At 39.9% G+C, this 144,179-nt stretch overlaps 1 protein-coding gene across 2 annotated transcripts; it reads left to right on the plus strand.

The window, feature by feature from the left end:
• The first annotated feature begins 506 nt into the window (after nt 1–506).
• LRRC8D (leucine rich repeat containing 8 VRAC subunit D) lies at nt 507–118,549 on the plus strand. 2 transcript variants are annotated; one of them, XM_063106107.1, is made up of 2 exons: nt 507–740; nt 115,639–118,549. In XM_063106107.1, the coding sequence occupies exon 2, from the start codon at nt 115,641–115,643 to the stop codon at nt 118,215–118,217; it is 2,577 nt and encodes an 858-aa protein (XP_062962177.1). In that variant the 5' UTR covers nt 507–740; nt 115,639–115,640; the 3' UTR covers nt 118,218–118,549. The 2 variants fall into 2 exon arrangements, with proteins under 2 accessions (XP_062962177.1, XP_062962176.1); XM_063106106.1 differs by lacking the exon at nt 507–740 and adding an exon at nt 22,972–23,036.
• The last annotated feature ends 25,630 nt before the right edge of the window (nt 118,550–144,179 follow it).

A 144,179-nucleotide genomic window follows, 5' to 3' on the forward strand; every position in this document is an offset into this window, starting at 1 on the left:
CCCCTCTCCCCCAAGTCTTAATATCACGGTTTCAGTCTACAGGATAGACTTTGCGCCCACGAGAGGCGAAGGTTCCAGACCTTGCCCCACTCCTGACTGGCAACGGCGCCCGCCTGGCCCCGAGCCCTGCCCAGGTGGGCGTTTCACAGAGAAGTATTGCGCCGACGGCGGTGTACGGCCGCCGTTCTCCCCCGCCCCACGCACCTGCTCGGAGTCTAGCACTCTCTCGCTGCCAGTCCCCAACCCCCCGCCACCTCCCCCGCCACACACAGCCCTTCTGGGGTCAGCCTTCCCGCCCGGCTGCGGAAGCGCCCTGACCCCCAGCGGGCGCGGCAGGACGGCCGGCGAAAGTGCTGGCAATCACATGGAGGCCCGGGCCCGCCCCATTGGCTGCGGCCGGGCCAGTCGCGGAGCGCGCCGGCTGCGGTTGGTCCCAGAGCTGCAGCGCCTGCACGGGCCCGGAGTCCATGTTACGCTTTGTCTAATTCCCCTCGTTACAGAGTCATGTGCTGCTGCTCCCGTCGCCGCCGCTGCCGCCACCCGTGGTGCCCCGGCTCCTCTGCCGCGCTTCGAGGTGGCAGCCGCGGGCGGGGCCGTAGAAGCAGGGTCCAGGGCGCAGCGCACCTTCGCCGCCCCGGCGCGTCCCGGTGCAGCCGCCGCCCGCCGCAGGTGATGCCGCCACCTCCCGCCTCAGCATAAGCCCTGGCTCGGCGGCCGAGCTGCCCCAGCTGTCCCCCAAGGTTGGTGCGCACCTCTCCGGGGAGGGGTCGGGGACGGCGAGGGAGGGCGACGCGCAGGTGGAGCCGCGCCGCATCCGGAGCGCGCAACCCCAGCGCAGGCGTCCTGCCCCCGCTGCAGGCGGCGCCGCGGCCGGAGCGGAGGTTGCGGCCGGGGACAGGGTCGAGAGCTAGCGAGGGCGGTCGTGGAGAGGGGGCGGCCAGCGGGGCCGGGCTCCCGCCTGCAACAGCCGGGGCCTAGGAGGTTGTTCCGCTTTGGGCAATCGGTGTAGCGGGCGCCTCGGCTACGGGCGGCGGGCCCCGCGAGAGGCGAGTGCGGACTGCCTGGCTCCTGCTTCTGCTCTGCTCGCGCGCGCTCCCTTTCGCCTCCCTCCGCCCAATCCGAAGGGCGAGGACAGCCGATTGCGGTTCCCCCAGCTTCCTCCCGGAGGTGGGTGTTTGGAGTCTGGCCTTCCTGGCCCGGTGCCCATAAGGTGAGCCCTTTAACTTCTCCAGGAACACCTCCCCTCCGCCTCTTCCCAGCGCCCGGTGGGTCGCACTGGGAGCCCGGCGGGCGGGGCGGGAAGGTGAGGGCCCGAGCCCCGCCCCCGCGGCTGGGGGCCGGCAGGTGCACCCAGCCGGCCGCGGGCCATCTCCGGGCTGGGTACCGGTATAATCCGCTTCTAGCTTGTTTGGAGGCGTGGGCTCTTGGGAGCGGGACTTATGTTTGAATCTTGTCCAGAGGCTTGAAAAGGGGGAGATTTGGGGGTGGTTGTCAGAGGACCATCACTTCCAGTGAAGTGGAAGGTTGATAGAGACCTTTCTTTCCCTTTCTCTCCCCTTTATTTGGGGTATCCCTTGCATATGAGGAAATGAGATTTTTTTGAAAAGCCAGCCGCAGTGAAGAAGAACTGCTACTACTGGTCGAGGGGAGGAGAGGTAGGTCCTTGCCGGAAAGGGGAAGTGGGATGTGAGGTCCGAGGGGTACGCAGTTGAGGGGTGTGTGGCTGCAAGTGGGGAGGTAGGGTTGCAAGAAAGAAAAAACCTGAAGATGGGAGGGGGGAGCACTCAGGACGTAGACAAGGAGATGGGAAATAGGTACCCGGCAGTCCTAGCCGAATGTGGGGCACAACAGGAGCCACTTGGGCTCATACTTGTCTACTGTTGCTTCACAGATTTCCTCCTCGACTTTGAAAAAAAAATTGTTTTGTTGTTGGGCAAAGAAAGCCATGAGCACATGTTTTGGAAGCGATATAGGAGTAAAGATCTGACTTCTGCAAATTTTCTATGGCAGGTTTAATAATAAAATTCCATCTGGGCAGCATTTATTGAGCACCTATTATGTGTTCTGTGCTGGACTTTGGAAGAGTCTGGACAGGCAAGGAATTCCCATCTGCAGTAATGGTGAAGGCTGTTTACCTCATGAACAACCAAGGGGCCCATTCAAGTGCCAAGAATGACAGTGATTCAGACCTTCCCTGCCACAGCTTCTGGGGCTTCTGCTACATACAGATCTGTGGGAAAAATCCTGCACCCTAACCACTAAATGGGGTCTTTAGACAATATTTTTACAGTCCATAGATACTGACCCAGCGCCTACTGTCGGCTAGGTCAGGGCTAGAGTTCTTGCTTCTCCTGTCTTGACACCAACTGACTGAAACCCTCTTAAAATCCAAGAGCAAGATAGGAAAGAATCTGAGATTAAAATTAGGTATTTAAAATAAAGATCTGGGAAAGCTGATCTTGGAGTATTTGGACTCTAAATTGTTTAGGAAGTCCCCATAAAATGATCAGGTAAGCCATGGAGCTGGGGGGAAAAAATCCAAAGTCTTAAATTGACATGGTTTGTTTATATATTTGAGTATTTTATCTTAGGTTTGTCCCGTTTTTATTGAGGGTGTGTGTGTGTAAGTACTTCGTTGATTAAAATTTAACAGATTAGAAGGTTAGAAAAGAAACTGTCCTTATGTGACCCAGTTCCCCAACCCCGCCACCCGAGTCTCTCCCATTACTATGTTGAGTAGTGTATGATGCAACAGTTAAAGTATTGGGCCATATTTGTGTCTTTTTTTCTCTGCTATGTTCTCTAGCATTTAAAAATCCTGGTCAAAACTTGGCCTTTTTCCCTTTAATTTTTATATTGTGCTTTTTTGTGTGTGTGGTTAGTTTAAGAAAATTCTGATGTTTGCCATGTCCAAATAGTTAAATTGTTTCGGTAGCTATGTTTTGGAAATTAGACTTGAATCCATTCTCAGTACTGTAGGTAAATTGACACTAGCTATAAAAAAGTCAGAGTTTTGTCAAAACTGTGTTCTCATGATCACATGTGTTCTTGAAATGGTAGTTTGTAAGAGATTTCACTTATTTATAATTGGAGCAGGTGTTTGAAGTTCTAAGAAACACCAGTTAATATTTATTGAGTACCAGCAGTAAGCAGAGAACTAAAGTGGGTGCTATGGGACCTTAACAAGGAAGGAGAGGATTCTTGTAGTAATCACAGAGGGCAGAAAAGATAGGTACACGTGAGGACACTACCAGAAGCAAACAGTTACAGTTGTCTAAGAGTCTGGGGTGTTTGGAGCCAGGTGAAAGTATTGTGTGTGTTGGGGGAGGGACATAAATCTGAATTGACTTTTGACAATGGTCAGTGATGTGGTTGCCTCAAAGGAAGGGGGAAGAAGTGCATATTAGGGATGCTTTGTGATGTGTCATAGGTCAAAAACAGTCAATAGGTTCTCCTGGCTGGAGCAGAAAGTATGACTGGAGGAAGGTAGAAGGAACCTAGTTAGTGAAAAACTTAACCAGTGGTTTTAGTCATTTGGAACCTAGTTAGTGAAAAACTTCGTCAGTGGTTTTAGTCATTTGCCTCAAGACCAGTGGTTCTCAACGGGGTGATTTTGCCTCCTAGCAGACATTTGGCAATGTCTGGGGACATTTTTGGTTAGGGGCAGGTGCTACTGGCATCTTGTGGATAGAGGCCGAGGATGCTAGTTACACATCCTACAATGCCCAGGACAGTTCCCCCCTGCCACAACAAAAAATAATCTTGTCAAAAATGTCAATAGTCCTGAGGTTGAGAAACCCTGTCCTAGACAGTGCATTTTGTGAATGCTACTGTGGCATTCTGAGAAGTGAAGGTACATCTCAAAGTAGGCCTTGAGGGAGGTGGTTCTTGACATGTGATGAAAAATAACACTGAGGTTAGGAAGCCAACCTAGGAGACTTTTTGCTGTGCTCAGGCCTGAAATGATGAGGGTCTGGAAAAATCCTAACAGGAAGGGGCAGTTTCCAGGGAGATCGTGGCAGATGAGCTAAGCAGGACAGTATAATATTGGGATAAGTGGGGAATGAAAGAATCAGAATTGGCATTTTAGGGAGCCCCCGGTCTAACTTCTTCACTTTAGTAAATTCTTATACGTGCTAGGTAGCCTCTGTTTAAATACCCCTGGAACGGTAAACTCTATTTATGGAGACATGTCATACTTAGGAAGTATGAAATCGTTCATACTTAGGAAGACATTTTTGGACTGTATTATTAGTATTTGAGTTGAAGACTGCCTCCTGGAAACTTTGTTCCATTGACTCTTTCTCTGGAGCTGCCCACTTCCACAGGACAGCCCTTTAAATATGTAAAGACAGTATGATGTCCCCTGACCCCCCTTTTCTAGTACATAGTACTCCCAGTTCTTTTCACTGTCCTGCATGGGACATGGTTTCTAGATGTTTTCTCAGTTTGTCAGCATCTCTCATGGAGATTCTGGAAGTGAATATGGTAGTTGAGATGTGATCTGGCCAATAAAGTACAGTAGCTGTTTCCTGAGACCCAGGCATAAACATCTACTTATTACAGCTTAAGCTTACAAGTGCCTTGTTTCTTGTTTTATTCTTTTAAATGGCATCTAGCACAGACTCACATACTGGTTATGGATAGTCAGAACTCGCAGATGTTTGTTGTATGAGATACTGCACCCTGTATTCACTGGGCAAATGTTTTCGAGAAGTTGAGTGGAAGTTTGTTATTGTTGTTTCTTTTTAATGTTATCCTATTCATTTTGATCCAGTCTTCGAGCCTTTCGAGATTTTTGAATTTTGATTCTTCCTTCTAATATCAGAGAGGTGAGGAGGGTGACTTTGCCAAAAATTATAAGTCACTTAAGTAGTACTATAAAAACTTAGTAGTTTGGGAAACTGCTGGTCCTTTCTGGAAGCTGGGGGTGCTGAGTGATGGAGGTGAATTCCAGGTCTGAAGAGCCCTTAGTTTGGGGGCGTCTGAGGAATCTGTGTTCGTGGCCAACCACATTGCGTTCAGATCTTGCAATGTTTGCACCTGAGGTGCCATTTCAAAATTGAGTCTGTTGCAAGCTTCTGAAATCTGTATTCCATCCTCTGGGGTCTTGGTAATTCTGTTTAGACATCTGGAAGAGTTTGTAATGTTTTATACAAATCTGAAGCTTGCTGGACCAGAGTTGCTTTTGAAATTTGTGAAGAGGTAGACAATGTAACTGGCAAAAACCATGTATGAACTTGGTTCTCACTCAAGCTTTGCTTTCTTTTCTTTTCTCCAGTATGTCCCAAATACTTAATTAGTGATGGCTTTACATTTAGGGGAGGAGAGAGGATTGAGGCTTAGAAACAAACCTTTTTCTGAGAGCTGGGCTTTACCTTGTCGTTGGTGTAATTTCATACTTAACTTGGATTTCACATGCCTTCACTGAGAAGACATTAAGAAATTACCATTCCCAGATGTCTTTTGAAGAAGACTGGTCAGAAATCTCAGGTGATTTAGTGCCAGGTTCTCTAAATGTTGCAGATTTATCTAACAAACTACATTTAAATAAATTACTTGGTTTGAGTTGTAGTCATCCCACAATGTTGGAGGACTGCTAGAGCAAAGTTCTAAATATCGTAGTTAACTTGTGACAGCCTCTTTGTTATGACTGTCCATTGTGTCCCAGTCCCTTGCTAGTGTGTTGGTACAATTTCACTTCTGTCCTGGTCCACACGGAAAATCTGTTTATATCCTCTGGAGATGAAGGATATTTCTATGAGAAGAAGGGATGTTTTGTGAATATATGAGATTTCTTGAGGGGGAAAATAATTGAAAACACTTAGATATTGTCCTTTTATGTTTTCAAAGACTATGTCAAAGCTGAAGTGACCTTGGAATTAAGGATGCAGTTATTTTATTTTGAATAGGAAGATAGAATATGACAGCTGGAAGGGATCAACCCTTGAGTTTTATAGATGAGACTATCTAGGCAGGCAGGTGATATGATTAGCTATGTAGTGACAGAGCAGGCATTAGAATCTATATGCCTTAAAGACCACAATTAAAGGTGAAGGCTAAAGATTTTGCCTCTGCTTAGAGGTGTGTAAACAGTGGGGTCCCTGGGGTCTTATTTACATAATTGATCTAAAAGAAGGAGCACACAGTGGAATTTCTAGGTTTACAGATGACAAGCTTTTCTGGATTATGAAATATCTAACCTATGGGGATTTCCTCCAGGGAAACCACAGTAGGATGTATTAATCATCAGAAGATTTGCAGGTGAGCTTCTTTATTGGCAAATATGAGGTTTGGTATTAAGGGAAAATATAGAACTACCATAGGATGTTGTTTTGTTGGGAAAAACCCAGGGAAGGGCTCTGAAAATACTTTCACAGTGTTGTCCCAACTTGCTGTTGTAGAAAAGGACAGGAAATGGTGAGCTTTATCAAAAAGATTTGGGGGTGTGGGAACTTAATTGAGTTTCCACTGTACTTTGTTCAAAGTCATGGATATCTAACCTTAGGGAACACATTAGAGCTGGAATGACCAATGTAATGGTACCTGGAAAGTTTGAACATTCCTGCTCGAATGTAGTCTCCATGAAGACAGTGTCCTTGCCCATCTGATTCTCTGATAAAAATAATATGATTTCTGGTATCTGAAAAGAGTCAGCTGAGAGGAAATATTATTGAAGTCCATGAAACCACCAGGATAGGGACATAGGAAGCTTTGGTTATTTACTTAATTCCAGTATACCTGAATGTGGCATATTAATTGCCTGCCTCTTTTCTCCATGCTCTGGTACTCCATCAGTGTGTTGAAGGCAAGGATGTATCTGTCTAGTTCTCCACTGATTTTTTTAGTGCCTCACACATGGTAGGTCATCCATTAGTGTTTATCATCTAAATAAATGTATAGGGGAAAGGGAGTATACTTCAGGGTGAATGCAGAGAACTATGACCAGTTTTTCTTAACACTGGCTGGCATCAAAATCAGTCTGGGAATAGTTTAAAGATACATGTGTCCACAAAACAGCTAGATAAGAAAAATAAGTTCTATAGGTATAAAGTCGAGCTAGGCATCTTTTTATAATTAACAATAATTTACTGCTTGTTATCAAATGGCTAGAAAAGAGGAGATCAAATATCCTCATCACAAGGAAATGATTAAGCTTTGTAATGATGAATATATTAATTACCCTGATTTGTTCACCACACATTGTGTACATGTATTCATAGTCAACTCTGTATCCCACAAATATGTATGATCAATACATTTCAGTTAAAAAAAAACATACATGTGTCTAGACCCTTCCTTGTACCTGTGGAATCAGAATCTCTAGAGGTGGGGTTTAGTTTTGAAAAGAGCCCTTCCTGCCCCCAAGTGATTCTGATGTGCAGCCTAGGCTGAGAACCACCATCATACATAGCTGTACACAAAGGCTGGGTATGCTGAAGACACCTTCAAAAGGGTTGTGAGGGGTTGGTGGCTGAGAGGCCCACAATTGGTTGTTAGGACAAACAAGGAGCCTTAAGTATACATCAGTCTCCTTAGAGGTGATGACCAAGACAGCAGATGGTCTACAGTATGGCCCTTGGTGCCTCCATGAGATGCTGTCTCCTGGACTGGACGGTATGGTGGGGCCAACTAGCAGTCCATTCTCAACCAGTCATTTCCAGGTTGGGTCCATGATGACCATTTCACCCTCCCATAGAAAAATGAAGAGAGCAATCGTTTCAGTTTCAGTGATACATTTATTCAATTTCAAGGATCTTTTTTTTTTTTTTAATCTTTGGTTGTCCTTCCTACTGTGAGGGTTTTTTTTTTTTTTCTTTTTTTCTTTTTATGAAGGTATGGTGATTGATTTTTTGTTGTTGTTGTTTTGGTGTCATTTTGTGGGCAGATTTTAACCTGTCATTTTGTGACAGTCTTTCTTTTAAAATTTTACTTGCCTATGAAATCAAAAGTCTGGGAACTATGATTGCTCTGAGGTTCTCAAAATGTCTGTATCCTCCCCTTGACACCTGCTGTTGGGGAAGGATCACAAATATGGTATTAAATTCTATTACAAGCATTTCTTTTCTTAAAAACTATTTTCTTTTCTTCCTCTGCTTGCTGGTAATAGTTAGGCACATTGCCAGAGAAGGCTTCATTTCCCCAGCAATGCATAAATCCCATTGCTAAATCTTAGGATCAACAGATAGCCAGTACTGCAATGGGTTTTACAGAGCAGGGAGAATAAAGAATGTACAAGACACTCTTCTCTCTAAGGGATGCTGGCTGCCAGAAAGCTGCCTCTTGAGATCTCACACTGAGTAGATTGGACAGAACCCATCAGACTGGGTATGAAATGCCATTGGTCAAAATTCTGTTCACTGATTGTTCCCAGCCTAGTTCTAAGATATGTTTGAAAATTAAAATTCTTGGGAAAATGCCCCCCGTGGTGCTTACAATGGCACACTACTGAACTGTCTTTTAAAACTAGTTTATTCTCAGATATAATTAATTTTTTGTTTTTTTTAACTTAGCTGGTCAAGAAGTAATTGGACAACTTATGGAATTCCTAAAGTTATCAATAATAACAACTACTATTTATTAGGCATTTACTGATTGTCTAAACCTATGCGCTAGAATTTACATGCGTTCTAGTTTAATCCTCAAAATAATCCTGAGTGAAAGATGGGCTTATTCCTACTTTATGAGGTAATGAGCCTGGAGAGGTTATACAATTTGCAAAAACATACAGATGTGGTAGAGGTAGAATTTGAAACCAGACTTGTTTTATCTCAAAGTCCATTCTCTTATCCATGGTATTCTTCCTTCTCATTTCTCTATTTAGGGTTCATTGTGTTCATTTTAAAATACATATCAGTATTTCTGTTAAATGAAAAAGGGAATCAGATTTTGAGTGTAAAGGGACCTTACGACTCATCTAGTTCATGCTTCCCATCTGAAGATGAGAGCTATAGTGGTGCCCAGGTCTTTGGCTTCCAAGCCAGTGTTCTTGTCATCCTGTGGTGGTTTTAGAAAATATCAACCTGTTGGTAAAATCACTAGGGTGAAAATTTATCCTAGAATTGAGAGGATAATATTAAATCACTTAATTATTTTGGTGTTTTCTCTAGCCCTATTCTCTTTTACCACCAATATTGATGATAGAATTGCACTCGTTATTTATTTTTTGTCGTAGTTTTTTAAAAAATTTTAATATTGTACATTTCTCTGGGGTACAGTGTGTTGTTTCAATACATGCATATACTGCACCATGATTCACTTAGGGTATATCGCATAGTATTGTACCTGTTAGTCCACCACTTCTCCTCCCTACATCCCCTCCCCTCTTGGCCTCTGGTAATCATTATTCTATTCTCTACTTCTGTGAGAACCACTTTTTAAAATTTTTTTTAGATTCCATATATAAGTGAGATCATGCGGTATTTGTGTTTCTGTGCCTGGCTTACTTCACTTAACATGATGCTATCCAGTTCCATTCATGTTGCTGCAAATGATAGAGTATCATTTCTTTTTATAGCTGAATAGTATTCCATTGTGTATATATGCCACAGTTTTTTTTATCCATTCATCCATTGATGAGTATTTAGATAGATTCCATCTCTTGGCTATTGTGAATAGCGTAGCATGCCACTTTTAATAGTACTCTTAAGCACCTTCCTCCTAATTAGATCTTACCCTGCAATAACTACTGTACATAAATATATCATGTAGAGATGTAGCTAATGTTTGCTACGGTGTTATTTTCTTAATAAATGCTATAACAAATATATACAATAAAACAAATCATTATTATTAATATCTTCAAAGTAAAAAATGAATGAATATCCATATATTTTTAATCATATTTATAGTCTGTTTTACTTATACATTTATTTTCTGTTAAAGTTTCTATTTTAACAGTTTTATTTTTCATATTAACATTTAGCCAATAAAAAAGTACAAATTGGGAAATGGGCTACAGTGTTATACATCTTGCACAAATACATTCCCTTCCTATACATGCATACAGAGAGAGAGATACAGGTACACTTTCTCTTTAACTTAGTTCTTTTAAAATATTTTTGTCATGAAACATTTTCTCTTTCACTTAGTTCTAAATTTTTTTCTTTATGAAGTATATGTACCCGGCAAATTCTGTACCAAGCGGAAACTTTATAATTACATCTGTAATTTGTGCACTAACCAGAGAGACAGAGAGAGAGAGAGAGAGAGGAGAGAAAGAAAGTGTTTTAGAGTCTGATGTCTGATGCTAGCTATAGCCTGGGGATCTCAAGCAAATACCAAACAGTGCCTGAAGTGGGCCTCACATAAGATGTTTCCTGGCAGCTGGTACTACCCCTCAGGATAGAGTTATCAGGAGGGAATTGGGGGTAGACCTGGGCTGAACTGGAAAATGGAGATCCTGTCTAAAGAGAGTCTTGGTATTAGCCGATTGTTGCAATGTGGGAATGTCGGCCAGTGTTGCCAGATATTCTGATTTTTCACTATTAGCCAGAAATCTTGATTATAATGTAAAATCTGGTTTTAAAAGTTTGGCTAATTAAACATTTTCAGTAATTCTCATTTTCAGTACAAACTTCCTGTAGACCAAACAAAACAGCTTTGTGGTTTGGAAACAGCCTTTGAGCCTAGGTAGGTCCTTAGAAGTAGATAGCCCTTTAGTGGCCAGATAAACGGAAGCATAGAAACTGAATAAACACAGAATACACTTTTAAAAATCAATTTAAAAGGCAACAAGTCAAAACTTGATTTCATCCTTTTGTACCCCTCCCCCCAACACATACGAAGCAGAACAAAGCACACCCACAACACCATACTTGTGAGGGTAACAATTTCTGACCTTTAAATTTGGTATAGTACATCTGGAGTGGATGCTTTTGAGGGGTGTGCTTCCTGAAAAGTAACAGGTTCAGGGACAAACATGTAGAGTATGGACATGAGAGGGGAGGGGACAGGTGGGCCCAGTGGTAGAGAGTGAGGGGTCAGAGCCACTGGAGTTGAGTAAAGAGATCATTTACCCCAGAAGATAAGGGAAAAATACTTGTTCACATCTTGGAATTGATTTGGGGTAAAAGGGAAAGAGAGAGAAAAGAAGAGTCCTTTATATGAGAAAGGGAAAGTAGTGATCTGATGCATATTTAGAAATAGTGCAGAACCTATGTGAGAGAAGCAAAGGGTGCTATTATGTAGCGATTCCTAGTGCGTTCATGTTCATTTGTGTTGCCGCTTCTGCAGAAGGGGAATTATAAGAAACAGGAGGGGCGGGCCGAGCCCGTGGCGCACTTGGTAGAGTGCTGCGCTGGCAGCGCGGCGACGCTCCCGCCGCGGGTTGGGATCCTATATAGGACTGACCGGTGCACTCACTGGCTGAGTGCCGGTCACGAAAAAACGACAAAAAAAAAAAGAAACAGGAGGGGAAAGGGCTTCTATCAGAAAAGAGAATATGGAGAGTGGAAAAGAAGGGTCTGTAGAACAGCTGATAGCAAAAAGTAAACCAAGAAAGCTGGAAAATGTTTGCACTGTGACAAGTTGACCATGTTAGAGTACAAACCAACACTTTTTCTCAAACTACAACATTGTCTGAGGGGGTAGGCACAGCAGTCCCCAGAGGGAAGATGGTTGGGGACACCAGCTTGTTTTGCTTGTGGAGGCTGGTGTGTTCAGTGCCACCCGGACCTGCCCCGCAGTCCCTTTGTATGAAGCAGTGCACACTGCTTAGAGAACAGTGCCCGCTGGGTTTTAGCCCCTCTACCCGGGCTGGTGCACAGCAGGACATCACCTCAGACCTGTATTGTGACCCTGCTAGTGCTCCTGTCTTATGTTGTGTCTGCTCTTCTGGAAAAAAAATCCTAACATCATTTAAGTGTGACTTGTTATACATATGCCCTCTTTGAAAGAGAAGAGAGTAGTAATATTTAAACAGATCTCTGTTCCTAGGTGAATCTAGAGTACTAATCTGAGAGGGGATTTTGAAAGCATTTTTCTCTTAATCATCCCAAATATATAGTGCATTGTTGCTGGGATTTCAGTATTTTCTGGGAAGGAAACCTTTTGATTCATCAGCAGGTTTTATTCCATTTCTTAGGACTGTCATCCCTGTGTTATCTGAACCATGTCCTTTTCAACTGATATAACTTAATATATTTGAACCATGTCTTTCTCAAATGATGTAACTTTAAATTCCTAACACTTTTGTTGCTTTTAGAATAAGCACATTTAAAAATGTGCCCATATTATTAGTTTAATGCAATAAGGATCTTTGGTTTTTGAATAAATGGATGCAGGTTTCCTTGCACTGTTGTTGGGAAGAAGTAGAATTCTTCAGATTCCACTGTTTGGCCTTCTAGAGACTAGTCCTTGGATGGAAATCCTGGAAGATCCTATCAGGAAGTGAAACTTGTAAATAATCTTTGTGCTGGTTTTGGGCATTATGAATTAATAAGTTGTACAAGAAGTCTTCTTTAACATTCTTATAAAATATGCTTTAAAAAGAACCCAATCCTGGTGACTAATCTGGAAATAATAATAGGAAACACTTATGGAATACTTGCTTTGTGCCAGGCACTGTTTGGAGCACTTTACGTATATTAACTTATTTACTGCTCACAGCAGCCCCATTTTGTAACAGAGGAAACCAAGGCTGGGTTCTCCAGAATGGCTGTTCCTCCCAGTCACCATAAGCAGCCAAGGAATTCAAGGTCACATAGCTAGTAAGTGGCAGAGCTGTGGTTTGAACCCAAGCAGCTGTGGCTTTAGGATCTGTGCTTTTGATGACTGCATTATTGCCCCCTTGTACTCTCTCATAACAACAGTGATCACAAATTTGCTTTAGAAACTTCTTTTGCCTTCCACATCACCTCAGGATTAAAGTCAGCATCAAGGTTTGGTTAAAAAAAAGAGAAAATTATACTTTCTCTAATACCTCCTCCTTTGAACAAATGAAATTATCAGTTTCCATCTAGGAACCGAAAGCTGTCTAAAGGATCTTCCTGGAACACTATACTGAAATACTGGACTGATCATTTTAAGGGCTATAGTTGGAGACTCTTGCTGTGACAACCTTCATCCCTGGCACCAGAATTGCTTTTAAGATCACAAAAACCTGTTTTGTTTCACCTTTACGTTTACAGCTGGGAGGTTTGGTGAGCTTCTAAGAGCGTTTTTAAAATTGCTTTTTGCAATTGATATAGGGAAGGACCTAGGATTTGAAGTGTAGAGGGCTGGAGCTTTGATCCTGGCACTCTCTTTTACAAACTTGATGTGTGCCTTTGGGTTTCTCAAGACTTTGGTTTCATCTCCTGTAAATGGGGGAGGGGATGATAATGGCAATATAATTGGTGAGGATAAGAAACTATTATATATGGAATATTTTATTAATAGTAGCCATATGTGTTAGGCAGTCAGTTGTCCAGCATGTTCTTTGTGAGTCTTGGAATGCATTTTCCATGGGTGGGTGGTGAGGTCAATACTTGGGAGTGGTTGGGGAAGGTTTGTATTGATCTGAACTCCTTTCCTTTCCTGTTCTCTTCTTACCTGTATTATAGTGTGGACGATAGTGTGGGTGTCGACTCAGTTTCTGTCCCAAATTCTTTTTCCTTGGTTTTTCCCCCTCCTACTTTGGGCTCGCCTCCAATTTGCCTACAAAGTGCTGTTTGTTGTAAGAGTGAAGCAGGCGATTCTCTGGGCAGCGACACTGTGGCTGCAGGCAGTTACTGTAGTTCAAAGAAAAAGCCTAGCTGGAGTGGGAGGGACACTGACAGCTCTTGTGCGTTAGAATTTTCTACATTGATTTTTAAAGGAAAGAAAGTGGAGTAAGAGATGATTTCTCAAAAGAAATATTATGAAAAGTTCCTCAAAGCAGAACAAAATTGGGTACAGAGAAAGGGCTTTGATAAGTTACTATTATTACTCTGAAAACAAATGCTTCTTTCTTTATTTATTTATTTGAGTAAAAGCAAGTGCTTTTTGAGCACTTACTATGTCTGCATTGCACTTCAGTGGGATTGGAAATGAAAGTTAATAATACATAGTAATAACAACAACAGCTGTCATGTTACTGCATTTTAGGTGGTTCACCGGGTGACTTTTTATGTTTTATCTTCATATCAGTTATGAAGGTATGAAGGATGAGTAAGATATGCCCCTGCTTTGAGGTGGAGACCAGCATGTAAACAGCTTAGTATAATTCAGCACAGTGTGCAGTATATGTTGTAATTATTGCGTGAGCTAAATTTTTTGGACATTTGCTCAAAGGAAGGAGAGACTGATTCTGGAAAGATCAGGGAAAGTTTCACAAGCACAATCAACTTGAGCAGGGCCTTGAAGGATGAGAAAGATGGTGACAGAGAACTGGTGGGAGAGCTGAGGGGATGTTGGAGCAGCAAAGTGTGGAGATATAAAAAGTATGTAATGTGTTTGGGGACTGGTGTGAGAGAGCAAGGGATGTTGGAGTAATGGAGGCCAGAGTAGTAGTTTGGGGCACATTACAGAGGGCCTGTAGTGTCCTGCTAAGGAATTTAGATTTCATTCCATGGCCTTTGATCAAAGGTTACTCCACTGAAGGTTCTTGAGAAGGGTAATACTTCACTCTAATCTCTGACTTCAATGATTCTGGTGGTAGATTAGAGAAAAGAGTAGAATGTCTAAAGCAGGGGTTCTCCACTGAGCTGCACCTTGGGGTCACCTGGGCGTTTCCTGAATGTACAGATTCCAGGAGCATACCCTCAGTGATTCCAATGCTGCAAATCTGGGGTGGGGCCTGGAAAGTTGTGTCTAAAGGCTCTGCAGGTGATTCTGTGTGCAGCCAGGTACGGGAAGTTTCCTGAGGGCATTAGGACATTCCAGAGAAGGATCTGGGCTGAGGCTAATTTTGGGTTTGTCATTATGTGGATGATTTTTAAATGGGAGGGGACCAATCATCAAACCTTGAGGAAAATCTGTCTGTTTAGGTTTTATGGTTTGCTTTTTATTCTCTCTATATATCAAGCAATAATCTTAGAGCATTGTCATTTGAAGTTTTTTACATACAGGGGTACTTCAGAGAATTCATGGAAAAACAAAATTGAAAGATAATACAGACTTTTCCATGAACTTTTTGAAGTACCTTTGTACATTTTCCCATTCATATTTAGAATGTAGTATGGCTATGATCTTTATGCCTTTGTGCTGAATTTCTCTTAAAATTTTTTTTTGATTTAGAAGGAAACGGAATATGTAGGATTTCATTGTTGGCTATGTGCTTTGTTTGACAGTCTCTCATAAAGCATGAGCTCTGGAGTCTACTGCCTAGGTTTTAATTGTACTCTTTCACTTACTAGTTATGGGACCATGGGAAAGGTACTTAACTTTCTATAGGATGAAGATATAACAGTATTTACCTGCTAAGGTTAGTTTTAAGGATAGTTTATATAAAATGCTTAGAACAATTGTTGGCACATAGTTAACACTCAGATGTTAGCTGCTGCTTGCTGTTGTTATTGTTATTAATTCTGAAGATACCCAGCAGTATTCCTTCCCTACATATTGAGAGCTTTTGTTTTAAAGGTAACTGTACAAATTGCAGTTGAGAGTAGTAGGGTGACAGATTAGGAAGCTTTAATTATGCAGTTTCCCCTATTTCCTTTCAAGGCTTTTTATTTTCTAGAAGCGTACTTTTCTTCCATAAACAAGCCTGCTAGGATATACTTAAAGCCCATATGTGGGAAAGAACCTTTCCTTACATGTTGGCTCCAAAGCTAATAGTTCAGTTCTTCAGTCTCTTAGGAGTTGCATGATATGGTGCTCACTTGTACATTCCCTGGAACCCAGCCTGAATATAGGCCATTTTGATTCAAACGTTACAAATCTTTCTTACTCCCATTTCTTCAGTTCTAAATCAACTGCTAACTTTTAAAAATAATTTTTGCTGGGAAGACAAATGGTTTTACCAAGGGAGAAGTTATTTCTCAACATTAAATAAATTAGAAATTATAATTTATGCTTAAAATAATAACATTAGTACAAGCTTTAATTCTTGTCTTTGCCCCTTCTTCACTGTTCTTAATCCTGCCATGTGTTTGCAAACCATTCTCATGACCTTCTGCCTGTGCAGCATATTTGTAGTGTGGCCAGATTATACATACACCGCTGACTTTCTCATCTGACTTCCTAAATTCAGCCTTTGAGCCCCTTTTCTTTGAGTTTTGCTAACAAAGTCTTCTTGTTGAAATGAATATTATTTCTCATGGGACTTTATTGATGGTGTATGAAATAATAGGATCATACTTTGTCAAGTTCAGGCCTGAGGTCCTACAGTTTTAGACATATCCAGTTTGCTATTGCTTACATGAGTTCAGTCATGGCATTTCAGGTCCAGAGGCAGTTACTTCTCATTGTCATCTTTAGCCCCTCCCTTCAAATTAAAGGGAACATAAAAATGAAACTCAACATCTTGCTTTTCTTCCATTCTCTGTTAGTTTAACTAAGTAAGTTGGCTTGCCCTCTTTTGCCCTTTTCACACCTCCAAAATTAATGTTATGTGCAAATTTGATTATAACAGTGTGAATTGTATCTAAGTTACGTTTGAATACAGACTGAACGCTGTTTCTTGTGGCTTTTTTCTTTATAATGGTAGTAGATGTGTCCAGTGTTTTTCTTTCTAGCCTGCTTAACTCCTATGTGGTTCTTGTAGCCACGTAAGTTTCAGTTGATTTAGTGATCTTGATTTCATAGGACAGTGTATCAACTGCTTTACCGAGATCAAAGTACACAGGGTTCATTGCATTCCCTTCCATTGCTAAATCAGTTGTGCTATAGTCAGGAAATCCTGGAGCCTTGAAATCCAGGATTCTGGTCAAGGTGAAGAAGCAGCCCTTCTTCCTGGCTTTTCCATTCTGTTGATATCTTTTCTTTCTTTTCAGCATTTATTTGTTCTGCTGTGTGTACCAGGCTCCGAGTCCCTGAACTCCAGAAGCTTTCAGCCTAGTGCCCTGTGACCAGTGGTTACATTCTTGCTGCAAACAGGAAAATCTCTGAGCCTTTCACTCTACTCCTTTTCTTCTGTCATATCCATGGCACTGTACCCCCATGAACATTCATGCTGGAGAAAGCAAACCCAATCTAATTGTGCCCTCTTGGTAATAAAATGTGTTGACTAAAAGTAAACTCTGTGGCCAACCAGGTTGCCCGAGTTCTGGTATTTGCTAGCAGTGTGCTGTGTCCGTTTCCTGATCTGTACTGTGGTGATAATGATAATTACTCCCTCATAGGGTTGTTCTCAGGAATAATTGAGTTAATACATGGAAAGTGATTAGCATTTATTGCACTAGGGTTAGCTTAAAAGTCGATGAATAAGCTTTCAGAAGTTCAGATGTTCTGGATGTTCCAGTCACCTTGTTTCTCTTCATTGCTATTTGCCTTGGCCATTCCACTACAGGCAAAAGAAAGGATTTGAAAGTCAAAGTATCCTGTTTTCTACCTTAAATTGTTCAGATTGTTTTTCTTTTTTTAGGCACAATTATAATGGATAATTGAGAATTGATGTATTCAAGGTAGTGATGTGTGTGACTTATTCTTATCACTGTCTGTTTTGCTACTTCCAGATGTGTGATGTTACAGATGCTTATATATTTTTAAAGTCATTTTTAAGAGCATTTTTTTCTTAATAATGAACATTATGCAAGGGTACTTCAAAAAGTCCGTGGAAAAATGGAATTAAAAGATAATATATTCTTTCCATGAACTTTGAGAACCCTTCATATTTATTTGGCTTGTTAGGACAAATCCTTGTAAGTTGTTGGGCTTTTTAGTATATTATTTTAAAAAGATAATAGTGCCCAAGGAGAATTAAAACAATTTTTTAAATAAGGAAGCAGAGATACCAACTACAGAAGATGAACAGACAAAACATGCCTTCCAAAGAAAAATGTCTTATAGTACAGTGTTTGGTCTACACAATACACATCATTATCAACAGTCAGTAAATAACCCAAGGCTTTCCATTGCCAGCAATCTGTATCAGGAACATTTTGGACATCTTTACTGTGTCACTTGCATACAGGTATTTGCATTTGATCAAGCTTTTTTGGTGTCTTACCCTCTTTTCATATTATGCTCACTAAATCACAGTACATCAGCCAGCATGGCTCACTTCACATACATATTTGCATACTAACTGAAGAATGAAAACAGAAACTTGGAAAAAATGTATTAAGATTATGTCTCTCACAGTTTGACCAGTGAATCTGTCTTATTTGCTATTTGATAAAATAATATTCAGCTGCGGCCCAAGAACATATTTAGCCTAATTGATATCTACTTATATCAGTTGGCCTGTTGCAAAATACATTTTATACTTTACCAAAATTTGGCAAGGTGATAAGGTAGCATGATGCATTTGAGAGACAGCATTACAAGTTATGTTCTAAAAGTGAGGTTTTTCTGAGTAAAAGATATGTAGCACAGAATCGTAAATCCATAGCCCAAACGCACCCACTCATTTCTCTTTAATTAAAAGGTGGAAGAACAGACCCACGGTGAGGTTTAGCTCCATTACCTACTGCTTTGAGAAAATCACTTAACATCTGTGAGCCCCTGCTGCTGCTTCTGTAACACAGTAATAATGACTCCTTCCTGCAAAGGCAGTTCTGAGAATTCAATGAGGTAGGGCATGTGAGGGTTTGTCGTATGTAAATGTTAGTAATTCTGGGCAAGGTGGGTGGGTTCATGATGTGTGTGTTTGGAAGATGAGGAAAATGAGGCACTGAGCTTAGGGAGATGCCAGCTCAGGCTTTTAGCCACCCTGGCCCTGTGTTTCTATCTTATGGCTGGGTCTTCCACTTCCTGCTGTGGAGTGCTTTAAATAGCACTTTTCTTCTCAACTTGCTCAAAGTCAGGAAACTTTGTGCTCCCAAAGGAGCCTAAACCATCTTGCAGGCAGATTTTTTAGAAAAGATGATTTGCAGCCTCTTGCTACATTTTGCCGTGGGAAATGACACTTACTCTGGCTTCTTGAAGATGGTTAATCACCCTCTGTGGGTAAATGCCAATCAAGCCAGCCAGTTGGCTCTTGAGAAAGGCTTTCATGAAAGTCACAGCCCAGGTTTTGCAGAGGCCAGGAGGTAAGCATGAGTGCCAGAGACCTCCTTCCCAGAAAATCCTGTTGCATGTGCTACTCTGGAAGTGAAGACGAAGTTAAGGACAGTCAGCTGTGAAGGATGCTGGTGCAGAGAGGCCATCTAGTACAGACGCCAGACAGCTGCTCATTTTTCATTTTCTTGTTTGCAAAATCCATCTGTAGTAATCGCCAAGAATCCTGATATTCACACACACAAATCTTGTGGCAAACATTTTTAACCACCAAAGTAAGATCTTTCTCTTTTCAGATGAAGATAAGCAGCATTGTTTTTGTCTTTTTATTTCATTTATTTATGTTTTTGACTAGTCACGTGCAGAAGTGAGAAGGGGGGAAAAGGAAAAGGGAAAGGAGTTCCATCTGTAACTTTGTGTGAGCAACCACTTGATATAACTCACTACCTTTGGACCAGCAGCAGCATTGTTGTTGGAGATGAGTTTATCATCTCTTCTCTACACTGTTAGTCCAGACAAGCTATCTCTTGTAATTTAATTTGGAGCCTCTAAAATGGCCTTCACAGTGCTGCTGTCTTTGTCCATGACCTTTGCAATTTAGGGAGTAGAGACATTCAGAGTGAACCCCCTCAGATTTTTCCATGATCAATTTCACCTTTTGTGGTATCATGTGCCTACCTGGGAGCATATTTTTTTCTCTTCTTATGAAGTTGTGATTTTAATTTTGTTTTTGTTTTTTGGGTTTTTTTGCTCAGCATTAGGAAAAAGAAACACTTCTTCATGAAGTACAGGAGTGGGAGAATACCTGATGGAAAGTGTGATGTGAAGCTTAGGTCTTATGGTTCTTAGGATTAGGAAACATGTTAAGAACTGTGTTGTATTCTCCAAACTATAAACTCGGTGAGATCTATACACAGAGTGAATGCTATTAAATATTTTCAGTGAGGAGAAAAGTTTTAGTTTTAGAGAGCCTAAGAGAAACGTGGTTGTCCTGTTCCCAAAGCTGGCCAGTACTCTGGAAGAGAGTATTATGAATGCAATTTGTTACCTAGTAAATGGTACAAACTTTAATACATCTCATAAAATTATCACTCAGCACTAGTGTACTAGGACAAAGTAGGAATAGTTTACTGTTGACTTTTTACATGAATGACTTAATTTTTCAGAACTAAGGGAGATTTTTTAAAGTTAGGTAGTCTAATCTCACAAGTTCCCACATACAGAGATTAAGGCTCTGCAGGTTAATTTAAATGTGTTTTCCTTGCCTTTTCTTAATAATCTTATTTTTCTTCAGATGTCTTCCTTCTGGGCTGTTAGAGTTGTAATGAGTAACAGAAATGAAGGCAAGAATACCAAAAGATATTTTTACATAGAATTGTGTCCTTAAAAACATGGTAATTATTGACAGAGTTTTTAAAATGACAGTAGTTTTGAGCTAAATGCTCTCCTTTGCGCTCCCCCTCCCACTGGGTAGAAATGGTAGCTCCTTGGGAAGAAACATTTTCGTTTGTGAAGGGATGAAGAGGTGACAAGTCCAGGGTAAGCAAGGGTCTGAGAGAAGGAAAAGGTGGTAAGAGCAGGATCCTAAAAGGATGCTTAGATCCCTCAGGAAGTTTTCAGTAATAAGCCCTCAATAGACTGTGAGTGCTTGAAGGATAGTAATGCATCTTGCTGACTCTTACAGCCCTTCTGCCCAACCCCTGCCATACTTGAAGGCCGCCCCTGCCCTTTTGGTTCATCTGTCTGTGCTGCTCTAGTGAGGTGATGGGAAGGGGTGGGGGAGATGGGGTTCATCTCACTCACTTTCTCCATAAGTGTCTGGAGGTCTCAGCATTGTCAAGAACCTTAATCACCATTTAATATGCACTGTTTCTGTCCTACATCAGGAGGCTAATAGCAGCACGCTACTAACAGGTGAGCGTGAACTAAGTGCTAAAGCAGAAGGAAAGGGAAAATGACAGAATGTCAGCATTTTAGCAAAGGTGAGGCTGTGTGTGTGTTTTTGTGAACGACCTTTGACTTTTTCTTAAAAAGACCCAGTTAGAGAAAAAAAGAACTCAGGGAACAAATATTAGTCAGCTGATTAGGTTCCGAACTGGACAGACTTTGTACCTTGGCATACGAGTGTCTGTCCTAGAATCTTTTGAACTTTTGCCACCAAGTAATTCTGAAAAGGCTGACAGAGGCAGTAGTAGGTTATGAAAAGAGCACAGTGTCCTCTGCCCAAGTAATCAAGGTACATATTCTTCAGGTTGGTAAAGAACCTAGCTAGCTCAACAGGATGAGCTTGTGAATAGCAGCATCATTCAGAAGAGATGAAGGAATGAATTACAGAGTCCAATGGACTTGACTTTTCTTCTAGAATTCATTATTGTTTTAGGAGTTAGCAGTGTATAGAGGACATGGCCCAGCATTTGTACTTAGGAAAGACCTGTATTCAACTCTCCATTTGACCACTTTCTAGCTGAGACATTGGGACAGTTATTTAACTTCTCTGATCCTGTTTCCTCATTTGGGAATATGGGAATAGGACTTTTGCAGATCTGTTGGGAAATGTTAAGGCCAAGAGGAGATTAAGATGAGATGCTGTCTAGTGCTGAGTAGGAGCTTAATATGCATCAATTTCTCTCGACTTCAGCCAAAAGATAGCTTTTTATGTAGAATAATCATTCTTTATATTGTGTTCTCCATTTTGAGTTTGGAAATATGAATGACTTTTACTTAAGCCAACAGCTTGATGACAAAAAGGAGCTGTTTGTCAAAGACAGTGCTCTAAGTGCCTTGTAACTTGATAGATCCTGGGTACAAGGGCGAGCAGGTTACAAATACTAACTCCTAGAGCTGGCACACTCTGCATATGGCAGATTCTTAAACCATCTGTTTCCTCTTTTTTCTAGCACTATCCTGAAGTTCATCTGAGGCAGAGTTCAACAAAATAAACCTAATGACAGAACTTTGGAACTTCTCTGTGCTTCATATGCACCGAGAAATAAGGAATCGTTTTCTGAAAGAACGCACTGTGTACAGGATTATGTTCCGTGTGGAACTGGTATATGTCAATGTTGGTGGACTGTGAGGATGAGGTTGGTCTGAGCAGGGACTCAGAATACTGTACAGTTGTGTTTTTCCCCCTGGCGGTTCGTGGCGGCTTAGTTTGTGGCAGCAGTGTGCACGCTTTCTCTTTTGAGTCGGTGTGGCACAAGACAAGTCATTTCCCATCCTGAAGCTCCTCGGCTGCCGACTGTACTGGCTATAGTAGGATGTGGCCATTAACTTTAAAATTTGCATAGATCCAGCCTCCATTCCCCTGGCAAGGCTGAGTCTCCTCGTTGCACCTTCCCCGAGGTGATTCTTTTCAGGGGGCGGGAGTGGGGAGGTGAGGAGAGGAGGAGAAGGCCGATTGCTACTCGGGCGCCCGCGGCGGGGAGGAAGAGCCGAGGAATCGCGGAGTCCATTGATTTAGGTACATGTGGACGTGTGGGGAGCGGAGAACCTGGGCGGGGGCTGGAAACGGAAGGGCTGCGAGAGCGAGCGGGCGGGCGGGCGGCTGGCGGCGACGCCGCCGGTAGGGGGAGGCCCGGGCCGAGGCCGAGCCGGCTCGCCCGCCACTGCGGGGTAGCGGTGTGGCGGGTCGCCGCACGCTGGGGAGAGCGCCCGGCGGCGACCCTGGCGACCGTGGCGACCCTGGCGAGGCGAGCGGCCGTTCTGCAAGCGCAGCGCCCTCGTCCTCGCTGCCGCTGCTCTGCGTCCCTCCGTCCCTCCCGCCGCCGCCGCCGACACTCGGATCCCTCGCTCTTTCTCTCCCCTGTGTTTTCAAACAGGAAGTGCACGGCTGTCTGTAACGTGCTGCCGGCTCCCAGGATGGAGGAGTGAAGTCTTCCGTCGCCGCGGTTCCAGCCCCCGCAGCGCGCCCGCTCGAAGCTGAGTCCCCGGACAGCCCCCTGAGGGAGCAGGGTGGCCGCCTGGTCCAGGTGCGCGGGATCGCGGGGCCGGCGGGCTGGAGAGCTGCGCCGCAGCCTCGCTCGCCTGTATTTTCTTGGTTTCCCCTCCCTATCCCCCGCTTTCTCACCCGAGGGGCTCTGCCAAATTCTGTCGCTGTCGCTGCCCGGGGTGTCAGACCCGAGCGGGAAGGCTGCGGGCAGCGCACCGCACCCAGGACCTGCCCGGGCTCCCCGGTCGCTTTCCAGGCTGCGCTGCTCTGGGGCTTGTGCCCGGGGACTCCCTGGAGTCCCCAGCTGCCCTTTCCACCCTTTCCTCCTCCTGCTGCTGCCTGAAGCAGCAGCTCTTTGTTCCTCCCTCACTGGTCTGGGGTGAGGTGTGGGGACAGGGACGGAGGGAGAAGAAGGGGGATGAGTTGTGGGTGAAGTGGAAGGGGGGCAGGAGTAAGAGTCTTGGTTCAGAAATCCCACCTCTTCAGTTGGTGAAACAGGAGAGCCAGGCCATCACAAACTAAGGAATTAGTGATACAGACACACCGGAAAGGTAGGGACCAGGAATGAGGGACAGCAACAAGTTCGGAGGTGTTTACTCGGCTGTCTGGCTTGTTAACTCCGCTGTGGTTTCTTAGCCTGGTTCCCTTGCTGAGTGAGAACATACTTTAAAAGTATGTACCAGGCATCCTTATGAAATTCCCTTTGCCATCAAAGCAAAATTGAGAATAGCTTTTCGCAACTTCACCAGGTAAGTTATAATTTCACTTCCATATCTTGCTCCATCTCAGATGTTCCTAGGAGGAGAACAAAATGCTAGGGAAAAGGCTGGCTTTATGCTTCAGACTTTTTGCTGCTTCTTTTCCCTGGCTGCGCGCATGTCTTTGGAGACTAAGTCAAATTGACTTCTCCCCCAGTGAAAGCCTGGCCTTGTTTTACTGCCTGTATTTATCTGCCTGGTGAAACTCCAGTCTTGTGGAGGGACACTAAGGGAAGTAGGATGGCTGAGAAGAATCAGTTTGATGGGATGATTATATGGCCTCAAATTAAATGTCTGAACAGTATTAAAGCCAGCAGCATCTTCTTACTCTTTAGTTTGGAGGAAGGGATGTGAGCAAATGACTAGAGGGGAGGAAAGTGAGACTCTGCCAAAGAAGGGTCTCTCTGCAGCACAGAGGGAAAGTACACAATCACAGTATTACATATACTTGCCTATTTCACCTTATTGGGCAGCCAAGCTTTCTCTGGAGGCAGGGTTAGTTGTAGAATTTAAATTCATGAGTTGGGATGCTGACTATAGCATTCTAATGCTGAAAATTTTATAATAAAATATATCTACTACATAATTAATTTTGAGAGGAAAACCTTTGGTACTCAGATAGACTGGTAAATTTGTACCACCCCCTCCTCTTCCTTTTTTTCCATATTGGCAGTGTGTGGAGGTAATTTGAATTATAAGATCCCATTATTCCAGTAGTCTTTCAGAACTTTAATCTCTTAAAATGCAGCTGCTTTGAGCATTGTGATAATATCAATAATTGATATAATTGAGTAGCAGTAAGTAGCCAAGATACCCTGAGATCTGAGCAATTAATTTCATCTTTACTATGTAGATAGGCATGGGCTTCTTAAGTCTGAATTTAACTGTCAGATGTTTGTGTTTATGCTTCTCTTCTTGACAAATATATCACATGATTAAAGGTGAAAACAAGTCAACAAGAGAGATTATCGAAAGACCTGTGCAACCATAGTGTCTTGCCTCTATTTTCACACCCAGGTATACTCTTTGTCCTCCGGTTCATTAATTTATTTGAGGATTTTCTTCAGCATTTGTCACTCTGCTCTAAGATATGGTAGAAGGGCTTTTTGACCTTCCAAGCTTGTCCCCCTATTTTGGAACAGGATCTACTCACACCCTAGTGGAATTTAAGCTCAAGAATAATAATAACTGGCCTTTAGATTGTCATTTTCTCTTTACAGAGTGTATTTTCTGTGTCTTGTTTACTCCTTTCCGCAGTACTGAACTGATGTTCCTTTCAACAGTGTGGTGAAATAGGATTCATTTACTCTAATTTATGGGAGAGGAAACTGAGGCTGATAAGCTGTGACTTGTCAATGGTTGCATTAGTAAATAGAAACGCTGGTACTTGAACAAGAGTCTTTTGATTTATAGTCCTTGGCTTTTTTGCATTCTGGAAAGTTGCAGCCTAAGGAATAGATGGCAATACTGATTCAGGTGGTGCTTTGCCATTCCAAAAGAGAGCTAAGCAAAATTACTCTCACCAGATCTCCAGATCTTTTCCCACTCCTTTCCACTCAGGCTCTGCCCAGAGCTTGGGTTTTTTGTTTTTTGTTTTCTGTTTTCTTTTCAATGTTAGAAATTTACACTTACTCTGTGTCAATGACTAGATTTAGCTGTGTTTGCATCGGTGTGATTTGTATTCAGCTGCCAAAATTCTAATTGTATATTTTAATTTACAGTTATCTTTTGTCATGTCTTAGCAAGTATCTTTTAGAGGGGTCAGATTAGCGCATTTTAACTTTTAAAAATTTTTTTAAAAAAACCTCTGGTTTACACCTAGGACAGTTTATGCCCCGAGAAAGTAAATTAATTAATAAATTATGCACAGTATGTGACTCTCCCCACACTCCACTACCACTGCCACTATACATATCCCATACTCTCTCACCCCAGTTCAGGATAACCCACTGAAAATTTCACTTTACAGAAAAATGTGGGCAAACGCATATAACTTTAAATTATATATTAAATATTTCTGTAATATTCCTCAGGTGGAAATAAGTTTATTTTTTTATCATTGTAGTGCTTAAAGTTGAAGTTCTCTTTGGCTAGGGTTTTAATGTTGCAACTAGAACAACATAAATTAAAATTTGGAGTACATTTTCATTTGAAAATGCTGGATAAAATATTTATCTTCTTTTCAATAACTGGAGTGTCTATAGTGGTCTGTAATTTCCCCTCTATAAAATTGTGTCTAAACAACAAGAGGAAGAGGAGGTCAGGGAGGGGGAAATAAGAGAGAAAATAAGTGGTCTTTCTTTTATAAGGGAGGAATGAAATGATACATGTGTATTTCCTAAATATACAGTGTACTGCCATTTCTGTCTGTTGATGAGTTGCAGTGGCTTGTGAACTAGCCATGTGTCTCTCCCAATAGAGAGGCTAAGAATAAAAGGGTAGCTAGCTTTGATGTTAAATGCCAAGGAAAAGGTAATGGCCAAAGAGGACTAGGAATGGAGATAAATGCAAGTTAAGATGTTCATTTTTTCAAAACCCTCTCTCTTTTTCCTTCATTTGTATTAAGAAATAAAAAATACCTTTTCGGTCAGAAACTATAAACTGTAAAGCATTGGTTGTTAACTCTTAACAAAAATTAGGAACTTTTTATTTCATAGTAAAAGATTTCAAAGATCTGGACTTGTTCAGAGTTTTCCTTTTTATCTCTGGTGATTGCAAATATTTTGTGACAAAGTTATTTACTATCACTCAACTGAATATATATTGCAAATAATGACCACAGCATCTTCCTGTGTTTGTAAAACAGTGTGTATATGTGTGAGGTAAATAGTCAGTCTACAGACCTCTTCCAATACTCCAGAGTCCACAGGTTGGGAATCAGGGCCAAAGGAAAACAACTGCTTCAAGCTGAAAATGCTCAAATGGTGATGAAAAAGGTATAATACGTTAGCCATCAGGTTATAAAGATTCCCAGGTGGAGTTTGTTTCCTCTTTGTTGTACATTAAGTAGGTCATGTGTAAAGTCCTGACTTTGGATTTGATCTTGTTTCTGGGTTGTTTTTGATGATCAGCTTTGAGATCTTTCCAGTTACTCAGTCGTGTATAACTGGATTTCTTCTAAGAGCATTTTCCCTACAGTACTTCTGTGAATATCCCTTCCTTGTGTTTGAAAGTCAGGACTGTGACACCAGTTGCAGAATCACGACTGTCCTAGCCACCCACCACCACTAGCAGCCTTGTGTTCCTTTCCCAGAAGCCAAAGGGGCTTTCCAATCTGAACCTTTACAGTGTGTGGTAAGTGTATGGAAGGAGAGATATTATTTATCCCTGTTCTGCAGTGGGAAAATCTGATATATAAGTTCATATTGAGTCAGTCTCTCTGGTTTCCATTCCTCTTGTTATGACTATGGTACTCTATTTAAGATGGATTAAGGACGGCACTGGAATCTATTAGGGTTAGTGCATGAATATACTGGAGATAACACCAAAAATCGGTGGAGAAAAAGTGCATTATTTGATAAACAGTGTTGGGGAAACTGGCTCACAATATGGCTCTTTTACCTTGTTAAAAGAAAAAAATCACTTCCTATTTATTGAATGCCTCGTATTTGCCAGATACTTTGCATGGATTCTCTTTGGTCCTCCTGGTATTGTGCGGTGTGGGTTATATCCTTGTTTTATATGAAGAAATGGAGGCAGGCAGAGAGGATAACTTATCAAAGTCACACGGACCAGCTAAGGCCTGGACTTGGATCCAGATTTGTGCAATCCCCAACACTGCAACATTTCTCTCACCGCATCTCCTGCTATCTCTGTCCTTAATTTAACCTGTGAAAAGAATTGATCATGGTCTGTGTAGTTTTACCTGCCTTTCTAACAAAAGTTAACTTAAAACCATAGAGAATATAAAGACCATAAGAACAGGTACATGAAAGAGTCAACATTTTATCAATATTTTTGGCTTTCGTGTAGTATGTAATCATTTTTTTCCTAGGGAGCCTAGGGGTATGGAATTTATTGGCCTTCATGAGAGCTTCTTGAGGCAGTATTGTCCATAAGCAATATTGCTGGATCACAGGATGTATGCCTGCTAATTTTACTAGAAACTACAGAGATTGCTGTGAGGTTTATACCTCCACCAGTACTGTATAACAACTTTTTTTTTTATCAACAAATTTCATGATTGTTGCCAACTTGATAGGTCTTGATTATAACTAATAGTTTAATTTTGCCTTTTTCTGATTACTAGTGAGGTTGGGCATCTCTTCATTTACTCAGTCTCCCTTTTCTATGAATTGTCTTTTTATATGTTTAGCCTCCTTCCCCCCTGTCTACCCTCCTCCCCCTTTTTTCTATTGGGTCTCTTGCCTTTTTCTTGCAAGAAATGCCTTGAAAGAGTTTTTGTGGAACTCCTCGTATATTCTAGAAATTAATCACCTCATTGTCTTTAGGTATTGTGAAATACTTTCTTCTTGTATGTCACTTCTCTGATAACTTTGTGGTTCCTTTCAGTAACAACAACAAAACAGCATCAAAAATCTTTAATTTTAATGTAGTTGAACCCACCGATTTTTAATATTATTATGGTCTGTACATTTTGAGTCATATAAGAAATCCTGTCCTATTCTGGGCTCACAATATCATCTTTCCTCATTTCCTTTTATTAGCTTTATAGGTTTACTTTTATCATTTGGGTTTTTAAATTATTTGTTATTTGAGAGATGAAGTATTAATCTGAGTTTTATTTTTAAAAAACTGTTCATATTGTGAGCCAATTTCCCCAACACTGTTTATCAAATAATATACTTTTTTTCTGCAGATTTTTGGTGTTATCTCCAGCATATAAGTGCACATATATAGAGGTCTGTTTCTGAGATCTCTATTTTGTTCAAATGACTTATTTATGTTTTCTTGGGCCTTTGATACACTGTTTTAATTGTTATGTGTACATTTATGTAACTTGATCTTATTAGTATGATTGATATACAAATGTAAATTTAAAAATTCAAAAATGTTTAAGATTATTTCAGGCAGATCTCTTGCTCTTATTTGCATGCATTAACTCTTCACAACTATAAATGTTTTTTCTAGAAATGTGTCTACTTAATCTGGGAACATTCTTTAATTTGCTTATTTGATAACATAGTTTAACATTCCTGACATTTCATCTTTGTCTGTGTTTTTTCTTTTTCTTTTGCTAGCAGTTATGGCTCCCTTTCATACCTGGTCATCTATATAGGGCAGTGGTATCTCACTTCAAAGGCTTCTCTTCAGTGCTCTGTATGTGCTTATGGAACTATGATGTGCATTCCTGGTATGGCTTTTGAATGAATGTTTTATGAGGTGTGATGCCATAATACATGGGTGAATACTCTTGAAAGCCTGTTAATTATAGATGTCTCTTTGTTATTGGGAAAACTTCACCAGTTTCTGCTTTGGCTTTCTCCAAGTTCACTTCGTGGCAATCTGTTCTCAGTTCACTGGGTTTCATTCCTCTTCCTGTCTCCAATTTATGTGACATGGAATGCTAGGTCACTTTATTTGATAAGAGGGCATTTGCATGCTTGCACAGAGTACAATATACTTTTCCCTTAGTTTATAAAATGTGATAAAACCATGTTGTGCTTAATATGCCTTATTATTTTAAATGAATTTGAAATCATTATGTGGGACAAATTATGGTCTTAAAATGGATACTGCATGACAGAGTTAGCCTAGGCCAAAGATGTCACCCTTGGTCAACAGTTCTGGGATTATATGGGTGATAGGCTGTATGTTTTCCTTTTTTTTTTTTTTTCTGTAGTTCTTCAAGTGCTTTATGGATATAGGAGAGAGTTGCTGTCTTTTTAGTTAACTACCGATATTTACTAAGCTTGCACAAAGGCTGATAAAATTATAACATAGAATGTTCTGAAGTCTGAAACATGCTTAGACGGGTAAGATTGATGTCTGTGGGCTATTGGAAATGTTCTCCTATTGTGCTTTAAACCGGATTTATTATGTATTCACCTGAGTTTGCTTATAGTGGCCCCAGCTAGTGACCTGACTGAACTTACATACTCATTAGAGGACTTCATTAGTACGGATGTTTTCCATTTCTGATTCAGATTGCTCTGTGTCCCCCTCACCAGCTGTCAGATACACCTGTCCTACCAGCCTCCTCTCTTATTCAATTATTCTAATGTAATTGACAGCCAACCCAGTTCATCCATTCAACAGACATTTGCTGAGCTCCAAATTATTAAATATTAGTTCCCTCTCTGTCTTCCTCCTACCTCCTGTGTGCCAGTCACTGTGTTAATTTCTGAGGATACAATCAGAAGATAGACACATAAACTATTAACTGGAACTTAGAATTTAAAGTACTTTAGAGCCATACATTGTGATAAATATTAATAGAGAGTGGGGCACAAAGGAGGGAGTGGTTTGTTCTTGTTTGTGAGGAAAGAATTGCTGAAGGAGGTGACATTGGTGCTGTGTATCGGAGGGATAAGATTATTTACCAGGCTGAGCAGGAGAAAAGCCCAGAGAAAGGAAACAGCCTAAGTTCAGTGTCCCAAAGAGCTCAATGTGTGAAGAGCACGAGTATGAGTGATTGCAGCAGAGATGGTATGCAGAGGGGAGAAGGGGCTGGGGGTGTCTCTCAGTTCATATTCCTGGTCCAGCCTACATCTAGGTCCATGTCTAGGGCCATGCATCCATTTCTGGAATTGTGGGCTTTATCTTGACAGCATTGTAGATCATCAAAGGTAAAATAAATGCTCAAATCACTATCTTGAGGTATGTGAAAAGGAAGCAGGGAGAAGTCCAGTGGCTATTACAGTAATCCAGGCAGCGATAATGAAGACCTGAACTTAGGTGATGATGGAGAGAAAGGAAAAGAAGGAAGGGATTGGTGAAACATGTAGAAGTAAGAATTAATTACTGATTAGATGGAAAGTGGGAAGGGAGTAAGAGGAAGGAAAAAGAAAGATGACTGTCAATTTTTCTGGTTGGGAAATTCACTGTCTGAAGGTGTCATTAGTGAGGATTGAAAACATCATAGGAACAAGTTTGGAGAGACTAGTGAGTTCAATTTGAAGTGAAATTGTGGTGTCTGTGGGACATATTTCTGATCTGGAGAGGTCTAGGCCCCAGGAGAGAAGGCAGGGCTGGAGGCATTGGGGAGTAACTGGAATTGATCTTGGAGCCATTAATGTAGTTGCAGGGATGGCCAACAAATCAAAGACTGAGCAGACAGAAGGAGATAGAATCAGGAAAATCTAGAAGCAAAAAATGATAATGATATTGAACACCAGGTGCTTTGCTTTGGTTTTGTTTCTATATAATATGTCATGTAATCCTCATAACAATCCTCCCAGAAATAATTATTGTTATTGTCTTTTACAGACAAGATATCTAAAGCTCAGGTGAGCAACTTGTCAAGTCACAAAGGTAGGTTTTGTTTTGCTTTTGGTGACTGGCTGGTACAGGAATTGAACCCTAGACCTTGGTATTATCAGCCCAATGCTCTAACCAACTGAGATGACCAGCCAGTCCACCCAGGTAGTAAACAGAGAAAAGCCATCAGATCTGTCAGAGGCCACGGAAAGGTCAGGTTAAGTGAAGACTGAATATAGGACATTGGATTTGGCAATTAAGTATTCACTTGGTAGTCAGAAGAGTCCTAAAATCTGAAGCTGGACTGTCACGGGTGAGGAAAGAGTAGGCATTGAGAAGTGGGGGCATGGGGGCTGGGGAGCGGAGAGAAGGTACACGTTTATCTGTGAAGGCATTTTTTGTGTGTGTGATGGTGACTGGAGCTTATAGTTTGGTTGAGAATAGTGAAGAGAAAGTGACTAAAGGTGAAAGAGGGAATAACTAATAGAGTGAGGTTCTAGGAAAGGTCGGGGGCCAAGTTTTGGAGCATAGAGAGGGAATTGGGGTATTCATTCCATTGGGACAGGAGAGGAGGGGAAAGAGATAGGTCTGACTGTGATGAATGTTCACATAGAAGGGAAGGAAGCTGAGAAAGTTCATTCCTGATGGCTTGGGTATTCGCAGTAAAGGAAGGGAGAAATCTGCTGAGGCTGAGGGGCCTTGAGCAGACAGCTATAAGTTAGTAACAGTTACCTTAGAAAAAGGAGCCCACTGATTTAGGATGGGTAATAGTCGTGCAGCTTTGAGGGTTTGTCAGTGAAGGTTAGGTGCTGATGGTTGATAGAGTAACATTAATAACATGAATGACCTTTTAAAATAGAACACACAGTCCTTGCCTGAAACATTGTTTAGATAATGATTTAAGGGAGGAAAAGAAGGATAGAAGGAGAAGTAGATTGACTATTAAGGAACTTGAGTCACCTAATAGGGAAGTCACCTAGTCTCTCTGGGTCTCAGTTTCCCCATCCTTCAGTGGAGGAAGTTATACTTACCGTCCTCTCAAGTCTGCTGTAGCTCTCAGAACTTGTGTGAGACTTGTACACCATCAGACAAAAATGAGTGGATAAGAGAATAAGAGTAACTACATTCCTGTTATTTATCATTTATGGGTTCTTCTGATAGCAACAATTAATGCCAGTGCCTTTGGAGAGTTGATAACATGAGACCGGGAGAGCTGTAATATAACTGTCCCCAAGTGTCTACTGTTGTGGCTGTGTGTGACAATGGGAGAGAGGTAGCAAAGTGTCAGAAAAGGGGAAGGAGAGGAGCTTGACGCTGGGAGGGGAGTTGTGCATGAGGCAGATAGGCTGGATTTGCCACATGCCCTGCCTGCTGTGCGCCACAGTTCCCTGAGAAGTCACTGGCAGCAGAGGATTTGGTTATTTCATAAGGGAAATGGTGGTCCTTGCACTAATCTTTCTGTTGTTTTTCTTCTTCTCTGATTGCATTTCTTTTCACTGGGCTCATTTCTCCCTCTTAGTTAAAAGTATAGCATTGTAGAATTAAACAGTTGGAGAAGGCTAAGAATTTATAGCATCTTAAGAGTCCTTTCTCCTTTCTACCCCCTTCACCGCACCTTGATTTTCTTTGCCCATAAAAAAATCAGAAAGAGTTTGAAGCATTTTATCACTCTTCTGAGTTGGGTATGTTTTTCTCTTGGAAGGTTTACTCTTCAAAGATGTTTAACAACACTCTGTGTCTCCTTTTACAAACAGGGGTAACATCTTAAAACCCTAGAGGTATGATTAGCATTAAAAGGTAAATCTAGGCAAGGTAAGTGGCTCCAGAGATTATTGTAATAATTTAACAAGCCTAAGCAGGTGATAGGGCACTCTTTTTAAAATTATGCCTCTAGTCTTTCTCCATGCTCTTACAGATTTGAGAGAAACCTGGGCATTTCTTTTTTTTCCCCCTTTAAGCTATTACACAACTTAATGCTTGGAAAATTCTTCACAGGAAAAAACAGGGTGTAACAGTTTTTGTGAGACATTTTTTAAAAATTTACCCTTTTAGCCTAGTCTGAGAATACATTCTCTCTACCTCAGTGCTTTAGTTTCTTTCTGAAAGTTTTAATTTCCCCACATAATTAAATAGTCTTCAAAGTGAAACATAGTTAGAAAATTAAAATCATTTAAACTTGAACTTAAAACGTAGTCTATAAATGTGTTCTTCTGTTTCCTGAGAAACAACAGGAAGGATTTGCTTTCTCAAAATAAACTACTGGTCAGAGCAGTAGAGATCAAAGATTCCAGCATCATCACACAATGGGAAATTTTCAGTCATTTTTCTGACCTCAGAAAAATTAAGTCTAATACTAGTTATTTTTGCATGAGGCATTAGGATGTATACGGACAATTCAGAAACATACCTTTGGCATATTTGAAATTGTCTTAGCCTAAATGTTGACTATCTTGTATGTCCAGGAGAGTCCACTTCCAAGATGTATTTGATCAGTTTGGACATGCTAGACAGTGAAGCAATGGAAAAATATCCTTCTTGGGCATTAAATTTGGGAAGAATAGAGAAAAACTAACTGACTTTCTGCATCCATGTAGCATCTAAACTTGAAATTAAACTCACTAGGTCAATAAATTATTTCATAGCTGTGCTAGAAAGGAAAGTTTAGCAGCTCATATTGAACACTGAACTGCACTGAAAAAAGAATCTGCCAATAATTTTATATATATTCTCAGGTATGGATAAGGACATTTATTAATATTTCTCTATTTCCAGTAACAAGGTATGAGAGGCTGTTTTAAAGAAAGGAAGTCAATTCTGTTATGGTTGGCAGATTTTCATTTGTGGGATACAGGCAAGATGAGGGAGAAATATAAGCACTCATTATTCATCTGTCACTAATTTGTGTCAAATAATATATGATTCTGTATTCTCCAATGGTGTAAAATAGGTCAACATTTTGAAATATTGGACTGTATTCATTGTATTCATTGATAACTTTATGGAATTTCTCAGTAGACTAAATTTTTTTCTGCCTTTGTCTTTCAAGGAAAAGTAGAAAAGGAGATCTCAAAGCAGTAAACAGCTTATGATCTCCGTTTCTTTCTCAGTCCCATTATTTTTAACCTTAGTATTTATATTTAAAGTGAGTTTGTTGTTGACAACACATGTTTGGGTCTAATTTTTTTAATCCACTCTGACAATCTGTCTTTGGTGTATTTAGATCATTCATATTTAAAGTGATCGCTGGTATAGTTGGATTAATATCTAACGTGTTTGTAACTGTTTTCTGTTCATTGTGTTTGCTCTGTTTCTTTTTTTCCCCTTATTTTTATTTCGCCTTCTGTAGTTATAAGTGAACTTTTTATATAATTCCATTTTATCTCCTCTTTTAGCGTAATAATTATGCTTCCTTTAAAAATTGTTTTTGTGGTTGCTCTAGAGTTTATAGTTGATCTGTTCCTTAAAAGGAAAAAACAAAAACATATTTCTGTATCTGTGTGTATGCGTAGAAAAAAATTTGAAAGGATAAACACTAAGACATTAAGAGTAGTACCTCTGCGTGGTAGGATTATAGATGACTTTTACTTTCTTTTTTATAGTTTCCTGTATTATCTGATTTTTAATAAAATAACAAGAAAGTATTGCTTTTATAATCAGAAACAACAGAACTGTTCATTTTGAAGAGAAAGACACAAATCACAGCAAAACAAACTGAAAATCTCTTATGGTTCTAACATTTATACCCTATCTCTGCTTCTATCATGTGATAAGCACATTCTACCGCAAGCAACTCCGTGGACTCCACTGGTAGGAAAAAGGAAAGCATTGGCTGCTTTTCACCTTGCATTGGAAAGGTTGTCAGACCATGTCCTGTACCTTCTCTGCCTACACAATGAGAACTAACTCTCTCAGAATGATTTGGAATCAGTCCACCCTGTGGTTTGACATAAAAAATGTTTCTACTTAATACAGAGTAAACCTGACCCCTCTATTTCTGTATAATTGAGGTTTTCCTCTACGTGGAATGTCTTTTTGCTTCTTCAATGTCTTTCAAAAAATGTTGAGCAGAATATGAGCACTTGAAAACTAAAGTATAGCTTTCCATGCAACATTGTAATAGTTTTTTGGTTTGCTGGTATGAAACCTGCTTTCCTTTTGGATGGAGCATGGGGGGGATGTCAGGGGTGTAGTATCTGTGGTAATACATGAAGAGATTGTAAACTCATGTGAGGTTGTTGTTGGTCCATCTGGATTTCAGGGAACTCAGCCCCCTTTGTGAAATATTAGAGAAAATTACTGTTACTGTTCTTGAGACGTTCATTTTATCTTCTGAATTTATTTGGGTTCATGTGTAAACCAAACCCGAATTAAGGTTGGAGAAAGTGGCATGGGTTAGTACAAACAGATGGAATGTTGATTTATTAAAAAATGGTTTTAGTTTTAACTAACGTTCCAGGTGTTTTGAAGAAAGTCATAATTTTGTAAATACCAGCTTATGAGGGACTAAAATTGGGACTATTGTCTTTTGCTACCTACCTGCTGCATTCAAGTAAACAAATGACAAATGAAATGTTTTGAGTCTTCTGAAAGAAGAGAGTCTGTGAAAACAAATACCTTTTTTCTGTACTTCTAGGTGAAAAATTATAGGTCTCAGTTTTAATATATCTTATTATTAAAGCAAGGAAATTTCCTTTAAGGTAAGATATGTAGTAGTATATTCTGTTTAAAACTAATAAAATTGAACATTTTGATATAAACAAAAACAGAAAACTCATGAAATAAGCATATATAGTAAATAATTTATTCACAATTCATTGATTATTGCAACTATCTTAAAGTCTAAACAAATTTTATGAACACAAAAATAAACAATTGCTATTTAAGGGATTATGAGTAAAATGTAACAAATTTTCTTTACACTATTTTGATGTTAGATATTTTATAAGAAGCAGAAAGATAAGAAGTAAAATTTTGGGGATGTTTATTAAGAAAAGCTTGAAATGTTATTGAATTTTTATTATTTACAGTACAAATCATATTAGTTAACTATTCAGTAAATGTTAATAGACTATGCAGTAAATGTGAGGATTTAGGGTAGGTAGTTTGACGCTTCTTTTTTTACTCATTTCTGAATGAGAGACTTGATACATGGATGTAGTAGTGGAGGAACAATAACAGAAATTCTAGGTTTGTTCCTGTCTTAGCCTATTTTTCTAAGCATTTACCTGTGTTGGTCTTGTTGCCTTTGACCTGCTGTGTTCCTTCCCTCTGTTTTTAACTTGTCAAAACCTACATTGTGACATTCTGTCTGCCTTTTTGCTCCTTAGGAACAGCTGTGAAAATTAGTTGAGTGAGAAATGATTTGTGGTTAAGGAGTGTGAATGGAGGAAAGAAATTATCTTCTCATTATTTTAAATACAGGGAAAGGATTATCTGCAACTCTGAGCTTTCACCCCAGAAGAACAGATAATATAATAGGTTATCTTTGCTTTTATAAATGTAAACTATAATGCTTTAACAACTACTTGTAGGAGAAGATTGGTAGGCACTAATTTTGACTTGCGTTTTCATCCATTTATTTCATGATGATTACCCTATGTTTCCTAATCACTTGCTCTTTGAAAGAGGTGAGAGCTTCTGGTCAATCCTGCCACAAATGCCCAGTATAAGGTCTAGATATTAGAGCTGTGCTTGACAGAGAGGCTAGCTCCAATTTTTTGCTTCCAAGATGTGGTCATAAACAGTCAAGTGAAAATTATAAAATGACAAAAATTACTTTGGTGGTACTTTGTAAAAATACTGAGCACCAAAATAATATTTATATAACTGCTATATTAATATACATTTAATAAATATTTACAAACAATGTATAAAATATATGAAATGTTTTCTGTATTTGCAAAAGTAAATTTCCCTGCCTTTTTTTGATGTTTAATTTTAGATGAGTAACTAGTACATTTTGGGGGCAGTAACAGTAAAGCCAAAAAGCAACATTTTTACAACAGTCTCAAAGTACTATTTGCCAAATATTATTCCCATTTTATAGATGGAACCCAGAAGCCAAGTAGTTAGTTTGAGTTGAAGGCTACTTGTTAGATGAGTCTCTCATTCCTAAGTAAGTTTTCATAAGTGCTGGGCAAAAAAGCTTACAAATTTCCTACTTAAGGCAGACTTATAGCTGAACCATTCCAAGATAAAGAAAATGTAAAATTTAAGCTTTTCTGGAAGAAATAAAAACCTCTGCACTTTCAAACCTCTCACAAATCGATAACATTTTAAACTAAATTTCTTATGCTAAAACTTAATTAAGGCAACTCTGATTCTTAACAGAAATAGATATACATCATCCTCCATGAAATAACTAACCAAAGAGATGCTCACCTGCTTCCTTCCCTTTAGTAAGTTTATTAATCCCAGGGCTCTTTATTCTTACAAGTCCAATTTTTAAATCCTATATTTTATAGGATTGAAAAAATATTTTCCTTAATTCTTTTAACGTTCTCCATTCTTCCCTTTAAAGATATTGATCAGGGCTTTGACAGGAAACCTCATTTGCTGCAGATGTGATGATCTTCTGGGATAAAAGTAGGTAGAAGTTTTAGGAAGACAGACTTTAACTTAATACAAGAAACAAATCTTCAAAGCCATGCAGAGCAGGACCAAAGTGCCTCGAAGTATCCAGAGGGCACTTTTGAGAGGCTGTTTATCCTTGGCCAAGGGAGTAGAGAGATTTGAAACCTCCCATGGGAGCATGGGCCAGAGATGCTTTCTGAGGTCACAGAGTGTGCATATGTTATTCAGTCACAAGCCATGTGCTAGAAAAGCCCACGTTCAAATATAATCTCTGCCCCTACTAGCTGTGTGACTCTAGAAAAGTTAAATAGATTCTGTAAACCTGTTCCACCTAAGGACAAAATGATGTGCAGATTATTGTGTGAATTTAATGTATACGAAGAGCTTAGCATAGTTGTTCCTTCCACCTGACTTTGTAGTTCTGTAGTTTTTCACTCTCTGTTCCTTTTGTTTTCTCTTTGTTCTTCTTTTTCTGCCATCTCATTCATTGTTTTAGAGCCTTTAATGGTTTCCTCACCTTTTATTGTCCTTTTCTCTACCTGAGCTTTAGGGCTTACCAGTGGTGCTCAGGGACTCCTTGAGCTCCTTTGGTAGCATCACCATCCTTGTCTGAAACCTGGGTAAGTCCATGAACAGGTATGGATTCTCTGTGTCCTCTGGATGTGGCATACGGGATGGCCCTGAAGACCTTAATAAAGCTAAAATACATTGCTACTTTAGCTTTCTTAGGAGCTTGTACAATAACACTTTCTGCTTCATAGTTGAGGGTTATGAAAGCATCAGATAGGAGCTAGATATGGATAGAGAATAATATTTTTATGCAAGGATTTATGGATGTAGAAATCTATATTAGTAATATTTAATTTTCTTTAAGTTTCTGTTTTGGAGCCAGGATCCTAATAGCAGACGTCGTATTTGAGAGAGAATAATAGCAGGTTGAAGAGGGCCAGAAGCATTCATTCTCATTAAAAGGAACATTTAACATAACTTGAAGGAATAACTGTAGATACTAAAATGGCAACAACAAAAAATTTATTCATTACAAACTATCTGAAGATTCACTTGCTTGGCAGAGTGATGTCATTTAGAAATGTAATAGAATCTCGTTAGTATATACTTCATGCCTAAAAAAGATCTGGTTATGCCATTCGGGAAATAAAGATTGTTAGAGTTAGAAGGAACTTTTCAGGTCACTCAGTGCAGTGATTTTCTTTTTATAACAATGAAATGAAGAATCAGAGAGGAGAAAATAACTTGATTCTTGAAACATAACAATATTAAAAAAAAATGTAAAGAAGGGAGACATAGTCCCTAACATTGTAATTATTTTCTTACATTCCAGTACAACACCATGACTTCAGCCTCTGGATCTGGGAGTCATTTCTTTATAGCTCAAAGATAGTCTCTACCCTGTTAGCCCTTATTGCTTACTAAGGCTTTAGTGAAAAACTTCCTTTGTTCTTTCTCGGGTTGTTTCTTTCATTCACATTTGGTGATTTTATGAAATTTTTGGTTTGTTTGGTTGCACTAGCTCAGATATAATCTAAGTAGTCACATACTTGAACAGTTTAATTCTCCTACGCTTAACACTTTTTTGACCTTTTACTCTGTGCCGAACATTTCTATGTTTTTAAGTGCTTTATGTTAGTTAACTCTAGGAGACATATAATTATAGTCATTTGCCAGGTGAGAAAACTTAAGACTTGAAAAGCTTAAGCAACTTGTTCCAGATTATACAGCTTGTAAACAAACTAGATCCCAGGCAGGTTTTCCAGAGCACATATTCATAATTGCTGCCCTTCTTTATGTTTTCTGTCTGAGTAATGGGGGCACAGGGCATGGAAACTGAAGCTCTTACTGTGACAAACAATCCAAGGAAGATCACCTGGCCTAGGCCCTTGGCTTCCAGTAGGTAAGGTGTTTTTTCCTGTGATTTAATGGATATGGTATGCAAGATCTTGTTTTATTTTTTGGTTTGTTCTTTCAAAATAAGAATGATCTTTTCGTTCTTTGTTATTATTAAATTCTCATTTAAAGAAAATATGAAAATACAGAAAATAAAGGGGAAAGTCAAAATAACCTTTATAGCTCCATAGTCAGATGATAAAGAGTGGATTCATATCTCAGCTGTATCACTTCCTGGCTGTTTGACTTTAGACAAGTGTTACAGCATTCCCATGCTTCAGTTCCTTGTATGTAAAGCAAGAATAATAATAGTGCCTGCCTCATATTTTTTATGATAATTAAGTGGATTCTTATTTGTGAAGTATTTAGAACAGTGACAGGCATATAGTAAGTGCAACAGTGTTTATTTATTAAAATAAGTGGACACTCATGTAGAGTCTTCTCACCTGTGGCCCCTGGAGAAAGAGGTTGAGGCAGACCCAGAATGTAGGTCATGCAGTGCAGTAAGCAGGTGAGGGGCTGAGCTGTGTGGAGACAGAGGTAGGGGACAGTGGCCCAGGACCCTCTGCTCCTATTTGCCTCCTTAATAATCCTAAAAACTTGGAATATTAATAAAGTTCTACTGCCTCTCACTTTCAAGATGCTAAAAAATGATTGTGCTTCTCCTTGCTTTTAGAGAGCTTATGGAAACCAAGCTTGTTTATTTGAGATTTTTCTGTTGCGGGCTAGGCCAGCCATGAATTTCCTTTCATGTGATATTTTCTGTGGTCTGTGTTAGTTTAATTCTTCTTTTGTTTTCTTGTGCTTTGGTGTGAAAAAGATGCCCTGTTTGTAAAGCTTTGGTGTCTTTCATGTCTAATGCATTCTTTAATTCCAGTTGCTCTGACCCTTTGAGATTAAAAATTGCTTTGTTCCGGTTTTAAGCATTTTTGAAATATTAAAAATGTTCATGAGAGGGTCGGTCATGGGAAAAATTTCCCAGAGTTGTTTGTTCTTAGAAAATTGTGAATTTGCACGGAGAGGTTTTATACTGGATTAAATTCTGCCAGGTGCACTGGTCACTTGAACTCGAGTTCTCAGTTCTTTTGATATTTAAATCCCTGTTCCTATGGTATAAAGCCCAGAGCAGACCTAAATGCTTGCTACGTTGAGCTCTTGCCCATTGTCCCATCAAAGAAGTCTTAAGTAGTGCTTGGTTTTGCATTGAAACACCGTGTCAGTTAGTAAAGATCAAAAGATTTGTCTCTTCTGGTTTTTGTCTTTGAACCAAGACTTTTCAAAAACACAAACTTGTTTTGAATATTGCCGCCTCTGGGTGTGAGCGATTAAAGTCAGTAGTATTTTTGTTTTTTCAAAAAGCTGTTCATAATAGATGCAAAGATATGAAATTACAAGGAAAACAAAAATACTTTTTTCAAGCCTCTTGTACAAAGCAGTCTTTGAATGCAGGTGGTCTTGTTTGCGAGGCTTTGTAATTCTTCCTCTACTTTGTGAGACACAACTCTCCACGAGTTACCACTTGAGCATTTTCCGTAATATATCCTTCTCATTTAAATCCCACCTGCACTGAATTAACAAGTCTTCTCAATATTGTCTGAAGCCTGTATTCTTCAATTTTATCTGACATCTCTTGAATCTCCCTGATATGCTGCTCCAGTATATAACTCCACTTGCGGCCGCCCTCATGTCTTGCCTGGACTGCTGCAGCCATTTCCAGCTGCCCTCCTGCCTCTGAACTCCAATGCTCTCTTCAATATGTAGAGGAGTTTTTTTTTACAAAACTGAAATGTGATATGTCAGTGACCTGCTTAACATAATTCAGTGACTTATTGTACTCAGAACTCCTTAGTGAGAAGTTAAAAGCCAGACTCCTGAAGAAGACTTCAGACCTTGCAGGAGGAAGACTCTGCCTCCCTCTCCAGTCTAGAGCTGTCGCTTTACCTCCCCCTCCCCCACCATCCTCCAGACACACACTCCATTTACAGCCTTACAGAACTTCTTTCTCTGCCTTTAATCACCTCAGCTTTCATGACAAGCCTTGAAACGGGGCATATCACATGCATAGAACAGTTCCCCCATTACTACTTCACTTTTGCCTGGCTAACTCCTGTTTATTCCTGTAAAGCTACACAACTATGCCAGTTGTCTAGTTAAGGCTGTAACTATGCTAATTGTATGGCTAGGCAATAGTATTGTTAAAGCAGTTCATAACTAAAGCCAAACGTTGTGTTATTTTACTAAGTTTCCATTTGTATTGGCGGGGCTAGGGCTCAGACCCTTCAAACCCATTGTACAGACTGGGTCACAAACCCCTCACACGCTAGGCTGGGTCACCAGACCACTCACACACAGGTCCATGCTAGGTAATTGTGAAAGATCCCAGGAGCCGTTGGCAGACGACATGAGCTCAGTCCTCAGCAGCAGCAGTAGCTTATAGCAGATCCAGCGGTGGTGGCCTCTCAGGGCATCCTGGGGGCCCTAGCAGCAACAGCTTGAAGCAGTAGCAGCCTCCGTGTAGCCATTCCAGGGGCAGGTGGGGCACTGTGTATCAGAGCCACTTGTCCTTTAAACTTAAGTCCATAACCCAGGGCACCTGGGTGCACATGCGCAATTACATTAGCCAATAACCAAGGAACACCTGGGCACACGTGCATATTTATATCAAATGCTCGGCAAGATTCTGAACATCTGAAGGGCCCTGACCATTTTCCTATGTTTTCCCGACACTTCCTTTTGACTTAAATGTCATATTCTTTAAGAATTCCTCTTTAACCCCTAAACTAGATTAGGTACCCCTACTGTTTCCATTGTACCTTGTTGTTGGGCTCTTTTACCTGCCTGTAATCCTGCCGACTGGGCCAATTGTCAAGCTAGGGCTGGGTCTGGAGCTCACAGATCCCTCAAGCCCATTGTCCAGACTGGGTCACAAATCCTTCACACGCCAGGCTGGGTTACCAGACCCCTCACATGCCAGTCTGTGAGCTAGGTAACCAGCAAAAAAGTCCTTGGAAGCGGTAGGTTCAAGAGCATGGCCGCACAGCACAGATGCCCAAGGCAGACGCCAGCCAGGGTCGTGGCACAGTCCATGTGCACTAACTCCACCAACACACACAATTTGCTTACAAAGAATGCACCATACCACCCCCTATCGGGCCTAAGGCAAGGGGCCCTGATAAAACTATTCTATTTTCCCAACAGTCCATCCCTTCAGGGTCTTTGCCATACAATCTGTGTGTTCAGAATCTTCCGTGATGTTCCCTTAGCAAGGATAGACGACCCTTACATTCACGTATTACACATTCCATCCCAGTCCCAAAAGTCTTTAGCTTGTTGCAGCACCAAGTCAAAAGTTCAAAGTCTCCTCTGAGACCAAAAGCAAAAGTCCTTCCAGCCGTGAACCTGTAAAGAGTCAAAAACAAGTTTATCTACTTCCAAGACACTGTGGGACAGACATTGGGTACACATTCCCATTCCAAAAGGGAGGAATAGAAAGGAAAAACAGGCCCCAAACAAATCCAAACCCAAATAGGGCAAACGTTAAGCACACTGGGTCACCTGGACCCCTAAAGCGTTGGGCAATCTTGCTCCTACAGCTCCACCAAATGCAGCCCATTGAGCTGCCCTGGTGCCTGCAGCTTTTCCAGGCTGGCACTGCACAGTACCAGCAGTCCCATGGTTCTGGGCTCCTGGTGGCAATCCCACCATCCTGGCTCCACTAGACATTTCCTCAGTGGGGGTTCTCTGTGGGGGCGCCGACCCCACTTTCCTGCTCGGCATTGCTCCGTGGATGACCTCCACAGTGGCTCTACCCCTGCAGCAGTTCTCTGCCTGAGTACCCCAGCTGTTTTAAACATCTTCTGAAATCTAGGTGGAGTCTGCCACACTTCCATTGCTCTTACATACTGCTGGCGTGCAAATTTAACACGTGAACGCCACCAAGGTTTTCGGTTTTTGCTGTTTGGAGGTGCTGAGGCAGGACTGCTCCAGCCAGAGTGGCTAGGATACAGGGGACAGTTTGCCAAGGGCAGCAGTGCCCTAGGTCTGTCCTCCGGGACAACTCAGTCCTTCTAGGCCTCAGGGCCTGTTATGGGTGGGGCACGCTTCCAGACTTCTGAAGTGCCTTTAGGACTTTTACCCCATTGTCCTGGTTATTAGCATCTGGCTGCCCCATCCCTGGCTCTTGAATTACTTCAATCAGCTCAGCTTACACCAGCTATTCACTCAGTCTCAGGCAGTTCAGCAGTTTGCCCACACAGTTCAAACAGCTGCATTCACCCAGTCCATCAAGGAGTGGCTGCCCTGCCCCTTTGCATGTCTGTGGCTCTCCTATAACTGCTGCCACCAAGACAGGCACGTAGTAATGGAGACTAACTTTTCCACCTTTCCACCAGGTGAAAACGTACTTGAAATTCTGCAGGGGCACCCGTCCTCCGGTCATCTGCCCCTCTGAATGTGGCACTCTTTTCTCAGATTTATATGACACCCATCCAGCCATCAGGTTTAAGTGGCACCCTTCAAGCCATCTGCCTTCGGATAAATGTGACATGCATTTACTATATCTTCTCCAGAGCACATTACACCATCCACCCTCAGCTCCCATAGTTGCAGCAGCCAGGGACTCTCCCTGTTTCTGCTGCTTTACTGTCTCAATTTCTCATGCACAACAGGTCTTGCCTGGACATGTACGGTTTTCCCAACTCACCACTGGGTTGGTCATCTTCCCTGGTGTGAGAGGCAGGAGTGGCCAGTCGCTGCATGTCATCCTCCAGGACATTTATCTGTGCTTCCAATGACTCTGCTTTCTGCCGCAAATCTCAGTTTGCAGCATTGAGCAGCAGCCAGGCTCTGGTCAGCAGAAAATTGGCCACCGGGCTAGGTAACCGGTAAAAAGGTCCTTGGAAGTGGTAGATTCGAGAGCATGGCTGCACAGCATGGATGCCTGAGGCAGATGCCTGCCAAGGTCGTGGTGCGGCCCATGTGCACTAACTCCATCCCCACACACAATTTGCTTACACAGAATGCGCCGCACCACCCCCAATTGGGCCTAAGGCAAGGGGCCCTGATCAAACTATTCTATTTTCCCACCACTTGTACATCCCTAACATTTCACATATTACATTTATTTGCCTTTTCTAATAGATTCCAAGCCCTGTGAGAGCATAAATATGTCTGTCTTGTTTCCTACTGTATCCTAGTGCTTAGCACACAGTAGGATCCCAAATATTTTTTGAATATGAACATGATTCAAATCACTCTTATATTATTGTTTATAGTAGTGCTTATCAAATAGCCTATGAATGAATTCTTTCCTTTAAAAAGTGTTTTCAACAAACTGCTTTCGTTGACTTAAATTAACTTTACTACTAAATTGTACTACATATGTAGAAACATGAAATAAGATATATACTTCTAATGCTTATAGCTCATATGCAACTATTAAAACATTTGAAAATCACAAATAAACCATTAAAATTTAAATTAACATTAATATGACGAATGCTTTTTTTGCCAAAACTAAATTACCTATGTTGATTTTGTTTTTTAAGCATAAAGTTTTGCCCTGGGTCCAAATATATACATAATGCATATGAGTCTTTTGACTTAGATGGTAGTAGTGCAGAGAGTATTTTTTTGCATAAATATTATTCAGAAATACATTATGGACTTGAAGCGCTTGCCTCCTAGCTCAGGATTATCAGACCCCATCAGACCACAACTTTGCCGGTGAAAAGTCCTCGAGTTACAATTTTGATGGTTTTAATAACTCATAATTTTTTTGCTAGAGCTTAAATATTTTGTTCATTCAAAGATAAGGTTAGTAAAGTTATTGAAATCAACATCAAACATATCTAACTCAACTACTGCTAGAATCAAGAATACGAATGTTTGTTAATTCTGGTTCTTACAGATGTGGAAAATTTTTAAAGTTTTCATTGTGCAGGTAAGTGTTAGAAGACTGTTGAAGGAAGTCAATTGGTAATAGAAATAACTCACACTATTCTGAAAACAACTTGAACATAACTTACTCTTATCATTGCCTCTTTGTAATTTTCAAACCCCTGAAACAGAATCTTTGTTCTGCAGTACCTTCATGCAGAGAACACACCTTCATGTCATTTGACCTTTACTTGGTGTGACTGTATGGATTATGTATCAAGTCTGCCTCTCTCCTTTCCTTATCAGCCTATAGCAAGCAGTTAATATAGTACATTACTCTACTACTTGTCATTTTGTGGTGCCATGACATCAAAGTATTGCTTGATGAAAGCATCTTAAATTGCACTTTATCATTGCCATGTGTGCTTACCAGCACTCCACGAGTACTATCCTTGATGATGAATTCTCAGTGCTACTGCAGTCATAAATGCAAACCTGGACACTTGTTGGTAAGGGGGTCATTCACATGGTCCAGTGTGTTATTCGTATCAAGCTCTTTTTGATTAACATTAAAATGCAAACACAAAATTGAAAAATTATTCTGGAGAAGTCATAGACTCTTGAAAGTGTCTCTGGTCTTTTAAAGATTCTTAGACTCCCATTTGAAGACTCTTGCTATAGCACTCACAGCAGACACACTCAAACATATAGCCAGGTCATTGTGTTTCTGAAAGTGTTCTGGCCTCTATAGTTTATTTCTTTAGTTCTCTACCTTTCTTTAGCTTCCTAGCCTATCCCTGCATTTTATAAAACCCCTTCTTGGTTAGAGGGATGGTGAAGTTTTGCTTTCTGGTTTCACTAAGGATATAGGCTGTCTGTTGGAGTCTCTATGCCTATTTCTAGTTACCTAGGTAACCCTGCAGCTCTACCCCTATTGAAGAGGGAGTGTAGTAAGAGCACAGCAGGGCAACAAAGAGAATTAAGGGAGAAATTGAGGATTTCAAGTATTATCAGATCCTTATACTTAACATAAAAAGAAAAATAATGATGTTGTAACCCCAAAGTTGAAGGCATTTTATTAAGCCAAACGTAACATCAGAGCAGCAGTTTACTTAATTTTTTTGCATGTATTTTTAACTGCTTTATTGAGATATAATTTATATACCATACAATTGGCCCATTTAAAGTATACAATTTAATGATGTTTAGTGCTTTCGTAGAGTTGTGCAACCATCACCACAATCAATTTTAGAATATTTTATCACCCCAAAAGAAACTCCATACCCATTAGAAATCATTCCCATTTTCCCCAATCCCACTAGCCCCCAGCAAACACGGATCTCTGTAGATTTGTCTATTCTGGACACTTAATATAAGTGGAATCATACAATATATGGTCCTTTGTGACTGGCTTCTTTCACTGAGCATGTTTTTAAGGTTCAGCCATGCTGTAACGTGTCAGTATTTCATTTCTTTATATTGCCAAATAATATTCCATTGTATAAATATGCCAGGTTTTTAAAAGTGTACCATTCAGTACTGTTAAGTATATTCACATTTTTGTGAAACAGATCTCCAGAATTTTTTCATCTTGCAAAATTGAAAGTAGACATACCACATTTTATTTACTCATTCTCATTGGCTGATGGACATTTGGGTTGTTTTCCATATTTGGGCAGTTATGTGTAATGCTGCTATGAACATTTGTGGACAAGTTTTTGGGTGGGGATATTTTTTCATTTTAGGGAGGTGTATACCTAGGATTGGAATTGATAAGGTCATATGGTAATTCTTTATTTAACATTTTGACAAACCGCACAGCTGTTTTCCAAAGTTGCTGCACCATCTTACATTCCCACTAGCAATGTATGGTTTCAATTTCACCACATTCAGGCTAACACTTGCTATTTTTTTTATTATAGCCATCTTAGTAGGTGTGAAGTGGTGTCTCATTGTGGCTTTTGATTTGCATTTCTCTAGGGACTAAGGATATAGAGCATCTTTTCATGTGAAGACATTTAATTAAAGTTTCTTTCCTTAAAATAAAGTTTTTCTGGATTCTCAGGGTTACAACTTAAGAAAGGAACATCCTTTGGTAATTCTTGAAAGATACAAATTGTGACCCCAAATTACAAGGACTGGAAGATGGTGAGAAAACGGCCACCCTCGTTATAAGGACTGAAGCAGTTTAACAATCTCTCATTTTCAGGAACCTACTAAATAGAGTACTTGTTTGTGATAAGCAAAGGAAGGAAGAAAATGTGGAAGATGGGCCAAATGTTAAGAGATTCCCTTTCAAGGTACTAAATTACCAGCAGCACAACCAAGACAAAGAGTGGCCTTCAAATGGTGGGAAAGTACAAAAGCTATCCGTATACTCCCCAGTACTTCGTTTGGTGTCTGGCACAGAGTATTTAATCTCAGTTTTGAAGATGTATCCTTGAATGCATATATTCAAGAATCATAAAATGGAAGAATTAGAAGCTAACGAGTTCTGCAGGGAACTTTCTGTTAAATAAAAGGGTTTGCCAAACAAAGCATCCCTGAGTTAAGTTCTTAAAAGCAACTGGGCCCCTCCAATTTCTTCAAAACTATCTGCCTACTCTCTCCCAGACTACCACCACACATTCATGAAAGGTATTCTTGAATTCTATGATGCCACTGAGGTTTATTTATATAAATATGCTTTATCCCTTCCCCACCAATAAGACAAATCAACTCTTTCAGTAATAAAGAGCTAATTGTTGAGTTCTAACTAGATGCCAGGCATTGTGTCACTTAACTGGCATAGCAACTTGGTGATGCTGATCCTACTCTTATTCCCATAATCCAGAAAAGGAAATTCAGGCTCAGCATGATGAAGTAACTTGCTCAGTATCACACCAACTGTAACGAGGCAGTACAGGAAGATTCTAGGCTTCCAGCCAGTGCTCTCAACCACTGTACTCAGTCAAATATGTCTTCCTTACCCTTCTTAGTCTTTGTAGCAGGAACTGGGAAGATGTGGAATGAGAACTTTGTATACATATTGATGCTGTATTATTTTACTGAGATTTTTTTTATTGTTACCTTAGCCTTCTCACTGCAGGTGCATTTAGTTGAGTGTGGCAGGAACCTCCCGGGGTGTGTGGCCATGCCTGTACCTGAAGTGGTACCTGCAGTCTTGTGCACATCTGGGAAGGTTGCACTTGATCCTAGAACCAGCAAAGGATTTTTACCAGGGGAGAGTCATAATTAGATTTTCTTTTCCAACAAAAGATGGCTTGTGGTATTGTGCAGGATGGACTGGAATGGGTGGAGGTGCATCGCAGGGAGTATAGTTTGAGTTAAAGCCTAGATTTAGGAAGTGGGGAGGAGAGGACCAGTGTGAAAGATCTTTAAGATGAAACTATTAGGACTTGGTATCCTGCTTGTGGGATAGTGGACTTAAACATGGCTTCCAGAATTCTAGCTTGGGAGACATGGAAGAGGTGCCATCATTGATGCAGAATTTATAGGGTTTTGGGGAGAGATGGGGTGAGGAACATAGAAACCAGTGGTAGACTCTACTCTGATGGTGTAAGAACTGTTGTTCTCTGGATGTTGGCTGCTTTTGTCAGCTTAATTGGAAGATAAAAGAAGTTAAATTACATTTGCCTGCCTTTTAATTTTTCTAGAAAATTGATGAACACTGAAGCATCTCCTGGCCTCAGGTTGTTTAAGGCAAGAAAAGGGCTTAGTTAAACCATATGTTCTTTTACCAAAGTTCTTATGTTTCTGCAAAATCTTCTCTTGAGTGGGTGCATTTAGAAGGGAAACTCAGGAAGCATTTTGTCACTGAGGAGGTGAGAGGCCATTTTAACCCCCCCCTCCCCCATTCCCAAAGGAATTCAGCCAGATGGTGAGGATGCCTTCACAGTTGTCCAATCTCAGCACGGGCTCAAAGATTGCTCAAGATTGAACTTTAAGGAAATCAGACACTGTAGAAAGCAGTAACATCCTGGAACTAGGTATCCCTCCCAATTCAGCTTTATGAACACTTGTTCAATTTGGTAATTTTCAAGTGAACTAATAGTATTCTGGGCATCTTACTCTTGGAAGATTTAAATTGGAGTAGTTTCTATAGGACACTGCATACCTTCAACCTAGCATAAAATTCAACTTTAAATAATTGTACTTCAAAAACTGTTTCTGTGATGAGGTACTTAGTAATGTCGTGTTGGAGTGGTAGATGATGAAGTTACTTCCTGTGTTGTCGTTTCATTCATGCCTTAAGGTTGCAAAGTTATGTAAGTTGTTTACAGTAAAATGCTGGTGAAGAAAAGTTCATTTGCCACTGCTAGAAGGTACAGACCCCAAGCGGTTAGTATGATGACTATCTCTGGTCTTTTCTTGCAGCTGTCTTATGTTTACTGAGTCAAATTATCTTACTTCTATCTAGGGTTAAATGTCACAGTCTCATGGGTAATCTAATGTAACAAAGTTTATGTTTTGTTCTTTGTTAAAGACAGTGAGTAGATGATTACCTGAGGTTGAATTGGTATTTGGAGCCTCATTAATGATTAATTGAAGACACACAGAAGTACTTTTCTTGTAAGCGCCAGTACATAGCCGTGTTTTGGGGTTCAAATATTCAGGAAATACCCTCTTACTACTCCTAAAGAGATATATTTATTCTTAGATTTAAAATATATTTGAATAGAATGCAAAGCTTATGATTCTTAGACTGTTTGCATTTACATAGTTTTCAAAGGGCATAATTACTCTTAGGTCTCTCTGTGATAGCAGGAAGAGTTCTGTTCTTTTCATGAACACTCTTGTTTCTGTTACTTACAGGAGTACTAATAAGTCACCTTAATTATCACCTCTGGAGCTAATGATTTAAGTCAATAAACTTTATTATAAAATTTCTTGGTGATTTTACAGTTGGAAAATGTTAGCCCGTAGTACCTGATTACTTATGCCTTGGTACAGATGGCAGACAGATTTATTTCAACACCCTCAGTGGCTCTTTTCTGTAGTAAAAGTCCATTGAAATGAAAATCTTATGAGGTGATTTTTATACTTCTTTTTTTTACTTTTCTTTGCTTTCAAATGCTGTATCCTATTTCTCCAGTTTTGTCTTTGGGCACTTATAGCTTTTACCTTCATTTGGCCTTGCGGCCATCATATTTCTATTGACCTAGTATTTGTTCAGTTCCTTGGATGATCTCTTTCTCCATACCTGGCAATCTCTTGCAGAATTTCAAATTTATATTTTGTAATTATCATATCACTTTCTTGAGAGTATATTGTCTCCAACTTAAGTGCAAGTTCTTTTGGGACAAGTGCCGTAGTTTAAACATAAATTATCCACCAACAGTAACTAGCATGGTGCTAACCACATGGTGCTTTCTCAGTAAGTGCTTTTTGATTTGAGTTGCCCTGGGTGCATGATGGAAGGGGAACATGGAGAGTGTTCTGCCAGCTGTTTTCAAAGACGTTGCCAAATTCATTCCAGGCCAAACCACTCATTGCCAAGACATAAGGTCTAAAACTGCCCAGTGGGTGGGGAGTAGAGTTAGTTAACCTGTTGATGCTTTTTCTTTTTTTACTCTTTATGGGGTGTCCTTTTACAGTATTGAGCAATACTTTGTTCTGTTATTTATTACAGAGGAGGCAAGACATGAAACAACCCAATCATATTCTGTACCAAACATATTAGTAGTCTGTTCTGCTTTCCCCAGCTTTGGTTTCTCCATTCCACATCTCTAAGAAAATTTCCTTAAGGATAACCATGTTGTCAGAAATATATCTGATTGATGATGAAATATGTTTATTTAGTTATTTAACTTTCCTCTGGGTTCTATCTGCTTATTTAATGCAAATGCATTACCCTAAAGTGAATGCTGGTGTGTTTCTGTCATCTTTCCCCAACTGTGCCCCTTGCGCCTTAGGTGAATGTGTGTAACAGAGCACCTGCACCATGTGCCTCCTACACTGTGCCAGGGAGACAGTAAGTGCTTCATAACGTGTGTTCAGAGCTCGCATGAATGAATATTTTTAAAAGATTTAACTCAATATTTTGCCTATTTACACAAATTTGGGAAAGGATTGGTGTAGAGTTGAAATTGGGATAGAATCTTAGGACTTTTAGGTGGAAATAGTTTGTGACCCAAGATGAATAAAGATTGATTTTTAAACTGTACTACAACCACGTTCTAGTCCAAAAGATTCACTTATTCTGCCCAGACTGTGAACAGTTGTCTTGTTCTCACCAAAGGCAATTTTGTTGAAATGTTCTTAGAAACATTGTGTACAGGCTTCTGGAATTGTACAGGGGAGAGATCATAGAGATCCAGGGAACATCAAGATAGTAATTCAACTTGTCATTTTTGAAAAATATTTGATCCCTCCCCTCTAACTCAACAACCCCTCAAAGCTGTCAACACAAGGTTGCAAAATAAGAAAGAGATCAAAATCAGTTTCTGTGTTATAGCCTTCTAGGAAGATGCTAAGAGAAAAAAATGTTTTAAATGTGTGTTTGCATGTATACCCTTCTTAGGTTCCCCTTTTATTTTTAATGACTTAATACCTTGAACATTTGATAAGTTTAGTTCTTATAGAAACACTGCCCTACCAAACACAAAAGCCAGCTGGAGGCCATGAAGGACTGGGTGGGTGCTAAAGCTCCTGGCTTCCTTTCAGAGGCTTCTTCTCCTTTGCATAGCTTCATCTTTGTGTCCACGATGGACTGACGGTGTTGATGTGTTCCAAATATGCTATAGAAACAGTAGGAGAGGGGTATTACTTTGATTACTATAAAACAGGACTGTTCATATAAAACTTGAAATTAACAGTTGATGAATTAAAATATGAAATACATATTTGTTACTGTGTAGGATTGAAAACTATTATAATTTAAACTATTGAATCAAATTTATGATGTGTGGTTCTCATAATCCTAAATTTTATAATCCTGTTAAGATTGTTAATAACGTGCAAATGTTTTCCCTTATGTAAAATAAATTTATAAGGGCAGAGTTATCAGCTCTATCGTAGCAAATTTAGAATGCCTTTTGATGCTGAATGACCTAATCAGTTATTAATCTTTTCTATGGGGAATTTTTTTTTTTTTCTCATCAGCTGTCTAAAATATTTAGGAAATTGTATCTTGTGGGAGTTGCCATTCATCAGGAAATGCTTGTTCATAGATATAAGCAAGACCACATGTAGCAGTTAATGTTATTTATCACTATGGAAACCAAAAGTCACAAATGGCACAGTCTTAAGTATTAAGCATTCTGCCTCTTATGGAGATAAGTCATATCCAGATTCAGTTCGCTTCACTCAGATATTTATGGGGCACTTATCGTCAAAAGGTCTGTGGGTACTTTGGTTAATGGCTAAATTTCTTCTGCACAAAACTGAAAAGACCATTAAAGGGAAAAACTAAGAGGAGAAAGTGCCAGTTTATATGGATTATCAAGCTCATAAATGCAGATTCCTAGATTGAGAGACAGAATACCAGAATTTTAGCTCTGCTGCTGCCAGAAACTAGCTATATGGCTTTGGACTAGTCTGAACTTCTTTGGGCCTTAGTTTTCTCATCTGTAATGAGATAGAGTTGGACTACATGAATGTTAGGTGATGAATCTGTGTTCCTTCTTAGTTCTTTCAGAAGTAAAAAATTGTTTTTGCCATGAGTATTGAGAGGGGGGGAATACGTGGATGTGTCTCATTATATCAGGAGTAATAAGGATTACTGTTATACTTCAGTGACTTTAGCACCTAAAAAACTCCAAAACACATGCTCAGTGGGGATTGGGGCCATGTGTTGCCATTTATCTGTGGATTCTGCCTTCTTGTCCACATAGTATGTATTGACAAAGGATGTCAGTATCATCTAGTAATGATGAAGTATGCAATAATCTAAATTGTAGATGTTAAATTTGAGTTGTAGCCAAAAAGTGGTATTAAAGAGTATAATTGCTGTTCATAGATAAAAGTAAGGATAATGTCTTGGCAATAATCCAAAGATGTTAGAGGTTGGCAAAAGAAGAGTCTGGCTGAATTGGTTAGTGAAAATGTTTATTCATATATCCATTTAATTCTTAGTTCTAGTAAGACTTTGCCATGATTGTCGTTTCAATAGTTCCTATAGTGGGAATATCTCATACATGGAAATTGAATCATTCAGCTTTAATGATTCATCAGAGTTTGCAATGGAGCAAAGGTGCCTGTATCTCCAGCTTTGTTTCTGTTTGTGTGTGGACAAGGCAACCTGTCTTGCCTATTTTCACATTAAGTGGGGGGAAATATCTATCCCATCCTTACCCCCCAAGAACATTGTAAAGATAAAGAAAATACCTAAATGAAGCTATACATCAATGTTATTTTATATAGGTTGAGTAGCCAGTTAGAATATTTTGGACCTCATTCAAAATACAAATGTCCTTTTGACAGTTAGATATTGCTGTTTGATTTTTTTATTATGGGGGGAGCTTATGGATTACCAGTTTGAAAATACGCATGTGATTAGAAGTGAGAGGCTTCCAAACATTTGACCTCCCGGCCTTTACAAATACCATAAATCGGGGTCCATTAAATGTTTCTCGTTCACTCATTAGTTCATTTCATAAATAGTCTTTTATCATTTGCTAAATGCCAAGCACTGTATTAGAAGCTAGAGATACAGTTGTGAATATAACAAAGTCCTTATCCTCGTGAAGATTATCTAGTGGATGAACCTGATAGGCAGGCATATATTTCATTGATATCTACTAGATGTTCTGTAATAAGTGCTAAAAAGAAACATAAAGCAGGATAAGGAGACAGAGAAATGGAAGAAGGGGTAGTCAGAGAAGATTTTTCATACACAATTTTGGTTTAACTTTCATCTCTTTGGAGGTTCACTTTGTTTATATATCTTTTCATCTTGCTAACACTGTTCCTGACACATAGAAGGTGCTTATTTAATGTTAAGTGGCATTTTTATTTATTTAATAAATGCTTATAGAGCACTTACTCTGTGCTAAGCAGGGTTGTAAGTGTTTTGTAAGTATTAATTCATTTGATTTTCATAAGAGCCCTTTGTGTACTCTTTCATGTTATGAGGAAACTTGGGTATTAAGATGTTGAACTTGTGCAGAGTCATAGCTAATAATGAAACCATTTATAAAGGAAGAAAAAATAATGTAAAGAAGGATAGACATGAATATTCTTTTTGCCAACTCTGGGTTCCAGAAACATTAGACAGGGTGGGACTCCACAAGTTGGGCATATGGTGGGAGCGGAGCATGTCAGCTCCTGAGTTCCTTCTTGAAAGCTTCTTTCTCCCTAGCCCCCCAGGCCAGATAGATACCACTGTTCCACAGGCTTCCTTCCACCCAAAGCTCTTGCCTCCTGGACCCATTTGAAGCTTCAGTTGTGCCTCATCTGCTCTGTTGACACTTGGACTTTCCTGGGTCTGCTGAGGTTAAGTGATAGCATTCTCTCTCTAGTTGGGGGGATTACAGTGACTAAAGGGGGATTTGCCGCCTTGCTGTTCATCCCATCTCTCACCTACTATTTAAAAGGCAAGCAGTATTTTCCATACTGTGGTCCACAGACGACCAGCTCATTTACCGTGCAGATTCCTGGGCTCTACCTCAGACACACTAAGTCTGATTTTGCAGATGGGGCCCCAAAATCTGTATTTTAAGATTCTTAAGAACTATTGAGGGGAAAGATGAAATAGAGAAGAGAGTTACATGAGACAAATTTCTCTCTATAGAAAGTGCAGGAAGATTCTATAACCCTACTACAGTTCTCTGTTGGTTAGGGAAGAGTGATTACAGGGTAGTGGGAAATCAAATATTAAGGGAAAATCCAAGTGAAAACTCCAGAATCATCTAGAATAGAAGCTGGTTAACTGTGGCTCTTGGGACAGCTGCCTGTTTTTGCATTAATTTTTTTTTTGAAAAATAGCCACACTCATTTATTTATGTACTGTCTGTGGATACTTTGTGCTACAATAGAGTTGAATAATTGCTGCAGCAACCATACTGCCTGAAAGCCTGAAATACTTACCATTTGGCCCTATACAGAAAAAGTTTATTGAGCAGCTGAACTCTCTAACAGAACTTTCTGCAAAGGTAGAAATGTGTCTATCTGCCATCTCCACTATAGTTGCCACTGATACTTGAAGTTTGGGTAATGTGACTGAGTAACTGAAATTTTCATACTATGTAATTTTAATTAATTTAAATAGCCACATTTGGCTAGTGGCTACCTTGTTGGATAACGCAGGACTACAGCAAAGATTGTGGTTGCCTGGGACATGTCAGATGTCCACTTCAGGCCTCTGGGAGGAGGGAGAGTAGGGAAAGGAACATCTAGAAAGGATGTATTTTAGGAGAAATTTTAAATAATTCTCATTTTTTCTCTTGTGGTTTTTAATCATTACCTGTGTTAGGATCCACCTCTGCCACTTATCAGCTTTTTGACCTTGGTCAAATTTACTTAGCCTCTCTCTACCTCAGTTTCCTCATTTATAAAACAGGGACAGTAATAGTACCTACCATCTAAGATTTTTATGAGGTTTAAGTGTGTAAGAACTTAAAAAGTGCCTTGCTTATAGTAAAAGCTTTGTGTTTGCTGCTCTTATTATCATTATTATTTCATGTGTTTTCTGTGGCCTAGTCTAGGAGAGTAATCCTTTTAAATTTATCCCCTCCCACCCCCCTTTTTTTTAATTTTAAAGAAAGTGGATTCTGAATTCCAGGGTAATTTTTACATTAACCTGGCTAATGTAGTCCATTCCTAATTTGGAGAACAGCTTTGCTTAGTATCCTTCCATGAGGGTTTGTTACAGTTTCCCAGTTGGGTCCAGCATGTGACATATGCCATGTGATATTGTCTTGGTTTTACATGGTCACTGTAAACATCGATAGATGGCCAGGTTATTTTGCAGAAACTCTTCAAAAATAAACCAGCTGTACCTAATTAGAAGCAGAACATTTCTTAGTGTTGGTACTTGTACCTAAGCAGAAGAAATCGTAGTAATATTTGAAAGGAAGTATGTTTCCCTTTTATCTTGAGACATGTCAGAATCTCCTAACATGAGTAAGCTTGTTGTCTTCCCTTTTGTAGAAGCGTGAGCAAGGCCAGCATTTGCTTGTGTAAATGGTAACTGATAGAAATTGAAAAGAGAAAAAAATATTCAGAATCATATCACTATGGGTTTTTCAATTGAGTGATTACTTATTAACTTTATCATCTTCAGTTTTTTTTTTTTACTAATCATCCATTTTTTTACTATATACTTGCTATGGATAAATAATATCATTTAAAGACTTCAGAAGCCAATGAATGAACCTCTTAAAAATCTACTTTTAGGTTTTCTGAGACAGCAAAAATATAACAATACATTTTAGTCCTTAGCTCTGTTCTCCAACGCTGGAACAACAGAGTGTTCAGCAAATATTGTGTGCTCAACAGTTCCTCCCCAAAGCTGCCTTTTCAATCTGTAATATCATGTTGTGACACTCCTTGATTAGCAAGTAATATAAGAAGAAAATCTTGCCTGGATGGCAAGGATTGTTTTATTCTGCAAGGAGTCCCAACCTTTATGTCACAGTGTTGTGTCCATTCTGTTTTCTAATTCTAGATTGTGTTTGAATGTATCTGAGATGCGTTGCACCTGCTGAGAGTTTTCATGGGCTCATTTCAAATAGAGCAGAAAGAATGAGAAAATGGTCAACTGTTAAGATCCTCTAGCTTAAAACCATGTACAAGCCTGAAACTGGTCATCTTAGGGAGGGAGGATATGGAAGTATGGAAATCTCTGAGGTGATGTGGCCCATGAGGGATTTGGTTGTTCAGTAAGCACAGCTGTTTGGCTGCAGGCTCTGTTTTTTTCTGGGCATATCCCTGCATCTCCTGAATGGGTATCTCCCTGCTGCATTTACCTGCTAGACTTTATCTGTTGCTCTTCTAGCACACTTATCTACAGCCATTAACAGCTATTTGCATCACTTCAGCTAAAAGAGAGTAAGCAGTAAAAGTGTTCCTCTGCTATAAATTCAATATTTTTTCTTCTTTTGCTTGAACTGTTGAGAGGGGATACAGCTTGCAGTTTAGAAGACTATGGTTCCGGGCTGGCCCGTGGCTCACTCGGGAGAGTGCGGTGCTGATAACACCAAGGCCCCGGGTTCGGATCCCATATATGGATGGCCGGTTCGCTCACTGGCTGAGCGTGGTGCTGACAACACCAAGTCAAGGGTTGAGATCCCCTTACCGGTCATCTTTTAAAAAAAAAAAAAAAAAAAAAAAGAAGACTATGGTTCCCATTATCAATTTTGCGAGGGTATAAATATCATTATTACAAACTGCAGAGCTAGAATTAATGAATAGCAGTTATGAGAAGACAATATATTTGTTGAGAACTAGACCTGGCCAGTATTCTGCTATTGAAAGACCTTGGATGTGCTCAGTCAGACTGTTCTGTTAGGGATGTTAAAGTGGATAGGAACCTGGTGAGATGGTCTTCTATGCTGTGATAGTGCACACTTCGAAGATATTATAACAAAAATTAATATTTTCCTGCTAAATTTGTGATGTCACCTTGTTTGTAATATTGTATACAAAGAACTATTTCTTTTTTCCTTAATCCTAGGTAAATGAGACTAACTACCAAATATGGCACTCTAGTATATACTTTTGTTCCAATGATGTGTGTTTTGCAGTTGTATCTTCCCTGCAAATTCATTTTAAAATTAATTAACAATTTACTGATTACAGTACTTGACTCTTTTCAACAGTTATTTGTTTGGGACCTACTATACCCATCGTACTGTGCTGGCCTCATGGGGGATAAAAATATAAATGAGATGCTGTTTTTGCATTTTAATTGGGGAAATAGACACAGACACATGCAAATTAGCCAGAGTGTAAGTGAGAATATGAAAAGCATTTAAATCAAATTATTTTTAAAAAATGAAGTACGGGCCATTGAATTCTTCCTGGATCAATCCAGAGAGGTGGTGTGGACTGAACTTTGGAAGGCAGCTATGCTCACCACTATACCACCAACGCCGCCCGTGTGGACTGAACTTTAAAAGATAAATATGACTGAAAGGGGCAATAATAATAATAACATTTATTTGGTATTTACTATGTGTAAGTCATTTTTCTGTGTGCTCTGCATGTCTCTATGAGGTTTGGTGCTGTTATCCTTATTTTACAGATGAGGAAATTGGTTCAGGTGTGTAAGGGAGGGAATGTTGAGTAGTCTAGTGTAGCTGAATGTAGGGTTTATAGAGACAGGGAACTGGATAAGAGATGCGAAAGGTAGACTGAGGTCAAATTATCTAATCCAAATGAAAATGTTGGCTTTCCTGAGTCACTTCTAGAACCATCAGAGACAAAATGCGAAATACATTGGCATTGGAGTGATGTGCTTTAGATTCCAGTCCTAGACCATAATGCAGTTAAAATTTATCATAAACTAGAAAGAGCAGTAGGCTAGTAGTTAAGAGACCTTGGTTGTTTTTTTGTGTGTGTGTTTTTTTTTTCCTGCCATTTACTTGCTGAATGTCCTACAGACTTAGTCTTTTTTTCCATAACATGAGGGGTAATAAAACTGCCCCATGAGTATGTGAAAGTTCCAGGCTTGTGTCTTATATCTATATAGGAAGGGATTAATAAGTATTGGTTGAATCTAAACCAGAAAATAGGATTTAAAGCAGCAACTCTTACCCAGCCAACTAGATACTTATATGTGTGTATGTATGGTATATGTGTGTGTATGTGTATATATATTTGAATTTCCTTTCTATTCCCTCTTCAACCTTCTAGGTTCAGCACCTTTTTTCTTAATGCATGTACTATTGCAGTAGTCTCTTTTTTTATGTGTGTGGCTGGCCAGTACAGGGATCCAAACCCTTGACCTTGGTGTTATCAGCACCATGCTCTAAACAAGTGAGCTAACCGGCCAGCTAATTGCAGTAGTCTCTGAACTGATCTATGCACTGTCATCCTGAATGCAGAATGTCAGATTGATTTTTTTCAAGAATAACAAGTATCATGTTATTGCCTAGTTTAAAAATCTTCAATGAAGAGTAGGTTCTTACCTATTGGCTGTAATTGTTCCAATTTTAATTTCTTCTTCTCATGTCCGGCTCCATTTTTATACCTAATCCTCCTAGTCCAAATTGATATGTCTTCCCTTTATTGTTATTTATGTCTCTTATGACTTTTTTTATCCAGTGGCCTTTCAGCCAACATTTATTAAGGACCTGAAATGTGTCACACACACTGCTAGGACACATGTACTCATTTTACTCACCTGGTGTCATTTACAGTTGCGTGTATCTTATCACTACTTCTAGAACATAAGCTAAGCTCCCTGAGAACTAGAACTATATATTATACCTTATGTAGCACTAGGCACCTTACATTAGTGACATCTAAATATGTGTTGAATAAATGGTTGAATTCATGTTAGTTTTTCACAGTTTTTCCAACTTTTGTATAAAATTCTAGATGTAACGTGGAATTTTCAGTTATACAGTAAGCTACTCAGTTTTGCATTTATGAAATGAGTGTATCATTCCTTCATAATTAAAAACATGGGCAGTAAAGGAAATAGCTGTTCATTGTTCACACACAAAAAAGTGGTATTGAATGGGTATTTATATTATATGTAATTCAGTCTGTTGAAAGCGATAACATTTTAAGATATCTGTTACCTTCTATGTATGTATTTAGGTTTTAACTTAATAGAAATCTACATTACTTGGAAATTAAAACACAGCTGCCGTGTAGAGACTGTTGTCTGAAACTATTTAAATAGGAAGTTAGGAATGAGTGGGGACTTGGAACAGGATGTAGGCTTAAGTCTCGAGACTAAGTAGTTCACAAAATAGCATATGCACTTGAACCTTTTTATGTTGGTATGTGTGTATGTCAAAATTGTATTTTCTTAACTTTAAATTTAGTTACACATTGAAATTATAAAAGCTATATTATAAATTTTGGAAAATCGTGAAAAAAATCCCCTTATACAATCACTATTAATATCTTGATCTCTTTCCGGTCTGTTTCTAAAAATGTAGTTAAAGTTATAATATACAGAGCATTTGAGATACTATATTCTTTCATATTAAAATAAAACTATCACTATTATGTGACTACATAATGTTCATTTTCGAGAGCACACTATCACGTTACTGTGGTTGAAAAATCAGGTTGTTTGTAATGCTTTACTTTTGCGCAAAATGCTGTAAGATGTAATGCTGATCATTGTGTGCCTATAGCTCTTCCTAGGCTTTAGCATATTTCTGTAGGTGAGATTTCCAAAATGTCTGTTCTCCTTCTAATATTAAAAATAACAGCAGAACCATTTGATGGAATAGTTTGTTCAAAATATAATACTTATTTTTCTTCCAATGTATCCCCTCCCTGCACAATTAATGAAGAAATGACAGCATCATTTTATTCAAATGATAGTTTGAATATATTACACTGACCACAACTTGAATATTGGGAAAAAATTAATTTTATACCTTTGTCCACCAAGTGACTTTAGCATGTGAATGATTGTGAAATAATCTTGAAAATATTGTTGATAAGCATCTGATCAAATAAATTTTTTAAGCTCAGTACAAACTTTTGTGTGATTTGCTAAGTGGCAGGTTTATGTGTAATACATTGCATCAAAATGTGCTGAGGACTTGCCTTCAGTTATAAGTGTTTACCTCATTGGAGTGACACACCTAAAGTGCTTCCTAGCAGCCTTCCCAGCCACCTGTATAAGAGCTGCAGACGTGTCTCCCCCCAGAAAGGAGACTACTAGAGAGTGCAAATTGTGTACTTTGAATTATCAGCCTCTGGATAATTTAGGAAGTATTCTGTGATCTTAGAATAGCCGTAAGTCATATAGAGTAAAAGCCTTCTATACACATTATCACATTAAAGCTTACTAATTAGAAAGCCAATGAGGGGAGAGAAAGCTGGATAGCAACCAAATAAACAAATCTCTAATATGTTATGTGGCAATAAGTGTTATGGAGAAAACTAAAACACAGCAATGGGACTAGGGGGTGGAAAGATATGTGTGTGACAGTAGCATGACTGGTTAACAGTTTTGTATATTACATAGTAGCTAGAGGAGAGGCTTTTGAATGTTTTTGCCAAAAATAAATGATAAGTGCATGAAGTGAGAGGGTAGTGGAAGCGATGGCATGAGCCGTGTGGCTACTTCTTAGAGGAAGAATGTGTCCAGCACACACAGTTCAGCCTCTGCACAGGTACCGAGGCAGAGGGATGCTTGGCATGCTGGAGGCTCAGTGAGGATGCCTGGGTAGCTGGAGCAGAAGGGGTAAAAGCCTGATTAAATTGGGTCCTGAAGAGAACGAGAATGAATATAGATGTCTGTTTTGTGGACTTTTCCTATAAAGGGCAGCAGAGGAGTAAAACAGACCCTGGAGGAAGATGTGAGGTGAAGGGAGGGTTATTAAAGATGGGAAAAATGATAGCATGTAGTGTGCTGATAGGTACATTCCAGTAGAGAGGAGAAGATGGGTGATTTAGGAGAGAAGAGAGTTGCTGGAGGAATGATGGTGCCTATGTTAGAGAAGTTGGAATCCAATATACAAATGCAGGAGATGCTTTGCATAAGGCAGATAGTTCATCCACAGAAACAGAAGGAAAGACAGAGAGTGTGGGTATAAACAGGAAGCCTGGTAAAAGTGGAAGTGGGACTATGTGGAAATTCTCTTTCGATTATATTTTCTCAGGGAAATGCAAAGTGTAAGGTTTTCTAGCTGAGTGTGGGGAAGTGATTTCTAGAGAAGAAAACGTATGAAATAGTCATCTAGGAAAAGGGAAGAATGGTGGACTAAGGAAATATAGTAGGATTGCCAGGCTAAACTGAGGACCCACCTAAGATTAGTGGTCATAAATTTGAAATAGGGCTTGTCAGGCAGTGTGATTAGTGCTTTTCTCCAGCCACATTCAGTAGCCCAGGTACAGGTGCAGAGTAGAGGAGGCAGAGATTTGGACTGAACAGGAACTGTGGTTTGCCAGATGAGCAAGATGAAGAAAAGAAGAGGCAAGGAGAACTGCAGCAGAAGGACGGAAGGGAGTGTTTGTGATAATAGGCAAGTGGAGAGAGGGGCTGAGGGACAGCCAAAAAGTATAGGATCAGTGGAAGTTAGTCCCAGAGGCATTAACAAATCTTTAGAGTGAGTACCAGAGGGAGTGATTTGGACAATTAAGAGTTTTAGAAAAGTTTAAAAGATTAGTAGAAGTTTCTAATTGATTAGATAAGAGAAATGAGGGAAAGAGTGACGTCAGGGATAATGCTCAGACTTTAGCTTGGGGTGACTAGATAAATATGGTTTTCAAGCTCAGATTTGCACTGGGCCAGGCAGGTAAGAGTATCAGGAAATAAGGAGTGGGTGAGGACTGTGGTAAACTGCCAGACACATGGTCCTTCTGAAGGGGAGCAGCCCAGCCACAGTTGTTGTTATTACAATAGATATGTGGATCCCAGACTTCTAGATCTTCCAGTATTTAAAAACAGCGTCAGGATTTCAGTGTGTGATCTTCCAATTTATAAATGCTGACTTAAAAAAAAAAAAAAAACTAAACACAATAGCAGGTTGTGTTTAGACCCTGCTTTTTCCCTTGAGAACATTCCTTCCCATCAGGGAAATAAGATTTACATACATGAAACTGCATCTGTACCTCACTTTCAAGAAAGAATTTGAAACCATGTGAAATGGAGACAAACCACGTACTAAGTTATGTTGCCTAGGCCACAGACACTAGAGCAGTGCTGGGGAGGGCATGTGAGAGGTTACAAGTGCTGACGAGCATGTGCTACCTCCCAGAACCACCAGCCTTGCTCTCAGGCATGAATTCTTTGTCGTTTCCATCCCATTAACCTTGAACAGTTTCACTGTACATTATTTTTACTGTCGGCTTTTCATTTCTGTATTAGTCCATTTTATGTTGCTATAACAGAAATACCTGAGACTGGGTAACTTATAAAGAACAGAGGTTTATTTAGCTTATGATTCTGGGACAGCTGCATCTGGCATGGGCCTCAGGCTGCTTCTACTCATGGCAGAAAGTGGCAGGAAGCCTGTGGGTACAAGCAGATCACATGGCCAGAGGAAGCAAGAAAGAGGATGCAAGAGAGAGAAGGTGCCAGGGTATTTTTAAACAACCGGCTCTCCCAGGAACTAATAGAGTGAGAACTCACTCATTAATCCCCCCACCCATGGGAAGAGCAGTAATCAGTTCATGAGGGATCCACCCCCATGACTCAATCAGTTTCCAACACTGCAACATGGGGGATCGGATTTCCACATGAGTTTTGATGGGGACAACAGATCCAAACTCCATCATTCTGCCTCTGGCCCCCCAAAACTCATGTCACTCTTACATACAAAATACAGGTATTTCATCCCAACAGTCCCAAAAGTCTTAGCTTTCTCCAGCACCAACTTAAAATTCCAAAGTCCAAAGTCTTATCTGAGACCAAAGGCAAAAGTCCTTCCAGCTATGAACCTGAAAAATCAAAAACAAATTATCTACTTCCAAGATACAATGGTGGAACAGACATTGGGTACACATTCCCATTCCAAAAGGGAAGAATAGGCCAGAAAAAAGGAAAAACAGGCCTCAAACAAGTCCAAAACCAGCCAGGCAGACGTTATGTCTTAAAGCTCCAAAATAATCTTTGACTCCAAGTCCTGCATCCTGGGCAAAACTGGGTATCTGGGCCCCCAAAGCATCAGGCAGTCTCACTCCCACAGCTCTGCCAGGCACAGTCCAGTGGGCTGTGCTGGTGCCTGTGGCTTTTCCAGGCCTGTGTTGCATGTTACCAGTGGCCTACAGTTCTGGGGTCCTGGCGACAGCTCCACTACCTTGGCTGTACTAGACATTTCCCTGGTGGGGGCCTTGCTTGGGGGCTCTGACCCCACTTTTCTGCTCAGCATTGCTCTAGTAGATGGCCTCTGCTGTGGCTCCACCCCTGTGGCAGGTCTCTGCCTGGGCCCCCAAGCTTTTCCATACATTCTCTGAAATCTGGGTGGAGGCTGCCACGCCTCCAATGCTCTCACATCCTGTTGGCCTGCAGACTTAACACAATGGGGATGCCACCGAGGTTTCAGATTTCTACTCTCCAGGGCTGCTGCACGAACCACACTTCGGGCTGCTCCAGCCAGAGCAGCTGGGATGCAGGGAGCTGGTTCCCGAGGGCAACTGCACCCCAGGTCTGTCCTCCAGGACAACAGTCCTTCTAGGCCTCAGGGCCTGTGATGGATGGGGCACCCTTCCAAACTTCTCAAATGCCTTTAGGGCATTTTTCCCATTGTCTTGGTTATTAGCATCTGGCTGCCTCACTGCCAAGATAGTGTCTTTAGCAAACAGTTTATCTACTTCACCCTTGCATTTTTCTCCTGCTTTCCACTTCTCTACCTCATGGCCAGGCTGCAAAGTTTCCAAATCTTTAGCTATACTTCCCTTTTAAATTCTGGCTTTACATCATGCCCTTGTGCCATAACTCAGAGTAGGCTGTTAAAAGCAACCATGCAGCTTCCTTAATGCTTTGCTGCTTGGAAATTTTTTCTGCCAAAAATTCTGGTTCACAACTCTTAAATCCCACCTTCCATAAAGTTCAAGGGCATGGACACAATGCAGCCAGATTCCTTGCAGTGGTGTAGCAGGGGCTATCTTTTGTCCAATTCCCAATAAGTTCCTCATTTCTATCTGAGACCTCATCATCCTCATGGTCTTTACAGTCCACATTTCTATCAACATTCTGGTCACAACCATTTAACCAGTCTCTAAAGTCTTCTAAACATTCTCTCATCTTTTTGTCTTTTTCTAAGTCCTCCAAACTCCGCCAACCTTTGCCCATTACCCAGTTCCAAATCTGCATCCACATTTTCAGGTATCTGTATAGCAACACCTCGCTCTTCGGTACCAATTTTCTGTATTAGTCCGTTTTGTGTTGCTACCAAGTTGACAACAGGTGGATTTATGAAGGTTAATTCTAGATGTCAACTTGGTTAGGTGAAGCAATGCTGAGAAACCAGGTAAAGCTATCTTTATAGGTGTGTCCGTGAGGGTGTTTCCAGCAGAGATTAGTATGAGAGTCTGAGTGGCCTGGGTGGGAAAGACCCACATTCAATGTGGGTGGGGAACCATCTAATCCACTGGGTGTCCAGAGAGAATAAAAGAGGAAAGAGGTGAAGCTCGCTCTTGATCCACTGGAGCTGGGATACACTCTTCTCTCCTGTCCGTGGATATCAGAGCTCAAGACTCTTCAGCTTTTGGGTTCCAGGACTTACACCAAGGACACCATCAGCTTCCCTGGTTTTGGAGGCCTTTGGACTTGGACTGAGCCACGCTACTGGCATCCAGTTTATAGACGGCCTATCGTGGGACTTTTCTTCATAATCACGTGAGCTAATTCCTCTAATAAATCCCTCTTATATAATTATAACATATCCTATTGATTCTGTCTCTCTGGAGAACCCTGACTAATACAATTTCCAAATTGATAGCTGAGTGAGATGGCCATTGGCCTGATGACCCTTGGCCCAGAGTAGCAAGTCCATGCTGAGGTGGCCCTGGCCATGAACTAAGAGATGGAGTTGGTACTGCTAACTTTAAGCGTTTCTACTATGAGCTGTTCATGAGTCTTCATCTGGAAGTAGTTATCCATGCCCCCTACCTTGGTGATGGAGTAATGTATTAAGAGGGGCAGGGAGTCCTAAGGCCCTGCCCAGCAGAGCAGCTGCCAGAAAGGGTGAAGATAGAGCCCTGCTCCCATCAGAGTTGGTACCAGGATCTCCATTTCTTGTTATAAGCCTACCTACAAAACTTCTTTTGGATGTGCACTGGGACAGGAGACTAGAATCCCTGGCAGTTGGTTGGGAGACAGGTTCCTCTAGAACAGTGGCTGTGGCTATTTGGCATTTGTTTATGTCCCCATTATGTATCAAGCCCTGTGCTGGGCCCCAGGGACACAAAGGTGAACAAGGCAGACAGTCTTTGCTGTCATGGTCATTTCTTTCTTGCTTCCATTCATTCATTCATTCATTCATCGTATTAACTGTGTGACTACTATGTACCGTGCACTGGACTGGCTGTTGAGAATTTTTAAAAATTAATTAATGAGAGTTCACTCAAGGATAAGCAGAGACATTATAATACCATTTATCTGTGAGACCACAGATGGTAAATGCTGTGGGAGATACTGAAGAAAAGGGCTCATTCCCTGTCTTTAGGGAGTTTAGTCTACTTGGGAGAAAAAAAATACTACCTCCAGAAACACATACTCCTATTTAAATTTTTCCCTGTTTGATTATTGGTATTTCAGACTCCATGTATCTTTGTATTCCTAGCACAGTATTGGTGCACAGGTACTTAATAAATGTTACTTGAATTAGTGGGTAAGTAACTGTATTGTAAGACAGAAATTGACATGTTGCTGTAAAAGAGAGTGGTTCTTTTAGAAACAGTGACATTTGAGACAGGGCTGGGAAAATAGGTGGCGGTTCCACATGAGAAGAGAGGAGGAGGCATGCCAAGCACCAGAAATGGCACGAGCCACTCTTTAAGCCCAGGAAACAACATGGGATTCTGTTTGGTGTTGAACATAAGGCAGATGGGGAAATGTGGAGAGATGGGAGAAAGGATGGGCCAGTAGTGGATGGGACTTTGACTGCCAGTCAAGTAAGGTTAGATTTTCTTTAGCAGGTAGTGGAGTTTTTAAAGGAATATTTCAAGGGTACTTTCAGAAACTTTTTGATGGCAGTGTGGTGAGCAGATTAGAGGGGTTGCAGAATCAAAATAGGGTTTTATTTTTTAGAATGAGGGAAGACTGCCAGCTAAGAGGAAGGACCCAGTGGGGTATTCTCATGCTTCAGGGTCACTCTGAGATGGTAAAAGAGGGGAGGAGATGAGTAGCACAGCCTTCATGCGGCTTGATAGCACAGATGCAGGACACCCTCAGCAAAGTCCCTGCTGGAGAGAGATGCCTGGAGGATCTGGCCTGTGCTGTAGATTCTGGGCCTTTGAGGCTGTTGTTAAAAAAGACTAACTGGGGGTATATCTACACAATGGAATACTACTCTGCGATAAAAAAAAAAAAAAGAATGAAATACTGCCATCTGCAACAACATGGATGGACCTAGAGAGAATTATATTAAGTGAAACAAGTCAGGCACAGAAAAAGAAATATTACATGTTCTCACTTATTTGTGGGAGCTAAAAATAAATAAATACATATACAAACAACGGGGGGTGGGGAGAAGACACAACAATCACAATTCCTTGAAGTTGGTACGACAAACAAACAGAAAGGACATTGTTGGGAGGGAGGGGGGAGAGGGAGGAGGGAGGGAGGGTTCGGTGATGGGCCGCAATAATCAACCACATTGTATATCGACAAAATAAAATTAAATTTAAAAAAAAATGACTAACTGGGGGTTTTAGCTTTGTGGGGCTACAAGAAGGAAAAACGTCAAGGGACTGATGATATGCTGCACAGTATCTAACATGTTGTACAAGTGATGTAATCGAAATATTGACTATTGGGCAGAAAGTGCAGAACTCTGAGTGTTCATCTGTTGGGACCTTAATTACCTCTTTGATAAAATAATCCTTTAGATCCTGTTCGACACTAGCAGTGTGTGAATGTGTCAGTGGAGACATAGGGGACTTTATCAGCACCACACTCTCCCAAGTGAGCCATGGGCCAGCCCCTGACATAGGGGACTTTAGAAAAGCTGGGTGCTTTCTGAAAGCCCAGGCAACCATCCTCTGCCAGCATCTGGTTCAGAGAGGACATACAATCCTACAGAGGGTGGGCTCTTTGATCCATTTCTTGCTTGTTCATTGTTACTGATACTTTGTAGGTGAAGTTTATAGAAAAACACACCAGCTAGTTGAGAGTGTGTTTCATGTTAACCTTTTTTTCCTTTCTCATTGCTGAAGAAAGTAGGGCATGTTGTTTGAACAGCATCTGGTGGTGTTACAGCCTGTACCTAAAATTGCAGATGGGCCTTTCTGCAAGAATCCTAAGCACGTGAACACAGAACCTTCATTTGTTCTATATATCTTGGTATAAAGGAAAATGATCTCAAAGTAAGCCTTAGGATGGGCTGTAGATGAGGTAGACTCTGTGTGTAATGGAGCCCTTTCTATTTCCTGACATTAGTCACTGAAGGAAAACGCCCACATAATAATAAAAATAATACCTAACATCTGTTCAGCACTTTAGAGCTCCCAAGTGCCATATATATTCACATCCAAATATCAGAAATCCTGTAAGTGGTATTATACTCTAACGAATGAAAGTAGATATAGGTGTGGGATATCTAAGGGAATGTGTTTATTTAGGTAAGGGTTTGTGGTGAAGAGCAGGCTGCTTCTGTGTTTTTAAGCCTTGATACTGGGGCAGGAGTGGGGTGGATAAGTGCCATGGAGCTAGACGAGAATGGGTTCAAATCCCCCTTCCGCAGGCCAACCTCCAGCAAGTTCCTTACTGTCTTCACGTCCCAGCTGCCTCATTGTGAGCTAGAATGGTAACTCCTCTCAGAGTCGATGTGATAACGGAAAGAAGTTAGGTTTATAAAACTTCTCAGACACAGCCTGAACTAGAGAGGTGCATAGAAACTGACCATTAATAACAGCAGTTATGTACTTAGAGGCTGTGCTGTTAGATCTCACCACCAGTGACCTTTCCTCGCCTTTGTTCCCCATACCCAGACAGTCATAGTCCCAAATACATTTCTCCTTTCGAGACATTACATTTGCATTTGCTGCCTCTGTCCCACTGGTACCATGCTTGACCTCAATGCCAGCTGAATGAGGGCAACAACCTCCCAGATAATCACCGGTGTCTCTCATTCTCCCATCTCCCCTCGCCTCCACTATGTTTCTCATATATCATGGGGTGACTGTACTTGCTAAATCTCTATCTTACATTATTGTGAATCCGTACTCTCTTTTGTCTACTAAATAAAACAAAAGTTCCTTTGGATTTTGGGACCCTTTGTACTCTGGCTAAGCATTACCCCTTGACTTTATTCTTTGCACCCATCACTGCAGGCATCTTAACCACAGACATTTAGTGATCTCAATCCTGCTCCTGATCATGATGCTTTTCCTGCCTAAAATGCTACATGTAGCATGATTTATACTTAAAAATATGCATGTATATATGCATGTATTGTTAGTCATGAAAGAAACATAAGGGTCCAGAAGCATATCTTCCTTCTAAAGAATAATGAGAAAATTCATTTCTGGGCACATACCCTTCTGCCTTGATAATTAATTTTCTGACAGTGTTGGAATACATTAGCTTCATAATGACCTCAATACATCCTAGTAGGGATAGTAGCAGAGTATTTAACTGCCTAGAGGAAGGTGTTCTCGAGTTAAGGTGTTTGGAAAGGGCAAGAAGATAATATAAGTTTCATATTTATGTTCACTAGAAGATATTTTTCTAAACCCACCAGAGAAGCCTTATTTTGCTATTTCTGGAATTTACTGTCTTTCCTTAACTGTTTACGTAGTTGGAATAAACACATTATGCTCAGGCATTAGTGAAGACCTGGTGTGCAGAGAGCTCTGTATAGGAAGGAGTGCCCTGCTGTCTGCCTCTCACGGGAGCCTCAGTTCCTCACACCATGGCTTCAAACCACAAGCTGTGGAGGGAGAATGGTCAAAAAGTCATTTTAAGTTCACTCCCTGGTTCCCTTCACATCAGTTTTCTTACAGTGTAACCCAGTGTTTCTTGGGCATGTAGACAAATGCTATTTTGCTTGATCTTCACAATGTAAAATTATTCTGGTTTGTTGAGATTCTTTATACCTCACTGACTTGCATTTTTTGCTTTTATCCCATTATCTCCATAATGAAAAGTTGAGGTGAGGGAAGGGAGAGGAATAGTAATGAGAGACTCTGTTCCATGTCACACCTCTTCCATGATGAATTTCACTCATTGTCTCAATTTTCTCTTCCATTTTCTAGAGTGTAATGCCCCATTCATGGCAGTTAGTAGGAACTTAAATATCCTGAGATTTATCTTTTTGCCAATTTATTTAATCTCTGAAGAGTAGGAGAGACTACCTTAATTAAGGCAGGGAGGTGCTCTTATTGAGAGGCCAAGATGGGTGGTAATTTGTAACAAAGAGATAGAAGTTGTGTATGTAGTAGATTTAATTATGTCCCCCCAAAACTCCCTGAACTTGAATTGTGTCGCCTAAGTTTTATGTATTAGAAACTTGGCCCCCTCTGTGACTGTTAAGAGGGTGGGAAAGCCTATTATGATAATTGAAAGGTGGGGTGTTGAAGAGATGATTGGATTGTAGGACCGTGCAGTAGTGAATGCATTACTTCTGAGGGCTTTAAAAGAAGGGGAGAGTCTGTCTGTCTCTGCTCTTCTGTCTCTGCTCTGCTCTCTCTGCTTCCACCTTCTTGCAGTGTGAGACCCCTGGGTCACTGTTGCCACCACCAGATGGACTTTGGACTTCTCATCCTCAGAAGCTGTAAACAAGTAAACTGCATTTTCTTTATAAATCACCCAGTTCCATGTATTCTGTTATAGCAACACAGAACGGACTACTACAGCTTAAAACATGAATACCTGAAACTGGGTACTTTATAGGATAATGAAATTTATTGCTTACAGTTTCAGAGGCTGGCAAGTCCAAAGTTCAGGGAACACATCTAGTGAGGGCCTTCTTTGGTGGTGACTTCAGTAGCGCAGGGTATCACTTTGTGAAATGGCAGAGACAGAGAGTGAGCTAACTTCTCAATCCTTCTCCTTTTAAAGCCCTCAGAAACATGCCCATGACCACCATTAAACCATCAATAGATTAATCCATTTACTTGGGCTTGGTCCTCACAATCTAATAACCTCTTCAAGGCCCCACCTTTCGATTACCATAGTAGGATTTCCCACCCTCTTCACAGTGTCACAGTGGGGCTTAAGTTTCTAATACATGGACTTTGGGGTTGACAATTCAATCCATAGCAAGTTGCATTTAGGTTTTTCTTTTTCCTTCAAATTTCTTCTTAGAAGTTTAAATAATGGAAGAAGCTTCTGGTAGCTCTAGTAGTCTAGCTCACTCAGTAAAATTTCTCCTTATCCAATAAGGCAAGTACTCATTAAATCATAATAGCAATTAAGAGGCTGCTTCTCTTTTTTTTATTAGTATTCATCTATAAGGACAAGGACCTCTTTTTAGAAATCTTAAAGCACTTAGTAATAAGCCATTAAAATGCAGTGGGGGATGAAGCATTTTTTTTGGTTTTTATGTCAAAACATATGGTGTATTCACAGCCTGTAAATTGACAGGAATGCAGTTTATATAATAAAAGGAAAACATGTTAATGAGGTAAACCAGGTCAAATACAGATGTGCATATGCAGTATGATAACTTCAGTGTAGAATGAAAACCACAAATTTGTTTATAGCAGAGAGTGAAGGGCAACCCTATAAATGTGAATAAGTCAGAAACTTACCTGGTTAGAATTGGTTTCTTTTACTGCAAGTGTCTATATTCTCCAAATTTTCTTTGTTGAGTGTTATTCACTTTATAATCAAAAAGCACTTTTAAAAAGGGCTCTTTTTTTTTTTTTTTTCTTAAAGATGACAGGTAAGGGGATCTTAACCCTTGACTTGGTGTTGTCAGCACCACACTCTCCGAAGTGAGCGAACCGGCCATCCCTATATGGGATCCGAACCCATGGCCTTGGTGTTATCAGCACCACACTCTCCCGAGTGAGCCATGAGCTGGCCAAAAAAGGGCACTTTTTAAAAAAGTGATGCCAAATGATGATGGATGTGTACTGATTTGGTGATTTATTATTTAAATTTTTTTAAAAGAAGAAAAATGGGGGGAAAATGTGTAAAATATGGGAGAATAAATGATTAAATACAACCTATTGAACTTAGAAATCATTCATATGGGAATAAATCTGGTAGCCTCAGATATCTGGAAGAGTCAACAAGAAACAATTGATCTAATTATATTGATACATATGAGTGCTTTGAGCAATACTTGGATATAATAAGTTAGATACTTTATTATTTTCATCATTATCAACCCTGGGTACTAGTGCATTTTATAGTATCTTGTATAAATTGTACTCTTCACTAAATGCTTTAGTTAATTCTTCTAGACTCTTCACAGCTGTGGCTCGTCTAGTAGTTGTGTCGCATTTGGACTTTGTTGCCCAGAACTAAACTGAACACAGAATGGCAGAAATGATGTGACAAGTGCAAAGACTAGTGGGATCATCTCCTCCCTTAACCTGGTTATTTTCCTGGCAATGGTTTTTGGGTGACCAAGTCTCATCTTTGCCTCATATCAAGTTCCCAATCTATGAAAACACTGTAGTCCTTCTCATGGATTCAGTAGCTGTTAATCCAGTCTGATCTGTAGTCTTGAGTTTTTTTGAATCAAATTATTTAACTTGATCTCAGCTAATCCAACCTTTTTTGTTTTGGGCTGTCTTTCAGCCTGCTGAGGTGTTTTTGTTGCTAATTCTCTTTCTATCCCATTTGCTGTCCTCTTAAGCTTTGTGCAGTCAAAACTTTTTCTGTAACAATATCATAGATCTAAAATGTGGGAGAGGATAAGAGAGGCTTATGGCATGGCATTCAAGGCTCTCCCGTAGGCTGGCATAGATGAACATTTCAGGCCCCCATTCACTACCTCTCATTCTTACGTTCTTTATCGTGTTAGCAAAACTAATTTATTTAGTTTCTTGGTTGATGACAGATTCGGGGGCCATAGGTAGAGAGATTTCTTAGAAATGGGTGCACTGACCATAGCCTGAGATTGTGGTCTGATGCCTCAGGAAGAGACAGAACTGATGGAAAGGGCACCAGGGGGTACATGACACTATGTGCTTATCAAAACACATAAAACTTTACACCACAAAGACTGAACATTAATGTATGCAAATTTTAAAAAGTAATTTAGGAGGTTGAAGGATCTCAGGATGGAATTCAGACTGTGACAAAAGAATCCAACTGTATTACAAATATATGAAATAAACTCAACAAAGGGACTGAACGAAAAGAAATAACCTAAATAATTTTGGAAATGAGCATAGAGTGTAAGACTAAAGGCAAAGAAACTGTGTTTGGGTATTTCACATAGCTCATGGCAAAATAGAATTAAAAGATAATGTGAATCTTTCTGTGAACTTTGTGAAACACCCTCATATGTTAGCACTGTACTCTAGCTGATAAAGTGGTTTCCCATGAGGGTATGGCCAATGATTCTGAAACCATTGTGTATGTGTACAGGAATTGAATGATTAAGTAAACGGATAGAGGAGGTGAGAGCCAGGTTTCTCACTTTGGGGTGGAAAGTTATAGAAAAGCAAGGAAGGAATGCTCTATTAGGTAATGGATTACAGTTGGAGATACCAGTATTAATTCATGTTTAGCTGATGTAGATACAGATGGATGCATATGGAAATATTTATATATATGCGTATACACATGAGTTAATACATATACACATATTTCTTTGCTCTGTGGACTGAGAGGGCTTAGAAGCAACAACACCCCAGAAGCAAAAGCACGCATAGCGCCACATCTTAGTTTTTCATACCATTCTCCTACGAAAACAACCAGGACTCCTGGCAGAATGGCTGATTCTTGGGCTGGAGCAGGGAATTTCCAAGAGGAACTTTGAGCATCTTGTAGTGCTGGAAGATAAGGAAGTGCTCAAAAAAACCCACAATGATGGAGCTTTATCCAAGGAACACAAGAGCTAACTGAAATAGCTCCCAATGGCCAATGCTGAAACAGTTTGAGTGATAAATAAGGTAATAATGAACTATAACTTAAATGAATACACACTGATGTGAATAAATAACTGAATAAATAAATAAATGAGGGGAAATACATAAATCTGTGTAGAAAAATTTTAAATGATTTATGTAGTTATTCCACTCTCAAGGAGGTGGATTATAACTTGCCACTTGTTAAGTGGGAGCTGTGTGTAGTGACTTCCCTCCAAAGAGTACAGCATGGAAAGGGGGAGAACCCTGACAAAGACTACCTCAGCAGGTGATAAAGGTCAACATCAACAGGTTAAGTCATGTTAGTATTTTCCCTTGATACGATGTGATGAGGATGGCACTTTACCTCTGGAGTCTTCCTCCCCGAAGCCTATAATCTCAGGCTTATCATCGGAAAAACATGACACAAATCCCAGTTGAGGTTCATTCTATGGAATACCTGACCTGCACTCCTCAAAACTGTCAAGGTCATCAGAAACAAGGAAAGTCCAAGGAGCTGTCACAGCCAAGAGGAGCCTAAGTAGATGTGACTAATAGTTGTAATGTGGTGTCCTGGATGGGATCCTGGCACAGAAAAAGATCATTAGTAAAAATCAAGGAAATCTGTGAACAGTATAGACTTTTGTGGAGAATAATGTATTGATATTGGTTTATTAATTGTGGCAAATGCACCATACTAATGTATGATATTAGTAATAGGGGAACACTGGGTATGGGTTATATTCTTTATTTATTTATTTATTTATTTATTTATTTATTTATTTATTTATTTATTTTAAATTTTATTTTGTCGATATACATTGTAGCTGATTAATGCTCCCCATCACCAAAACCTCCCTCCCTTCTCCCTCCCCCCCTCCCCCCCAACCATGTCCTTTCTGTTTGTTTGTTGTATCAACTTCAAATAATGGGTTATATTCTAACTCCTGGCAGTAGCTTCACAGCTCTTCTGTAAATCTTAAACTATGTTTTAAAAGTGTTTCCTTAAAAAAAAAAAAAAAAAAAAATGGTGCCAAAACTCTAAAAGCATTGCTGGAGAGAACAGTACACTGTACTCTAGAAGCCCAGGGGCCTCCATGTACTAAGACAGTGTGTTGATTGATGTTCTTGATATTGGGGCTGAGTCATTGAGAACAGGTTCAACTATGCCCTAAGTACCATCAGTTCAAGTCAGAGCAGTTCTCACTATGTTTTCCTGGTTAGAGCCAAGTTTTTCATATTTATAGCCCCAGGCTCTGTATACTCTATTAGCCATTCAGTCATCTTCCTGACATAGTTTTGCCTAGGAGTCCTAATGTCTTAGTCTGTTTTGTGCTGCTGTAACAGAATACCTGAGATTGGGTGATATGTAAGGAACAGAGATTTATTTCTTACATTATTTATTTTGGAAGCTGGCAAGTCCAAGATTGGGGGGCAGGGGGCGCATCTGGTGAGGGCCTTCTTGCCGTGTTATGTGTCTTCCCATGGCAGAAGGTGGGAGGGCAAGAGAGTGTGTGTATGTGTATGTGAGAGAGAGACAGAGACAGAGACACAGAGAGAAGGGGGCTTTTATCAGGAGCCCACTCCTGTGATAACAGCATTAATCTATCTAATCCTTAATCCGTTAGTCACCTCTTAAAGGTCCCACCTCTTAACACTGTTGCTTTGGGGATTAGGTTCCAGCACGTGAACTTTGGAGGACACATTCAAACCACAGACTTAAGGAAAAGTCACAAAAATAATATAGAGAGTTCTCAAATACCCTTCACCCAGTTTCCCCTTATGTTATTGTCTTACATGCCATCAAACAAATACAGAAACCAGGAAATTAACAATTATACAATGCTGTTAACTAATCTAGAGACCTTACTCAAATTTTGCCAGTTTTACCACTAATTTCCTTTTTCTGGTCCAGGATTCAATTTGGTATTCGCCATAGCACTGGTTCTCCTCTAGCCCATGATAGTTCCTCAGTTTTTCTTTGACTTTTATTATGTTAACACTTTGGCAGTATACTGGCCAGTTATCTTACACATTGTCCTTTAACTTGGGATTCATGATATTTTCTCATGATTAGATTGGGGCTATGCATTTTTGGCAAGAATACCACAGAAATTATTTGCTTGTCTCCTGCAGTGGATTGAATTGTGTCCCACCAAAGATTAATGTGTTGGAGGCTTGGTCCCCACTGTGACAGTGTTAAGAGTGTGGGAAATATCTTGTGTGCTCTCTCTCTCTCTGTCTCTCTCTCTTGACTTCCCAGCCACTGAAACTGTAAGCAATTAATTTTGTTTTCTTATAAATTACCCAGTTCCAGATATTTTGTTATAAGCAACAGAAATAGACTAATACAGGAAATTGGTACTAGAGAAGTAGGGTGTTACTTATAACAAATACTTGAAAATGGAAGCAGCTTTGGAAGTGAACTCAGTGTTGAGGAGAGGCTGGAAGAATTTGAAGGAGCAGGCTAGAAAAGACCTAGCTGCTGGTGGGAGCTTAGAAGACAAGAAAACCAGGGAAAGTTTGGAACTTCTTAAAAACTGGCTAAATGGTGGTGATCAGAATGCTGATAAACATATGGACAGTAAAGGCCATTCTGACAAGATCTCAGATGTAAATGAGAAGGGACTTGTTGGAAACTGGGGCAGAGATCACCCTTGCTATGAACTGGCAAGTAACTTGGCTGCATTCTGTTCATGCCCAAAGTTTTATGGAATGTGGAACTTCAAAATGCCTAACCATGGTATTTGGTGGAAGAAATTTCTAAGCAGCAAAGCATTAAGGAAGCTGCATGGCTACTTGCAACAGCCCATGCTAAATTGTGTTGGCAAAGGCATAACATAAAGCCAGAATTCAAAAGGAAAGCAGATTGTAAGGATATGGAAAATTTGCAGCCTGGCGATGTGGTAGAGAAGCACAGAAGCATTTTCAGAAGAAAAACACAGTGGTGCCAAGATTAGTACAAAAGAAAGGTATTGTCAAAAGAAGGGGGAAAAGGCCCTGAAGGCATTGCAGAAGCTTCTAGGGCCAACCATTCTGTTACAGGCCCAGAGGTCTTGGGAGACAGAATGGACTTGGGGAACAGGCCCAAGGTGCCCTCCACAGGCTCACTGTCCAGGGACACCTTGGGATGCTGCTCCCCATACCAGCATTCCAGCTGCTTCTACTGCTCCAGCCATGGCTAAATTGGTCCCAGGTGTGGCTGGACCCACAGCTTTGGAAAATACAAGCAGGAAGCCTTGGCCGCATCCTCATGGTGTTAGGTCTGCAGGCTCCCAGAATGCCAGAGCTGTGGATGCTTGGGAATCTCCACCTGTATTTCAAGGATGTATGGAAAAACCTAGGGGCTCAGGAAGAGACTTGATGTAGGAGTGGATTTACTGCAGGCAGCCTTCACTACGGCAATGCTAGGCAGAAATGTGGGGTCAAAGTTGAGCAGAAAAACTCCTCCAGTGCCATGCCTAGTGGAGGCGTGGGAGCAGAACCTCCATGGAGACCCCAGACCTGTAGAGCTACCAGTATGCAGCGCCAGCCTGGGAGAGCTGATGTATGGCCTCAGACCAGGAAAGCCATAGAAGCAGATCTGCCCAAGGACTTTTGGGGACCCAAACCCCACACCAGTGTGCAGAGGATGTGGAACATGGAGCCAAGGTACATGATTAGCCAGCTTTGAAATTTGATTCCTGCTCTGCTGGGTTTCATACTGATTTGGGACCTGTTACACCTTTCTTTTGGCCTGTTTCTCCCCTTTGAATGGGAATATGTACACTATGCTTGTCCCACTGTTGGGAAAATATAGGAAAATGGTCAGGGACCTTCAGATGTTCAGAATCTTGCTGAGCATTTGATATAAATATGCACATGCGCCCAGATGTTCCTTGGTTATTGTCTAATGTAATTGCTCATGTGTACCCAGGTGTCCTGGGTTATGGACTTAAGTATAAGGGATGAGTGGCTCTGATCCACAAGACCCCCACCCCCACCCCCAGGATGCCCTGGGGTGGGGCGATGGGGAAGCCATTACTGCTGTTGCTGCTGCTAGTGCCCACAGGACCCTCCGCAAGGCCACTGCTGGCCCTGTAAGCTACTGGACCTGTAAGCTGCTGCTGCTGCTGAGGACTGAACTCATGTTGTCTGCCAACAGCTCTTGGGATCTTTCCCAATTATCTAGCATGGACCTGCGTGTGAGGGGTCTGGTGACCCAGCCTGGCATGTGAGGGGTTTGGGGACCTAGCCTGTACAATGGGTTTGAAGGGTCTGAGCCCTAACTAACAATATAAATGGAAACTTAGTATAACCAAAATAATGAAAAATTTTGGCTTTAGTTATGATTTACCTTACTCTCGATAACTGGCATAGTTGTGTAGCTTTATACCCACCATTGTATCTTGGAAGTAGGTAACTCGTTTTGATTTCACAGGTGGGGCTTTGAACTTTGGACTTCTGAGTTGAAACAAGTTAAGACTTTGGGTATGAAATGAATGTATTTGTATGTGAAAAGGAAACAAGTTTTGGGGGGCCAGGGTAGAATGCAGTGGATTGAATTGTGTCCTCCCAAAGTTTAATGTGCTGGAGGCTTGGTCCCCATTGTGGCAGTATCAAGAGAATGGGAAATCCTATTATGTTAGTTGAAAGTGGGGCCTTGAAGAGGTGATTAAGTTGATGGTTTAATGGTGGTCGTGGGCATGGTTCTGAGGCTTTTAAAAGGAGAGCATGTGAGGGTCTTTCTCTCTGCTCTGCCATTCTCGCCATGTGAGACCCTGCATTGCTGTAGAGTCACCTCACCAGATGTGCTCCCTGGAGTGTGGACTTCCCAGCCTCCAAAACTGTAAGCAGTAAATTTTGTTTTCTTACAGACTGCCCAGTTCCAGGTATTTTGTTAAAAGCAACAGAAGCAGGCTAATACAGCCCTGTTCATCATACCAAGTCATACATGGATGTGTCTTATCACTGGCAACATTATGATCTCTTGGTCAGGGTGATGTCTGGCAGACTTCTATTAAAGTTACTATTTTTCCCTTTGTAATAAATATCTTGTGCAGAGATACTTTGAAACTATGCAGATATCCTGTTTCCTTTGCCAACTAATTTTAGCATCTATTGTTGATTCAAGCCTGCAACAATTATTACTATAATGTTTGTCTAATGGTGATTCTTGTGTTTCTGTCATTCCCTCTATGTGTATTAATTAGAATTTTGCTCTAAGAGCCATCAAGGTGCATTCATTCTTGCTAATAACTATAAATACAATAATAATATTGATTATAATGATAGTACCCACCATTATTATGAATTGCTGTGTACTTGGCCCTGTCCTAAGCTCTTGATTTCACTCTTCACAGTACCCTCTGAATTAGATCATCTGTCCCCAAGTGTCATCTTTTCTGTCTCCAGCCTGTCTGTGGATTTAATGATTCTCTTTGCCTCCTACAACTTAGTTTGCCTCTCTGCCCTCCTGCTCCCTGCCCTCTGTGTCAACTCTGGGTTCTCTCTTCCCACACTAGACTTTTGGTCTTCCTGTCCCTGCATCTCCAGTTCCATGTACAACGCCTATCACATCATAAGTGCTCAGAGACTGTTTATTGCGTGAAGTCCTGGTTCATCCTCCCTGAGTGTGCTACATTGTTCCATTTTACATTCTTATAATGGTTCTTTGGTAGCCAAGCCACGTGTTTGCCCTATGTGAGGCTGGCAATGATTAAAATGCTGGGTCTTTTCCACAGGTGCTGCTGCTGTGAAGCCAGGTGTTTTGAACTCCACCTCTATAATCTTGAGTTTTAAATTACATACAGAGCTTTAGGCTGATCCCTATTAAATATCATTTTGTTTGTTTTAGTCTGTTTTTTCAACCTGTGGAGATCTTTGTGATACCTAATTCTGTTCTCTAGCCCATTTGCTATCCTTTTTACCTTTGTGCAATCTAAAAACTTTTCATCTTCCAAATGATTGATAACAGTGTAGTATAAGGCAGAACCAAGTACACAGACCTCTCCACCTCTCATCCCCCCACCCCCTGCATTGTTCAGCACTCTTTAGGTTTAATCTGTAAGGAATCTACAGAACTCACTAGATTATTGATCTTTCTATCAAAATTACAAAGTTATTATGTTTGACTTTGTTAAATACTTTCCTAAAATCAAGGTAGACTGTCTCTGGTTTTCCTCACTACAGTACAGAAGAGATAAGGTTTGATCAGACATAGTTCATTTGAAATTACATGTTCTTTATGACTTCTCGTTGTCTGCTGGTTAATTTGTTCTTTCTCTTATTTATTCATTAACGTATAGATATTTAACATGTACTGTATGACAGGCACTGTTCTAAGTGCTGAGAACATAGTATGAACAAAACAGACAAGGTTCCAGCTTGTGGATACAAAAGCAAACAAAAACATAAAATAATTTTAAATAGTTAGAAAAGCTGTGAAGACAATGATATGGGATGGGGACTGCTATGGTTTGAATGTATCCCCCAAATTCATATGTTGGAAACTTAATCCCCAATGCAGCAGTGTTGGGAGGTGGGGCCTAATAAGAGGTGGTTGGGTCAACTTAATGTTAAAATGTGCTAAACCCTTACCTTATATCTTTCATTGGAGTAATATATGATGAAAGCAGAGGGCTCCTGTTATGAACTGTTTCCTCCCAGTGTTCATATGTTAATCCAACCCCTGACGTGATGGTATTAGGAGGTGGGGGTCTTTGGGAAGTGATTTGATCATGAGGGTGGAGCTTTCCTGGATGGGATTAGTCCCCTTATAAAAGCGACCCCAGAGAGCTCTACCCTTTTTCCACCATGTGAGATACAAGGGGAAGTCAGGCATCTGCAACCTGGAAGAGGGCACTCAGCAGAACCCAACCATACTGGCACCCTGATCTCAGATGTCCAGCCTCCAGAACTGTGAGAAATAAAAGTTTGTTGTTTCAGCCACCCAGACTATAATTTGTTACAGCAGCCCAAATGAAGATAGCCCCACATCTCCTTGTCATGTCTCACTTTTCTATTCTTTCTATCAGAGTGGGCCAAGTACGTAGCATTCTTGGTATCAGTAGCAGAAGAGTATAAAAGGAAATGCTTGGAAGTCAACTGGGAAGTACAGTACAAGTGTGATTCTTGTTTATCTCTCAGTGTTAACCTTTAGAACACAGGAAATTCAGATGGTCCCTTATCTTAAATATTCTTTTAGATATCAGTTTAGAGGGGTAAGTTAAACTTAAATCCTTTAGTAAAGCAGACAGAATCTCATTCTGTTGGATTTAGAGATAGTTGATATAATCAAGGCTGGTGAGATGAATTGGCCAAAAATGAACTGAGAACAGAGTAAACCAAGAAGATAAAGTTCATGTGCATTATCAGCATAATTTTTAAGAAAACAATTATAGAAAAACAAGGTATACTTACCACTATTTAGATATGAGTGATATATTTCATAACTACTCAAATAGTTCTTTTCTTTCCTCAGAATACAAGTGTTCCATATCTTATAGGTAAGAAAGGTATTGGCTTACATGGCACAGAAAGTTCTGTCAAGTTTACCATACAGTTCGAAGAGGAAAAAACTCTATTCCCTGCATCATGCTTATGTTCTTTCATTGTTATCTCCAGCACCCAAATGTGTGTATAGATTAAGGTCTCCCTCCTCCACCCCACCCACCCATCCATCACTTATTGAGCAAACAAGCTGATGTTTCAGTGGTTACAGTGAACAGTGTTAATTGACTCCTGTATTTGCTTGTCTGAGGACAGGCAGGTGTGCTGGATAATTAATAACATGTATGATACTATAGTGTACATTTTGAAGAAACAAAATGTATATTTCTAAAAATATAACTGGATATACTGGGAGCAGATTCAGGACTTTTATTTTACAACCAAAGAAAAGCCTACTGTATTCATAAAATATATTATGAAGTCTGTTAGATGTCATTTAAATTTGCTTTTCTTATTTGACAAGTTTTAAATCCCTATGTATTTACAAACCTGGAAGACTTGATATGTTTTTTTCAAGCTTATTGTAAATAAGCAAATGGCTTAGAAAAATTCCCAGCTATGTAATTTTATTCCAAATATCTGCTTAATTTCAAAGACAAGTTAGCCCCGAGAAAGCTCAGAAAACTGTATATAAATACATGTATAATAAAATTTTCTCTTTATAGTACATGTATCTTCTAACTAGCATAATGCTGATTTGAAAATGCTATTTAAAGATGTACCTATTCATTCCTTTTTTTGCTTATCTTTAGTTTCTAGTTTTCTACATGAACATGTTTGACTTATTCAATTTAAAATTTTTAAAAATATCTTTATATCTGCAAGTTTTCTATTTTCATATATGACATATTTCATACTACAGTTGAGCTTCTGAAAAGTTGAGACCTTGAACTTTTGTAAGCTAAATTATTTTTAGATGTCTTGAAAGAGCTCTGAGAAAATGAATGATCACATCTAATTTTTCTTATGATTTTAGTGATCTGTCATATTTTCTTAAAGCACTTTACATCTGTACATAATGTGTGAGGCCCAGGATAGAATGTCTCTGAGTGTGAGACTCCAGAGTGTGATACCCAGCTCTATAAGGGTAACTTTTTCAAGGGAAACACAGGAAAAGAAAGGTATGACAGTAAATGTTTGTTAAACATTTTACATAGTATATATATTTTATCTTCTAACAGGCAAGTGTTGTGACCATTGTTAGATATTGTAGTCTTTTTTTTTTTAGATTTTTAGTTTTTGTTTATTTATTTATTTTACATTCTAAGATGTTGCAGAGGAGTGGGGGAGGGGGGCCTGGGTGCAGATGGTGGGGGGTTGGGGGTGGAGGCTGAAGCCCTTCCCACCCCCACCCTGCACCCCCAGCCCAGGAGCCTGGGGGCTTCCTGCAGCAGTTCCATCATCACTGGCCTTGGTCAGGTACTTTCAGTGTTGCTTGCAAATACATTCTCTAATAACATGGTACATGAGTTTTAGATGTTCAGACTAACCCCCCAAAATCTGTGTCTTAAGTCACTTCTTGTAAATATGTGGACACTAGGGCTTACGGCAGAGGTCAGAGTGTAGGAAGAGGGTCAGTACTTAAGGACTCCCCTGTGGGTGAGTGGGAAGGCAGAGGGGGAGATGGGGGTGGTAAAGGACAGCTAGGAGGAGGGTAGGAGGTGGGAAAGGGAGGGGTTATAAAACTTTGAACCAGGAGACCTTAGAGATTGTCATCTAATGCCATCGTCTTACAGAACAGGAAGCAGATATGTGAAATGTTTCTATGCCTGCCCAGAGTCTCATGGCTAGTGGCTGAACAGGACCTAAAATGCAGGTCTCTGGCTCCCAGCACACTTTATACACTAGCAGGTGCTAATAGTAGCTGAGAAATACACACCCTGGGGCCTGGAGAGAGAGAGAGCTGACAGGGGCCAGGCCAGGGATGGGAGAAGTTCCTGTACGAGGGTCAGGTTTTACCATCCCTGGAGAACAGAGATGGTAAGAACTAAGCAGAGGGGTCAGGACCATAGCCAAATAGATTAGAATTCAAGACAGAGTCCAGTCTATGAATGGGAAATTGCCATACCACACTATGGTGATAATACTGTTACTGCTTATTGGATACCTGTTGTGTTCTAGACATTGGGCCAGATACTTTATTGCAGTATATGATTTTATTATCACAGTAACCCTTTTAGAAGGGTGCAGTGTTTCCATTTTTGCAGAGGAGGATGCTGATTGATATTCAGAGTAAAATGATTTGCTACAAGTCACATAGTTTGCTCTCAGAGAGAGCATCATGATTTGAACCTATCTTCCTCAGCGAAATTTCATTTGATTTCCATAGTGTTACGTTGCCAAAAGGCTTGGCAAATACAGCAGAGGTTGGGGATGGGATGAGGTGCAGCACAGTGTGTGGCTGGCACAGAGGAAGAATAGCATTGTCATGGTATGATAGTTGGAGGCCACCCCTCCTGGCACAGCAGATAGCAGAAGGAATTCCTATCTGATCCCCATAGTTACTCCCAAGGAGCTGAATAAAGATGTCTCTGAAAAGTGGCCAAACCTCTGCATATGGTTTAGTGCCCACAGGCATCTGATACTGGGAGGGAAAATCTTGGACTCCTAAAACTTTTAAACCATTTAATATGAGCCAGCAAGCAGTCATTGGTATACTAGTCACCATACCAGAGTTCACTGAAGTTATGGAAGTGAGGCCACCACAGTCATCAAATCTAAAATCAGTTCATAGGGGGAGAGCTAGGATGGTGAAGAATGGAAAACCACAACCCGATGAGGAATAATTAAATATTTATGGATTGTTAAATATCATGTATGTTTAGCCTAAAAATGGAGAACTTTGGGGAAAGACTTGTATTCCACCTGTACAGGGAATGGAAGGGAAGGAAAGCATTATTCATTGAACATCTTACAGTGTTCCAGATATTAGGTGCTTTCCAATTCTCACAAATCCTGCAAAGGAAATACTGTCACTTCCTGTGGATCAGGAAATTGAAGCTTAGAGAGAGCCCATTTACTATGGGTCACATAGCTAGTAAATGGATTTAAACCCAGGTATGCCTGAATCCAAACTCAAGTGGAAGAATTAGACTTAAATCTGAATGGCCCCAGCAGCAAAGCTAAGACCCATAGATATAAAGTATAGAAAGATTAATTTCACAGAATGATCCAAAAGCACTTTCTTGTTATAAGTGCTTTTCACAAAATACCTTTAAAAACATCAGATTTACTGAAATATAATTAACACACCATAACATTTACCTGTTCTACGCATACAACTCCAGAGTGCTTTTTAAGGTAGCAAGTTTCCTGTCATTGGAAATGTTTGAGAAGAGGTTGGAAAATCTACAGGATATAGTAGGGGAACGTTTTGCTTCCATCTCTATGAAAGTTGATTTTAAGTAACTCAAAAGTGGTTTCAGTATACACCCAGAGTGCTGAGTGGCTATTTACTTATGTATTTTAAACTTTGATGGACATACAGAAAGTTTCAAAAGATATTCGAGTTGTGCCTGTCATATTAATTTTGGATCAACCAGATGAGCTATTTGAAAATACCCAGGCCTTTAGTTCTGGCTGCACACTAGAATCGCAGAGGAGCTTTTAAACAATTCAGATGTAGATGTAAGGGCCACACCCTAGGCCAACCTAAGTTAGCACCTCTGAGGTCTTGGCTGCTTTTTAGAGGCTGCCCGTGTTACAGAAGGGTGCAGCTGTGCTGAAAACCACTTTCCTCAGCTGAGGAAAGGTTCCAGTGTTCTAGAGGGTCATGGAGGGTCCCCCCGCTGCTGCCTGTTTTTTGTATCTCTGAGCCCTATTGGTGAATCAGCCAAATCCATGTTACTTCTAGTTTGGCTGCCCCACATTCAGCTCTTTCAAGATATCTGAGGCAGTGTTGCAGTTAACTGGAGACAGTTTGTTTCATGACCTTATAACAAGATAAACTTTGTATCTAATTCATGTCCCCCAGACATTTCTGCAAGCTTTAGTATGGAAAGCTCCTTTAGAAAAGAATTAATATAAACTCCATCTCCATATCTGATCAAAACTCCTATTTTCAGAACAATTATTTTACCCATATTTAAAAGTTTTGTATCTCTGTTCTTCAGTTTTGCAGGTTGCTACGTACATATCTCCATCAGAGGATCCGTGCTTTCTCTTTTGTCTTCTATACGTAACGGATTATAGTGTGGTCCAGTGAAAATCTAGTCTAAAAGCCAGAAGATTTCAAAATTGATGACCTTGGGGGTCTTGTAAAACCTCTCTGAGCCTCAGTTTCTTTTCTATAAAATGAGACCAACAATTCCTGCCTTACAGTGTCACTTTAAGAATCCAGCTAAAGAACGTGTCTGATAATGGCTTAGAACTATATATTTATTGCACTCCTGTGTGCCAGGTGCTATACAAGTCCCTGGGGAAACAAACATAAGTTATGATCCCTGCTTTGGAGAACCTTACAGCTTAGTGAAGGAGACAGGCTCAAAACCAGGGAACTGTAAAAGGAGTGTGGAGGGGCAGAAATGCACGGGATATTCTGGAAGCATCAAGGAAGGATTAGAAGGACTGGTAATGGTGTGCAGATTTCTGCGAAGGCTTCCCACAGACACTGTTGGCAGGCAAAGATGGGAGATGAACAAGGTTATCAGTCAGAGAAAGCTGGATACTCCAGGCAGAGGGAACAGAGTAGGCAAAGGCTTGAAGATGAGAACGTGGAAGAGGACATCATGATGCAAATGCTGATGGTGTTTTGTTCAATTCTTCCTTTCCCTTGGGTGGAATTACTTTTTATCAGGTAGGGTGCATTGGAGAGCATTCAAAGGAAAGAAGGCAGTGAAAAAGGGTAAAGAATGTGGGTTAAAACAGTCGTCATCTGTTTTCTTCTTTGATTAATTTTGGGTACGTATTTGGGATATGGAACAGGAATGAGATTGAGTGGTTTATGTACATCATCAAAAACCCATGGTTAAAAATGACACTTTGTCTAGGTCAGGTGTAGTATATTTTTAACACTCGTGGTGGACACTGAAGCACAGTGGTACTTATAGAAAGTATCCCTCAGAGAAAGGAGGCTGATTTTTATAAAGAAAAACTTTATAGCTCAGGACGTCTGAATTGTAATTAAACCAAGAGATGGTCCACAAACCACACAGAGCACTGAGCAGGAACTTCTGCTGAGCCCGACAGTAATGTTTTGTGTCTGTCCTAGTTTTCCAGCCAGTAAAACCACAGCAGCATCTCTTCAAGACTATCGTTAAAGTAGCTGCCTTGGTTGGTTGATGTGTCTTATCTTCATTGTTTCCTTCACAGTTGTGTCACCTTAGGAATTAGGAGTCACAGAGCCAGGTATCCAGTGGTGATTTCAGTTCTTCTCCGGTGACGAGTATAGGCAGGCAGGGGGCAGGGAACATAAGGGGCACATAATTCTTGTGCTGTATACTGTCATACTATAAATTGTCAAGTGTGCTCTAAAGTGTCCTGATACCAGCTAGACTTCTTCCGGGCTGGGAAACAGACTGTGCCTATACATTTCTAGTCCAACAAATCCTACCAGAAGACCAAATGGCTTCATCAAAAGCAGTGTGGTTACCAGGGGTCTGTTCTCTTCCTGCCTCCTCTACTGACTCTTTCAACATGCAGCATTGGGGCAGGGGGTCTGCAGGGCTTTGTCATGGCTGCTTGAGTTCTGAGCTGTTTGAGCTCTGATTCCCCATGCACTGTAAGTAAAGAGGTGTGCTGAGTAGAAAGAGCTTTAAAAAGACAGCCAGGAAGCCAGATTTCAGTTCCACCTCTGCTTCTAACTGGCATCTTGGCCTTGGGAAAGTCATCTTCAGTAGTTTCTCTCCTCTAAGAGGAGAAGATTGGGGGTAGATCATTTCTAAAGTTGTCTCTAGATTTAAGCTGGCAGGAACGAAGTTGCTAACCTTACTCTAAATGCGTCATTGCCTAGTCCCCAACTGTCCTCATCTCTTCCCCACCCTTTCATTCCCGTTGTCTCCTACATACTTCCCTTTCCCCCTGACCTGTCCCTGCCCGACTCCATTCTTTCATGCCTGCCACTCTATCTGGAGGGAATCCTTCGGTGCCTAAGCAGGGCTAGATTACCAGATAGGCAGACTAGACATGTGTTTGGGCACCTGGAAAGCAGAGACATCACTAGAAAATGTTTTTAAGAGAATTTGATATTCACTGCTTAAAAAAATATCAAAGCAGTCATCGTAGGAAAAAGCAGACCTTTGGACTTCCTTATACTTATTTTATGGTCTATTATTTTAATTTAATTTCTATTTGGTGGAACACTATATTCTTATCATTGCTTGGGCCTTTCAAGACTTCATCTTCTTCCTCTTCCAAACTTCTTGGACTCAGCCTTTTAACCAAAGCCTACCAGAGGTAGGAACAGGCATGCTTCTTTGTTCTGTGCCCTTTTCTCTGTACTAGCCATGTGTGCTGCTTTCAATACAGTAACATGTATCTCAGAGCTCACTCAAGTCTTCCACTTTGTTGTGTACTTTCCGTGCTGGGGGTTGGGCCTTGGGGCAGAGGTAGGCCAGGGAGAGAGGCATAAGAGTGTGTGACACATTCTTCCTCCTCCAGAGTTTATAATTGCGTTGAGTCAGAAGTTTTCTCCTCAATTAAATGCCAAAAGTGGCCATAAATATTTGAAGGAGTTCAGTAGGAATTCAGAGGCAGAGCAGTGTCTGGAAGATGCTCTTGCAGAAGAGACCTTGAAGGGAAGCTGGTGGAAAGTTTCACCATATTAACAAAATGTGCATATCTGAACAGCCTGTTACTTTATTTCTAAGCTCTGAATCCCATGACTGTGGACTGTTGGCTGCTACCCATTCTCAGAGCTGCCCCAAACCAGTTTCTCTCAGACTTAGGCATTCTCTCTGTGTGTTTCCTATCTCTCCTGCCCTAGCTTTGATCCTTTGAGCCTGCCCCCTTTGATAAGTTGCTGTAGCCACTGAGGATGACCAGGTTGAGACCCCCGAGCCCACAGAATAAGAGGATGTTTTTCTAATGGGCTCTGTCTGTGTGGTTGCCTAGGGTAACGTTTGGTTTTGGCTTAAGCCCTGAGTAACCCCCGGTTCCTTTTTTTTAATAGTCTGGTTTAAGTCATGTTGTTATTATTGAAGTTGAACATATTGAGTGCTTATTCTCTGCTAGGCACTGTGCTAAATGCACACTGCATGGACTCACTAAATCCTCACCACAACACTTGAGGTGAGTGCCATTGTCTCCCTCTTGTGGGTTGTTTTTTGTTTGTTTGTTTGTTTTGCTGGCTGGCCTGTACAGGGATCCAAACCTGTGACCTTGGCATTCCAGTTGATAAGGATAGATAGGAACATGAATGTTAAGTAATCCAGCTGAGGTCACATAGCTAATAAATGGCAGAGCCAGGATTCTTACTCTGGCAGTGTGATTTCTGAGCCCCTCCTTTTAACCATTACACACTGTATTATATGTTCAAAGGAAAAGGAGGTAGGAGGTGAGGTGATATGGTGGGCTGGGGACATCTTGGGGAAAGTAGTAGTGCTTTCTGAGTAGATGGAGAACTGATGTTGAGTTTCTTTCCATCATGATGAAAGTTGTTTGAATTGTTGACAAGGAAATTTCAGAAAATGCTTTCCCTTGAATATATTAGGTAATACTTTTTATTTTTCTCTGTAATGCCATCTTTTCAATTCTCTTCATCACTTTTTTTAACCAGTTATTTAATTAAAAAAAAAAAAATTGCCTCTTCAATGAGGTACCCAGTATCACATTCCCACATGTAATTTCCACTCAGGTGATACTATTCTCACTACTGAGAGAAATGGCAGGATTAGCAGAAAGGGTGACCTTACTCTGAAAACAAGGACAGTTGCATGCATTGGAAAATGTCTTTTCAGGATTCTGGCTGAGTTGATTGCTTTAGGAAGGAGGGTTTCCTTCAGAAAGTTAAATATTGTTGAGTTAAATAAAGTTGAGTCATCTTCTTTACCACACTTACTTTTGGGGGTGTTTGCTGATGTTCATAACTGAAGTAATAACTATAATTGATAAAAGGGGATCTCTTATTTTATGAACATTTCAATTTGCTGCTTCCTTTGAATGGAATTCTTAAGACTAATTTGGTGTCTCAAGTTGAGCCCAGAAATTTTACAGTCAGCTCTGAATTAATTCCAAAACAGAAATATACCTTTAGGATTCTCTCTTAATAACTCTGGTTACCTAAAATCCACATGTCATTTTATTTAATGATGCTAGTGGATATTTAATGATCCTAGGGTCCTTTTAGTCATTGTTTTTGCCCTTAAGAATAACTATCATCATGGAATTCCCAGTTTAACCTGAGACCACCCAACCTCCCCGTACTCAGGATTTAAGCCTGTTTCAGTGACTTCAAGGAAAAACCGGAAAAGATGGGGCCTAAAGAATTAAGGTTGGTGGGGCAGGATGCAAATGCTAATCGTGGAGATATTGTTCTGCACACTCTGGAAGTATCTCCCTCGCCTTCCTTCCCCCATTACTTCTGTCAAAACCAAAAACATTTCACCCTTAGCTTGGCTCCTTCACAAGTTTCCAGGTTTAGCTGCAGTTTTCATTGCAGCTGTAAGTGACCATCTGACCACTGGTGAATTCAAGAAAGTTGGACCTTTTTTGGAGTTAATGGAGCATCCTGTAGTTTAACAGATGCAAACTGTTTTTAGAGATATCAGCTGACCTCTGGTCTGGTTCCTGGGCTGTGCCTTTTCGGGTCAGGTCAGGGGAAAGGAAGGAAGGAAGGAAATAAAATGAAATGAGTTCACTCACTTTTCTTCCTTAAGGGGACTCTGCAGGAATACAGGAGGAGAGGGTCAGGGGCATCTGAGCCTGATGAATTAACTTGTTCTTTTGTCTGCTCCAGATTATTTCACTAGGTTTTTGCAGGCATGCTCTACCTGCGGCTCTGTTTGCCACTCCTGCCCTGGCCAGGTCTCAGGACCAAACACTGTAAAGCTGCCGGGAAGGATGTGAACACCTTAGCACCCAGTTCCAGAATTATCCACATAAAGCACACAAGTTTTATTATCGGAAGACCTGGGTTTGAATCCCAGTGTCACTACTGTTAATTAGGTGAGTAATCTTGGGCAAGGAGTTGAACTTCTGGAACACAGTTTTCTCCCCTAACTTGAGGTTGAAAATAACATTTATTTCACAGGATTGTGCAGATGAATTAAAATGATGGCACACATTAAAGTCACTTTGTGAGCTGTTTGATATTTTTGCTGTTATGGTTCTACCCACAGCTGGCTTTTTCAGTTACAGGCAAATAGTTCACTGCATGAATTTTTACATGGAAACACTTCATCTTGAAGGTTTTTAATAACTTTTTTAAAAAAAATTGATAATTTAAAATATTTGGTTGTAAAGATGGGGAAGAACTTATTATTATTTTTTTTTATGTTTTTTTTTTTAATTTTTAAAAAAAATTTTTTTTAAAAATTTAAAAAAATTTTTTAAAAATTTTATTTTGGGAAGAACTTATGAAGAAACATGTTCGAGTTTATTTCAGCACATACAAAGAAAGCATCCTAAGGGTTTTCACCTGTGTCATTGGGCTTATAAAATATTTGGGAGAAACTTTCCATGGGATTAATGACCTGCATGGTTCAAAAATCTGTTTCTATGAGCTAAGTCATCAATAGTATTTTTAATAGGGCTGTTTCTCTTTTGATTATATTTTAAATTGTTTCCCTCTAAGAATTCACACAGAAATTGGGTACCATATTTTGGATTACCTTCCAAGAATTTGGTGGGATGGGATATGGTCAAATACCCACTCATAAACAAATAAGAGCAAACAGATTTTTTTAGTTTCCTTCTCATCACATTTTTGCACATATATCTTCAATAAATATTCACTGAAAACTATAAGATACACAAGGCAAGGAGACCTACTCACTCTTGAGATTTGAGGGGTCCCAATGAATAATCCCTATTCCCTGCCTGAATTCAAAACCAGTTAGAAACATAAAAGAGTCATGCTGATAGATAACAAAATACCATCTTTGTTACTGATAATGTTTTTTGAAGAATGTGACTGGTTCTATGGCCAAGTGGGCCTCCTGAAATTTCATCCCTGAATTAAGATAGACTTACCCACCCTTTCCATGGCATAGCAGGACAACAGAAGCTGGCAACCAGCAGGGGAAAGCCAACTGCTACCCAACAGGAGGGAGTCCAGAATTTATCACCTGCAGGCAGGCAGATCCCAAAAAGAAAAAGGAAGGAGGAGGCATTAGGGAGTAGAGAAGGGAGGCCAGGTATATTACTGTAGGTAGTTCTCTCAAAGTGATGTAACATGAGAATAAGTGTCCTCTCACCTCAACGCATGCTGTGGGGTCTTCAAAGGTAGATGAGTCCTGGCCCCAGCTCACCAGGGCCATTCAGTGGGGAAGGAAGGTAATGCATCTCTACAGCTGTGATTGAACTCGAGTTTGCCCTTCTTCACACTGTAGCTAAGGCTTTAATTATGGAGTAGGAGCACGTTTTATGTGGTGGTCACATTATTCCCTGGTGTTTTAACTGGTTCCTGCTGCTTTTCACGTCTGGTTCCTTTCCTACGTCTACAGCTTCTTTCAAGTACCACTTTTAGGCTTTAAAAAATTAACTCTTATTTGACTAAAAAATGAGAGGAACAATTCCTCTTTCATAAAGTGCCAAACAGTACTGCCTGCCAGGCATCAGATGATACACATACCACAGCCCAAAGGTGAATTTTACCCAAAATATAAGCAAAGTGTATTGCATGGAGGTAGTCAGCTCAAGCAGGAGCAAGTGCATTGCAATTGCTAATGAACAGAAAAAAGTAGAACTGTCATCCCTGAAGGGAAATTATTACCATCACTAATTTCATAGCTCTGGAAATTGATCTGTAGTACCTAAGTGACAAAACCCTACAACCCTACTCCCCACCCCCCACCTGGCCTCTTCTACTCTCTCCAACTTCTGTGTCCTTTCTGAAGAGCAAAGTTTTATAGAATTTAAGGTAGACCACAGCTGGCCAGGTTTCTGCTTACTATGCCTGTCTCTTTTGTTGGTGTTCTCGGCACACTTTTGGGAGCTGGTTGTCACCCAGGACCTGGGAGTGGCATTCTTGGGAAAAACCTGCCTTCGTATTGTGCCAAGATGTGTTAGCCACTCCATGTTGTTCCCAGGTGGGCTTTGGAGTAAGACCAATTCGTGTGTATGCATTTGTAGTGGGCGTGGGATAAGAACTGGAGTCACAGCTCTAGCCTGCTGAGTCATCTCAGCTCAGCCCTGCTGACAAGGGCTCCCAAGCTGCATTTAGTTTGCTTTTCCTGCTTATTGCATTTCAGCCTGTCAACAGTTCTTTTTTGGAGGTCTGTGGGGGTTCATGTAGAAAAGGAGTAGATCTGGGTAGAACCTAGGTATCAGAATTTGTAATATGTACCCCAGCTCATCTTAATTGAAGTGTTAGTTTATAAGACACACAAAAGACTGGGTAACTCAAACTCCTCCAAACAAACCTATCAGTATTTATTCATGCAAAGAGGCTATCGTAGTTTGTCAGTTCAGAACACAAAGGGTCCCAAAGGGTTTCCCATCCTTCTTTCAGGTTCTGGGCTTCCTGTCTTCCACTGTGGCTTTCCACTTGAATGCCAACTGCCTTCACTCCCTTTCGTTCCTAACCACTAGCGATGTGCATGAACAAGAAAAATAAATACCGAAGAACAGACAAGTACTACATGAAGTTTTGTTTTGGAACTTGAAAGCTAAACACATTGGGGCCAGAAAACATATACCTTTTCTTTTCTCTGCTCTGGCCTTGTGTAACCTCATTCTTACCTACACTATATTGTTAAAATTTTTTGTTAACCTTCTGTTCCTTTTTCCAACCTTCAGGTGTTTTAGTCTTTTCCAGCTCTGAATCAGTCTCTATCCTTATATCACTTTTTCTTCTGAACAGTTGAGTCATTAAAAATATACATGACACAGGTCATACCCGTAATATGGAGGAGGAAAAATGGTAAGGCTCTGCAAGGCGGATCACAAAATGTTAAAGCACCAAAGGATCTTAGAGATCTTCAACTAACTCCAAGAGCACATTTTTCCTTAAACTTATTATTCACTTAAACTTATTACTTAAAATATGTTAAACTCATATTGTTATTCACCATCACATGATTACCCTGTTTCTTAATTGCAAGTACCTATTGGATGAGAACACTGGTATATCTTTAGACTATAACTTAGGGCTCCAACAAAGCGAAATGACAGATGCTTGATAGTTTCAAGATTTTATTCCACAAGCATTTGTTGCATATACTTTGTATATCAGGCAGCTAGACTATTAAGTAGCAAATGTATAAAGATCAATAAGACACAGTCTGTCCTGTAGAATAACTTCTCAGGTAAACAAATAATTATATCCTAATGACTACCCTAATGACTATGAGTACAGCAGTGTGGCAGCTCAGGCCCAGCTAACTCTGCCATGGCATGGGGATGGAAGGCAAATGGCTTTCCTTGATGGACACATTTGAGTTTGGATTTTAAGTGTAAACTGAATCAGAATTTTAGATCAAGAAGGGGCCTGAGAGACAATCTTCTCTCCTTTTCAAAAGACTTTTCTCAAAAGTCTTCTCCTTTTACAAATAAGGAACCTAAGACCTAGAGATGTTAATTGTTATTGCTGGGATCCAACAGCTTATCCACATCTGAGCTAGAGTTCTACCAGAACTCTACTGTTTCTACTAGAAATGGAACTTCTTGGAGCACCCATGTGTTCTTCCCTTAGAAATAATTGTTTTGGGGAAGTGGAATCAACTTTGAATACAGTTTTTCACAGAAAAGCCTGGTGTTCATAAAGTTACCTTTATCGTAAAACTGCCTTAGAAGAATTGATTAACTGTCAAATTCTCTTTTGTAGAAGCTTTCCTGGTACTTGGACTAACTGCATTATTTCAGTATTTCATTACAAAAACAGTAAAAGGCAGGACAGTTTGGAATTGTGTTAATTGGAATAGTGTATAGCCCCCAGGTAATCTAGGAGCAATAAATCATTACACCACATATGCCAGAATGTCACACAACATAATTAGGGAGATAAAAGAAGGAATGAAAGAATCTTATTCATCTGTTTTTTTGAGCATAGATCTTGGTACCAAATAGAAATTTAATAAATATCATTGAATTATTTGAGCGTCAAATGCTGTCCTAGGTAGAGTTCTATAAAACATTATAGAACTTTTCTATAAAATATTACAATATCACTATACTTTTTGTTTTTAATTAATTCTCATCATAAGGATTGGTTAGATGGTAGTTAGTGTGGCCTTTTAACCTATAAGGGTGCCAAAAAGTTCTTTTCCTGTAAGTTTATTCCTAAATTTTTGACCATATGTCTACCACTTATACGCTTATTTTGTCTAATCGTTTATAACTCCTGATTCATAGAATTAAGTAGACTTAATTTATAAAATTAAGTAGACCCTCATCAAGAAACATTTCAGTGCCTTCCTATATTTCTCTAAAATGATTACCTGGACAACCTGAAAAACAATACAAGATATATATATATATATATATATATATATATATATATATATATTTTTTTTTTTTTTTTTAAGAAAAAAACTGGATAGTTGTTTGGAAAAATAATTGTATTTTAAATTTAATACTAGTTATAAGTCTTGTTCTAGGCCAGCTGTGCTTTTCTTGATGCCTGAAATGAATTTAAAGTAGGTTGGGGTCTATTTAGAGCCAGTGCTGGTTTTTCTGGTATGATTCACTCTTCTCAGTTAAAAACAATTTCTCTCTCTCATATATATATGTGTGTGTGTACACATATATTTAGTTTTGCTTCCTGGTCTATCACTTTTTTTTTTTTTTTTTAAAGATGACCGGTAAGGGGATCTTAACCCTTGACTTGGTGTTGTCAGCACCACGCTCAACCAGTGAGCGAACCGGCCATCCGTATATGGGATCCGAACCCGGGGCCTTGGTGTTATCAGCACCGCACTCTCCCGAGTGAGCCACGGGCCGGCCCCCGGTCTATCACTTTTTTGCTGTATGACTTTATGAGGACATTACCTAACATCTCTAAACTTTTTTTTCCACCTGCAAAATTGGAGAAATAATTTACTTCATGGAGTTGAACGAGTTAAATGAAATTGTCTTGTAAAACCGCTCCTCCAATGTGCCCAGCACATTGTTGGATCTTGGTAAATTATAGCTTAAATTATTTTTCTTCATTTCCTATGGGTATGTTATAAAGCATTAAGAATAGTCACAAAAGCAAACCTGTTTTGTACTGAAAGTATTCAATTTTTTCATAATATAATAAGGGTATAATAAATATCCTTTTTCCCCATGCCTCTCTCTCTCTTTTTTTTTTTTTTTTTTTATTCTTTTGGGGCTCTCGTAAACATTTTTGCTGTAGCAGGTTTTAGTGATTGATTTTGAGGCCTGAATGTAAGCGTTACTGACTAAGACAAAACCCACAAGCCCCAAGAGTTAGTAAGTATTGATGTTGGTTTAGAGCCAATGAATGAATGATGTTTAAGAAATTAAATAGTAAATGCAGAATCTTTGGGTTTAGTGAGTGCTGCTAATGTTGCCAATTAAAACATTCAGTTTGATTTACAGAAGTTTAATTTTATCTGGATACAGTTCATTTCACCTGACAGTTACCATGTAATAACAGTAAAATACTGTTTCCTAAAATACAATTTCCTAAAATTCTGTGTGAATACAATGAGAAAAAACTGAAAATAACTTTGTTATTTAAGTGCTTGTATTTTTGAGTGGGTGGCCAAATTTGCATCTTTAATGTTGCATTGAATTCTTATAATTGTAAGTACCATAAACTATCTTTTAAAGATAATTTCTAAACTTTGTGGAAATATGGGCATTTTCCCCCCTCATTTTTGTTTTTTTGTAATTTCCGAAATATCATTCAGAACCGTGATGTAGTAACTTTAAAGATATATCATTTTCTGAAATACAGACATTTCTGATTCCATCACTTTAAACCTGTACTGATGTGTTAGCTTTGTATCTGCCACTGGAAATAAATTTTTGAAATCATGATTAGTATGTTACGTTCCCCAAAATTCTGCGTAAGCGTATCTCTGAAGCAAATAGCGTCCATTTCATCACTGACTAATTGAACTTTTATAAATTTCTAAAAACTGAAAATTGTAGGTTAAGACCAAATCTGAAACTTTCAACCTTATGAGAATATTTTTTAGAATAGTGAGGCAAAAATGCCAATTATCACACTTTTGCAAATCACAGGAGCAGCTAACTCAGGTAACCTGTATTTTGTACCAGGAACTGTTTTAAGTGCTTGTGTGTGTGTGTGTGTATTTTTTTTTTTAAAGATGACCGGTAAGGGGATCTTACCCTTGACTTGGTGTTGTCAGCACCACACTCTCCCAAATGAGCTAACCAGCCATCCCTAAATAGGGATCCGAACCCGTGGCCTTGGTGTTATCAGCACTGCACTCTTCCAAGTGAGCCACGGGCCAGCCCTAATGCTTGTATATATTAATTCATTTAATTCTCACAGCAAGGTAGGTGGGCTGTAAGGTAGGTGGCCCTTATACCACTACCACCACTACCATTACTACCACGGGCATTACCACTACTACTACTACCACTACCACTACCACCATCACCACCACCACCAGTCATGAGTGAGGAAACTAAAGCATAGGGAGATCAAGTAAATTGCCCAAGTCCACACAGCTAGTAACTAGCGAAGTAAAAAGTTGAACCCAGACAGTCTGGCTCTAGGATCTAGTCTCATAATGACTACACATAGGGCTAACTATGGACCCAGCTTCCACAGACTTCCAAGTCTGATTTCTATTTGAATAAGATTCTGACAAATGTTATTTTTCAGACTTTTCTAAAGAATAATTTTCTAGCACTTAAGATATCTAAATTATTTTAAATTACGAATTGGCTATTAGCAGGTGAGTAAGAGGTATTGTGTGCTATGTGTTGAGATTGCTGACAACCTCTATTAGGCTGGTTTTCTCAGAGTTTTAGCCCCAAAAGGGACATAGATGAATTTTTAGTCAGATCTCCTTCTTTTCCCAGTTTACAAATTAGAGGAATTCTTCCATGAGTCCCCCAGACAAAGTTAGTCATTTCCTGCTGTGATCCCACAGCATTTTGTTCATACTCTATATTTTAAGTAAATGCTGTTTTGTAGTTAGTCTGTTTATATGCCACTTCTTTCCATCCCCTACCCTTACCTCCCAGTGAGTTCTTCAAGAGCTGAAACCAGGTCTAACTTATTTTTGTATCACACCAGCCTGGTGACAAGTGGATGAATCATGTTGCCTGGAGAGGTAAAGGGACTTGCCCAGAGTAGCAGGCCTGAAACGTGAGTGGCTTTCATAACTCCCAGTCTCATACTTATCACTCACATGTTGCCAGAAGTGATTTCAAATGATTTGAATGCTTGCTAAAGAGTTAGGACCTAATCTTCCTATTATGTTCCTCTAGACTAGCTCATTTACAAAACAGTAATAGTGATAAGGATGAAGTCAATAATAATGGCAATGCCATCACCACCCACCCAACTGTATCATTTTGAGGATCAAACAAAATGATAATATTTATGAAAGCTTCAGAACTGGTAAAGCCCCTTATATAAGTAGGTACTAGGGTACTTCAAAAAGTTCATGGAAAAATAGAATTAAAAGATAATACAAATCTTTTCATGAACTTTTTGAAGACCCCTTGTATGTTATTACTCTAGTCTGTTATTTGTGTGTGATTTATAAAGCTTTTAACATTCATCATCTCATTTACTTTTCATTACGCCTCTGTGAAATAGGTGGTCTCATTGTCATTTCACAGATGAGAGAACTGAGGTTCAGGGGGGATTAAGTACTTTGGCTGAGATCACAAGTGGCTGAAAGAAGACTGGAACCCACCTAGCTCTCTTGCTTCTTTTCAACAGGGCCACCAGAACAAGGCTGCAGAGTCCTTTAGGGTGTGTCATAATCATCTTCTATTGTGTCCTCGGCTCCTGAAGCTCTGGAGTGAGCCCAGGAGAGAGATACCTTCATGAAAGATGAGAGTGAGGCTCTTCTAGGTCCAATTATACATGTGTGTTTCAATGCTAGTCATATTTTTGTTTTATCAAAATGCAGGGCTTAGACACAGAAAGCTTTATAAGATAAAGTGAGCAGTTTGATTTTGAAATGATCAAACATTGTCTACTGTTGTAACAGCAGCAGTGTATGGATGGTGTGGGTGTAGGCAGGAGGAGGCTAACCTCCCCATCGGTTTTGTCTCAATGGGGAGTTCCTTACTGTGACTCTCAGAGGAAATGAAAGATGATAAATCCAGCTGCTGCTTCCTGTTTCTATAATTCTGAAATTAATTTTTTTTAAAGGGTAAAATGCTTTATTTTTAAACCAGTGGAAAATACGCTCAACCTGTTCCTTGTTAGTATTTCCTGAAAAACTAGATGTATTCAACTGGAACTTTAAAATGTGTGTGTCTGTGTCTGAAGTTCCCATGATGCTGCCTGGGATGTCTTGATGTGTCTCTCTCTCAACAACAACAGAATGAAAACCAGTTAAGGCAGATTTTACTGGGCTCTATGTGAGATTGATGACAGTATCTGATTTAGAGGAGACCTGTAATTTATATCCCTGTTATTACTGTCTCTCAGACTATGCTTGTGTAATTCAGGTCTGGTTTTTCTCCTGCTTGCGATTGTGTCATTAGTGAATAAAGACCCACGTCATTTAAGAAACACACTACCTCCTCACATACCATTGTTTACGGAAAGTAACCATTAAGTAGAGATTACTGGGATGCGACTTGGTGGGTTTGATTGTGTAAACAGTGACTCCACAACTAAAAGTAATAGGTAGAAATATTGTCTCTGATGCTAATTTTGTTTTCATTTTCTAATTTAAGAGACAAACAATGTGTACGGGGCTCCAATGGTAAATCTTTTCAGAAGCACTAAAGGAAATTTACTTGGCGAAGTAGAATTATAAGAATATAGTAAATATACCAAATCCCCTGAGTAAGAATCGCAGCTTTGATTTGAGTCCCGTAGCCCTCTCTTTTACTATTCTTCAAATCATAGCTAAGGTGTACTGCTCTCTTCCTTTGCTCAATCCTTTTCTTCTACCTGTTCCCTAAATGTTAGTGTTCCTCGGGTTCCTGCCTTTGGCCTTTTTCTCTGTATGTGCTCTCCTTGGGTTTTCTTGTCTTCATACTGATTAGTCATAAATCTGTAATTCCATCCCAGATCCTCCTTTTTGAGATTCAGGTCAACTGAATACTTAAATTTATTACACCAATCCTAGCTATTCAGACTGAAAAGTAAATTCACCTGGAAATCCTCTTGACGAGAGTAGCTTTCTGTTCATTTCCCTGCTTCCAGGCTCTTCTCTCTCAAGTCCCATTTGCACACCCTCGGTGAAACTGGGATTCTTTCTTTAATGAAACGCTGATCTCATCACCCCATTTGATAAAACCCTTCAGGGATGCCTTATTGCCCCCTTCTAATTTGGATCTGACAATGTTGGCTTTCCCTGAGCCCTACTCTTGGAGAATCCCCCATTTTTAATTTTCCTAAAGCACCCCCCGCTCCCATTCTTTAGTGTTCCGGGAAACCACAAAGGACTACCTTACATTCTAATATTCTGAGATTAGACCCATCTCCATCCTTCCTCCTGATTCCCATAAGACTCAGATGACTTCCTTATTTACCTGTCTCTATAAAACTCCAGGCCCCTTCCTTTTCTTTGAGACAGCCTTTGTTTTATTGCAACCACCTGAATAAAATCATCTCCTTAATTGTCCAGTGCATTTTGTCTCTCACAGGGTTTACCTTTGTTATGGTTATTATATCATTCTTTGTTTATATTATTTTAATATATATCTACCTTGTATTAATTTATTATTTATAATAAAAATGTATTATTTATAAATTATTTCAAATTTATGTTTGTTTATTAATATAAAATACTATTTATTTTATGCTTATATCTTCCACTGAAAGACCTTCAGTATTTGCGAAAATACTAGCATCATAGGTAAGGATTAACTATAAAATGAGTCTAGCTAAATCTATTGGTAGATGCTTTTAAGAAGCTTTTTTTTTAGTAGTAGTTGTAGATTTTATTAATTATGGTACCAACTAAACTGCTGTAACAAAGAGACTCCCAAATAGAATGGCTTAAATAAGATAGATGTTTATTTCCTTCTCTCAGAGCCGTCCAGGTATGAGCAGCCAAGGGCTGGCAGGGTGGCTCTGCCATGCCTCACACATGGTTTCTAAGGTTACAACTGCTGTCCCCATTTCTCGCCAGCAGAAAAAAGGGAAAAGGAAGGCCAAACAAGTCACCCTCAGTCTTAAGTATTTCTTAGCATTAGCAGCTTCTGTCTAATGATATTGCTTCATCAAGACATTAGACATTATTACAACTTTAGTTCTAACGTGTTATATGTAAAGTTACACAAATGAGCAACTTGTTTCTTGGTCATAGTAATCTGTGTTTACTGTTATGCTCTTACGAGGAAGGAGGTAACATTTAATTGCTCAAAAAATTATCACATCTCAGATGGATAAATTCTATCACTTTTAAGATTTAGACCTTAGTTCATGTCCAATCTCTGATATTTTAGCCTGGAATTCCCAGTGGATGTGCCAAGAATGGGTATCAAGTAGCTGAAATATTGGTTAATTTGGATGGTGTCTGAGACCCTGGGCCTGAATGTGTTCATGCTATTCAGTTTACCCCAGGGCGTGTACAAATATTGTTTCTTCCTTTGTGGGCCATGATGTGAAATGAGTTGGGAAACACTGTTAATGACCTCTACAATTAAAATAGCAGGTACTTTAATAAATATTGGCACCACTGGCACTTGAGTATGCAAAACAGTTTTTTCAAAAATGTTATCTTGGGCTGTTTTTTCAGGGTTAAATAGCTGTGCTTTATCAGGAAGTAAGTATCCAAAATTATCCAAAGTTAAAGATGTTCATGTAATCTTCAAAGAAAGCAACTCAAATAAGTAACAATGTACTAAATTAGAAATTATGCTTGCTTCTCTTTTGTACCTTCGGCTGCTCAACTGATTCATTATTACAATTCCACTAATTCTTTATAACTGGGGAAAATGTAAATTATAACATAACTGTGGCTTTCTATTAAAACTCCACTAGTTGATATAATTTTGGGAAAGGGAAAAGACCATTAATTTCAAGCACACCTTAGCTAAAGAAGGGCTTCAAGTTAAATGTCCTATCAGACGTGGAGACCTAAATTACAAATGACTTTAAAGATTATATGTAATTTTCACAACAACTGCACAAATAGATGCTATGTACTAGAAACAAGATTAAATAAATTGAGTATGAATAAAATGTTTCTTTGCTTTATGAAATTCTTTGAAATAAGACAAAAGTAATATTCAGCCAACTTTACCAGTTTATATATGAATAATTCTCAAATAAGACTTTGTATTACTCTAAAGGCCAACTCTTTGGGGGAACTTTTGGTTAACTCTAGGATGTTTTCTAATATCAATAATGAATTCTACTATAATAGAAATTATATTGTCAAAGGTCATTAATAATTTTTAAGAGTCTTGGTTATCTTTAATCTCTGCAGTATTTGACTGACTTACACCTTTACTCTCTCTTTTTTTTTTTTTTTTTGTCTTTTTCGTGACCGGCACTCAGCCAGTGAGTGCACCGGCCATTCCTATATAGGATCCGAACCCGCGGTGGGAGCGTCGCCGTGCTCCCAGCGCCGCACTCTCCCGAGTGCGCCACGGACTCGGCCCACACCTTTACTCTCTTGAAGTCCCTTCCTTATCTGTTGGTTTTCTTGATTTTCTATTCTCTTCATTGATTTTTTTTTTTTTCTTTTCCGTCTCAGAGCCTTCATGATCCTTTCTTTTTCCTCTCTATTGCCACCACATTCCAAATCCTGGATTTTCCTCAGCGACACCCCACCCCCATTTCCCCCAATTCTTCTTGACATCTAGAGCCAATTTGGAGAAGCAGTTGGGGTGGGAACATTCAGTGAGCACGATTGCCATGTGCTCAGCATTACACTGGGTGGTGTGTGTGCCTCGTCACAGTGGTGTTTTATCTCCTTTTCGCTGATAAGGGAAATGATGACCCAGGTTTACACAGAAATGTGGGACATTGCCTGTGTTCCCATTTTAGAGATAAATTGGTAAGAGGTGGAGTTGGGATGAAAACTCAGACCTGCTAACTCCTTAAACCACATTCTTGACCTTTATGTTGCCAACTTATTAAGAATTGAAATTGTATTTTAAATTAGCTCAATAAAAGAAACTGGGTTGTTTGTGTATAAACCATTGCCATTTGTTGATTGTCTTTGTACATGTTTAAAGTATTTGGTTTTCGTTCTCATCCTGTTACCCTTATATCTTTGCCACACCTTCACTGCCAGCCAGCCCACTCCTTGGCTATTGTTTACTTATAAAATGTAAACTCATTTTAATATTGACCTAAAGAAAACCCAATAAAGAATGAAACTATGCTGCCTTTCCCTATCTTGCTAAGAGGAATAATGAAGGGGTTTTGTGTGTGTGTGTGTGTATGTGGGGTTGTTTTTTTTACTAGTTTCTATTTTAGTTATTCAAAAAACTATATTCTATTAGTGTGAATAATCACAGGCTTTGACTGTAGGATTCTTAAGGTACTGTAAGCCAGCTCCATTTTGGTTCTATTGCACATAATGTTGTACAATCCATTATATATATGTGTTCTCTAAATATAGGTGAAGACAAAATTAACTATTTTTGGTTTTAAACTTGTGCTTCACCCCAGAAATATTGCAGAAGGATAGTTATCAATCACTTGTATGTTGATAGCACTAAAATAATATTTTTCCAATTATCTAAGCTTGTAGATTTCATGGTATATTTCTTGATCAAGCACATGAGGGCTTATGTTTTTTTCATTTGCTATGTATAATCTGCCTACCTTCCAAAAGGATTCAAAGGGCTTATGAAGAAAGATTCAGTTTCAATCAACTCATGTAAATTGGAATAAAAAGAACAAAGTGGCAAACAATGAAATAGAGAATGAAAGAAATCTAGCAGTCACCCATAACACCTTTTTCTCCCTCACCCTCCCCATATAATCCACTATTAAATGCTCTTATTTCTTTGGCCTTGTTAGCTCATAAATCCATCCGTTTTACTCACTTCCTTCTCTACCACTCACAGCCTAGTGTTAGCTAGTGTGAATGTCCTTTGTCTAGAGTTGTGCAATAGCTGCCTTCCTGGTCTCACATCTTCCCTGACTAAGCTGTATGCTAGGCCCAGGGTAACCTTTCAAGAGACAGATAGATATCTGATTTTCACCCACCTCCCATTTCCAGCCAAAAACTCATCAGTGACTTTCCACTGCCCTTAGTTCCATAACATCAAACTAAGTTTGTAGGGCCCTGCATCATCTCACGCTGCACAGTCCTCTCACTCTCTAAGCTCCAGGCTACTAACTTTCTTTCAGTTCCTTGGGTATTCTTTGCTCCCTCACTCAACAGGACCTTTGCACATTCTGCACCAGCCTATGTCTGCACTCTTTCTTCACACCTCACTTCGGTCATGACTTCCTCAGAAAATTCCTACCTGATCTCGCCAACTGAAGAAAACCCTTCATTATCCACTTTCATAATACCATGCAACCAGGAGAAAATCCAAGCTTTCTGGGATCTGAAATTTATACACTTTGGGGAGCTCTCTTTAAGAAAAAGAACATAAAATTAGAAATTCAAAAGTAGGTGCAGGGCCTTGGAAGGGGCCTGTGCCAAGGGTGGGGCCCTGACCCTCAAGCTTCTTCAGCTGCATGCAAATCTGTCTCTGCCCGCTCCTTTCTTGGTAGCTCTTTGCAGTTGACAATTTAATTTATATATCCAACTAGATGAATATTTCTTTCCCCTATACTATGCACTGTGTGAGAGAGAAAATGTGTTTGAATTTGCTCACCAAGGTTTTTCCAGGAATTTGCATAGTGTTAGCACTTGAGTGAACAGTATGTATTTCTTGGACGGAGGGATAAATGAGTAAATAAATAATTAAATGAAAACTTAGACTAAGGATTAATGCTTATAATACCTATATAAAACTTAGCTGAATTTCTCAGTAGCTGAAGCAAAGGGGAGAACATTTGGGTTCTGCATCTCTTTATACCAGTTCATCATGAAAAGCAAATTCCTCATAGTACCAGGTGGTAAAGATGAATTGTTGTAGGGTTCTTTATATAAAACATTTTATTCAACACAGTGACTGATAACAGCAGCTAATTTGCTTATTGTGCATTTATTGTGTATCAGGCAGTTGCTGAACACTTTGACACAGTATTCTGCCTTAACAGATACGGCATTCACCACTAACTCAAGTTACCCACCATTTCCTGTGCAGAAGGACAGAACCCCCCCCCCCCCACAGAACAAAGAGAAGGAGCCTGGGACTCTGGCAGCTTCATCATCTCAAGGGGCCTCCCTGCGCTTTTATATTACCTGGTTAGGTGCTAAGATGGTGCTTGCTTGCCTCTGCCCCAGAGATCACGCTGGCTTATCACCTGCCCTTCCTCAGTAGTCTGATTTTGGTCTTATCTCCTCGCAAGGGTATGCCCAAGCTTGCCTCTGTCTTTGTTTTCCTGTGTAATGCTTAATTATGAGCCAAACCGCATGCAGATGGTCTATCAGAAAGAGTTCTCTTCAGAGTAACCTGTTAAAAAGAGTTGTAATGTGTTGTCCATCTGGACGTTGAAAAATGCCTGTCAAAGCTCATCATTTTGACTTTGGCATAATTAATAGTGACCTTTTCTCACTGACAGTATTTGTTCCAGGTTCAGTGCCTTCTGAGCTCTCTCCTAGAATACTGTAATGGGTCTGTGTCATTCATTCTGATAACAAACCTTTATTAAGTGCCTGTCCTGTGCCATGCCCCGAGGACATGCAGATAAAACAAACTCTCCTCCATTAGGGTAAGGAGACAGACAAACATGACTGACAGTTCTCCAAGTGTTACGAACAACTATTGTCTGTCACTGCTTTCATTTTTAGTCCTAATGGCTAGGGTCTCCTAGTAAACTACTAGGTAGCCTTTTTAACTAAATAAAGTACCTGTCAATGGATTAGAATTTGCATTTATATCTGAGTATCTTTTTCTCTTCATAACTTTAAGAAGTTTTTGAGGGTTAGTAAGATAAGCAATGACGCGAGTTACTCAGGTGCTTTGCAGCAGCTTTAACCAAACCAGAAATAAGGATTACCTGGCTCCTGCTGTCTATATCCAGGGCATATATATATGACTTTATGATCCGAGGAGCTTTCTGCCCAAAAACAAATGGAAGAGAATGTGTCAGACTTCCTGGGATCATGGAAAGCTGCTTAGGCTGTCAGGGAGCTCTATCCTAATATTAAAGGTGAGTAAACTTAAAAGGAAAATGGTCAGTATTGGTCTAAGATGTTCATCTTGCAGATAGAAAGAAGCAGGGAATTTAGAAATGCAAGCAAAGCTCTCCTTGGAAATTTTACTGACTGCCTTGTAAACTGGATGAAGTTAGGATTATAAAGATTTAACCAAATGCTTTATTCACTTTGGGATGGCCTTCTCTGGAGCCTTTATTAAGATACTTTATTAAGCTGCTGGACTCTCTTTTAGGGGCTAATTAGACCATTGCCATTATCCCTGTTCTTTTTTTGTTTCCTCTAGGTTGCTTTCTTAGTAAGAGCAGCTTCTAATTAAAATATATATATATTTCTTTTTAACCCCCCAAACCTGTATTTAGCACGTAGCAAATACTCCATCAATATTTGTTACATGAAATGAAGTTTCTAGTAGAGGCTACACTAAGTGGGGCCTGTAAATACGAAAGCATTTGTGAAATTTTGTTGGCCTGAGTTCATGATTAAGGGACTGCTAGTGATAACTTGTAGAAACAGCTCTAGGGTTGTGTAGAATAAAGTGTGGATGCCATTGGTTTAGACCTCTTTTGTATTGTTGTATGAATAAGATATCATTTTCCACTCAGATGTGAGCCTTGACTTTTAGAATTGAAACCTAGGAAAAAAAAAAAAACAAGAAAATTCACAGCAGCGTATGAACACATTTTTGTTAATTCCTAAGATATTTTGCCTTACACCTTTTAACATGTATTTAGAGTTCTGTTTCTTAACCTTGAAGCAAATTTTCTCTGTGAACAGCAGTACTTTAGGGTTAAACCCAAAAGAGGTACTAAATTATACTTTGTGTAAAGTTCTTTTTATATTTCACAAGTTCTGAATTTTCTATAGTCCTCTTTCAAGTGTTAAATGGATTTATAAAAAGCTTTCGGTGATTAGCAAAATGGTTGAATTTTGCCCATTGTGAAATCTGATATCGCTAGGTTTTATATAAGAACTGTTTTTTTCAAAATCGGGGGGGGGGTTCTCAAATATTTTTGTTTCAGTTATTTTTGAGATATCTAAACCAACATAGTATTAGTAGGGAACTGTTTTTAAAAGTAAAATTTCTTATCTTGTAAGAGGGAGTAACTTAGTGAATTATGTTTTATTTGTATGTAGAATTATATCAGCTATAGAGTATTTTGTATAATTGTAATATCCTTAACTGTTAGTACTTACATAGTACTGGTAATGCAGAGGTCTGTTAGAAAAAACTAAATCATTCCTTTCCCATTTTGCAACTGAAGCATTTGTTATTTATTAACCATATGAATTTTTGATATCTGACTTGGGCGTGGTGTGTGATTCTGTGTGTACAGGTGTGCTTGTGTGTATAATGTCGGGGGAGAGTTATTTATAGTTATGGTGTAGTTTATCAGCTCTTTATAAACTTTAATTTGTTCTCCTTTGACTGTTTCAATGACGGATTTGAAAGTTTGACCCTCACCAGTCTCTTGGATATTCTCCATTTCTCAGCTTGACCAAGAAGGCTGATTATTTTTTCTACAGAACAGTGTAGAAAGAAAATGAAAGTTGCTACTTGATTGGGTAGGAAATTTATACCTACATGAAAAATTATTAGATTCATTAATCAAGTCATTTGGCTTCCTTGTTTTAATAGGGGTATTGAAGAGGTGCACATGGACCTAACTTTTTTTTTTTTTTTTTTTAAAGATGACTGGTAAGGGGATCTTAACCCTTCACTAGGTGTTGTCAGCACCACGCTCTCCCAGTGAGCTAACTAGCCATCCGTATGTAGTGATCCGAACCCGCGGCTTTGGCGTTATCAGCACCACACTCTCCCGAGTGAGCCACGGGCCGGCCCTCATGGACCTAACTTTTAAAGTCATAATTTAGGTGATTATATTTTCTGTTTTCATGCTAGAGTTTTGCTCTATTTCTAACAGTAATCTCATTAATGTATGTTTTCCAACAGACACTAACTTACCCACATTTACACTGCTAATGTGAACAAGAGCAAGATTTGATTCCAGGTCTCTTGGGCATCAGAGTTATGCTCTTTCTAGTATAATTTGCCACCTTTTACTGTAAGTAATTTTAATTTGAATGTTTTTAACAGAATAAATGAAATTGAATAACAAATTTTTATTTTATCTCAGATTACTTCATGTACATAATACTACATACTAGTTTAAAATTTAAGAAATTGGCTAATAATCTTCATTTAAAGACTGACTAAGACAGGGTTCCTTTTCTCCTCAAGGATTCTTTTTTTGCATTCAGATTCAGCAAACATATTTGGGGGCTTACTCTGTGTCAGACCCTGAACAGGGTATTTTCAATACATGACCCTGTGAGGAAAGTATTATTAACAAAATTTATAGATGTGGCATGGATGCTCAGAGAGGATAAGTAAAATGCTAAAGATTTTTTTTCCAGTACGAGTTTAATAGTAATAATAGTAAGAGTTGTTTTAAAACATATTTGAATTTAGAATATAGCCTGGCATGAATATCTACAGTAGGCTATTACCATATCTACTTTCACTATCCTATTTCTGTTGAAAGGCAGTTTTAGCAGTAAAATAAACAAAGACTGAGGTCTAGCTTCTACATTTCAACAGCTTTATTGAAATAAAATTTACATACCATACAGTTCACTCATTTAAAGAGTGCAATTCAGTGTTTATTAGTATGTTCATTGGGTGTTGTCTAACCATCATAGCTTCTAATTTTTGAAACTGGTTTATTAGTTATTGATTTATTCTATTACTGCTGATCATACTTTTAGATAAGAAAACAGGATCATAGTCATAAAGAATTTAGATTTTAGCTTTGTCTTTATAAAGTCCAATAACTTCCCCCTTTCAGTTCTAGTACAAAAAGCTTCCTTGACCTCCTTGAGAAATGTTTGTTTACAGGAATGTTAAGCTGCTTTTCATCTGTGCCATCAACAAAAAGAAGCCTTGGAATGTGAAATCCACTTCCTCATAATGTAATTCTTTAAGTCCTTTGCAGTAGTCATACTGTAAAGGAGAACTCAAAGAATATATGCAATTATGGGTCTTTCCAGGTTAAAAAAACCGAAAACAAATCCCCAGATAACCATTTATAGTCACTGAGTCCTGATTCATTAAGGAGGTCAAACCTCAAGATATGGGATTCAGAAAGCTACATGCTGATCTCTTTCATTGACCTGACTTCACATTAGAAAGTCACTTGAGGATCATAATGTACTTAATATGTTATATGCATATGCATTTAATATACTTTATACAAACATACACACTCAACATATAAAAAGCAAATCTTGTTTTCAGAGTGCTACTGTATCTCTGATTCAGTTAATGTTTGAACATCCCCTGAGAGGTAGGAAGGGCATGTGTCATTATTTCGATTTTTTGGTGGTTAAAATGGGGTAACAGACACCTTAATTCAAGCCCTGTGTTTGACATAAAAGCTAATACCATGGCCGACATTGGAGGAAAGTACTGGTTTTCTGCCTTGGGACCTGGATGCTTCCTTAAGACTGTACCTACCATTCATGCCTTGGTTTTCATCCCTTGGATTACGCGTAAGGTCTGATATCTACACAAGAGTATACTAGACTAATACTAGGATAACATTAGAATTATTTGTAGTTTCTCTATCACATAATTTTCCTCGTGTTTCTATGCCATTGCATTTGCTATTTCTTCAGCCAAAATTGTATTTCCTACCCTCCCCACCACTCCATGTCTCATTCCTTCTTCCTGTCTCAGCTTAAAAACCACCTCTCTGTAAAGTCCTGCCAATTAACACATGTTGGTCTTGCCCTGTCCTGTGCTCCTCCTATACTTATTAACAAGGGCACAGTGATTTTCTCACTGTGTTATAATTGAACAGTACTGCTTATCATCATCTCATTAGACTGGGAGCTCCTTGAGGGCAAGGACTATATTACTCTCCACCAGGCACATGGCTGGTGGTCTTCTTGAATTCTGAGTGAATGTCAGGAAAGATTGCCTTAGGGACACTGGTGATTACATAATTTTATTGCTCCATATCCTCAAAGCCAAGGACAACAGTGAGAAGTTCCCCACTTCAATAGCCAGCCCTAAGCCAACAACACACCCCTGGATAACATCTGGTAGAGAAGATTTGGAGATTAAAGTTTCTCTTAATTCTCTCAGTTAGCTCAGGGAGGCCATTTTTGTGCCTCAGGTTTCCTCATACTGGGCAATAGTAATGCCTACATCACTGGGTTATTGTGAGAATCAGTTGAGATGTTGTATAGGAAAGTAGTTTGCAAACTGTAAAGCACTGCAAGCATGAGAACTAAAGAATGGCCATGTAAACTGGTAAAAAGAACATGTGGTTTGACCTTAGCTGGGATTTTAAATCCAGACTTCACTACTAATTATTCGAAGTCCACTTTTCCTTCTGTGAGCCTATTTCTTCACCTATCAAGGGTAAATAACACTTTGGAAGCTTAGAGTAATGTTGTGAAAGTTAAATGGGATTCAGACAATGTTCTACTCTCTTCCATCTGTGTATGTTCAACTTCTTTTAGCCAGAGCTTTTGTACATTGTATGTTCTTGCACCCTCTTTTCTATGGCAAATTCAATCCCTTGTACTCCAGGGAGAGCAGGCCCCTACTCATGCGCTTGGGGAGATATATGGTAAAGGGAGACCACCAGGGGAAGGGACAGGTTTCCCTGGCCAGTGACCCCAGCCAGCCTGGATGTGCCTTGGGACAGCTGAGGGAAAGGCTGCTGTCACAGGATATTCCTACAGCAGCTGTTTCTGCTGCGGCTTCTTCTACCATTTATTTCTGAAACGTTTTTATTGATGTGAAGGCAGACATACCTAAAAAGACACATAGCCAAGTATATTAATCTCATTTTATAAACTGAACACACCTGTATAATTCGATTATTCTCATTGCTGCCTAATATTCCATTTTGTGAATATACCCCATTTCATTTTTCCATTCTGCTGTTGATAGGCATTTAGGTAGCTTCCAGTTTGGAGCTGTTGCAGATGATACTGCTATGAACATCCTTGTACATGTCTTTTGTTTAATATGTGTGTGTCTCATGGATACATTCTTAGCAGTAGAATTGCTGGGCCATAGAGTATGCATATGTTTAGTTTTAGCAGATAATGCCAAAAAGATTCCTAATATGTTTGTACAAATTCACTCTTCCACCAGCAGTGTCTGAGTCCCAATTGCTCCCACAATCTCACCAGTACTTAGTATTGTCTGTCTTATTAATTTTAGTAATTCTGGTGGATTTTATAATATTGTACAGCATTTTGGAAATGGAGTCATTCCCTTAGCCCACAAAACCTGAAACTCTAAACTTTCATACATTCATTTTCAGGAATGTACTCTGTACAAAAGTAGGGGATTATATCAGATGTAAAGCTCCTAGTACAGTGCTTGGAATATAGGAAGATGACAAACTTTAATTACTATTACTGTCATCATTGTTATTATTATCACTAAATGTCTTCTGTGTCCTTCAGAAGTGGGAGTAGGGCATGGTGGATACAAGAGTAAATAAGACATAGTGTCCGCCCACCAGGAGCTTAGGATCTAGTTGAAGAGACCAGGATTGGAAACAGATTACTATTAGACAATATGATAGGAATTTGAAGGAAAAGGTAGTGCTTAAGCTGGGACTTAAAGAATAAGTAAGAGTTTATATTAGTCTGTTTCTATTTCTTATAACAAAATACATGGGTAATTTATAAGAAAATGAAATTTATTGCTTATAGTTTCAGTGGCTGAAAGTCCAAAGTCTAGGCAACACATCTGGTGAGAGTCTTTGGTGGTGGCTTTACAGCAATGCAGGAGCCTTACATGGCAAAAAGTGGCAGAGAGATTCTCACATGCTCTCATTTTAAAGCCCTCACAACCACACCCATGACCACCATTATTAATCCACTCATTAGGGTGTGATTATCAGAATATAATTACCTCTTCAAGGCCCCACCTTTCAATTACCATAATACGATTTCCCACCCTCTCAATACTGTCTTAAGTGGGGGCCAAGTTTTCCATACCTGGAACTTTGTGGGGCACAATTTAAGCTTTGGTGAGTTTCGGATCAGGGACATTCAATCCACAGCATAGTTCAACAGAAAGAAGAAAGTGAAATAAGCTGGAGGAAATAGCAAGGGCACAAAACCTTTGGTGGGGGTGGCAGAGTAGAGGGTGCACTGGAGGAAAAAAGCTCATTTGAGGCTGGAGTTGTTGCGTGCTGTTTTGTTATTACCCTTACAGGGAACGTGGGAGCCAACCTGGCAACCATGTGTGAAATTACAGTACTCATGCTATGCTCTCTCTGCCACCACCTTTTAACTTTTTCTTCCTCCACTGGGAAAGCGATCAGCCTCTTCTCTCTCCTGGGATCAGGTGCTTGAAAAACCACCACTGAAGCTTTCACAGCTGCAAACTATCACTGGTTACAAGGATTCCACAATTTCTTTGCTCTGTGGTCCTTTAACTGTTTATTTTTATGCTGAGGCCTGGCTTAGAGTTTTTAGTTTTGTATGAGCCCAGGTTGCTTCGTGGTGGCAAATCAGTTTAATAAAATGCTTCTCTGCCCAGTACCAAATATAGACAGTTGTTAAATGTTCTCGAGGAATTTTTATGATGCTGAAGATGGTGATCAAGATCTCATACATTGTTTCACTAATTTATACCTGCTATGTGTCAGGCATTGGAGATATAAGGCAAGGAAGGAAGATGGACTTGGTCTCTGTCCTCACTGAATTGACAGTCTAGTGGGTGATCAGACAAATAAACAGTGTGACACGGGCTGTGATGAGCGGAGGTACTGAGTCCTGTGGGAGCACATTGGAGAAGCACCTCACCCAGACGGGGGTCAGGGAAGGAACGCTGCCTGGAAAAGGCGACAGAAGCCTGATAGCCTAGTTGAAGGGGAGTGTGAAGGAAGTGTTCCAGGCAGAGGAAGCATTGTATAGGGGGAGCAGAACACAGGGGAGAATGGCTTATTGAAGGAACTGGAAGAAGTTACTGACCTAGGGCATAGGGCGTCTGGAGAGGAGAATTTTAACCAAAGGAACCACAGCAAGGAGATCAAGATTGGAGGCAGTGAGGGAAACCAGTTGTAATAATCAAGGTGTAAAAGACAAATAACCAATACTCTGAGTACTGTGACTTTCAAAATTTACTTCTCCCTCAATCCTCCAACCCAAACATCCTGGCTTCTCTAGAACCCAATACAACTATTTGAAGAGTAAAGAAAAATCCTACTGAAAGAAGTGTTATGTGCCCCCCCCCCCCCGCAAAAAGTCTATTTTTCTATTACCCGTGCAAATGGCCCTTTAAAACTATGGTTCCTGAGTGTGACCGTATGTTTTTTGCCAGAAGTAAACCTATGTGAGGTTCTTTGTTTTGTGCGTTCTATATAGGGACTGAAGGGCTCAAATGACATGAGGTTGAGCTGTTTCTCATTTAGTTTGGCATACTGTGATTCCAATAGCCTTTTTTCCTGCTTAAATTTCCAAGCCACTTACAAGAGCAAAACCCACTCAAGATGCAGGAGCTGAAAGTAAAAGGGTTTTGAATGGGCATGTTATCTTGCACTTAGCCTACTAAAGTACAAATATTTTTTTTCTTTTCCCCATTTTGTTGATAATTTTGTGTTTTGGGGGTTTTTTTGGTTTGTTTGTTTTTTTGTTTTTTAACCAAGACCAGGAACCAGGCATTTCATACTTATGCCCTGAAGTCTAGGAATGAGATTTCGAGCAATTTTTACAAAATATAAGTATAAATGAATAGTTTAGATGTTTAGAGTTCTTAGGCTGTGTTTACCTAGTTACTAAGAGGTATTTCACTTATAAAACCAACTAAATACAGATGTGAGAATTGCTATTACATTTGAATAACTATTGTCTTTTTTAAAGAAATATTATGTGTCTGCTCTGTACAGCACTAGGCATTCAAAAGAAATAAGACATGGTCTCTATTTTCAGAGACCTACTCTAAAGCAGAGTGAGACAGCAGAATCCAAGTACTAATGCCACCCATCTCCATTGTGTCATCCAGGAAAGACACTAGTAATCAGTCACAGCACTGTTTTCTACCGAAGCCAGAGTCAGCCCCAGAATCTTTCTCAACACCGCACTCCAGGCAACTTTTACATAGCTAGATAAAAATCTATCTTCCATCCTTAATTAGAAAAATAAGTGCATTCCCAATATCTTGGGTACTTGCTTACCTTTTATTGTTTTGCCTTTACTAGATTTTTTAAAGAAAAAATTATTTTATGTATGAATATTGGAACCCAAGAACCTCTGAGAACGCAGGATATGGTAATGTTTTTCAAGAAGCTGAAATTTCCAAGTTCAAGAAAATAAACAGTTGATTTATGTACGTGATTACAGAAGCCCATTCCCATCCACCATAAACATTGTATTTGCTTGGTAACTTCCAGAATGATTATTCTTGTACTTTATTATTTGTATAAACTAGTTTTAGTACAACAGCCAGCCGGTAATGAATAGCTACCACATTTTCTGGTGTCCAGCACCAGGGCTTTCTTTACTGCTGCTGAGGTCACCTGCTTTGGTAGAAATCAGTGGTCTTACTGTTCTTGACTTATTCAGCATCATTGTCACTGATTATTTCATGCCCACCTGGGTCTTTGGCCGTCTTCTCATTTCACATGCTTTCCATAGGCACTGCATCAAAGACTAGAGTTTCAGCTACATATACTGATAAATCCCAAATATGTATACTAAGATTTCTCTTCACCTCAAGACCCTTAATTTCAGCTGTTCACAGGATGCTTCACTAGGGTGAGAAGAGCAAACATAAATAGCTAACAAATACTTACTCATTGCCAGAGGGTGTGCTAAGAGCTTTACAATCATTACTTAATGGAAGGGAGAAAGTAACTTTTCCCACAACTTTTACAAGTTATCATCCCATCATACAGATGGGAAAACAAGGCTTAGAGAATCACACCATTAGTAAGTGGTAGAACTAAGTGGAAATAAAGCTATCCGGAGATTAACAGTGTTCACAGACCCTTTAATTTTGGCTTATACAAAATAGACATCATCCCACCCTCCCTGCCCCAAAACTTCAGTCTTAATCTTAAATCAGTCCAGTTCATAGCACATGCCATCCTGCTCTCATATGAAGGTCCAGGAACCAATATAGCCTTTGTGCAGGCTATCATTTCTTACCTAAAGTACAACCTTTGCTCATTTTTTTCCTCTTCTCTTGCACTGGGAGAGAAATGGTACTAGAAACAAATTACCGTTTTTCTCACCTATGGTCCATTTAGCTTATTTTCTACTACACCTATCTCAAATCAAAAGAATAGACCTGGATGAGAATACTTTAGTTTGGAGCAGGCATAGGGTTTTTCTCATTTACTGTTTTCACTTGCATCTCCCTAATAATGTCTTTTGCTTTCTTGTTTTCTAGGAATGTTTACCCTTGCGGAAGTTGCTTCACTTAATGACATTCAGCCAACTTATCGAATCCTGAAACCATGGTGGGACGTGTTTATGGATTACCTGGCTGTTGTTATGTTGATGGTAGCCATCTTTGCAGGAACCATGCAACTTACCAAAGATCAGGTGGTCTGCTTGCCAGTATTGCCATCTCCTGTAAATTCAAAGGCACACACACCACCAGGAAGTGCCGATGTCACCACCGACATCCCGAAGATGGAAGCAGCTGCTAACCAAGACCAAGATGGGCGGACAACAAATGACATTTCCTTTGGCGCATCTGCTGTGACACCTGACATACCTCTCAGAGCCACATATCCTCGCACAGATTCCATGGTCATAAATCAGGAAGCAAAGACAGAAAAGAAAGATCCAACAGGCCGAAAAACAAACTTGGATTTTCAGCAATATGTATTTATTAATCAGATGTGTTACCATCTGGCCCTTCCATGGTATTCTAAGTACTTTCCATACCTTGCTCTTATACATACTATTATTCTCATGGTCAGTAGCAACTTTTGGTTCAAATATCCCAAAACATGCTCAAAAGTAGAACATTTTGTTTCAATATTAGGAAAGTGCTTTGAATCTCCTTGGACTACGAAAGCATTATCTGAGACAGCATGTGAGGACTCGGAGGAAAACAAGCAGAGAATAACTGGTGCCCAGACTCTACCAAAGCATGTGTCTACCAGCAGTGAGGAAGGCAGTCCTAGTGCCAGTACCCCAATGATCAACAAAACTGGCTTCAAATTTTCAGCTGAAAAGCCGGTGATCGAAGTTCCCAGCATGACCATCCTGGATAAAAAAGATGGGGAACAGGCCAAAGCCCTGTTTGAGAAAGTGAGGAAGTTCCGTGCCCACGTGGAAGACAGTGACTTGATCTATAAACTCTATGTGGTCCAAACAGTTATCAAAACAGCCAAGTTCATTTTTATTCTCTGCTATACTGCAAACTTTGTCAATGCAATCAGCTTTGAGCACGTCTGCAAGCCAAAAGTTGAGCATCTGACTGGTTATGAGGTATTTGAGTGCACCCACAATATGGCTTACATGTTGAAAAAGCTTCTTATCAGTTACATATCCATTATTTGTGTTTATGGTTTTATCTGCCTCTACACTCTCTTCTGGTTATTCAGGATACCTTTGAAGGAATATTCTTTTGAAAAAGTCAGAGAAGAGAGCAGTTTCAGTGACATTCCAGATGTCAAAAATGATTTCGCGTTTCTTCTGCACATGGTAGACCAGTATGACCAGCTGTATTCCAAGCGTTTTGGTGTGTTCTTGTCAGAAGTGAGTGAAAATAAACTTAGGGAAATTAGTTTGAACCATGAGTGGACATTTGAAAAACTCAGGCAGCATGTATCACGCAATGCCCAGGACAAGCAGGAGTTACATCTGTTCATGCTTTCAGGCGTGCCCGATGCTGTCTTTGACCTCACAGACCTGGATGTGCTAAAACTTGAACTGATTCCAGAAGCTAAAATTCCTGCTAAGATTTCTCAAATGACTAATCTCCAAGAGCTCCACCTCTGCCACTGCCCTGCAAAAGTTGAACAGACTGCTTTTAGCTTTCTCCGCGATCACTTGAGATGCCTTCACGTGAAGTTCACCGATGTGGCTGAAATTCCTGCCTGGGTGTATTTGCTCAAAAACCTTCGAGAGTTGTACTTGATAGGCAATTTGAACTCTGAAAACAATAAGATGATAGGACTTGAATCTCTCCGAGAGTTGCGGCATCTTAAGATTCTCCACGTGAAGAGCAATTTGACCAAAGTTCCCTCCAATATTACCGATGTGGCTCCACATCTTACAAAGTTAGTCATTCATAATGACGGCACTAAACTCTTGGTACTGAACAGCCTTAAGAAAATGATGAATGTCGCTGAGCTGGAACTACAGAACTGTGAACTAGAGAGAATTCCACATGCTATTTTCAGCCTCTCTAATTTACAGGAACTGGATTTAAAATCAAACAACATACGCACAATTGAGGAAATCATCAGTTTCCAGCATTTAAAACGACTGACTTGTTTAAAATTATGGCATAATAAAATTGTTACCATTCCTCCCTCCATTACCCATGTCAAAAACTTGGAGTCACTTTATTTCTCTAACAACAAGCTCGAATCCTTACCAGTGGCAGTATTTAGTTTACAGAAACTCAGATGCTTAGATGTAAGCTATAACAACATTTCAGTGATTCCAGTAGAAATAGGATTGCTTCAGAACCTGCAGCATTTGCATATTACTGGGAACAAAGTGGACATACTTCCAAAACAGTTGTTTAAATGTGTTAAGTTGAGGACTTTGAATCTGGGGCAAAACTGCATCACCTCCCTCCCAGAGAAAATTGGTCAGCTCTCACAGCTCACTCAGCTGGAGTTGAAGGGGAACTGCTTGGACCGCCTGCCAGCCCAGCTGGGCCAGTGTCGAATGCTCAAGAAAAGCGGGCTTGTTGTGGAAGATCACCTTTTTGACACCCTACCCCTCGAAGTTAAAGAAGCATTGAATCAAGACATAAATATTCCCTTTGCAAATGGGATTTAAACTGAGATAATACTTGTACATCCATGTGCAAGAACGACTTCCTAGATTGCAAGTGCTCACGTGCAAGTTACTGCAAGATAATGCATTTTAGGAGTAGATACATCTTTTAAAATAAAACAGGATGCATAGAAGGCTAATAGGAGACATAACTGAATGTTCAATGTTTGTAGGATTTTAAGTCATTCATTTTCAAATCTTTTTTCTTTTTTTCTCTTGGGGAAAGGGAAGGAAAAAATATAATCACTAATCTTGGTTCTTTTTAAATTGTTTGTAACTTGGATGCTGCCGCTATTGAATGTTTACAATGCTTGCCTGCTAAAGTAAATGATTAAATCCACATTTTCTTACTATACCACCTTTTTTGAGGTGTCTTGATTTACTTTGCTTAGTTGGTGCAATATTGCTTTAACTCAAACCACTAAAAACACATTAATTCCAGACTTGTAAATTTAGCTTTGCTAAAATACTGATTTCTTTCCTGTTTTAATGTAAAGCACTTCACATAAGCACTTCTTATAATATTTGATTGGTGCTGCTGCTTCTGAGAATCCCGTTTTATAGATTCTTTTACACTCTTGGAGACGTGGAATGCAGTAAAGGTATGTGGATTTGAAGAATAAATAACATAACCCTAAGTAATAGTTTTTTTTCCCATAGTCTGGAGTTCTGATTATATGTTACATTTTTCTACCAATAATATGGGGTTTCCAATAAATAGAAAATTTTTCAAAAATTTAATTACAACCAAAATAAAAATTTTAATGACTTGTTGATTGACAACCTTCCAGTATCACCATTTGGAAGATAACACAAAATCAAATCAAGTATCACTTAATTTCTTGACCTTTTCATTGTTGTGGTGGTATTGGTGGAGAAAAAAAAAAATAGGACTTATAGTTCTTTGAGTTGGAAAACTCTTGACTTTCCTTATTTGTTTTAGTGACAAGCTGTATTTCCTGCGTTTGTCTGCAGTTGGGAGGGGTTATGTCCAGGGAAATGCTGGCAGAATACACTTTTTAGGTGATAGTTCTTCTTTATCTATCTTACAAAGTGTCTAAATCAATCTCAGAAAAGTCAAAAAATTTCCTGCCAGCTTTTTAGATATTAGTTGGCAGGTGTTGCAGGCCTTCTACAGGAATGTTTTTTCAAGAGGAAAAAATTATTTGGTTGATGCTCTGGATGACAAAGTAGTGTCCTCTGTGTACAGAGTGGACTCGATAAAACACTGGACATTCTCTTGTTGCTCCTAAGCAGCCTGAAGGATTTTGCAAAGAATGTGGAAAAATGGAATCATATCCTTTCCTCCCAAAAACTGAACTTGGGTGGTACTGGCCTATGGCCAGTAGAGGTAAATTTTTGCCTGCTGTAGAGCTTGTAAATACTCTTAAGTGGAAGGGTTCTTCAAAAAGTTTGTAGAAAAGTAGAATTAAAAGATAATACAAATTTTTCCATGAACTTTTTGAATATTCCTCGTATTATCATTAATAGAAAAGGCAGCAATTAGGAACAGATCTCAGCTCCAACATCCTGGCCATTCTCTTCCTAAAACGCTGGAGGTTGGAGTAGCTTATAAAAACACAACTTTGGAAAATCAGAGGATGATGGCAGATTTTTGGTACAAGCAAATTCTCTCACATATACACATCTTTCAGTTCTCTCAGCATTCTTTGATGTATTTACTAGTACTGATTATGCACCTGCATTGTGCCTGCCCGGTGCAAGGAACTGGGGGATTCAGTGTTGGAATAAGTCATAGCTCCTGGCTATGTGGAGCCTCATAGCTAAGTGAAGGAGATAAACATTAATTATGCAAGTAATAGAATTATTTGCATTACAATTATAATTGTAATATAGAAGGTGTGCAGAATCTGTGAATGAATAATGGCAGGGGTGAGGGTAAACTTAGAGGAGTTTCAGGGAAGTTTTGTACTTAATAAACTTTGCCCGTAAACACTCCTGGACATTTCCCTTCCACCAGCCACAGAGGGCATTGTTCTCCCTGCTTATTAATGCCACCGCCTGAAATTGGTGCAGCATTTTTAGACAGATGCCACATTGTCTTAATTGTGAAATAAACCAGGTCTTAGGATCTTTGCTTTATGTACTGGGGAACTTTTTTTTAAACCACTTTATTGGTGTATGATTGGCATATAAAAAAAATCATACATATTTAATATATACATCTCAATGAATTGTCTTCATTCCTTAAAACAAGTGCATGTTGTTTTTGAAAGTCACAAGTGGCAGGACATCCATGGCTCACCTTGTTTTTCAGAAAAGAGCCATCCTATAGGAGCCGGAATCTGTGCAGCACTCCCAAAGCTTGAGTACTGGGAGCTCTGCCCACTTGTACCTGCTTCCGATTTAATACTTGGGGTGCTGTCACTTAGAACTGATAGGCAGTATCAGCCTTGAAGCAGTATCAAAGGGTACCTCTTCTTTTGCCCTAATTTCTATTGACTTTATCAGCCCTTAATGATTTCCTTGAACTCTGAAGAGTTTACTGTCAATTGGTTTAAATGCCACATTCTGAGCCACTGTTTGCAAATAGCAATATTCTAAAAGAGGTTTCCTGAGAAATGCTGATTTATTTAACACACTTGAAATATACTGACTGGATTGTGGAGTCTTAACAAAACAACAGATGAGAGCAAGTCGTGAACCCAGATATACTGTCAACCTGTGTCCTCATGAATTTATGTTGGCATCACACGCATCAGACATGGGGGAAAAACAACTTAGAATGTACAAGTTTTGGCCTAATAGTATTTTCATATCTTTCTTCAAAGTCTCTTGAGCACCCGTCTGAAGAAAATAGTTTTAGAGTATCTTTACATAATTTATATCTGGATGAGTCCCAGAAAGTCTGAGTGAACCTGGTTTACTTGTGGCAGCAGAGAAGATTGGCTTTTTTGAGGGACAAGCTGAAATTGTTACAGGGATCCCATTCTTAGAAATGGAGATTTAGCAATTTAATAATAGGTAGAGTTCATTCTGTATATACCTCCAGGCCAGCAGGTTCTGACTGTGATATTTTTCATGTATAAAGAAAGAAGTCTTATGTTTTATTAATATTACCTCTAATTCTTTCTCTGTTTCCCCTGGTCTCTACTCAACCAAACTCTGTAAGTTGCTGATGGCAGCAAACTCCAAAGTGCCCTTGAGACCAGTGCCCAATAGTTGTTTGCATTCACCTTGCTGAATAAAGGCCAGAGTGCTGTCCTCTTGCTAAGACTTCTGGCAGCACTTACGTCAGTAATTCATTCCAATAAAATGGTCCCTTTATCAACTGAATCCCCAAACAAAAGCTGTACTAACAAAAAGCCCCTTTCATGAACGGAAGAAGGGGGAAAAAAAGAACAAACCCCTGGAAACCAGTTTTCATATGCCCTGTATCTTGTGACTGCAACTCAAAGAAGTGGCCCCATCTGGTCCTGGCCAGCTGTGGCTCTCCCAGAGCTAGTGCACCAGGTTTTCAGGGTGGTGTCTGCTGGGGGCAGGTGGAAAGGCTGAAACTAAGGGGACAGAAGAGCTACAGGCCACGAAACATCTGTCTCAAGGCTGGCCTAGCCTAGGATGGCGGTCAAACATGAAATCGAGGGAATAAGCCCCTTTGCACATAAAGCAAATAACGTGTCTTGTCTTCATCCTTTTGCCTCTGGAAATACAATGTATAAACTGTTCCAGGTACACATCACCTTTTTTGTGGAAATCCATGAGATTCTTTGCTTAGAGTCAATCCTGGGAAGTTTCCTCTTGTGGTCTTATTCACCACCCTACCACTGCTGTGGGACCCCTGATGGTAGAGACTGCCCCACCCCTGCCTGCTGTCACCATGATCTGTCCTAAGATTCCAGACTCTGGAGTGAGTTCCTGGATTAGAATCCTGCCTCTGTCCCAGCTGCTTGACCCATGAGCAAGCAACTTAACCTCTCTAAGCCTCAGTTTCTCTATCTGTAAATGGGAATAATAATAGAGCCTACCATATGGAGGTTTTTGGTGATAATTGAATAAGGTGATTCATTTTAGGTATGTGCCTGGCAGATAGTAAGTACTCAACAAAATATTATTTTTTTTTATTCCCAGTTGCAACAGAGACTTAGCCTTCCCTAATATGCATTATCTCCTTCCTTGGTAATAGAGTTTTCAGTGGACACCTGGAACACAGAATAAAATGTGTATAAAATAAAATATTTCCCAGTCTTATTTGGGGCTAAATGTGGCCATGTGACTAAATGCCAGCCAAAGGAGTGAGATGTGCCATTTGTGGACCAGGCCCTTAAAGGGAAGAGCATGCCATCTCCTTTCCCATTCCCTGCTGCTTAAGCTGCAAGTACGGAAATGAGTCCAATTTGGACTGTACAGACCAGGAGAACAAATCAGACGTGGCACAGCAGTACAAAAGTGTGGGCCTCTGGCAACTTCAAGGAGCTGGATTACATAAAGGAGTATTAAACTTCTGTCTTGTTTAAGCTGCTATTCATTAGGGGGCTCTGAAACATGCAACAAGTTCTAAAGACTTTACTACTTAAACTGCTGAGCATCGACGACAACAGCAGCAGCATCACTTGTCAGAAATGCAGAATCTCAGATCCCTCCCCAGACTGATTGAATCAAGATTTGTATTTTAATAAGACAATATCCAGGTGACTTGTAGGCATATTATTAAAGTTTGAGAAGCATTGTCCTAAATAACATACCTATCAAGAACAAATCAGCTCATCATCATCAGGAGCCGGGAAGAGGACAGTGCTGGTGACATGTTTCTGCGACCACTGGTTTCTGCCTCTCCCATCAGCCTCCTGCTGGGCTCTAGTTGGAGAGAAATTGGGTTTTGCTGATGCTTGTGGCTTACGGCAACTTCCACAACCCCATTTGCTCCTGCTGGCAGCCATTCCATTCATATCACCATAGCCACCATAGGAGAGAAGGGTGGTAGACTGCCACTGTCACCTGTTTGAACAGGTGGTGGATATATATGTCATCCTTTCAGGAGTGTGAGCTTGTGAAGGTCCTATAACTGCTCCAATGACACGTACCCTTCACCCAGCGACACCCCTCACATTCCCAGGTAGCTAAACAAACCCACTTCATTGTTTAACCGTAAGGCTGGATCTGGGTTAGCTGCTTAAAGCTCAGTCGACTGTGGGATAACCTGCCCATTTTGAGCCTTTTCAGAGTACTTGTGGGAAACCCAAAAAGCTCAGCATAACAATTGGCTGTAGTAGTTTACGGGAAAGACCTGCTCAAAGGGATCACACAGGTGTTAAGCCCAGCTGCTAGATAATGCAAAGAAATATATTTTCTCAGTTTTCTATTGAAAAACTCTAAGTAGTAGCCACATAATTCAGTATTTGAAATGAGGTACTGCCTGGATGGAAACCTCAGGAAGCCTCAAGTGTATCTCCAAGGGTTTAACTCAAATCTTCCCTGCAAATCTTTCCTGCAACTTAGGCCTACTGACTCTATCTGGCTTTGGTGCAGTGGAAATATCTGGTCACCACCCTGAAGATAACCCCCCATCTTCTTGAAGATGATGATTAAATCGCTCATCTCCTCTTCCCCAGGATGTTGTGATGATTATATCAGCACAGTACCTAGCTCTCCTTGGACATAAAAGGTGCATAAAAACAGTTTGCTATTAATTTATTGTCATAGCAGGCAGATGCACCTTCCACCTATAAATTCGAAGTAACTGCTATTCTTTAGGGGATTATGTGTTTTCAGGTTTCCATTCTGAAGGTAGAAGAAGCCATTAGAGAGCAAGTTGGACAATGTAAGTTGTAATAATAGCTCCAGCTCTATGCACTTGACTCCGTTGTCACAGCAGACTGGGTAGTTGTGAATTATCCCCATTTTACAGATGAAGAAACTGAGGTTAGGCAATCTAAGGTCAACAGCTGGCAGGAGACAGGCACTGCTTAATCAGGCAGTGTGCACATCCTGTCTCATTTAATACTCATAAGACCACTAACAGAAAGGCATTATCCCCATTTAAGAGATGAACAAACTGCGACTCTGTGAGGCTAACTTGTCTCTGGTTCCCCATTGCAAGCAGCTGATGCTAGTCTCAAACGCAGGCATGCCTGCAACCAGAAATTATGCTCTTCCAGTCCACTACACAGCAGATGACTGGTGCTCTCTCAGCACTTCAAAATGATGTTTCGAAATCTGTGTTGACATCCGGTTACATAAATGTGCCCCGAGCTAGGATTTTCCTTCATTCTTTAGCATTAGAAGTTTTAGATGTGTCTCAGCATCTGTCCTTAGTGTTACAACTTGTTTCCTTTGTTAGGCTGTTGACAGTCATGAAAGGGCAATCCACCCAAGGTAATGTAATTATTTTCCCTCACTAAATGTTAAAGGCATGACCATCTTTACTCATGGTCATTTATCAGAAATGAAAAAGCTCTGTCTCAGCTATTTGATGCAGAGTCAGTGTGGTGGAGAGTGACATTCAACAGATCCAGAAAGGTGGGTGCAGGAAAACACTGTAACATTTGCTGGGCCCTCCGGGCAAATGTGACTTTTCTTTTCAGCATGGCATTTCAAACACAGATTCTCAGGCTGTTACCAACCAGGCGCCTGCATCGTCCTGACCTTTATTTTCACTGGATCTCTTTCTTTTTCTGTTGAACGGTCACTGTACTCCACCGTCTGGGCTAGGACAAGAATCAGATATTTGTGGTTGTGGGGAGAAAAGACCCAGTTCAACACAAAAGAAACTGCTTAGAATAGAGAAAGAATGAAGAAAGTTAAGGAAACTGACATTCCTACCCCTGCTGGTACATATGTACCTCCTCCTCCAGATTTGCATTTCAAAGCCTCCAGAATGTTCTGTGATTTTTTTGTGTGTGTGTGAGTTGTTTGTTTTGTTTGCCTTTCTTCCTCCCTTATCCATTATCATATGTTCTAATACCACACCTCAAATGAGCTCAGTTTGGGGGAGTGAATTTTAACCAAAACATGAATTGTTATTTGAGAAACATTGTGTGTGTTTTATATCTTTGCCCTCTGGTAAAAGTGAGTAGGGCTTTTACAAGATAACGCAATTTATATACAATCAATATAAACCAGAGAATCTTCTCATTCACCAGGACTAAGATGAGTCAGTAGTGACCAAGAAAGTCGCCAATGGAGCAGTAAGAAGGCACTCAGAGGAGGTCAGGAAAGGGGTGGGGATTTTTAAAATATTGTAAACAGTTATTCTATTATTTACAGAATAAAATTAGCCCAATGACACATTTTAAGTATGGACTCAGTTCTTCCACCAGCCAGAGCTAAAAGACACAGCAAATAACATGTGTGCTCAATTGCAGTAAATTGGGACCTACTGCAGTTACTTTTAAGAAGATTAGAAGAAGCAAGTTAACTCTACTCATCCTGAGTTCTTAGTTGCTAAAAATCCTCCAAATTGTATAAGATTCAATTATTTTTCTTGGCTTAAGCCTTAACTCCTTGTGTATAAACAGAGCCTCCTACCAGCAGTTTAACCACTTGCTCTTTGTCACTGGAACTGAGAAGCTGCAGAGTGTGGTGGTTAAAATTCAAGCTATTGGAACTGCCTTGAAGGCACATTACTTAACATATGTGTGCTTGTGCTTCCTCGTCTGTGAAATGGGGTTAATGACAATATTCGCCTTGTAGCACAGTTGTGTGGATTAGATGAGGTAACACATGAAACGCTTAGAATAATGCCTGGCATGTTGAGTGGTTAATACATTTAACTGGTTTTCATTAAAATGTTTCTAAAATATTTGGGAGATATGTCCATCAGCAAAAATATAAATAAAAATAAAACCTGGAAAATAAGCTATTCAAATGTAAGATTATACTAGAACTAAGGAAATGGATACTGCCCATGTAGGGACTAATTGTGCCTTTCTCTCCTTTAAAAAGACAGCAAAGACAAGTCATTAGAGACTTAATATCTCTCAAGCAACATTTTACATATTTCTTAATTTGTTTATTTTGCTTAGCAAATCAGGGTAATCAGACATTGTAATATTAAGAACCCTCTCTGGTTGGTTATGATGGTTTCTAAGTAGTTCTCTAAACTTGGGTCAGACCCAATAACCCATCTGGTGAAAGGCTCAAAGACAGATTTCTAAAGTATAGCTGCAAGGAACTCTGCCTTGGACTAATTTATTGGGTCTTCAATAAGGAATAGTGACTGTTTTAGTTGTAAAGGGGGCAAGGGATATATTGCTGGGCTGATTGGTATTTTGTATTTCTTTTTGGTCAACTTGAAACACACTAAGAGTGGTCATTGGGACTAAAAGTGTTTAACTTTTTAAATCTGTTCAAGAAGATGGAAAATCATCTCTGTGACCACAAATAGTTGGTCATTTGCCTCCTTGGGAGAATTCATCTTATATATTTATATATTTATTTTGGTTTTATTTTGTTGGCGGCTAGTCGGTACTGGTAAGTCACCACAACTGGACAGACGTTTTCACAAGGTAACATCTACTTCTCAGGTTCATTCAAATTTCATTCAATCATTTACTGTCCCTTAAAAGAACTGCCTTCATTCCCCATCAATCCTCTGCCCTATGAAGAACAGTATATAAGTTTCTGTACCCTATTGGGTCATTGGTAAATCACTCTCTTGCCATTCCTCTGTGCATTGCCCTTCCCCATCATGTTAACATAAAATATGTCATGCCTTTTTTTCATATTAATTGAATCTTGACAGTTGATTTTTTTAGTGAAACTTCAGGGGAGAAGAGGAAGTTTTCTCTTGGCCCCTACGGTTCCTCTGGAACTCAGGAAAAGAGTGGGTTATACACAATGTTTAGGAAATGCATCCATTGGTAACAGCAAAGCACACTTGCCCTTTATTTGTTTGTTTGTTTTGTTGGCTGGCCCATTGGGGAATCCAAGCCCTTGACCCTTGATCTTGGTATTCCAACACCATGCTGTAACCAGCAGGGCAGACCAGCCAGCCCTCACTTGCCCTTCAGCAGAATACTCAATTAAAAAGTTACTGTTCACCCAGGCCTGCATTGAGCATCTTTGTTTGTTTCTCCACCCCTCTGCCTACCAAAGAAGGGGAAAAAAAGTGAATAGAGACTTTACAAGATAATACAACTCATACAACCTTTCCCGTTGCACTTGTCACTCTTCCAGTCCCAATCCACGTGTAGATATAAATGATAATGAGATGTAAAGGGTCACCTGAGAACCTGTGAGATCTCAACCTTACTTGAAGTTTCAGCTCAGTCTTACATTTTTTAAACTAGAAACAGACCATAAAGTATAGGTGTGCGGGGCATAAATATAGCAGATTTTTGCTGTTTTCTGAGATGAAATATCAACCCTCTACTCTCCTCACTCCTTGTTTTAAAGAGCTCCTTTGGAATTCAGTTGTACCAACAAAGAAAGGGGGTGAGAATGGGGAGGGTGGTGGGCAGAACAATTTAAAGAAACTGCTTGGGCCAGTTCATTCACTTCTTTACAAAATATTAATCGAAAGGCTGGCTGATTGGTTAGCTCACTTGGTTAGAGCGTGGTGCTGATAGCACCAAGATTAAGGGTTCAGATCCCCTTAACAGCCAGCCAGAAAAAGAAAAAAAAGTTAATCAAAGTTCTATAAGCCAGGCAATGTACTAAGTGCTGGGGTGAGTCGGATGTACTTGATTCCTAGCAAGGAAGAATTCAGTCCATGATCTGTTTTCTGTTCTTGCCCACCCTCTGCTCCCTGCCCCTGATCTCTTGCCAGGCACCATTCTGCAGAGGAGTGATTGAGAGCGGGAGTGCAGCACAGAGAACTCCACGAGTACCTGTTATCAAAGAATCCAAGAGTGGTGGCCTGGTGGGACTTGTACTTCTGATCAGCTGCAATCTTTTCCCCGTACTCTTTTATTCCTCTCTCTCCCTCTCCCCCTTTCCTCTGTACCCACGTGTTAACATTAAAGGACACAGCTTGTATTTGTTTGCTTATTCTTATGTAGCCTTCTAAGTGTTCTGATGTCTTTTTTCCTGATGACAAAAGCAACACATGTTCATTGTTACACAAAAGTCAAACAGTACAGAAATTCAAGTCCTTAGAAAACATGTCACTCCATTCCTCAAAAACTCTGCACCACCTTTCTTTTTAACGCAGAGAAAAAGGCAAAATCTTTAAATGGCCTGCTGATCTGCACACCCCCTTAACCTCTCTGACCCTGTGTCCTCTAATTCTTCCCTCATTCATTCCAGCTTGCATGCACTTCAGGGCCTTTGCACCAGCTGTTCCTTCTACCTGGAATGCTCTTCCCCAGATATCTACATGGCTTCCTTATTTGTCAGCCCACGCTGACTAATACCATAGACTGGATGGCATAAACAACAAAAATTTATCTTCTCATAGTTCTGGAGGCTAGAAGTCCAAGATCAAGGTTCTGGCCAATTTGCTTTCTGGTGACGGCTCACTTCCTGGCTTGCAGTCATATGTCTTCTCGCTGTGTCTTCACATAGCCTTTGCTTGGTGCATGTATTGAGGGGAAGGGGGCAAGGGAGAGCTCTCTAGTGTCTTTTCTTATAAAGACATGAGCACTATTGGATCAGGGCCTCATCCATATGAACTCATTCAACCTTAGTTACTTCCTTAGAGGTGTCAACTCCAAATGCAGCCACGTTGGGGGTTAGGGCTTTAAAATATGAAATTGTGGGCAACACAAACATTCAGTCCATAACAGCTTCCTTCTTCAAGTCATCATTTAAATATCACCTTCTCAGAGAAGTTTTCTTTGGCCCTCTCTTAAAAACATTGATTTGTTATTTCTCAAAATTCTGTGGGCCCACTGGGTTCACAGGGGTCATCCAGAAGGCTGCACTCACCTGGCAGCTCCACTGGGACCAGAGGGCATGAGATTGTATCACTTGCATGGTATCTTGTTCTTCTGTAGTCTAGTCTGGGCTTCCTTACACAACAGCATGAATGTTTCAAAAGGGCAAAAGGGGAAGCATCAAGGCCTCTCAGGGCATCAGCTCCCAATTGGCAAGTTAGGAACAGCAGAGTCCATTGCCAGAAGGTGTGCACATAGGAAGATACTTTTTATCAGGCTGTTGCATTGGGCTTATTGTAGCAAACTGCCACACCATCCTATTTAAAATTCCAATACCTACTCTTACTCTTCTTATGGTTTTATCCTTGGCTAACAAACTACAAACTCTACACGAATAGAGGTGTTTATCTGATTTTGTTCACTGATTTATCTCCCTCACCTAGAATAGAATATGGCCTATGTGTAATAAATATCTGTTAAATGATTGAACACATTAATTTGAAAATGTTTTCCAGGGCGTTTCATCTTTAATAATGTAACTTTGGGCATGCTTTTATTCTTAAAAAGCACTTTCCCATAAGATGATCTCATTTTACTTTTCACAACAATCTCACTAGGCAGACAGGGCAAGTAACATTGCCCCATTTTGCAGGTGAGGAAACTGAGGCCTAGACAGGATGACTGGCTTGCCCAAGGTCACACAGCCGATGAATGGCAAGCTTCTGACTTAACGCCCCAGGCTTTCTACCAGCTGTCATGCAGCCTCCCAGACAAAACGCCTTTCCAGCCTCTTCTATTTCCCTTCCCTGGGCTTTGTGCTCAGGAAACTCTGTAAATAGTTTTGGTTAGCCAATTGGCTTTGTGCCATGGAGCCAAGAGGAGAAGGAGGCATTTATTTCTCTGATATCCCCCCATGGAGGCCAAACCTAAAGGTCTTGATGTTCCAGAGCCGTCAAGACACTAAAAGGTAAAGTTATTAGGACCTTTCTTTATGGACTTTGCCCCTGGACTGCTCCACACTGTGTATAAAGTTAAACCTTAAATCTGCATGTCTAACCTGTGGTTGCCAGATAGTTCTGGGCTGGATAAACCTTGATCTGAGCCCATAGCTAGCAGAGAATAATCTCTTATTAAGCTTTCAGCTGCTATTTCACCCCCAGAAGATTTGGTTAATGAGCCAGTCTTAATATTAAAGGGAAATGATAAGATGTGTGAAAAAGTACTCAATTTGGAATATTCAAAATGTGCTTTGATGATTTTGGGGGTATAGAGGAAGGTTTGGCCCCATTAAGAAAGGCCTCTGAGACAGCTTGCAGACTGTAGTTAGAAGTAAGTTAAGGTAAATTAGTACAGCCATTAATGAAAACCGTATGGAGATTCCTCAAAAAATTAAAAATACAACTACCATATGATCCAACAATTGCACTACTGGGTATTTATCCGAAGGAAAGTAAATTTGCATACCAAAGAGATCTCTGCACCCCATGTTTATTGCAGCATTATTCACAATAGTAGCCAAGATATGGAATCAACCTAGGTGTCCATTGACAGATAAATGGATAAAGAAAATGTGGTATATTTACACAGTGGAATACTACTCGACCATGAAAAAGAATGAAATCTTGCCATTTGTGGCAACATGGATGAGCCTGGAAGACATTACGTTAAGTGAAATAAGTCAGGCACAGAAAGATAAATACTGCACGTTCCACTCATGTGGAAGCTAAAAAAAAAAAAAAAAAAACGAATAAGTTGAACTTTTAGAGGTGGAGAGTAGAATTGTGGTTGAGAGGCTGGGAAGAGGAGGAAGGAGGGAGGATAGTGAGTGGGTGGTTAATGGACAAAAATTAGAGCTAGGTAGGAAAAATAAGTTCTAGTGGCATACAGCAGTGCTAGTCATCTGTAATTAACTGATGACTAGGAGGAGCTCAAATAAGTTCTAGTGGCATACAGTAGCACTAGTCATCTGTAATTAACTGATGGCTAGGAGGAGCTCAAATGTTCTCATCACAAAGAAATGATAAATTTTGCAGTGATGAATTTGCTAACTCCCCTGATTTGATTATTGCACACTGGATACATGTATTGAAATATAACTCTGTACCCCACAAATATGTACAATCAATATTTTCAATTAAAAAATAATTCCTTTAAGAAAAAAAGAAGGTAGAGGTTAGAGTTAAAGAAATCATTTTCTAAAATATAAATAAAATATAAAGTTTTATGCTTTCTCCTCATTCTCTCAACTTGTCATGGTGTTTTTTGTGTGCTATTTAACGTCATTCTAAGTAAAGAAAAATTAAAGTTTTGAGTTATTAGCATAAATTATATAATTCATCTGTATATTGAACAACATTCATTTTAAATGTAAATATATGAGCATAAACTTATGGAGAATTAGTGAAATTATGTAATTTGTATTTCATAGCTCAAACATACATATGGATTTTGTTCTTTTGAAAACAATGGAGATGCTGCACAAAACTAACTCAACTGTTTTTTTTTTCACCTCCTGATAAGTGCACATTCTACCAACACTGTAACTTTGGCTGATTAATTTGTGAGGAAAGTTGTCATGTGATTAATTTTCGTAATTGAATGTTAGCATACATTTTTCTTCTTAATGGCTACTAATTGGTGATGTATTCTGTGCAATTCAATAGGAAATACAAAGCTTCAATCTTCAGTATTTTCTAAGCTCTGGAACATGAGAATCTAGCATAACTTATACCATGTTGGAGAGCCCGCTGTGATCTTATTTCTCTTGCTTCTGCAGTCCTATCCTTTGCAGTCCTTTGCAATGCCATCTTATTTATTACCATCTCATCTTCTTAGGCCAGCCTTTTTCTTTCCTTCCTTCCTTCCTTTAATTCCTTTAGGGCACTGCAAATGATTTGTGCCAAAACAACTGATAAGATTCATAATTTTTCTGGCTGGTAGTTTGGTTAAAAAAACCAGATTAACAGAAATCAAAAACATTTTTTATTCCATCATTTCTTTGATTATTAAGATTAAGTATATATATTAATTTTATTCATCCATCAAATATTTACTGATGAGACAGGCTGGGTGGTGAAACAGTAGTGGACATTGTTAACATGCCCTGTGCATTCATGTAGCTTACACTCTAGTGAGGAGAAAACAATAAAGATGTTAGTTAACAAATAAGGTATTTTCATCGTGCCATGGGAAAAATCAAATAGTGGTATAATAGAGAGTGATTTGGGCAGCTAATTTTTTTTTAAGTTCATTTATTTATTAATATTACTATATATTTTTTTACATTCTATGATGTTACAGAGCAGTTGGGTGGGAGGGGGAGAGGGGAAAGGGGAAGGAAATAGGGTGAGAGAAGGAGGAAAGAGGAGGGGTATGGTTGAGGCCTGTGGCACCCCCCTCATTCCTGCATGGGAGACCGGGAGGCTTCCAGGGGTGGCTTGGTCATTGATGGGCTGGGTGCAGATGTCAGAGGGGTGTGGCTGAAGCCCTTTTCCCCCACCTCCTGGGCTCAGGAGCCCAGGGCGCTTCCTGCAGCGGCTCAGTAATCATCACTGGGCTGGTTGTACGGGGGTCAGGGGGGAATGGCTGAGACCCTTGGTCCACCACTGCCCTGGCTCGGGAGAGCCCAGGGTGCTTTGAGAAGCTAATTTAGATTAGGGGTCAGCTAAGCCTTTCTGAGGAAGATGAGACATAACTTGCACATGAATTACGTAGTGATCTTGTTAAAATGTAAATTATGATTCAGGAGGTGAGGGGTCTGGCCTGAGATTCTGCATTTCTAATCAGGTCTCAGGTGATGCATATGCTGCTTAGTCCCTGGACCACACACCAGATAGAAAGGATAATGAAAACCTAGAGAAGAGAGTTCCAGGAAGAGGAACTAGCAATTGCATGGGTGCTGATGTGAGAAAAGGGCAATGTTTGGGTTAGAGAAGCAGAGTTTAACAGAGGGTGGTAATAGTGAGTGAGGGACAAGAGGTATGCTATGTGGTGGAAGAAGTAGGCCTAATCAGGTGGGGCCTTTTAGGCATAGCACAAAATTTGCATTTTATTTTAGTGTGATGGAAGACATTGGAAGATTTCAAGAGGGTGGAGAGTAACATGATCAAATTTAAGTCTTGGTGATCAACCTGGCAGCTATGGGAAGGATGGATTTCAGACAAGCAAGCATGTATGGAGAATAAATTTTAGGAGACTAGTAGTCCTTGTGCAAAATATTGATGGCTTAGACCAGGACAGTAGCAATGGAGAGAAACAGAAGTGGAAGACTTGGATATTGATTTAGTGGCAGAGCCAACAGGACAAATGGATGGATTGGATATAGGCGAGTTAGAAAAGAGAAATCAAGGATGCTAACTAGATTTATGTTTTGATCAATAAGTAGCAGGTGATACCATTTCCTGAGAGGTAAAACCAAAAGCAAAAAACAAACCCAACAACTTGTATTTTTAATATAGGGAAAAGGAAAAATCATCAAGAATGACTTACTTCTAAGCCTCTGTTTGTATGTGTGCTGATGCAAATTTCATTCAGAATCTGACATTAAAATGCAGGTTGAAGGGCAAATGCATCTGAGGATTTAGAATATATTTGGTAATAATGTATAGTATTCAAAAATGGCTATCAGGATAAGTGATGGAAATTCTCTGGCAAATGATGTTTTGCATTTTAATGCAAGTTAAATAGGCTCTTTTGCCTACCCCTAGAATTTTCCAGTGGACATAGATGATTTCTTAGAACGGGGATGAGTGGAAAATTAGGGTATTTCTGAAGACCCACTAGTAAAATAGCAGTGTTTCTCCCTCAGAGATTGTTCCCTTTTTTCCTGATTCCCATGAATGATTTGTTATTTGAAGGAGTTTAAGAAAAAGTCATGTTTTTTTTTTTTTTTTCCAGCTATGCCTCTAACACATTTTTCTGGCTCTGTTTAAATGCTTGTATTTTCAGTTGAAAAGATGGTTAAGATTGAATTACTTTTCAAATTTCTTATTCCTCTCAAAGTTGTTTTTTTACTTGAAGAAATTTCTTTGTCACCGTCAAGGTTAAGTGAAGCCACTGAAGGAAAGAACAGAAGGAATTTAGAATGCTGTTCCCTAAACTTCTGAACCCCAATGACCTATCCCATGAGAATCCCCTGTAAGTCTTAAGATTTATGATAAATCATTTTGGAAAAAATGTTTTCTTCCTTTGCTGTAGGTTGACGTGGCAAAAGAAGTAATGCTCTTTGTGTAAACCTTTGTTCTAGCACGTTAGTTCTCCAAGCAAGATTGTAGAAACCATGGGAATTTTTCCTTGAATGATACAAAATTGCTTCTTCACCACCCAATACTGCACATAGCAAATATTCAATGTTAGTTGAATTACACTGAATTCCAAGAACCTGCTAGAAATCTTAGATTTGTTTCTTTCGTCTTGCGGATAGTGAGCTGCAGGAAGAGGAGGAGTAATTGAGTCTTTAGCTCCTAGGCAAAAAGGCACATGTTAATTAGGAATCTCACTATTTCCACTGAAACTGAAGACAAGTTTCTTAAGGACACTCTATAGTATCCATAAATGTAGTCTTTACAATTATCTTGTTAATTCCATCTGCAAACTTCTAAGTTTCTGTTTGTTGCTGTGGCTGGATAAGTGGGATCCTCTCCATCCCCACTCCATTTGAGAAGAAATTTAGGGATCAAAATATCCTTTGATAGGAAGTAAACAAACATTCTCAACTAATGATGGAACTTCGTAATAAAATAGATTCAGGAAGGAAACAAAAACTTATTTACCACAATAATGCCAGAGTTCTAATAATAGGGTCAGGAGAAGAGCAGATTAATAGGCTGAAAAATTCTTTACTTCTGTGGTACTGGCCCACATTGTCTTTGGAAGCAGAGTCATGCTGACCATGCGGAAAAGTTAGTCATTACCAAATTCAGAGAACGTGCCCATCAACCTTACACTGCCCAAGAGTGAAATGCATTTAAAGTAGTTCAGCTATGGGGATCAGCCCACATTCCTCCCATTTCAGAGCTAGCTGAAGGCCGGGCACAGGAAAAATTCCTTTAACATGTAGCAGAAGCCCAAGGTATTGATCTTTGCCTTTAACAAGGAGAGACAGCAGCAACTGGGACACCTTCCTCTTGTAGAAAATGGGGCAGAATGGGGCACATTTCTGTGGCAAAGGGCTGGCGACATTAGAAAGAGATCTTAGAGGAAGGATCTGAGAGGAGGACAGTAGAAGTCTGGGGAGATAATTAGAGAGTAAAGTAGCAGCCATTTGGGATATCTCCTGAACCCCTAAATTGTGAGTTCTCGTCCTGTCCACTCACCTCCACCTTTCCCCATATGATAGTAGGGAGTAGCTTACCCAGATAGGGTTATAGCTGTTGGTCTTTCTCCTCTGAATGATTTTCCAATGGTTACCTAAATTTTTTGGAAAAAAGTTTTGTTACTCCTTTATCAGTGTGCAGAGGGTGTTTGAACTTGGGAAAAATGAGGGCGAATATGTGTGGGAAACAAATACCCTCATCACTTCATAGGTCCTAGTGAAGATGGGTCAGAGAGGAACACAACACAGGCCATTCTCTCCCCCTTAACTAAGATAAAAAGAAGTATGCAGGTGGTGGGGCTCAGAACATGATTCCCTGAAGTATGGCACTTTGGCATGTTGAGTACTTTGAACTGAAGGAGATTGGAAGAGCCTCAGAAGCAAGGTCTTCCTGACCTTCGCCTGTCCTCCTGTCTCCAGACCCTCTTTGTATGCCAAAGCAAGTCACAGAAACTAGAATTCCTCTTCCCCAAGGTGGGTCATAGAAATTAGAACTCTTCTCCCCCAAAGCAAGCCATAAAATCTAGAAATGTCACTCTCTCCCTTCTCCCTTCTCCCCTGAAGACCCTGTCTTAGTCAGTTTGCTGCTGCTATAACAGAATACCACAGAGTGGTGATTTATAAAGAAAAAAATTTACCTCTCACAGTTCTAGAGGCTGGGAAGTCCAAGAGCATGGTGCTGGCATCTGGTAATGGCCTTCGCACTGCGTCATCTCATTATCAGATGCCCTCTCCCACAATAAGTAACCCATTCTTGCAGTAACAGCATTAATCCATTCATGAGGGGAGGGCCTTTATGAACTAATCACTTCAGAAAGGTCCAATTTCTTAACACTGTGGCAAAGGGAATTAAATTGCAACCTGAATTTTGGAGGGAACATTCAAACTATAGCAACTCTCATGTGATAGTTGTCTTGCCCTGTGTGCAGAGAAAGGGATGCTACACAGAGAGGTCAAGAGGAATCTGAACAAACATGCCTTTCTGGGTTCCCCTCTCAGTTTATTATTGTTAGATCATACCCTTTTTGTCCAATCACATGTCCACACACTGTTCACTCTTCATTGAACCTAAGCATAAAAGTAGAGAGTTTTCTCCAGATCTTTGGATCTTCATTTCTGCAGGCTCCTGTGTCACATAAAATTTTGTTAAATAGATTTGTTATGATTTTCTCTTGCTAATCTGTCTTTTGTTATAAATGTCTGCCATGACCCTTGTGATGAGTGACAAAAAGGTGTTATGCCTTTTTGCTCCTACACAGGCCACCGGATGACTCCCTAATCATGGGAGACTCTACCAAGATCCTACCTTGAGTACAAGCCATGTCCATCCACATAGCAGAATAGGGAGGGGTTCCTGGCACAGCTGGATCACATGAGATTCAATTGTTTTTATTACAAGTTCTTCCTAAAAGAACTTGTAAGCAGTGGGAAAATTATGGCACAGAGTATTTCTTCCACAAATGCTGATTATATATGCCTTTAGAAGGACTCAATGCTAGTTTCTGGAGAAGTTAATTATTTTTGGTCTCTGACTGTAAGGATCTCATAATCTGCTGGGGAAGATAACCGCAAAGAGATAATTTAATCCAATTCAATTAGGCTGAAGAAAAGACTGAGAAATGAGACCACTTAGTCCATCTAAGAGATGACAAAGATCTGAACTGATGCAGTGGCAGGAAGAATGAAATGGGAAAGGGAGGCTGAGAGACATTTCTGAAGTAGATTCAGATGTATTTGATTGGCAATTAGATACAGTAAGATAAGGGGTAGAGTGTGAAGGGAACAAGCTCTTGGGCTCCTCTTGGGTAATTTTGACCTCACTTATTTAAAAAACCAATAATAAAGTTGAATTTTACACATCAATGTTGTCAAAGTGAGAGGAGGAACTGAGAAGCTGCTCTAACTTGCTTTTGTCATCTATAGCTCCATGTGATTATGCTTGGTTGAATTCACAGTTGAACTATTTTAAATTTGGGAGCTTTAGTGTGGGTTCCAAGGCAAGCCACAGAGTGAAATTCACTTCTGAGGAGTGTCAAAGCTGCCCATGGATGTCAAAGCCTAGACTATTGCAATCAAAGAAAAGACTCAGCAGGGTTAGCTGGGGCAAGCGTCAGGGAGGGACTGCAGTTGTGGCATCAGGGCTGTAAGTGTTCTGTGTCATGAATGAGGGTATTGTTTTGCCTTTTTGGATTACTAAATGTGTGTGTTGGAGAGTTTGTAGATTCTGGCAGTCCTAGAAAGGGTAGGGCAGCCGACTAACCTCAGGGAAGGAAAGGGAAGGGAAGGGAACAAAGAACACAGAGTAATCTGTCCAACACCAACAGCAGATACACTACTTTTCTCTTGCAAAAATGAAACAAATGTTGAGATGAGGAAGACACATTCAATAGGACAGGGAAATAGTTGAGAGTATGGGCTCCCAAGTCAGATTAGCTGGATTGATCCCTCTTAGCCCTAAGAGTCTAGGCTGGTTACCAAAGCCCCTTTTCCCACAACTGGCCAGTAAAAGGATGAAACCCTGGACCTTGGTGTTATCAGCACCATGCTCTAACTAACTGAGCTAACTAGCTAGCCCTATCTGAACTCTTAACAAGAACCTGGCATATAGTGCTCTGTAAATATTAGCTTCTTCTATTCTAAGTAATTGGTGCAGGAAAAGGAGATCAGAACTATTTTTCCAGCCCTGAACAGGAAGTTAGGAAAAAACTGTTTTCAAAACTACACTAGACTGTAACTCCAAAAGCACAAGCAACAAAAGAAAAAATAGATAAACTGGATGTCATTAAAATTAAAAACTTTGTGCTTCAAGGAACATCATCAAGATAGTAGAAAGACAACCCACAGAATGGGAGAGAAATTTTGCAAATCATATGTCTAATAAGAGACTTGTGTCTAACATGTATAAAGAACACTTAAAATTTAATAATAATGAGCTGGCTGGTTAGCTCAATTAGTTAGAGTGTGGTGTGGATAACACCAGTGTCTGGGGTTCAATACCTGAACTGGCCAGCAAATAACAACAACAACAACAACAACAACAACAACAACAACAACAACAACAATAAAGACATAACCCAATTAAAAAACAGGCAAAGGACCTCAATGGTCATTTATTTAAAGAAGCTATATAAATAACCAACAAACACATAAAAAGATGCTCAACATCTTTAGCCATCAGGGAAATACACATCAAAACCACAATGAGATAACCCTTCACACACACTAGGGTGGCTATAATCAAAACAACAAATAATAAAAAGTGTTGGCAAGGATGTGGAGAGATTGAAAGCCTTACACACTGCTGGTAGAAATGTGAAATGATGCAGTCACTTTGAAAAACAGTCTGGGGGCCAGCCCGTGGCTCACTCGGGAGAGTGTGGTGCTGATAACACCAAGGCCACAGGTTCGGATCCCATATAGGGATGGCCAGTTAGCTCATTGGGTGAGCATGGTGCTGACAACACCAAGTGAAGGATTAAGATCCCCTTACCGGTCATCTTTTAAGAAAAAGAAAAGAAAAGAAAAGAAAAGAAAAAACAGTCTGGCAGTTTCTGAAAAGTTTAAAAGTAGAATTACCATATGACCCAAAAATTTCACTTCTAAGTAAGTATATACGTAAGAGAAATAAAAACATATGTCTACACAAAAATTTGTACATAAATTTCTGCATTATACATGACAGCCAAAAAGTGGAAACAACTCAAATGCCCATAAATTGATGAATAAACAAAATGTGGTATATCTATATAATGAAATGAATGTCACTTGGCAGTAAAAATAAATGAAGCACTGATATATAATGCAGCGTGGATGAACCTTGAAAGCATTATACTTAGTGAAAGAAGCTGATAGAGACAGGAATACAAAGTGTTTTTTCTACTCTTGCACACCACTCAGCATAGAACTTTCGACACCAGATGTATAGGGGGTTTTTCTCCAGCAGACACCAATTGGGTATCCTCTAATGTAACTCAATTCTGACACTATTTACCTGGGGTTAGCATCAGATCTCACAGGTTAAGGATTCAGTCCCACAAGACTCTCCACACACTTCAGATGCCAATCATAAGCTCCAAGTCGTAACCTGTGCATTTGATTGACTAGCTATAAATCAGGGTTCCCAGAGCCACCTCCTTGGGTTCAATTAGTTTGCTAGAGCAGCTCACAGAACTTGGGGAAACACTTTACTTACATTTACCCATTTATTATAAAGTATATTACAAAGGATATAGATGAACAGAAAGAATAGATGTGTAGGGCAACGTATGGGGGAGGGGGTGCAGAGCTCCCATACCCTTTCTGGGCACACCACCCTCCAGGTACCTCTGCATGGTCAGCAATCCGGAAGCTCTTTGAACCCATTTTGGGCTTTTATGGAGGCTTCATTACATAGGCATGATTGATCACATCATTGGCGACTGGTGATCAACTCAACTTTCAGCCCCTCTCCCCTCCTTGGAGTCTGGGGGTTGGAGTCGAAAGTTACAACCCTCTAATCACATAGTCAATACCCTTGGCAACCCCCCACCCCCATCCAAGAGTCCCCAGTCACCAATACAAAGACCCTCTTATCACACCAATGATTCCAAGAGTTTCAGGAGCTAGGTGCCAGAAACCAAGGGCAGAGACAAATGTATATTTCTTATTGTATCACAATATCACAGTCTACCTCCTGATCTCTGACCATGGACTCCTTACAGCAAAACAATATACAACTCAGGCTGGCCAGTGGCTCACTCGGGAGAGTGTGGTGCTGATAATACCAAGGCCACAGGTTCAGATCTTACATAGGGATATGGCCGGTTGGCTCACTGGCTGAGCGTGGTGCTGACAACACCAAGCCAAGGGTTGAGATCCCCTAACCGGTCATCTTTAAAAAAAAATACATATATATACAACTCAGAAGATACTGGCACATTACTAGAATTTCCATGAGTCATTAATAATTAGTCCAGTCCATCATCATATTGCATGAAATGTCTCCCCAGGTGAGGCCACTCAGGTCTGTAGGTTTGCACGCAATCTTGTCAGTTTCCAAAAGCAGGAGTGGTCTTGGCAAACACATAGGTTCACACTTTCAGGCATTTGGTGTAATTGAGCTGACAGATAACATCATCTCTTGCTCTGAGTCTCTTTCAAGGTGTTAATGTAATATTGATTTTCCTCAATACATAACCCATTTATTTATATTCCTTTACCCTCAGCTACTATTCCTCCTTCTCTTCATTTGTACCCAAACTTTTCCACCTCTGAAAGGGACATTAGGCTTGGCTACTGTGCTAGTCGACATTGCAGGCATCCATACTACTCTAGCAAATACTTCGATTCCAGTCACCTTCCAAACCTGGAAGGGAGTTCTTCTGATGGGCCTCAGCATGTCTTACCTTAATGTACCCCTCAGATTTCCATAGGGCTATGCCTTTTAATAGGCCTGGTTCCCATTGCCCTCCTGCCTGACTATCCAGGAGCTCCCAACCACCAGTCATTTCATTAACATACAAAAAAACACCATTATCACTCCAGAGATTCCAAGTGTTTTAGGAGCTATGAGTCAGGAAACAACGGCAGAGACCAAATATCTGTTTCTTATTGTATCACAATATCACAGAAGCCAAACACAAAAAACCACATTTTGTATAATTCTATTTACATAAAATGTCCAGAATAGACAAATCTATAAAGACAGAAAGTAGATTAGTGGTTGGCAGGGGCTAGGGGCATTGAGGAGAAATGGGGAGCAAATGGTAATGAGTATGGAATTTCCTTTGGGGGTAATGAAAATGTTCTAAAATCAATTGTTGTGATTGTTGCATAACTCTGTGAACATACCAAAATCCATTGATTGGTACACTATAAATAGGTGAATTGTATCTCAATACAATACAATAATAGTGTACAGTGTAAATATATAAATATAGTAATTTGTACACTGAATTGGGTGAATTATATCTCAATAAAGCCATTTTTGTTTTTTAAAAAAGCACTAGAAGAAGGAGGCTTCAGGGTATTAAGAAGGTAGAATAATTTTCCTGGTTAAGACACATCACATGGACTGCATGTTTCAGATTAGTGGATCTACTTCAAATGAAAAATTTCTAGTGGCTGTGCCAAAGGTTTCTATTCATGGTCTTGGGTGTTCTACACTTTAATTAATGATCTGGAGAAGTCCGTTTGCTCCCCCAGATCCACTCTTCACCCTGCTCTCTGTAGGAAGGCTGATTGTCATGAACCATGTCAATGGGCTCCTATGGCTTCCAGTTGGATCTGGCCAGAGGCAGCTCCTGCGGAGGGAGGGGATTAAGGACTGCCTCCTCCCTGCAGGCCAGCAGGTGATTCCTTCATCACGAGAGACAAGAAGGCTGTTTTGCCCTGATCCTCACTCTTCCCTGTGGGCTTCTCTGCAGTTGCGAGCCCTGCACCACCCCTTGTGGCTTCCCTGAACCATGGTCAGTTGCCTGTTGGAACACTACCCAAAACACCACCAATGCATAAGGCAGGATCCAAAGCACCTGGAGTGAGAAGAACAATGAGATGAATCTAACAAGATGATGTTTAATGTGAAGTTTGGGTGAAGATGTTACTATACCATATGAAGCTCTGATTACTGTGTACTTACTGTGAATCAAGAGTTGACATGATGCACCCCTCCAAAATAAAATTCTGACTTCAAAGTGTCCCAAATAAGTATTTGCATTCTCTTCCTCTGTTCTCAGACCACTTTTAGAGTACTGTGTTCTGCTCTAGGTTACACATGAAAAAGCTCTCTGGGTCAAATTTCTGCAGATTTTAATGCATCCCTTTTATTTCAAGCCTCATCTCTTGGGTACTCAGACATAAGCGATGGGAGACTGTGAAATCAGATAATTGAATAGGTAGACATGGGGCTATTTTTCTAAATCGCCTTTCTTTTGAAATTCTTGAGACACTGTTTTTGAACTAAACTCTCACTTCCATTAAAGTAAATTCTTTCTTAGAGGCTTCTGGAATCTTCACATACAAAGACTTAGTGACTCCCTGTATAGACCTTCAATAAACTCAGACCTATGCACACATTTTAGCCTCAAGCCTGGTGCATATGGGAGGACTATCTAATAAATAGGGTAGATCAGAAATAGTTTCTTGCAGGCCTAGTTTTAAGTGTCTGGTGAAATTCAAGTCAAGGTCAAATAAACAATATCAGAATGTCCATGCTAATCCAAATCTATGTTTTTATAAGTAGGAAGACTGAGTCCCTGATAGGTTAAGTGACTTGCCCAAATTCTCCAAGGTAATTAGTGGTATAACCTAGACAAAAATCCCAGTTCTTCCGAGTCTATTCATTGTGTTACTGATGAAATCATCTTTCTAAAGGTTGATGAGTTTGAGCCAATTTGGACTTGACTTGGTGGGTCTTATTATTTTCTCAGTGTTTGTTGGGTGTCTACAATGTGATAAGTCATTGTGAGCCATATTTCCAAGCCAAGGCATTGTCTGCCTTACTTGAAGCTGAAAGAACACAGTTTTTGTAATGTTTTTAAAAAGTTTTTTTAAAAAGATTTTAAAAGAGACTTTTAAAAAAGACTTTAAAAAAAGTTTTCCCGATTTTTCTTTTTATCTATGCATCACAAAAACATTTATTGAGAAGCTATTATGTGCTAGGTAATATCCAAAGTACTAAGCAGTGAACAAACAGAAAAAGAAAATCCTTGCCTTCATAGAATTTGCCTTGTAATTCTTATTTTTATATTTAGGGTGGACTTTACACGAATTGAGAGAATTTTTGCCTTATTTCCTGTGACAACCAGCACCCAAGATGGCCTCCAATGGTCCTTGCCTTCTGGTGACACAATCCTGTATAATGTCCTCCCCACACTGCCCTATATGAGCAATAGAATACTGTGGTGACAGGGTGTGAATATTCATTAGATAGCGTGAATATGTATAGAATAGCTGACTATAAAGGTAGAATCCAGGAAGAAGGCAGGGCTGCTGCTCACTCTTAAGCCAGCCTGCACTTTGTGAAGTGTATATTTCTTTCTCTTTGTATTAAAACTGTTTTTGCTTTCTACTCCAACTCAGCTCTTGAATTCTTTCCTGTGGTGAAGTCAAGAACCTGGCAGAGGACAGGGTCAAGGTCCGGCATCCAACTTCCCCAGACCCTGGCCTCCAGTAACAGACATTCCAGCCTGTCAAGCCTTCAGATCACCACAGCCCTGGCTGATCTCTTGACTGAAGCCTCACTAGAGACCCCAAGCCAAAACTACAAGCAAAGCTGCTCCAGAATTCCTCACCCACAGACAAACACCAATGTCTATTGTTCTTTTACACCTTCAAGTTTTAGGTAATTTGTTATGCAGAAGTAGATAGTTGATCTCCCCACCACCGCTAGAGTTTTAGGAAGGCTCCCTAAAGAATGATCTGAAAAGCCCCTGCATATTGAAAATTGGAAAGGAAGCAACATTCTCCTGCTGTTTTGGGTCACAAGAAAAAAGAACCAACTCAGTGGGATAAATACATTAAAAAATTGGCCATTTCAAACCCACTATTTTCGATTGAGTGTTCCACGTTTTTGGTGCCATCAGAAATCTGGGGTTTCAAAATGTGAGTAGGAAAAGTGTAAAGGTGGTCCACCTTTATTAGAAGGGAAAGAGGAAGAGATCCACAGGTGAAGAAAAGGCAATCTTGTTGACTATAATAAAGAAGCCTCGAGAAATTTACTCAGGGTGGTTAAACTCAACAGTGCACATGGCAACAGAAAACACTGCAAAAAGTGCAACAACGCAGCAAGACTATTTGCTAATAATTTATTCTCATCAAGGAAAGAAAAACATTTTCTGGGTAACATGCAAATTCTCAACAAGCTAATTCATGGCAAGTCTTTCTCTGAGAAAGGAGACA

The sequence above is a fragment of the Cynocephalus volans genome, chromosome 8, assembly GCF_027409185.1.
Source record: "Cynocephalus volans isolate mCynVol1 chromosome 8, mCynVol1.pri, whole genome shotgun sequence".
NCBI classification, from domain to species: Eukaryota; Metazoa; Chordata; class Mammalia; order Dermoptera; family Cynocephalidae; genus Cynocephalus; species Cynocephalus volans.

What these genes read in the sequence shown, in the direction of transcription:
- LRRC8D (XM_063106107.1), top strand. Translation starts at nt 115,641, where the DNA reads ATGTTTACCCTTGCGGAAGTTGCTTCACTTAATGACATTCAGCCAACT.